Source organism: Larimichthys crocea, chromosome I (genome assembly GCF_000972845.2).
Source record: "Larimichthys crocea isolate SSNF chromosome I, L_crocea_2.0, whole genome shotgun sequence".
NCBI lineage: Eukaryota > Metazoa > Chordata > Actinopteri > Sciaenidae > Larimichthys > Larimichthys crocea.
Genome location: NC_040011.1, coordinates 7,445,062 through 7,586,823, shown reverse-complemented (window position 1 = coordinate 7,586,823; position 141,762 = coordinate 7,445,062). Strand labels below are relative to the sequence as shown.

General features: G+C 39.7%; 11 protein-coding genes across 19 annotated transcripts in view; 5 read left to right on the top strand and 6 right to left on the bottom strand.

The window, feature by feature from the left end:
* The window catches only part of hibch (3-hydroxyisobutyryl-CoA hydrolase), a 34,190-nt gene extending 22,466 nt beyond the window's left edge, over positions 1-11,724 (top strand). The window contains exons 8-14 of the mRNA XM_010733149.3: positions 7,566-7,711; positions 8,468-8,554; positions 8,678-8,736; positions 8,930-9,011; positions 9,515-9,634; positions 10,341-10,374; positions 10,590-11,724. Coding sequence (XP_010731451.2) covers positions 7,566-7,711; positions 8,468-8,554; positions 8,678-8,736; positions 8,930-9,011; positions 9,515-9,634; positions 10,341-10,374; positions 10,590-10,705 — 644 coding nt within the window. The 3' untranslated portion in view covers positions 10,706-11,724. The remainder of the gene's footprint in view (positions 1-7,565; positions 7,712-8,467; positions 8,555-8,677; positions 8,737-8,929; positions 9,012-9,514; positions 9,635-10,340; positions 10,375-10,589) is intronic.
* Positions 11,725-22,132: 10,408 nt separating this feature from the next.
* On the top strand, positions 22,133-24,974 carry mstnb (myostatin b). The gene is made up of 3 exons (XM_010733150.3): positions 22,133-22,828; positions 23,172-23,542; positions 24,299-24,974. The coding sequence occupies exons 1-3, from the start codon at positions 22,450-22,452 to the stop codon at positions 24,677-24,679; spliced, it is 1,131 nt and encodes a 376-aa protein (XP_010731452.1). The 5' UTR covers positions 22,133-22,449; the 3' UTR covers positions 24,680-24,974.
* Positions 24,975-39,013: 14,039 nt separating this feature from the next.
* Positions 39,014-54,570, bottom strand: pms1 (PMS1 homolog 1, mismatch repair system component). The gene is made up of 13 exons (XM_019270899.2): positions 54,381-54,570; positions 53,727-53,870; positions 53,362-53,544; positions 53,134-53,236; positions 52,049-52,212; positions 47,747-47,863; positions 45,595-45,717; positions 45,327-45,473; positions 44,391-45,181; positions 41,468-41,935; positions 41,200-41,330; positions 39,469-39,629; positions 39,014-39,382 (listed from the first exon to the last, which is right to left on the bottom strand). Exons 2-13 carry the CDS (start codon positions 53,856-53,858, stop codon positions 39,182-39,184), a joined length of 2,721 nt encoding a protein of 906 aa, XP_019126444.2. The 5' UTR covers positions 53,859-53,870; positions 54,381-54,570; the 3' UTR covers positions 39,014-39,181.
* Positions 54,571-54,883: 313 nt separating this feature from the next.
* On the top strand, positions 54,884-58,468 carry ormdl1 (ORMDL sphingolipid biosynthesis regulator 1). The gene is made up of 4 exons (XM_019270981.2): positions 54,884-55,025; positions 56,037-56,216; positions 57,195-57,346; positions 57,494-58,468. Exons 2-4 carry the CDS (start codon positions 56,043-56,045, stop codon positions 57,627-57,629), a joined length of 462 nt encoding a protein of 153 aa, XP_019126526.1. The 5' UTR covers positions 54,884-55,025; positions 56,037-56,042; the 3' UTR covers positions 57,630-58,468.
* Positions 58,161-63,547, bottom strand: adat3 (adenosine deaminase tRNA specific 3). 2 transcript variants are annotated; one of them, XM_027278631.1, is made up of 2 exons: positions 63,446-63,547; positions 58,161-60,829 (listed from the first exon to the last, which is right to left on the bottom strand). In XM_027278631.1, the coding sequence occupies exon 2, from the start codon at positions 60,812-60,814 to the stop codon at positions 59,774-59,776; it is 1,041 nt and encodes a 346-aa protein (XP_027134432.1). In that variant the 5' UTR covers positions 60,815-60,829; positions 63,446-63,547; the 3' UTR covers positions 58,161-59,773. The 2 variants fall into 2 exon arrangements, with proteins under 2 accessions (XP_027134432.1, XP_027134431.1); XM_027278630.1 differs by lacking the exon at positions 63,446-63,547 and adding an exon at positions 63,298-63,404.
* alkbh6 (alkB homolog 6) lies at positions 60,838-63,404 on the bottom strand. 2 transcript variants are annotated; one of them, XM_019270980.2, is made up of 2 exons: positions 62,816-63,254; positions 60,838-62,553 (listed from the first exon to the last, which is right to left on the bottom strand). In XM_019270980.2, the coding sequence occupies exon 2, from the start codon at positions 62,546-62,548 to the stop codon at positions 61,844-61,846; it is 705 nt and encodes a 234-aa protein (XP_019126525.1). In that variant the 5' UTR covers positions 62,549-62,553; positions 62,816-63,254; the 3' UTR covers positions 60,838-61,843. The 2 variants fall into 2 exon arrangements, with proteins under 2 accessions (XP_019126525.1, XP_010731457.2); XM_010733155.3 differs by lacking the exon at positions 62,816-63,254 and adding an exon at positions 63,298-63,404 and having other exon boundaries at positions 61,508-62,553.
* Positions 63,519-66,265, top strand: osgepl1 (O-sialoglycoprotein endopeptidase-like 1). The gene is made up of 7 exons (XM_010733157.3): positions 63,519-63,742; positions 63,812-64,199; positions 64,284-64,488; positions 64,582-64,730; positions 65,763-65,893; positions 65,984-66,055; positions 66,174-66,265. Exons 1-7 carry the CDS (start codon positions 63,543-63,545, stop codon positions 66,256-66,258), a joined length of 1,230 nt encoding a protein of 409 aa, XP_010731459.3. The 5' UTR covers positions 63,519-63,542; the 3' UTR covers positions 66,259-66,265.
* Positions 66,266-67,579: 1,314 nt separating this feature from the next.
* Positions 67,580-72,976, bottom strand: fkbp7 (FKBP prolyl isomerase 7). Its single transcript, XM_010733159.3, has 4 exons — positions 72,636-72,976; positions 71,377-71,528; positions 70,027-70,154; positions 67,580-68,692 (listed from the first exon to the last, which is right to left on the bottom strand). Exons 1-4 carry the CDS (start codon positions 72,851-72,853, stop codon positions 68,528-68,530), a joined length of 663 nt encoding a protein of 220 aa, XP_010731461.3. The 5' UTR covers positions 72,854-72,976; the 3' UTR covers positions 67,580-68,527.
* A 679-nt stretch (positions 72,977-73,655) lies between these two features.
* glsb (glutaminase b) lies at positions 73,656-107,054 on the top strand. 4 transcript variants are annotated; one of them, XM_027278514.1, is made up of 18 exons: positions 73,656-74,333; positions 79,353-79,449; positions 79,562-79,683; positions 80,868-80,997; positions 82,440-82,519; positions 83,319-83,482; positions 85,443-85,501; positions 89,961-89,993; positions 90,971-91,029; positions 91,561-91,627; positions 92,372-92,422; positions 92,870-93,046; positions 94,003-94,134; positions 94,593-94,685; positions 103,836-103,897; positions 104,557-104,633; positions 105,401-105,464; positions 105,736-107,054. In XM_027278514.1, exons 1-18 carry the CDS (start codon positions 74,014-74,016, stop codon positions 105,881-105,883), a joined length of 1,935 nt encoding a protein of 644 aa, XP_027134315.1. In that variant the 5' UTR covers positions 73,656-74,013; the 3' UTR covers positions 105,884-107,054. The 4 variants fall into 4 exon arrangements, with proteins under 4 accessions (XP_027134315.1, XP_027134317.1, XP_027134321.1 ...); XM_027278516.1 differs by lacking the exons at positions 103,836-103,897; positions 104,557-104,633; positions 105,401-105,464; positions 105,736-107,054 and adding exons at positions 95,296-95,453; positions 95,489-99,982 and having other exon boundaries at positions 73,657-74,333; XM_027278520.1 differs by lacking the exons at positions 103,836-103,897; positions 104,557-104,633; positions 105,401-105,464; positions 105,736-107,054 and adding an exon at positions 96,161-99,982 and having other exon boundaries at positions 73,657-74,333.
* Positions 107,055-109,054: 2,000 nt separating this feature from the next.
* Positions 109,055-118,770, bottom strand: LOC104920795 (signal transducer and activator of transcription 1-alpha/beta). 3 transcript variants are annotated; one of them, XM_027280432.1, is made up of 24 exons: positions 118,639-118,769; positions 118,278-118,405; positions 117,192-117,336; positions 117,009-117,104; positions 116,788-116,865; positions 116,625-116,703; positions 116,459-116,541; positions 115,600-115,751; positions 115,360-115,521; positions 115,181-115,273; positions 114,606-114,665; positions 114,456-114,485; positions 114,244-114,334; positions 114,019-114,063; positions 113,306-113,395; positions 113,069-113,170; positions 112,746-112,881; positions 112,368-112,408; positions 112,191-112,267; positions 111,961-112,100; positions 111,039-111,218; positions 110,825-110,873; positions 110,634-110,727; positions 109,055-110,480 (listed from the first exon to the last, which is right to left on the bottom strand). In XM_027280432.1, the coding sequence occupies exons 2-24, from the start codon at positions 118,403-118,405 to the stop codon at positions 110,397-110,399; spliced, it is 2,235 nt and encodes a 744-aa protein (XP_027136233.1). In that variant the 5' UTR covers positions 118,639-118,769; the 3' UTR covers positions 109,055-110,396. The 3 variants fall into 3 exon arrangements, with proteins under 3 accessions (XP_027136233.1, XP_027136236.1, XP_027136247.1); XM_027280435.1 differs by having other exon boundaries at positions 116,459-116,538; XM_027280446.1 differs by lacking the exons at positions 109,055-110,480; positions 110,634-110,727; positions 110,825-110,873 and adding an exon at positions 111,806-111,848 and having other exon boundaries at positions 111,085-111,218; positions 118,639-118,770.
* Positions 118,771-120,237: 1,467 nt separating this feature from the next.
* stat4 (signal transducer and activator of transcription 4) lies at positions 120,238-139,257 on the bottom strand. 2 transcript variants are annotated; one of them, XM_027280449.1, is made up of 24 exons: positions 139,142-139,257; positions 138,924-139,052; positions 137,038-137,173; positions 132,234-132,332; positions 130,546-130,638; positions 130,370-130,448; positions 130,173-130,258; positions 129,870-130,021; positions 128,465-128,623; positions 128,049-128,141; positions 127,837-127,896; positions 127,709-127,729; positions 127,130-127,223; positions 126,218-126,262; positions 126,022-126,105; positions 125,835-125,933; positions 125,528-125,663; positions 124,863-124,915; positions 124,654-124,748; positions 123,363-123,499; positions 122,969-123,160; positions 122,811-122,856; positions 122,502-122,607; positions 120,238-120,773 (listed from the first exon to the last, which is right to left on the bottom strand). In XM_027280449.1, the coding sequence occupies exons 2-24, from the start codon at positions 139,049-139,051 to the stop codon at positions 120,750-120,752; spliced, it is 2,217 nt and encodes a 738-aa protein (XP_027136250.1). In that variant the 5' UTR covers position 139,052; positions 139,142-139,257; the 3' UTR covers positions 120,238-120,749. The 2 variants fall into 2 exon arrangements, with proteins under 2 accessions (XP_027136250.1, XP_027136254.1); XM_027280453.1 differs by having other exon boundaries at positions 127,130-127,220.
* Positions 139,258-141,762: the final 2,505 nt, after the last annotated feature.

Here is a 141,762-nt window from a genome sequence, read left to right as displayed (position 1 = left end):
GGGCAGTCATTTCAGATGCAGACCCAGCTGGATCCAGTTCATATGCATTCATAGAGATAAGGTCCTGCTGCATGGGAAGCTCTAAAGAAAATAAACCAACAGATAGGTGAGTTTTAGGGTGAAAATGGTTGGTTAAAGTAGAAATTAAGAGTGTACAGCCATGCTTGTGATGATCAGTATAAATAAAATTTGGTTTTAAGCGTATAAGGGGTAACTGTGTTTCCTAAATGGACAGTAGATCACATTATCTGTTCAAATAAAAACAAACAGATCTGTATTGTTCACAAGAGGAATTTCTTTAAGGCAGAATTAAAACACAAAATAAAAAAAAAGAAAATTCTGTATTATCAGCTCAGAGTAGAATAAAGCAACAAAAGCTGCGACACAAAGGATGAAGATTAGAAAGGTGCTAAACTTTGCTTGGACCCAAGAGACAGTTTATAATGTATTAAGAGCCCTTCCATTGGATGAATGAAACCTCGAACCTGTTGTTTCTGGAGACCTGTATGTCTGACCGGAGGCGAGGATGTCAAATGTGATTTGTCTGTTTTAAATGTCAGACAGAGAAGGCTGCTGCTCAACAGTGATTTAACCAGCCGCCTTGACAGTGTTTCCCCAGTGGATTCACACACCACTGTTCAGAAGTTTGGATTCACCTCTTACCTTAATATTTTTTCTTCCATCCTTCAATATTTTTAACGTAGATTAAAACATATCGCCATGTTTGTTACAGTAGCCCAGAACGGTCCACGGGCTGTATAGAGTGCGTAGAAGAAGTTCGAGAAGTTCATGTAAAATAAATTGAGGATCACACTTCTTATTTGTCACAAGAAAACCCGAGGGAGCAGCAATCTTTGCATCAAGAAAAACTGAATTGAATCAACTGAATGATTAGCTCCTTACCTTTATTTATTTAAAATTCAGTGTTTCATTGTTGATAGACTGATATAATCATATTGAGCCATTTCTGCTGCCCAAATGAATAATTCCTGACAAAATAACAGATATTGAAGGTTTGTTGCACCAAAACAAAGTTTCTTTACTGTTACTGTTCCATTCATCCGTAATCTGATATGCATTCATGGGATTATTCTCATGATTTTGATTTAAACCAGCCTTTCTGATCTACTGTACGTCCTGGGAGAAGCTGATCATGTGGAAATAAATTAAATCCACGTCTACAGAACACACAAACATGTCACGATGAGAGAACAGCGGGCCTGTGTATATTTGTAGCTCAACTGCAGCTTTCCCACAGGAACACTTATTCTGTTCGACCCTTATAGGGGGATGAGAAGTAAAAAAAAAAACAATCCACATCAGAGAGATGGGATCCAGAATGCTATTTTATTATTATTATGTATGTACTTCTTTTTATTTTCATATTAAGTCATGGATCAGGAAAAGTCTTTTCTTTTTCTTTTCGAGTTCTTTGTGTTTAAGTTTTAAATAAATTTAACATTATCTGCATTTGCATCATCTGAGCAGCAGATTATATTATATGTTTTTCAGAGCCAGTAACTCGTGTGGAAATGGCCTTTGCCAGAGTTTGCTCTTTAGCTAATTGACTCTTGTAGACAGATGGCCTTCTCCTGAGGCTCTGAGGAGATTAGTAACAAATCTCTAACAAACTAAGGAATTACAGCTGACTGGCTGGCACACACTAACTTGTTGTCACTTAAATGCAGATGGTTTATCACATTTCTATAATTGTATATTAATTATTTGCAAACGGCTATCATATCAAATCACGCCGGCAGTAAAAGCCTGTGAACTGCCCAGGTAGCTGATGTCTCTCCTCAGTCAGTGTATTCACTTCATAAACATTGTCAGTGGATATTGAGCAAAGAGCCACTGTCCCACTGTGGCTGGGCATTGGTGATACAAGTAGGGTCAAAGGGGGATAGAAGCAGGACAGCTTCTCTCTTGTAAGATGAAGACGGTGCAAGACTTTGATTTGGATAAGGCGATGTGATGTGAGACAGAGGTGGTATGTATGCGCTGTAAGGATCTCCACCTCTTTTCTGTGAGCTCAAATCTTATGTAATCTTAAACGTTTTAGAAACGTTGCTCCTGCTATGTGGATCTCAGTCTGCAGTTTTAATTTGCATCTGTTCATACTCTGATAAATTGTCTGTGTGCGCTCACCCCCCTCATCCTCTCCACCTTCCAAGGACGCTCACGTCGTGCTCGGTTTGATGCACAAACACATCAAAGTCAAATCTTCAGCTGATGCTTTACAATGCGGTGGAACCTGAGTCTGATGTCTGGAGCAGCTCAAGGATGAAGATTACGTTGTCAGCAGTGAGGAAATGAGTGTGACAGAAGGGAAAAAGCCGATGTCCTTGTTGATGCAGTCGGACTGTTGTGTGGGATTTTATCAAAGGCGAGGTCACAAGGAAGCGTGGGAGGAAATGGGACAGCAATTCAATTGCACAGGTTGAGGAATGGCTGTGTGACAGGACTGATGATTGTATCTGCATGTTTTTTTTCCTTTCCATTCTTATGTTGTCCAGAACGTTCTGTTTAGTCTCATTATTAACACTCAGAAATAAAAGAGGGATGTCCAGGTGTCTTTAAAACTCTCCCGTCACTTTGGCAAGAAGGCAGGAAATCTTTGCCAATCCTCCTCAGAGCTGCCGTAATCTCACTTTGTCAGTATTGTTTTTGTTAAAGGCACTCGGGCTTTCAGGTTTCTGCTCCAGTAGAAACGGCACATCCCCTCCGCAACCAGACACTTGGACTTCACACTGCACCATTCCCATTAGAGCATAGCTTTTAGAGATTGCTGCTGCTTGGAGATCACAGAATGCTTATTTTAGCCTTGATCCTGGGGGTTGAATGCTCTCAAGAGCCTCTCTTATGTGAGGGGTTTACTGTGACTACAATCACATTGAAGTATGCCGACATTATACAAGTTTCAAATGTGTTTGGCTGATTAGACCTCCTCCCAGGGCCGCAGTGATGCTTGATTGACGGGGATAAGTGCTGCAATCCATTATACTCTGCACACGACCTCTGACATGAAAAGTGCAACAGAGCAGTCTTTCAAATTCAAACTAGTTTGTTGACATAAATAGACCTAATGTCACAGTAAAATTGAGGCACACACAGCGAATGACCTTTTCATCAAATTTCGCCATTTCCTTTCAGTTGATTTGGGCACAACAGGTGTCTTTGCCAAGTGGCAACCTTCGTGGCTGTGAAGTGAAGCCTACATGGAAGTGCGAAAAACTCAAACGTCCACTTGAGGCTGGCTACAGACGAGAATCTCCATAAGCCCCCATGTTCAAATGTCCAACTTCACAGCAGAAATAAACATGTTTACAACCTGGTACAAAACTGTACTGAGTCTGAATTTTTACATAACTCACCTGTTCAAATTATGTTAAGGCTTACTTAAAGTTACGCATAATTAACAGTGTGGCCACATTGATTGACAGATGGATGCTGTTACAGATGACTTGTTTGAGCCAGCAGGCGTCATTCGGTCCGCCTCAGGTCAATCGATGATCCACGTCTTCGATTTTTAGATTAGCCGGGAGCCAGCAGATGCAAACGACTTGCATATGCTGTCCATTCTTTATACTGTCACTTTTCTAACATGTAGTACTACTACTACTACTACTAGTAGTCTAAGTGCTAATCTCTTAAATCAGCTGCTGTAGTGTTGAAACCCTACATGCACATGGCTGTCCATTGATCATGAGGGTATAAAATGTTTGCTACTGGCGTACGTATTTTCCCGAATAGATGAACTTGATCGAAAGTTGGGAATTGTAGTTACAGAATAACTTTGACATTATATACCGCAAATTAGCACTTGGTAGAGAATCCTGCCAACTGTAGTGAGGTTTATTTATAAGGCACCTCTAAAATGCTTCACAATAAAAAACAATAGATATATAGACAGTAAATAGCGTGCTGTAACAGGGTTGTCAGTAGGTTTCTCCCCACTCGTTGACATACGCCATAATTTACTTTTGCTGCTCAGTGTGGAAGTACTTAATTACTAACAAAGTGGATAAAACATGTCATCACGGGCCTGAAGTTTGGAGCATGCAGGGGTGACCTAATTACTCTGAGCAGCAAGCAACATCCTTTACATTTACATAATAGATGTTGTATTATGTAGGATGTAGTATTTTGGGGTGGGAAGCCAGACACTCCTACTGGCTAGAGGCGGGGTGCAAGTTGGGAGTAGACATTTGCTGTAGTGTGTATGTAACACTCCCAGCGAAGCTAATCGATGGCAAGTGGAGAGAAGCAGCTGTGTCACAGACCCTCCCCACGCCAGGGTAAAAAAAAAGACAGTGGTTCACAGGGAATGGGCCTTTTGTCAATGTTAAGAAACCACAATATAAAATACGAAAAACAATAATCCCTTTTCACATGGAGGATTTTTGACTGGTCAAGCACAGGTGTAACTAATAACACGAATCATGACTGCATCACTTTAACAGTCCTTGGAGCCGTTTAGGACGCAACAGGAATCATAGAGATAACTTTGATGTCATGTCTAAATATCACTAACTTTTACTGGTTAAACTTTTTTGAACCTGTACTTACAAACCCCTTTGCAGACGGAGCGTTTCCAGATGCATTTTTCATACAAACCAACTGGGTTTTTTTTAAAGGAGAGTTAAAAACAGCTGCTGAATTAACTTTAACCCTTAAAATGCAGAGATAAAAACAACAGACATGCTGTGATGTTAAAATTCAACCCAGTGTCTATGCAAATGAGGATGAAGGAGTGTAAAATTGTGAATACATGCAGTCAATCAAGAGGCCTAAAAACTAGAATGAAGGGCTGGTCCATTGTCCTGCTCTTCCCTCTGTTCATCACGTGATCAGGGCTTTACTTGTCCTTTAGGAGACCCTGGCTATAATTTATTAATGCGTCCCCTTCCACCACTCCCCTACCACTACCAACAACACTTTATAATTCACCAGATAGGGCCAAAGACGAGTGAATGAACCTATAAGGAAATGTGTGGCACAATAATTATTACTCATCACTTGAGCTTAAGATTATATAGATATAAAAAAATGTCCCAGGACAAACATTTACCGTTTATTCTTAAAGGATGAATTTCTTACTGTCATCAATGTAAAGACCCAAAACATTGATTTTGAGTTTCTCACTAAAGCTCCAAATGAATCCACAGCTAAAAATAGTCCCTAACTAATACACAGTTTGCTCATTAACCTCTTCCACTCCACACCTCCCATATTTTTGTCTTTTTTATGGGCGGGGCAGGGGATGTTTAGAGGGTGATAGTAGGTCAATAATAAACCACACAGAAGTGGAATACATCATCTGAAAGCACTGTGGATCACATTATTCTGTAATAAACATTGTGCTTTGTAAAATATTGACAGTTAAGAGTGTATAAAGGCTCAGCACATTATAACTGAAGTATACGATCACCATTTCCATGTTGTATTATGTCTCATAAGTTCATGCAGCAGTTTTATGTTTTATGCATGTATTTTACAATTTTTGGCATCTTCTCTTCTGGAAATTGTTCAGACACCCTCTTAATGTCAACATACTCTCTCACTAAATTGAAATGTCTACTGTGAGAACTGATCACACTTGAAAATAACTGGGCTCATTGAATCCACAAGAGTCTCTGCTTTCCAGCCATACCCAGCTTATGCAACTCAGACACGGTTTAGGGACCTCAGTGTGCAGAAATACTCTCCTTAAGTTGGAGAGTATTTCTTAAGTTGCAACTGGTAATCATAAAGGAGGCACGTCCGTAAAGGGGAGACTTGTGGGTAAGATGTCTTAAGGTGGGAGGTCATGGGAATCCTTCAGTTTTTGTATTGCCAAAATGTAGCAGCAAATGTAGTATTTAGTTATTTTTGGTGAGCCCAAAAATATTATTTTTGAATGTCTACATCTTCCATTTGAACCAGTGTGAATGGGATTAAATCCTTTGAGGAGTTGTGTTGGGCTCATTGCTCAAAGCATAAGCAGTATTCTGTCGTTACCAACTTTAAAAGTAATATAGTTATATATAGCTCATGACTACACACCCTTCTATCAAACACAAACACACTCATACACTGGCACATTCGTTAACCCCTTCTGTGGCGGGATTAACAGATTTAACCATGGCCCAGCTAGCATTCTGAACAACAGGCATAATCTGCCGCATTTATGATATTACATTTTCAACTGTGAATCAGGTCAACGTATCTAATCCGTCTCCCGTGCAAAGCCCGCCCCCTCATGCCACACTAAAAGCTGTCAGAAAACCAGCTGTGCCCGATGAAATCTCATTTCCTGTCAGAAACATTGAAATCAAATTGAAACATTATTGAAAATACAGAATTAATACAGATCAAAGTGTTTTGGTGGAATTCATCATCGTAAACGTTTGTAAGAGGCATGTATGGCTTTTTGTTAATACTTGTACTTAATCATACAAGTAACTGTTTTAATAAACAGTGCGTCGGTTAGCTGAGAAACATGTAGCACGAGGATGCACTATGGAAAGAGGGCAGCGTAACGCTTTAGGCAATGATCTGCTGGAAAACCTTGGGTACTGCCATTCACGTAGATGTTATTTGACATGTACCACCTACCTAAAGCATTGTTACAGACCCTTTCATGGAAACAGTATTTGTATTTTGATGGCTGTGGCCTCAATGAGACATAACAATGAGTTGACTTGTGTTGACTTGGCCTCCAAATTCCCAAGATCTCTCTCCATTGGAGCATCTGTGGGATGTGCTGGACAACAAGTCCGATCCACAGAGGACCCACCTCACAACTTACAGGACTCAAAGGATCTGCTGCTAACATCTTGGTGCCAGATACCACAGCACACCTTCAGAGGTCTAGTGAAGTCCATGCTTCGACAGGTCAGGGCTGTTTTGGCAGTAAAAAAGGGACCTACACAATATTAGGCAGGTGGTCATAATGTTATGGCTGATCAGTGTACATATACAGTGCTGTGAGCAATAATTTTTTGCATATTTGTAGTTAGTCGTCATAGTTGCTGAAGTCTTAAACCCTTAGAAATGGCTTTGTAACCCTTTTCAGAATGAGATGTTTTTCATCTGTTCTTGAATTTCTTTACATCGCAGCGTGATGTGCTACTTTTTGAGATGTTTTAGCCTACTTCACTTTGTCAGACAGGGTTATATTTAAGTGAGTTCTTGATTCAACAGGTCTGGCAATAATTCAGGCCAGGGTGTGGGTAGTGAAACTGAACTCAGCTTTCCAAAGAAATTCATGATTAAACAAGGGGGGGCAATTATATAATTTTAAAACTGCATTTTGAATTTACTCTGGTTATCTTTGCATAATATTAAAATTTGTTTGATGATCTGAAACATTTAAGTGTGACAAATATGCAAAAAAAAGAAATCAGGAAGGGGGCAAATACTGTACTTAATATGTCAACTTCACAGTTTTCTGGTCTACTCTAGTGTCGGTCACGTGGCTTTATTGGTGGTTACTTTGACAGGGTGAACAGTGACAGACGGTTCTGTTGCTTGTAGTGCATGAAGTGAAGTGCATGTGTATTGAAACTGTTTTGTTTTGACAGGGCTTTTCCCTGACGTGGGAGGTGGCTATTTTCTGCCGAGGCTCCGGGGGAAGTTGGGGCTGTTTCTGGCCTTGACGGGTTTCCGTCTCAAGGGACGTGATGTGCAGAGAGCTGGAGTTGCCACTCACTTTGTAGAGTCTAAAAAGGTACGGTCACTCGAGATGAACTCACAATGCCCTCATGAAAATTGTACTTGGCCATATGTAAATACAAGACAGGCAAACACTTTACAACCCAAACAACCTGATTTTTCCAGTATCAATTCATTATCTAACCATTTAAGAGGCCATTTTCTGTGTGAGTGTGAGTGCAGGAGAGGAGCATGGCGGTGTGGGGGTGAAGTTAAAGCTTCACTGAAAAGCCGGATGCTGAGTCACTTGGTGTCTACACCAACCTACACTGGCTGGTCCAGAGGCAGTTTGTGTTTGTCTTGCTGTTTGCATGAGGTCAGAGCAGTGGGTGGCAGAGTTTGTTTAGGACTGTAACCTTGGTTTTGAGGACAGATGACCAGCAGGGTGGATTTAGTTTATTTGTACAGTTTTTAGTGCAGAGTTTGACCAAAAACAAGGCCGGTTATCTGATTAGAAATGAAGGAAAAGTCTTATTAATAAGCTTTGGTTGAGAATAATAATATTCAGCTTCTTAAAGATCAAATTAAATCAGGAATGCAGACAGCAATGCATCCATTCATTGGAAGAAACCATGACCCAATTTCGTACTGTCTGGAGTGCTGGCTGATCAGTTAAAACCTGCACACAAAAAAACGAAATCAGCCAATCCTACTGTGCTGAGTTTTTTTTTTTTTTCATATAAAACATGTTTGTCTGCAGATAAACAAGCACATTTACAAGCATTTTTTTTTCCAGCGGCTAGTTTAATGTCATGCCTTTTTTCTCCAATAGATCCCAGACCTGGAGAAGGAGCTTGTAGACTTGAAGTCTCCCTCTGCCGAAGACGTATCCAAAGTGCTTGAATCGTACCAGAACCAGGTAAGACAAGTCAACACGTGTGAAGACTAAAATAAAATAATTGATATCCAAAAACAGCTTAAATACACAATGTTTGTGCTCTCTTGTGAGAGTCTCGGTGTTGATTGTGTTTGCTGCCCACAGAGTGGTCTGGATTCTGAGAAGCCTTTTGTCTTAGACAAGCACATGTCCGATATTGACAGGTAGGCTTTGAATTTCCATGTTTCCAAATATAAAAAATAATCTGACTCCATATCCATAGGATAAGGCTGTGTTAATCTATATTAATTACTGTAAAAAAAACAAAAAACATAACAATTAGAAAAATTACCAGCCTTATCCTTTTTAAAGCTGGAGGGTGATTTGGATCCATGTTGGTCGTTCTCTCCCCTTCAGGCTCTTCAGCTCTGGCAGTGTGGAGGGCATCGTGCAGAACCTGAAGGCAGACGGCTCAGAGTTTGCTAACAAACAAGCCGAGGTTTGCTCTTGACCTTTTTATAAACAATTTTTAAGGTACTACAAAAGATTGTTTGTACCTCTACGCTCCCTCCCTGCAGACTTGTTACTCCACCATCAGATAAATCCTGCTGACAGTGCTGGAATGGAGCCAGGGCTTTAGCAGTATATGCGAGTAATTAGTAGTTACCTCAGTTTAAGCACTTAATAGGGTTAGACTTAGTCTTGTGCCTCTTTGGCTGGACCAAAATCTGTGTGATTTTAGAGCTCGTAGTGGCTTTATTCCACTATTTTTTTATTTTAATGAATTATTTGAGTTATATCATTTAAACTCTCCCTCATATTACTGCATCCATTCAGCTGGTTCTTGAATTCGAGCCAATGGGATGGTGGTCAGCTCAGAATTTAAATATTTATTACAAACCCACTTCCATGTGTTACTACTACAGCACTGACTCACTGTCCTGCTTGAACATTAAATCTGAGTATCTTAAGCAGAAAAACTCCCTGTGTCCCGTTTTCCAGACTCTGTCCAAGATGTCTCCCACGTCCCTGAAAATCACCTTTAAACAGCTGCAGGAAGGTGCAACTCTGAGCTTACCGGAGGTGTTGGTGATGGAGTATCGACTGAGTCAGGCCTGCATGGTAAAGAAAACAACCTACTGGGAAAAAAAATCTTCATTTTCACTCTTGTAGTAAACATAGTTGGATTATCTTTAATTATCTGTGACGGGAGGTCAGTCAGGGGCCAGTTAATAAACAAACATTAATAATAATATTTGTCAAATAAAATGAATGACTGTTAGTCGTAATCTTCTTCAAGCTAAGCTCTTTTGACTCGTGGAACCTTACAGCATATTTGGCCAATTAAACACAGTGGTTTAGGATTGGTAAGAGGTGGCAAAATAAAGTCAAATTCATCCTCCATTTTTCATTGGCTGTTTTCATTGTCAACCTTTTGACTGTTGCTATCCTCTGTGATCTTTGCCAAGGGACAAATCCAGTTGCAGCAGCCCCGCTCAGGTCAGGTGTACTTGAACGTTTCACAGAAATCTCTGTGGCTGTGAAGTGAAGCCAAAATCTGCAGTTCCTCAACTGAACACTTGAGGCTGGCTGCAGAACGAGTCACTTTCCATAAGCCCCCATATTAAAATGTCCATGTTTTATACTGTTTGTGTGGTCTCACCGCTTCCTAAGTCTGAATCAGTTTATTTTCATTAATGATTAAAAGAATTATCGACAGGCCAAGCAGCACCCTGTCCAGATTTGGCCCACAGACCTTAAGTTGAGTATCATTATATTAGAGTAAAATCTAATAGTATCTCATGGGATTGTTTCTGTTGTTTTGCAGAGGGGCTGCGACTTTTATGAGGGTGTGAGAGCCGGTAAGTCACTGCAGTGCATGCACAACAAAAGTAGAATATGGTGGATGTTAATCTCAGTGATGTAGCCTCATTTTTATGGATTGCACAGATCCACGCGAAATGTAATATTGATTCTAAATGTTATTAAGATGATGACTACGTAATACTGATTGTCAGTGGGTGGAATAATACTGACTGATTCCTCTTCCATGTTGTGATTTTCTGCATGCTTCTAGTGCTGGTCGACAAAGACCAGAGTCCTCAGTGGAACCCGTCCACTCTGGAGGAGGTGTCAGACCAGACCATGGAGCAGTGCTTCTCCTCGCTGGGAGAGAAAGACCTCACTTTCTGATGTCTGTCTTCCCACCTTCAAACAATACACAGCTAAGCCTTTGCCCAAGCCTCCTGTCCCTTACATCCCTTTATGTTCTAGTCATGTGAGAGGACTGTGGTGCTGAGGATGAGATTTTATGACAAGAACCTACATAGGTCCTAGAGTTTTACTGCTGCTCCGAATCTGATTCATGTTCAAAGCAAGAAATCCAAAACAGTAACCGAAGAAGAAGTTGACAGACGGTGTGTCACACATGAAAAATGTTTGGTGTAAACTCTGCAGTGGAGTCTGTTTATTACACGAGCTGTACTTGAATTTGCAGCACAGCAGCATTAACGTGAAGATGACGGAGGAGAATATGATCTCACCACTGAGTGCTTTATTACATTTCCTGTGGGTGTTTGTTGATACGACACGGATCAGCACCATCTGTATTTCTGCTGTGTGGTTCTAAATCAGAAAATGCATCGCCTCCATGTCTGTAGTTTTTGTCTTTTTACGACCGCTTTCTTCTGTATTTTCACGCGTTACAGCTGCCGCCGACACTCCTCTGTGTGTGTAGCATTTCTTGCGGTGTTTATTGTGTATGCTAAATTAGGTGTGGTCACCTGCTCCCGATGAGGCATGGTCACCTTCGTCATCACTTCCTTCACGTCAGATCACTTCTTGTATTTCCCTCGGGATCAGAGAAGTATCTATCTATCTAAAGAACTGGAGAAATCCTGACTGAAGCAGCACCCAGTCCAGCCCTCCAGTCCACAGGATGCAATTTGTGGAACTAGGTTCAATAAAGTCTATCTTATCTTATCTTAAGTTTGGACAGTCTGACAGTTATAGTAGCATTACTGATCCCACACACACACACACAAATAGTTAGGGGTGCTGTTATCCGGTGTTTTTTGATCATTTAGTCAAGGTTAGTTAGTGAGGTTTTTCTTCCCTTCTTGGTTTCATTCAGATAGTTAAGACTGCTAATACTTGTTTGTATTATTGATCCTAATTCCTGACAATAAATAACTTTGTTTTCCCAAGTACAACTGGATTTATGTTACTTCTCTTTCCCTTCACTAGCTGGGTCACATCGACATGGTATTTTGTGTCAAATCCAAGCAGCTCTTCGAAGACAAATGGCTTGTTGTTCTGAATACACGACTCTTGCAAACATTTTAGAAGACAAATACGATTCCAACGATCTGAAACGTGTGCGGTATTGTGTCACTGGGTTTCAGTGGGAATGAAATCACCTCCCCAAATCAATAGCTGCATTATTTATGAGACAAACTGTCAGATTAGGCGTCCGTGCTGGAACAGAAAGCAACAAAGAGAGCTGGTAATGTAACATAAAAAGTTGCGTGCTCTCTGCAAGTGAATAAAACGACTACAGTTATTGAGTGCAGGAAGTTTTTATGACCTGCGTATAAAGTGTCCTTGTAAAACAGTAACAGGTCTTTATAAAAGCCCCTTTTTTATCAGCATGAAAGCACTAAGGTGCTGCACAGATATGAAGTCTAGAAAGTAAACATTTAAATTGCATGCCAGGTTGTAACGGTTGTTCTCAAACTGGGGGCAGACAGGCTGCAATGAGGGCGTGACCAGGGGAAAAATAGGGAGTATGAATGAGTTTAACTTATGTAAGGAAAATAAACTAAATAAAGAGTTTGCTGAGGCTATTATTGCTAACTTAAATCCTTTTGTATTAGTTGCCCCCCATTGTTAAAGGAACTATTTTTGCGATTCCATACCACTGTCGTAAATATGGACAGTTCTGATTATATTACTTATACATTCTTACACATAGCAGCCAGCTAATGTTACTTACTAGTCCAACAGCAAGAAGTCCAGATCAGTGTCTGTCTTTCAGTCTTTTATTTCACAAAGCTCTCACCAACCAAAAGGTCCCAGATTTACTCTTATCCGACTCTTATCCTTACACAGTCACTTTTTCATTTTCTCTTTTTAGCTTCTTCCGTCAACATCCTCTCTGGTCTTTTCACTTCTGTCATTATCTCCATAGAGGCTGCTGAGCCCGCTTACATTGCCCACTTGACAACTCCGGTTCTGGCATGACACTGACTCCCCTCCACCTCTTCCTGGTGGTCCAAAACACTTCCCCGTTGCTCTGAGGCTCATAGTCCAGGCAACCCGTCTAACAAACTGAGCTAACATTAGCTAACAGCAGCTATAGTTCGCAGCTGTCCATTAGGAAACTCTGTAAATCACACAATTGAGGCAGAGCAATCGGAGGACATCTGATGGAAAATCAGAAAGAATTTTCTCCACAACAATGATCCAGTTTCACCAAAATCAGTTAAATATGGTGATGTGCGACTTAGTGCCGTAAGTGTTAAGTATTTCTCGCAGGTGATCGTACCCTGATTACACGTTGGTGTTGCATCAAAATGATTTTAAATCTGTTATTTTATGGTAGAAAAGTTACAAAAAACAAAAAGCTTCTGGAGAGGGGCATTACAGAAACGCTTAAGAACCACTGGGTTATAATCTATCTACAGTATTGAGAGGAAGTCTTTTATTATTATTATTATTTTATTTCTCACGTCTGTTTTTATGTCTGTCTCAATAACAATCTCTGTTCAATAGTAGCATCTTTTTAATCAAACACCTCCAGTCTGTCTGAGGCTCTTTCAGCCTTCACAGAGGCTGACAGGTTGACCTCCCACATACTGTAGGCAATAAACTCCCATAAACACAGTCTGAGTCTTTCTCTTGACGTCACAGACGAACCTTCGCGCTTTATAGCTGCCACTTGCTCTTCAAACAAACGCTGGCCAGCACTCACTTCTAAATCCTTTTGTTTGTCCTTTATGTCACTGATTTTTAACCTGCTGTGTCCACATCTCATACAGGATGTAGCATATCCTCCTGGCTTGTTTGACAGGTACTTTAAATAAATACTGTCCAGTCTTTATGTGCCACTAAAGTGTTGAAAAGCACCCGAGTAAAGAGGTTGTTCTGGAGTTAAGAGAAAGAAAATAATGAAATGTTTCAGTAATAATAGAAGGCATGAATCTGATTTATTGGCATCACCAGTTTTTACACATACTGTATGTACAGTTTGCAAGTTGAATGGATATTGTATGGTAGGAATATGCAAAAGGTCACACATTTTAAGTTATTTTATGATGAAATATTCACAGGCCGACATGTATCGTCTCACAAAGCTGCTTTTCAGAGTGATTTTTCGGTCATTTGGCAGCAGGTAAATCCTAAAATCACTGTTCATCTGACAACTCTGGCTGCTGTTTAGTCTGTGGATCGTCAGGGGGATTGTGGGTACAAGAGTCCAAACCCTGTGGTCATGTGTACCGATAGAGGTAAACGTGAACATGGACTAATGCCTAATTTTAAACAAGCTTAAACAAAATAATAAATAATTATTATCACTTGCTTGACTTGCTGAGAACATTTGTAGTGAAGGGAACTTAAAGGAGCTTGCAGGTTCAAACTACCACTCTTGCTCCAGCTGGCAAGAAACTCTTAAGACAGTTTATTTAAACATAAGCTGATTGATAAATTGGCAAATATCTGTGGAGTTCTTACTTGAAAATAATTAATATAATAAATTGATCAAACATTTACTGGATGCTTTTCTTTGGTTTGGACTGTTGATTGTATAAAACAATCTAAATATATCAGCAGTCTGTAGGGTTATGTTATAGACAAATCAAGTAATAAAAATACAGTAATAATCAACAGTTTAATTAATAATGAAAATTATTATTAGTTACAGCCCAATCTCACAGCCCATTGGTTATCATCTGATGGCGTTTTAGCCTCTGGGGCCCTAACAATCAATGTTTCTGGGCTTCCAGTGTAGCCAGCATATATTTTGAGCCAAGATTTCCTCTGCACTCCAATCAGCAACTTGATATGCAAGATTTAGGACACATTTCTGATAATCTCTATAAACAGATGTCTGCATATGAATGCAGATAACTTTTAATAAGCTAATAAAAATGTTATTTTACAGCTGATGGTTTATGAGACTGCACTTTGGCCAATGCATTCCCCTTCTTTTGCTCTTTACGCAGACTTCTACAACCAAGATCCACTCATAGTGATCGGTCAATACTACTTGAAATACAAACAGAAACCAGAATACTTTCGGTGGCAAAATCTTGGTCCCTTGTATTAATATGCAGATATCTGTTCATAGAGATGAGTTGCAGCCCTAATTTAAACCGTCCCAAAGGGCAGTACAACCTTCCAGAATTTGCCCCTCAGGGAATCTAACCTTTTTTTGATGAATCCTAGATAAAGTGTTGGATGAGTTTGACAAATGTACCACCATCTCCCGTCTCTGTCAAAACTCCTGCTGGTATGAAATAATTTAAAATGGGTGACCTTTAAAAACTTCATTTTCCAAAAGGAAGCATTGGCAGCCTTTTAGCCGGTGTTAAACACATCAACTGGAAGACACAGATGTTTGAAATAAAGACAGGCGTCCACAGTGACTCATACTTTTGACTCTTTCAGTCAGTCTCTTCATGGCCGTCCGAAGAATGAAAATCAAAGTCACTGCTTTTCTTTTAGACGACCAAAAGACTGATGTTTGCCAGAGTTATAAAGGCTGACACTCCTGTGAATTTGTAAACACAGATGATACGACAATTGTAAAAATATGACAATATTTTGCACAGCAAAGCCAGACATCAGCATTATGGCAACATCTTTGATGTATGGTCTAAGAAATCTCGATTGCCATCACCCGGTTTGGTGTCAGTATTCTTAACATCATTTAAATCAACAAAGTTAAATCATCCTCCAGAACAGTAAAGAAAATGTGCACCTTTTAATTGCATGAACTGATCAAACTCAATGCTCTTTTTAAACGCCCATCAGTTCTTTTTTGTGCTATTGAAAACAGGCCTTTTGGGATTGGAAATCCCAACATTCACAGAAAACAGTACAACAGTGGGATTTGTTGTTTTATCTGAAGCAAAACTAATGGCATCAGATTAAAAATTAGGAATATGGCGTGTGGAGAGCAGTGTTATCTCTAATCTTTAGGGTGTTCGCAACATGTTTAGAGCTGCAACAATTTGTAACCAACTACTTTGACAACTGATTAATTGTTAAAGTAATTTCTCACACAAGAATGTCAGAAAAAGCTGCTTTCAGTCTCTCAAATATGGAAATTTCCTGCTTTTCTCTTATATATAATATTGAACTGAATAATTTAGATTTTGGACTGACAGAACAAGACATTTTAAGACATCACCTTGAACGACATTTTTCACTATTTTCTAAACTATTAAATTATTAATCGATTAATCTAGAAAATAACTGTTAGTTGCAGCCCTAACCCCAAGATATTTGTCTGTCCACACAAATTAGTGCATGTGCTAACTTGTAGAGCGACGCATTCGGCGAGATGTTTTATAGCACACACATTGTGTTTTTCTTTTGAGAAACCGCTAAGATGATCAATCGTCACCTAACGAACACTGCTTGTAAACGAGGGCTTCGATACGCCATTAACAAGGATATGTTCTTCACCAAAATGGGTAAAGTTTCAGACATCACTGAGACTTTATTGGTTCAACTTCCCAATACAGTGTTTGGTACTGGAGAGTTTTCTGTCAGTACTAAAACACTGTTACTGTTATAAGACCTGGGGAGAAGGCAAATGGAGAGAATACCCTGCCACTGTTTTATATGGCTTATCAGCTTATGTTATTCTTACAGTTACTGGTTCCTGTTTTTTTATTTAATAATACACTATTCAAAGCTTTTAACACTGCAAATAGTTGTGTAGCTGTTAAAGTGTCCTCATCAATGCACTTTAGTTGAGCTTAGTGAGCAATGTGACTTGAATTTTTTGGGTAAATCCCAATGACATCAGTTAGTTTCTGTGCACGAATCTCCACGATCTAACTTCTGAAGCTCCGGCCTGCAGCTACACCACAGCTCTGTCCAATGAACAAAGACCAGACCTGTATAATGTCCCCTCTGATATAAATCATACAATATAAAATAACTCACCTAAACTACGTTGAGACCCTAGTAACATTCATTAAGGACTTTGGCGGTTGTGAACCTCTATTCCAAATATATCTACTCTCTGTCGCCTGGTATGTATCACTGCCCTCTGTTATGGAGCAGCACCACACTATTTTAAGAAGTCGTATATATATATATATATATATATATATATACTCGATTGAAATGTTGTGGGCTTCCAGGTTTGCATATTTGTGCAGTTGTCCTCTTCAGGGCAGTTGGCAGTATTTCTCGGTTAGGTGTTGTACAATGACACAATGTTGACAAAAAAAAAAACTAGTCCTACAACATTTTAGCCAAAACCAACTGTTTTGTTTTGTTTTTTAACAACAGTTCTGTTGACAAGATAAATCCTTTTAGGGGGGCAATCCTTTCTTGGTAGCTGAGAGACCAGTGGATCCCCTGTGTGCTAGGTCCTAATGTCAAGAGTTTCCAAGCTGTGACTTGTGTGCACACAATATCCTGGAGTGCCGGAAATACATAATTTGTACGCATAATTTCCTAGAACCATTATGAGGAACATGCCTGCTGGATGGAGGGCTGCCGTCAAGGCTGCCTAATGGCAGTGAGATAAGCAGAGCTGAGGAAGACGCTCCACGTTGCGGCTCAGCCACAAGATCTCCAGGGAGGCCATTAAAGAGAACTTCAGCCCGTGGAGCCTTTTGTCATACTGGAAGGAGCCGAACAGCTGGGTGTGTTTCTAACCTGATGGTACTAGTGTGAGCCTTCACCAAATGAAGGGATCTAATAATAACTTCCTCCGTAAGAGGAGAGAATCTTGGCCCCGGGACAGCATCAATGGACGGGTAGACTTTCACTGGCAGGACGGTTACAATTCCAGGCAATATCTGATAGGATTTCTTGCTTTGCGTTATAAATCCAGCCACAGAGAGCCAACACCTACTGGCAGAGGGGACAAATAAGGTCTGAGAAAGATGATATCCAACTAAAGACATTCTGCTTCAGCAATGCTCCAGCTTTGATACAGATAATTACAGGAAAAGTGCTTTGGTCGCTTTAGAGGAAGGTTTTTACGCTCAATCGTAGTATAATCCAATCCAAAACTAGGTCAAAACTGAATTACTGACAGCTCATTTGTATTTCTGCTCACAGCAGGTAGATGTTTTAAAGGATTCTGAATGAAGATGTTCTGAGACTATTAGCCTTGTTTAAATCCCATCTAGACCCTCCAGTGATAAGGTCAAGGCAGTCTCAGCTTGCCCCCGGCTTTCCCATCGTGACACCCCCTTCCCCTATGTCATGGAACGTCACATTCAATGTAGGGGATGTCACTGTAGCGGCGGTCTACCTCCACCCACTGCTGTACGGCCCGGACCACAATCTCCTCGGAAAGCCTTTGGGCATACTCCAACAGCACTGGGTTGACCTGAGGGGAGTTCTCCGGCGAGCCCATCTCTGAGTGAACCAAGTAGGCTTTCTCACCCCTCGATCCCTTGACCTTACCTTCCACCTTCTCTGTGGAGTTTGCATTTTGGGTTGCAGAGTCCCTCTTCTTGGATTTAACACACCCCATACTCTAGAGGATGTAGCATTGATTTGGGGAGATGTGTTGTGGCAGTAAGGTGCAAGAGTCTTTAGTTAGATTTCTAACTCACGCATCAATGTTTTCATTTTGTTTTTGGAGGTGAGCAGTCAGTACATCCCAGAAGCAACTTCCCTTCAATGCTCTCTGCAACAGTCACCTTTGTACTCCTGTCATCCACTCCCACACTTATCCATGTCTGAGTACCAACATGTGTGGTGGGCAGTGTTACACAGCAGAGAGTGGTGACTTAGAGGGCGCTGGGGGGTGACCAGCTAGGAAGCCCATCCCTGTGTGGATCTGGTGGCGCTGAAACGGTCAGTCCTGCTCAAGTGTTGACGAGAACTCATCATTTCCTTAACTGCAGAGAGAAAGAGAGTGGGAAGAGATAGAGGGAGGATTTCAGTGATTTATTTTTCATCAGAGGCAGCCTACAAATACCAGATGGCAGGAACGAGGAAAGGATTGTCAACAAATTTCACAGTGTCTGTGGCAATTACGTGACCCGGCTGCAGAAGCTGGCCTTGAGGTCAAGGCCTCACCTCTGCAGGGTCGTTTTAAAACAGCTCCTCTGCACATCAAGTGTGTTACTCATTCACTCCCCACCCTCCTCTACCCCAGAGTGTTTTATGACTCAATCCCTCGGCCTATTTTGTATTGCATGACACGGGGACGTCTGTCTCTAGCTTGAGTGCGCTTGATGCTGTTTTGTTGTAAGCCTGTGTCTCCCATCTGTTCCAACTAACCGAGCCTCGCAGCCTGATTCACAGTGACAGCTCCTTTTTCTAGGACCAAGAGGCCTCTGCACACAGCAAACATGTGTTTCATTCAGAAAGCTGCATGCTGTAGTCTTCACAACAAACAGGCCATACATGATTTATGCAGAGCAGGGAGTCTCCCTGTGAGTAAAAACAACACTTGGACGTCAACACAAGGAGTCACAAAATCCTCCTGCAAGATCTAATATTATGATTGCAAACGTGTCTTAATGTTAATGTGCAGCAAACTGTGAGTGCATCCATTAGCTGTCCACATGGGGTTTGGAATAAACCCGATAACTCACTCATCTGAACACAGAAATCTGACTCTGAGCCTCAATGGAAACATCTCTGTGCCAACATGAGATTAACATGAACATGTCAACAGTATGCGCTGTGATCCTGTAGAGAGCTGTACATACTTTTAACAGAGTGTGGTCAGGTTTCTCCCCATTACACCAAATACAAAAAAGATTCCTGCGACTGAAGAAATAACCCAAGGTCGTTCAAGTAAATAATAATCCGGACATCATCTGCTGTCGTGCCGGTTCTTCCCCCCTCTCCTCTCCAAACACCATCCGAGCGATTTGAACTTGACACTTGAACGTTACCGATACGTGTAAAGGACGCAAAAATTATCTCCCAAGTTGCCGCTTGCTGCTTTGGTTACTGCAGGATGAAGCTCCTCTCCGCACCAGATTTTCTAAATAATCTCTGAGGAGGAACCAAAAATAATAACAAATCCCACGGCTGCAGGCTGCAGACGGTTTCCCTGTTGCCTTCACGTCGGTCAACGCCGAGTGAAGCTCCTCAGCAGAGAGGAAATCAGAGCACTTTCAGCGCAACGACGCTCCACGGCAATTACCGAGCTGCAGCGGCGCTCATGAGGAGAGCGAGTCCGGGCGCTGCGCACTGACAGCGGCTCTGCACCGCCGCGGCATGGCTGGTGCGACACCGCCATCTGGTGGCTAAACTATAATACTGCACCGCAAAAAAAAATGTGTGCCAAAAATGATCACACTGATCTGTGGTGGAAAAAATGATTCAGATTCATTTAGAAGTAAAAGTAACACGTTAAAGCTTGCACTACAAGTAAAGGTCGTTTTATTTTTGTGTGTAATTAATATAAAAACTGTTTCTGGACACAGAGATGGTGGTAAAAAATGGTGTGTTCCTCCTAGGCCTTCCCTCTGGGGACTCTCTAACATCACAGTATAAGCTCGTTCTAGTCACTCAAAAGTACAAAACTGGATCAAAACTTCTCCATTAAGTGTTATCCTCTAATAGCCTCCCTCGTGAAAGGTTACCAGCTGTCTTGATCATCAGTTTAGTGGCTGGAGTTGCTGGTTAGATTAATGTATGTTGCTCAGACTAAAGCTGATGCTATCCATAAGGGACTTGGTGGTTTTCTGAGTGGGGTAAGACCTCCTCTTGCAATCACAATGACAGGTTTTCCCCACCTTTTTTCCCTGTTAAAAGGATTTTTTGTGGGCAAGTTTTTCCTCACTCGAGCTGAGGGTCTAAGGACAGAGGGTGTCACTCCCTGTACAGATTGTAAAGCCCTCCTAGGCAAATGTACTTTGTGACTTTGGGCTATACAAATAAAATTTGATTTGATTTGATTTGATTTGATTTACGCACCAGATTGTCTAAATAATCTCATGATTGTATGCTGCAGACTGGAAACAAACGTATTTATTCTTTAAAAATTTTAAAAAACGTGCACGATGCATATCTATCTAACATGTAAGCAGCATTTAATGTTGCTGTATAACTGTTAGACTGTGTATTTGCAATAATATGTATTTAACTTACAGGCTACAACTCAGTCCAATTATTATTATTATTTATCACAACTACTGAGCTATCTTGTGATTGGTGGAACAAATTAACAATCAATTAAGTAACCAATTAGAAGTATACAACAAAAAATAGCTTCCTTCACAGTGGGAATCAGAAAGTCAGAGTTAGTTTGGCTTTGATTTAGTATCTAAAACCAAGTTTTTATTTGTGAATTGTCTTCAGTGTAAATAATAATTTTAACAATCATCGTGATCACGCTCAGTGGTCTGCTCACTTAAATCTGTGCAAAAACAAACAAACAAACAAAAAACAGCCTCCTATTCAATTATTATTATTATGTTATACAATATGTTTGCACAGATGTATATGTGATTATCTAATGTGAAAGTCTAATACAGGATGAGTTTTATCCTCTAATAATAATCATGTTGAAACTATACTGATACTTTTCTACCTCTGTAATTTTAATGTTTAGTGTAGTATCAATTATACCAACCTCAGAACCAGTAGTTTAAATATTTTGACCTTTATTCATTTGTGCGTGACTTTCCTGTTCTTTACTGTGATTAAATTAATATTTGTAGTTTATCAGTTCTTGTATTTGGAGTATTTGGTGTTCACACTTTAGAGAACTGAGTTGATCCTGAATGAACCAAGAATGGGAAAACACGCAATCTTCGACTATTCCGAGCAGACTTGAAAGCATCTTTGATGTTTTATTTATGCATTTTTGTATTTTACTTTTCAAATCCCCACACTCACTCAGGTTGCAGCTGTGACGTCTCTAATGTGAATGACGTGAACTCGCCACACGATGGCGCCATCTCCTCGTGTGCTACAATCTGGTTTCACCAACAAACGTTTGAACAATTTGGACTAAATGTTTTATTTAGCTTTGCTGTTTTTTTGTTTTTTGTTTATTCCTGTACAAGAAACGATGCATTTACACATTTGATTGGAGGTGAGCGGAATCAAATCAAAAATGAATATGATCTATCCTGATGAGACGGACTTGATTTGCATTGGATTCAACTGTAACTCTGTTTTTTTTCCCCTCATAAATGAAATCTATTTCCTTTAAACACACAGTTGCATCCATGTACCTGCCACCAAAGACAATTCATGTCTGATGGACATGTCTGTGGCCGCAGTGAAAAACAAATCTGAGGAAAAACATTTTATTTTTAAAGTGCGTTATTTAAAAAAAAATGTAGACGAGTGTTTCTTTATTAATGTGCAGTAAATATTCTTTAATCGCGATCACATAACTCATCAGAACATATAGCACAGACAGTCCGGTCTGCGTCTCTGCGCTCATTGCGCAACCACTGTAAGAAAAGTGAATTTATCCATGTGAGGACTCGTTCAGCACATGCTCACAGTCTCCATCCCTTTATGGCTTGACAACGAAAAAAAGTTTTCATGTCAGTCGGTTAAAATTCATTGTTGCCTGTCCAGCCAATCATAGTTTTTGACGACACAAAAGAGGCTAAAGTTGGAGTATAAAAAGGTGTGCGCTAATAAAGTATGATGCCTATCAGTGTGGGACATTAATCCAAACCCAGTCCAGTCGCGCGTCAGGTCCAGCACAAACCAAGGGATCTTTTTTTCAAACCAAACTTCACACCTGAGAGACAATGCATCTGTCTCAGATTGTGCTGTATCTTAGCTTGCTGATTGTTTTGGGTCCAGTAGTTTTGAGTGACCAAGAGACGCACCAGCAACCCTCCGCCACCAGCCCAGAAGACACGGACCAGTGCGCTACCTGCGAGGTTCGGCAGCAAATTAAAACCATGCGATTAAACGCCATAAAATCCCAGATTTTGAGCAAGCTGCGAATGAAAGAAGCTCCTAATATCAGCCGAGACATAGTGAAGCAGCTCCTGCCCAAAGCGCCACCGCTGCAGCAGCTTCTCGACCAGTACGACGTGCTGGGAGATGACAACAGGGATGTGGTTATGGAGGAGGACGATGAGCATGCCATCACGGAGACAATAATGATGATGGCTACTGAACGTAAGTTTTTATTTCGCTTTGTTGTTTGCGCGAAAAGGACGCGCTCACACGTCTCCAAAATTGTTTTTTACGCACGGGGCAGAGCGCATTGGAGACGCTATCAATAGGCAACATGACCGAGATTTAAACCAGTGTATTGGTCGGTGCATTCTGGCACACAGCATGTGGTCATTACGCACACGGATTGTAAGGGTTCCTAAACTTTATTAGCACTCATCCAGAATTAAAAATGTCGTGTCAGGGATGTTTATTTACGCCAGTTTATTTCTGTCTTTCAATTTCAACCGCACATGCTCAGTAAATAGAGAACCTTCTCTCTCCCTCTCTCCCCTTCTCTCTCCAGCCGAGTCCGTCGTCCAAGTGGATGAGGAACCAAAGTGCTGCTTTTTCTCTTTTACTCAAAAGTTTCAAGCCAATCGAATAGTCCGGGCGCAGCTCTGGGTGTATCTGCGCTCGTCGAACGAAGCGACCACTGTGTTCCTGCAAATCTCCCGCCTGATGCCGGTCACAGACGGGAGCAGGCACATACGCATCCGCTCCCTGAAGATCGACGTGAATGCCGGGGTCAGCTCTTGGCAAAGTATAGACGTCAAACAAGTGTTGAGTGTGTGGCTGCGGCAGCCGGAGACCAACTGGGGCATCGAGATTAACGCCTTCGATTCGAGGGGAAATGACTTGGCCGTGACCTCTGCGGAGCCTGGAGAGGAAGGACTGGTGAGCTGAACCTTTATTTCACATTAAAGTGAAACCTTATGGTCAAGCTGTTACTATACGTGATAACAAGCAGTTTATTTCATCAGTAAACGCACAGTGAGTGAATAGTGTTGGTGGCATGTGTGCATGTATCTTGGACTCCTGACCTATGCTGCATGAAACATATTTATTTCTCAAAGTCTACTTTCTTATTATGTTCAGAAAAGGGCATTTTGGATTCTCTTTTGTACCGTCCTGGGTTTTAGTGTGCAGAGAGGCTTTGCAGTCAGCAGGTGGTTAAACATTCCTGCATTTCACTGCTGGAGGAGGGAATCAAGATTTAAGACTTTTGAAAGCAGTTAATCAACACAGACTCCATGTAGGCACACACCTGCATTTGGACAAATGCCCAGTCCACAATAACCTCAAATTGTATTGCTTGATTACATAAAAGTTCACCTGCCCCACATTCCTCAAAGTGTTCTGTGTGACTGTGCAAATCAGAGTAATTGTCTGAACATACGCACACACACTGCTACTATCAATGACAAACACTTATCATACGGCTCAGATACTGGCACCAGGCTCCGAGGCAATTAGAATACCGAGACGGCTGTGGTTAACCAACCGTCAGTTGATTTAATTTCTTTAAAACTCAGAGTTTCATAATATTATCCTGCCATTGTTTGAAAACCAGCTGCCAAAGGTCGAGGGTTGAAAAGATGTAGGCTGAACGCTATCATCCACAAAGTATTGAAACACGTTCTGTCATTGCAGCAACCGTTCATGGAGGTGAAGGTCTCAGAAGGACCCAGGCGTGCCAGGAGAGACTCGGGCCTGGACTGTGACGAGAACTCTCCAGAGTCCGGTTGCTGCCGCTATCCGCTCACAGTGGACTTTGAAGACTTTGGCTGGGACTGGATTATTGCCCCAAAGCGCTACAAGGCCAACTATTGCTCCGGGGAGTGTGAGTACATGCACTTGCAGAAGTACCCGCACACCCACCTGGTAAACAAGGCCAACCCCAGAGGGACCGCAGGCCCCTGCTGTACCCCCACCAAGATGTCGCCCATCAACATGCTCTACTTTAACCGAAAAGAGCAGATCATCTATGGCAAGATCCCCTCCATGGTGGTGGACCGTTGTGGATGCTCTTGAGTTGGGACGGAGACCCAGGCGAGAGAGGGAGGGGAGGACGGAGGGGCTGTGTCTCAGTCCGGCCTCCGATTTCAGACTTTTTGACACAACCAATCCACCAGTTCCAGTGCTTTTCCTGCAGCAACACAGTGCAATAGAACCAGAGTAGAGGCCACAAACAGCCCGACCTTCCCGCAGGGCAGCGCCTTCACAACCGGCATAACTCTTACTTTTCTTACTTTCCTCCTAGCCATAGAGGCTTGAAGTCAGATGGATCACACACACACACACACACACATACACACACACACACACATACACACACACACACACACACACACACACACACACACACACACACACACACACACACACACACACACACACATACACATACACACACACACACACACATACACATACACACACACACACACACATACACATACACACACACACACACACACACATGCTGGACCTCGGAGTGAATGTAGACAGAAATAATCAAAAGTTATCCAAAAACTTTTCTTTCCTTTGTTCTGTGCTCTGTCCATTTATACAAACATGCTGACAGATTATACTCGTATGCCATCTACTCCACTCCACTCGTAGCCAACATACAAGCTATTACACTTTTTGCTAAGCTATATGTTTGTGATAATCATTTTTCAAGTTATGTTTTAAGAGTGAAACCAGGAATCCTCAAGGACATTTTGAAAGGGCTTGGAAAAACACAGCTGTAGACTTTTTAGTGTGATATTTCACACTGGTAGAACATGTTTTTAGTCCACATAGGTTCATAGGAGTCGATGAAAAGATGGATACTGGCAGCACGGCAAACCCTTAGTCACCCCCCACTTTTGCCATTTATAAAACCAGAAATTGTAACATGAACTGATTTGGAAATTAGACACAGGTCATTATCCTTCCTGTACTAGATCAAACTTCTTTTGGATTAACAGAGAACTTGGGTGCAGGTTTTGACGTGCTGGTCCGACAAAAAAAAAAAAAAAAAAAAAAAAAAAGTTCCACCAGGGTGAAGTACCACTTTAGGTCCTGACAGGTCTTCATGTACTCTGCCATACATACACACAACAACATACCCGACTGAGGAGAATTCTTGCTCAGTCATAATCTTCACTATCCAACAAAACAGCCCGACCTGCCCGAAACACTTGAATTATTCTGATTGTAAATTCACATTACTGGACAGAAGGACTTGAACTGAAGGCACAATGAATGCAGCCTACAAATGAAAAAATGTGTTTAAGACAGAGAAAATGGATTGTCGAGATGTATGAATGTTGAGATCATGCTTAAACTCTGTCTTACAAACAACACAGTTTGCACTATGGCACACCAATAGAAAGAATTGGTTGCTACAAAAGTTGTAAAAACTGATTTTGATATGTTTGCTAATTTGTATTGTATACATATGCCATTGTTTCCATTAGGAGTTGCCTTTCTAAACCACTGTTGGTAAATGTATATAACCACAATCTAGCAAGATACAAGATGTAATACAGCAACTCTATATACTTGTTTTAACAAATAAAGTTTCTAGCTTGTTTGTTGAGTTATGTTTCTTTGAGTAGTTTGTCTCTTTGTGTTACATTCAGACAGCAAAGTATGCCTTTTACTGTAGCACTGAAGGTGCTTTTAATTGCAGACTCATGTAAATTCCTGCAATATGTGCATCAAATTTGTAAATCATACACACGTTTCAAAGAGATCGAATCAAATCAAATCCAATTTTATTTGTACAGCCCAAATTCACAAAACACATTTTGCCTCTGAGGGCTTTACAATCTGTACAGGGAGTGACACCCTCTGTCCCTCAGTAGATCCTCGGTTCGAGTGAGGAAAAACTCATCATTGATCAGAGATCATTGCAACCATAAATGAGTGAGGAAAAACTGATGTTTCAGTATCACAACAACCTGAACCTGAACATTGCAGCCCCATTTCACACTTCAGCAGCTGAGAATCTTTGTCTTCAACACATGGCGTAAACTGATAAGTTACACAGGCATGTGTGTGGAGACACACACACACACACATACACACTCCGCCTACCTGACTACACCTGCACAATCACATAACCATAAGCCCGTTTTATCGTAATTCAGTCCCAACTTCCCTGATTTAGCTCCTTTTTTTTTCCAGTGAAGGGATGTTGAAAGTATTGCAGTCTAATGAGAGGATGTGAACTCTGGTGCGCTCTGACAGCATGACCTATTCGACTGACGGCCTCATTGAGGCTTGACTTCCGCCCAGTAGAGGGCGAATTGAGCACTGCCCCTGAGAGCCACTTCCTTTCCTGCTGAGAGCTGGAAACCTGCCATGATGATCGGCCACAGCAGAGAGCAGACTCCGGGTAGAGTGGATCCACAGAACTTCTTTTCCCTCGGGGAAAGGTTTTTTTCTACCATTCTCTGATTACTGGTGACAGAGGGGTGAAAAGTGTCTAAAAAAAATCAGTAAACTCTTTCCAGGAAAAATTCAATATGAGCTGGATTAATTATTGCAGATTTAACAGCAGAGGACAGTAATCTCCATTCTCATACATGCTCCTACAAATGTGCTGTTTCCATCTGCAATTTGACATAGGCATGAACTTTTTAGACTCCAATAGTTTGACCCATGTCTTAAAAACTACAATTAAACAGTATGAAAATATCATTGCTCCCAGATCCCATATATAAATGTCAGTTAACCTTGTTTTCATAGATTTCCACCACTAAAGTTTCCATTTTACACAGTTTCTGTGACATTACAAATTTTAGGTATGTATATAAAACCCCAGTACAGGTTTGAGTCATTTCTGCCTCTTCAGATAGTATTCGTAGCTGGAAAAAAATACCTATAATAAAACAAGTTGAATATGATAGATGAACCTATCAGCATTGTTCTTTTCATTCCAGCTAAAAGTACAGCTGTAAACAGCCTGCAGCAGTATGAGCTGTTCTGATTCTGCGATATTTATCATGCCCAGGTGCATCATTTCATTCGGGTCTGTCCTGCAGTAATTGCTGCTGTCTGCTTGTTTCAGGCTGCTTTGTGAACAGGAGCTGGGAAACGTTTTGACTGAGCATCACTGCATCTGTCAAGAGTCAGACCCTGGAGGACTGTATTTGCCAGCGACATTCCACCTCTGACAGGTGAGGAAGTGAGAGTGAGAGAACGGGAAGAAGGATGTTAGGGGGTAAAGGAGTAGTCCAAGGCAGCTGGAGACGACGTTATTGGACAGGATTCCTGTTGTGTAAAGTTAACAATATTTGAATGGGTAGAACCTCTTCAAGTCCTCATTAATGAATGGTCATTAAATGATCCGTGATATAGCTGCTTAATCATTTTTGGTGATAAAAATATGAAAAAGGATTCTGGCTATTTGATACTAAGTGGTGAAATCTCTCGGTCAATGTAACTAAATCCCAAAACCTCATCACACCACTTTATCTTTAGTGCATACTGGCCATAGATTTTGCAAAATTTTATGTTTTGTGGTGCTCAAATCCTAAAAAAATTCTCATTTCATTTACTCAGCAGCGACATCTCTTTCCAGAAAGTGTAATACATGCACCTTAATATTGACATTTTTCACTAGGATCTATTGTCTCTGTGGTTGTTCAGAGTAACAAAGGTATAATTTCTGCAAAGACAAACTGTCGTCGAGGTTTTTAAATGTGGACTTTTGACGGGTTTTGTGGCCAAACTGTGAGTTAGGCTCTGGCTGCTTACCTCTACTTATGCATACGCGTACCTTGTGGTTTCCACAGAGATTTGTCCAAAAAAGTTTAGAAAGAAAAATATGTGCGCTCAATTCTAAAGAAAAAACATTGTCCATGTCTGTGATATATTGTACAGATACAGTCATTAATAGTATAGTGAAAAGTGAAATGTTGCTGGTATGATGTCACTAACAACTTTTTTTGTCAGAGAACAATGCGTATTACACAGAAAAAATAGGCGACACTGAATCTCTAGGTAACGCACAACTGCAGCTGCTCGAACTTGTTAAAACGGGCGCTAAAATGAACAACAAGAGGTTCTGCGATGCACATTTGCTGCTCAGGTAGGCGTTGTGGCTCGAGAATAAGAGCATTATCCATTGATTTCACACTGTGCGAGTGCAACACTGTTTTGGTCTGTTCTCCACTGGTCCGTTCATATCCAACCAGGAGCATTTTGTCCATCAGGGTTTCTTACCTTGCTCAGATTTGGTCATTTTTCCTTGGTTTACGTGCTTCTACCATGAGTAAGTAGGCTAAGTTTCCCTTCTGTCTGTTTTTACAATCGAAAGGCTGCACAGGTATTTTCATGACTTAATTTCCGGCCAGCTTGACCTGCTCTGTACTGCTTGATGCGACGTCTTTAAAAAATAGAATAGCTTTGTATTATTACCTGTATTTGTATTCAAACTTGGTAGGGCAATGCATCCAATATTCAACTAGACATTTGACCTCAAACTAAAAATGTTAGTCATGGTGATGCTAGATATAAAATCAGGGGATCATCAAACCCAGTATTCATTCTTTGCGGAACAGGAATGAAATATTTAATTTAGTCTAGACCGCAGTTGTGGTCAACCTTCCTATGTAACGCATGGTAAGTAAGCAGAATACTAGAGACACGGGACCCAGGTTTATTTTAGGAAGGTCTAATAGGTCTCTGGGGAAGGTCAGTGTCCGCAGGTCAGGACACATGACAGACGATAGCAGCTATTCAACAGAGCTATCACTTTTAGGGGCCTTTCCAGGAACGTTGGATGTATAGACTTGAACTTGAACCTAAAAGATGTAGTCACAGAACAACGACCGGAACAGAAAAGATGAGAAAACTAAAGGCCAAAGTTGGTGAAGTTTGTCTTTAGGAGTTATTTATGAGCTGTTGAGTCAATTGTGACATGGTTGTCCATTACAGTAGATCTAAAAGTCCATTCAAGTATTTGTTATGAGTTATGAAGTATTGAATTCTTGTGTTAGTAAAACTGTGATTTTAATCCATGTAGGAACCAAACAATGATTATATCCTGTGTTCATTTATTTCGAGGCTTGTATTTCTACCCAATGAATGTTTGAAGATTTCAGCATTGTGATTAGCTAACAGTTGCATCAATTAAGGCTAGAGTAGAGCTGAAAATTATTGTTTTCCATTCATATTTCCACTATTCTATAGCAACCATCGTAGCTATGTGATTTGGCTTCAAAGATTTCCCCCACATCTGGACGAAGCAGGGGAATGCCCTGTCCTGGACATGGTGCAGAGCAATGGATAACGGGTGGGGAGAGAAAAGGGGGTTGCCATGTGCATCCAAAAAACATCTGGAGCCTTTAACAGATGTGCGAACCATACCATCTGGAGAAGTCTTTCTGCTGACAGATTGCTCTGTGGCAAAGGTCTTCCTCGACAACAACATGCTTCAAGAGTGATGACAGATCAAGTTGTCAAACCACGAAGAGAAAGTGTCCGCGAGGTCAGATGTTAGTGTAAAATAAAATGAAATTCTTATAACAATATCGTATTAAAATTATTTTACTGCATGCCAACACAGTTTGGAGACAAAAGAACTGAGACCTGTTTTCAGCTTTTGTGTGGGCAAGAGATCAGATCAGCAATGCAAAAGTGAAACATTTGTGGATGATTTCTGCACACAACCTACATGTTCCAGACCTTTGAATCATCTCTGTTATGGGAATTTTTTGAAGAAAAACCCTTGAATAAGGAAGACTGGATTCAAAGTATCAAAGTTTAAGTTGAATTTATTATTCTTATACATTTTTTAATGGGCTGTCTCGGACACCTCCACACTAATACAGTTAATATCATAACATCCCTTTTCGGTTTTCTGCTCAGTAATGAACATTATGTTCCTTATCCAAATTAGACTTCCCTAATCTGTCTCTCTTGTCCTTGTACTATTGATTTATAATGATCTCTCCCTGCCAGCCTCAGTAAAACACAGGCCAAATAAGGGAAGTGCACGAGACATGCAAAAGACAGGATACACACACACACACACACACACACACACACACACTAAATTGATAAAAATTGGTTGAAATTTAAATAGATTTTTTTTTTTTACCCAATCACTGCTGTTTCCCTGATTTTTTGGCAGGATTAAGAATGAGGATGTCACCTTCCTACATAAATGAAATGAAATGAGAATGTGACAAAACTTAAAGATTTAAGAACTCTTAAATCTGCATATTTCTTCGATCATCGTGAAAAATGTTAGCTGCTTGAAACTGCTACCACAGCTTCTTCACGCTACTGACTGGTTGCGGCAAAACAACCAGAACTTGATATGAAAAGATACTAAACTCAATTAAGTAAATGACACATAGTGCAAGTGAGATTAAAAGGAAATTCAGTTGGGTTATCAGGCTAACTAAAGGGGGAATTTAACCATAAAATCAATTTGGTAGTGGTGGTTGCCATGAAAGTTTTGAAGATGTGGCACTTTTTAGACCAGTACCAGATTTGAAGTCAAGTTTATTGATTAATTTAGTTCACCACTAAAGTCCACCTGACCACTGACTTAAGCAATGTGCTCCTGGGAATCCATTTTATCTTATGAGGGCACGATGTTCAAGATGCACATTGTAATCACTTAAACAACCAGCAGAGGATGATCACCTCAGGCCAGATTGACAGGTTGTTTGTGAAAATCCCTCTTGGGTCTACGGAAAGCAATGAAAAGCAATAAAATCAGCCAGTCTGGGACACGATAAGGGCCAGATGGCCAGCTGCTGAATGCTACCTGTCTTCACTTCTCCAGTGATTTATCCTTTCCGTCTGCACTCTGCTTGCTTTTTCACTTAGGGATGAGGAATCACTATTCCTACCCCAAAACTGACAGTCACCTCTGGGAAGCTATCATATGATTAATGGCTTTGTAAAGCTACTGGAAGTTTGGAGACGGGACAAATTTGGTGTTCACTCCAGATATGTTTACAAAATTCCTCAATGTCAGTGTTTGTTTGCGAGGAGGGGTTAGGTGACGAGCAAAAAACGTGGCCCTAAGCCATCCAAGGTCCAAGGCAGCGAAGCATTGTCTCTCTGGGGACAGAGGGTTGACAGTGATGAAGAATAGATGTTCCTCCAAGGAGACTAAGGGAGGGCAGATTATGGAAACCTCCTGTCTCCCGATGATATGCCTATGCTCTTAACACAGACGGATGTAGAGTAGTATCAGGTATGTGTCAAGAGGCCTGGATAGATTTTGACATCTACGAAATAACATTTATGGTACATTTTTACAGATTACTGTGCACAATTAATTTTACAAGAAGCTCAGTTGAGTGACATTCATGCAGCAAGTAGGACTTTCCAGAATTAGACCTAGGTGGATAAATCCAGGAGACTGTCTGACCAGAGGCTTGAAATTTATTGATAAGGAAGGAAATCCAACATTTAAAAAAGGTTTCAGTATGTTTATAGCATATTTATTTGAAAAATCAATGTCTAAGTTTTGATTTTCTTGAATCTGAATCACAACCTTACGGTTTGTAGCTAATGATATTCCTTGAAAGCAGCTTTTTATTGAGCTTTTTGCCCTTTGCATTTCACTTTAACTGTAAATGTATTTTACCTCCCTTCCTACTTTTCTTTACCTAAGATGTATCCCTCCATGATGTAACTTTCTACAATAACCAATTTTAAATGTGAATGGTGTCTCTGTCATTCCCACTCACCACTCTGTACACCAGTTTCTGCACAATGTAACGTTGTGCTCCGGGTACAATCACCGGCACTAAGTCACACGCCACCAAATATTTCACTGATTTTGGTGAAACTGGATCATTTTATGGAGGAAATGTTTTCTGGTTTTCCCTCTGATGTCCTCCAGCTACTCCGTCTTGATCGTCTGTCCATGATTTATAGAGTTTTGTGATGGACAGTAAACTGCCTCATGTTAGATAATGTTAGTTTTTTAGCTCGGCTGCCTGGACTGTGAGCTCAGAGTACCGGTGGAGTGTTGGTATTTCTACCAAAAGTATTTCAGACTGGCTGCTGATGGGGAGCCGAGCCGGTGTCGTGCCACAATCAGAAGTGGGCAAGTGGGCAATGTAACCAGGCTCAGGCAAAAAGACTGAAGGGGACATTGATGGAGGAAGCTAAGAGAGAAAATGAAAAAGTGCCTGAGCAAGAGACTGCCAGATAAGAGTAAGACTTTTAGTCGTTGGCATTTCCAGTTTCTACGCAATGTTGCTCTAAGTGTCAACCAACTGTGTTCCAAGTTGCGTCATTTTTCTACCCTTTGTCTTGACCTCACTTGGTTTTTGTTTCATGGATATTGGTTCTGTGGTCATTTCAGTCACTGTATGAATTGATATCCATAAACAAACTTTTTCTGTGAGCTGGTAGTTTATTTTTATTTTGCTCTACTCTGTCATGCCTTTATTTGGTTTTGGGTTTTTGTGTTGTAAAAGAGGACTAATTATATCAATAATAAATATATATATATTTTTAAAAAAAGAGTAGACTTGATGTCACCACTGTGGATGCCCTTGACCCATGAAATTGAATGTACTGTGGCTGTAAATTCTCCAACAGTTGAGAACCTGTGGCTTTTTAAACCCATCACATTAGTGTGAGCCTGAAGCCCATAAAAAGAACTAAGTGGCTCTTCTATGGTTGGCAGAAAAGTGCACAGTCACAGCAAGGCACCACCACCAATTACCAGCTAAAAAACAAAAACTTAGATGGAGCAAAGATTTTATAGTTGGTCCCATATGGAGCACGGTATGGTTAACAGGTTTAAGACACTTGATTAAGTCCTTCTGTGAAGTTTGGTGTTGGTCAATGTGGCGTTTGGTGACAGATTTGTTTGCATCTGATACTTTAATGGCTGATTTATTTTAGAGAAAATGAGTCAGTGTTTTCTATATTAAAATGACATATCTAACATACGCAGTGGTTTCTGTAAGTCTGGCTTTTTATCCGGTTGTGTTTTTATTTGAAGGATCCTATTACTGTGTGGTTCTCTCTTGTTTCGGTGTTCAATGCTGGCATTTGTTTAGCAAAAAGCTGATAAATATACTGTAGTATGAACTTATTACATCACTGCAATGCACCACCACTGATTTCTTATCATTATTAATTTTAAACACAAAATCCCCAACATTTTAATTGTAACATGTTTTTTTTGTTTTGTTTTTTTTTTATAAAAATGTTCTTACACAAGTCTTTACTGTAGTATAATATTTTTAGTAGAATTATTCTTCCTAAAAGTAGTCTATCTTGAAAATCAGTTTCAGTCTAAGAAAATAAAACAATTTCATGGTATATGGTATATAATATAATTAATATTAAAGGAATAAACACAAGGCATTATTTTGGCTGAACAAACGCTTTATTATAATTTCAAACAATATTAAAAAACAACAACAGTATGGTAGTATTCATATATTTAAAAATGCAAATATACACATGGTATGATAACTGTCAATGCTGCAACACTTTTGAAGAAAGTACCTCTGTTGTCTTAAATTCAAACAAAATACAAATATACTTGATCTTTAAAAATCTGGCAAAACGTGGACAAACTTCTAAACTAGCCTCAAGAGCCACAAGAAAAATGATGATTCAAGTAAAAGCCAACCCAAACGTGACATCTACGGATTTGCAGGCTTCTCTTGCTGTATCTGGGACACGTGCATGCTTCCACAATAACCAGAAAACTCAGTCAACATGGCCCTGACTGGAAGATATCAAGGAAGAAACCTCTGCTCTCAGTAAAGAACAAAAATGCCAATCTCCCCCTCTGCCAGAGAGCACCTGGAGACCCCTGAATTGCATGTTACCACCGTCACTTCTGGCGAACTTAGTGGGAACATTAATATCGCGGCCTTCTTTCCATCCTCAAGACCTGGGCTACTTCTCATAGTCCAAAGAATCATGAATTCTGAGGAATATTATCTAATTTTGGTACTTTGGCTGAAAATGGATCATGCATCAACATGATAATGATGCGAAGAATTCCAGAAAAACAACCAAGGAGTGGCTGAGGAAAAAGAAGATTTGTGCTCCTATCATAATGCTGTGGCAGGACTTGAAGCCGCAGTTCATGCCAGGCGCCCATCCAGCCTCATTTGACTGGCTGTGTTCTGAACAAAGGAATCCCCCAAAGCAGATGTGAGAGACTGATTAGTCACTACAGAAACTGTTGCTTGAGGTTAATGTCTCAGACAGCGGTAGCTTTAGCACAGTGTTACACTGGTGCGGTCAAGACAATGGTATGCTTGTTAGGAACTACTCTGTACGAAGAGTTGTCCAACCATAACCTTGCAATGGTTATTTTCTTATCTTTTTTAGGGACAGTGCACATTAATAAAACATTTCTGTGAATGCGCCAGTTAGAACAAGTGATTCAGACCGAACCACTGAAGTGGCTATGTTAAACAACAATACCAGCTGCTAAAAAGTTATGTCAGAGATTTTTTCTTCATTACAAGAAGAACATTTTACATTTTTTTCTTGATGGAAAATATGTTTTCGCTCCTCTTCTGACTGACTTCGGCAAAACTTCGGCTTGTTTGCCCACAGATGGTTCATCCAGTCACCGGCCAAGTATTTTTTGAAAGTGCCTTCCATAGTTTCCAAGGATGACTTTCCAGATCTTCCTAGTTCTGTCAAACAACTCCTTTGGCACATCAGGTTAGACTAAACCAAACGGCATCCTCCCTGACTGTGAAGTCAGTGTGCAAGTGTCGAAAACTGCAGTTCCTTGAACGCCCACTTGAGGCTGGCTACAGAACAAGTAAATCTCCATAAGCCCCCATATTAAAATGTCTAACTTCACAGCAGTAATAAACATGTTGACAGCCTGGTACAAAAAACCGTTTTGGTCTCTATAGCTAATTTCCCCATTCATGACAACTGTATTGTGTCTGCATTTTCTTTTTGTTATATTAAAGCATAAAGTCATGCATAATTAAGAGCGTTGCCACTTTGATGTTAGAGAGGTGGGTGTTGTTACAGGTGGCTTGTTTAAGCACCCAGGCTTCATTCAGCCTGCTTCATTTTTTGCCAATTTTTAGATTAGCCAGGAGGTGGCAGAGACACGACTTCCAAGATGGCGGTGGCCAGAGCCACCAAAGTTTGAGCTTCACAACAGCTCCTCAGAAACTTGTGGGTGACATCACAGGTACTATGTCTATGGCTGAACACAAGTGTTTATAGCTACTATATATAGTATGGGGTGAGAAGCCTGCTGACATAAGACATGTTGGAGACAACAATGCACATTTGTGGACAGGTGGAATACAGTGGTCGTATTTGTACACGTGAAAGATACTAAACTATTTGTGTAAAAATGGAAAGTTCAAACCCTTTCTTACATCTTGTCAATTGCTGTGTGAACTGAATGTACTTGTACTTGGTGTTTCAGAGAGTTACAAAAATTGTTGGATGTAACTCCTCCAAATTCTGACGTTGAAAATGTAGGGGGATAGGATTTCACTGTTCACAAGTTGAAACATACCTTTAGTCTCTTCGTGGACATTTGTAGCTATGGGAAAAAGACAAAATTTTAAGGGATGGCTCGGTTAGTCATTAGTAAATTTAAATCATGACCTGAAGATGTAGTGTTTTATAACTGGCGATATTATATACTGAATTGATGTAATCATGCATTCCCAAAGGGATATAAAAATCTTCATCTATTTTCACATCTCTAAACAGAAACAGGTGTTGCTTGTACCAAGTACTGGGCAAGATACTCAATGTATTTCTCATAACAGTTCCAAAATTAGAGCGGGAAGGCGGTTAAATATAGTTCATGTCATTTTATTTTGGATTTGATGACTCTGTTAAAGAGCACTTTTACTTCTGGGTTGTTAGATTGGTGTACAGTTGCTCTGGCTGCTGAATACAACTTGAGAAGCAGTAGCTCTGCACATTAGGGCAGTAATTGGAGAACAGATAACTATCTAGATGACGCTATATGTGAAATGAGTATTCTTGTATCGAGGTTTGGATATTCAACGTTTTGCATCCATTCCAACATCCATTCCATCTTTTTTTCCACTTGTCGCCTCGGGTTAATAATTTGTACCTCAGTTTGGTTGCAGAAAATGTCAAAAAGGAGTGAAACAGGTGGTTTTAAAAGACAGCTGGCAAAATGAACCGTTGCTGACCTTTTAAACAGTGTGGTCACATGGTCAAAAGATGATCATCAGTTAATCCTTCCCAATTACTCTGATATGCCCCTTGGGTGCCGAAGGCAGCATGTACAGAGTAGTTTCTGCTGCCGTACACATTTCTGGACACAAGCAACTGAGGCGCACGTATCCAATAGTGAGAAGTTTCAAACAAGAGTGTGTGCAGGAGCAAGGGGCAAAAATCTGAGAGGATAAGGGTGAAAGGAGGGACGGGTCCTTCACTGGCATTTATCCCCTTCCCAGAGGCACTTTGCAGTGCTGGCCCTGCAGCAATGCTGAAGCCATCTGTGGGTTCTCTCAGCAGAGGCCACGTAAAACAAGACATGTGCTGTGGTTTGACCTTTCACAGTCCTAACTATAATATTATCATAAGATGAACGATCAGATTGCACTTTTCCCTGTGGTGGGATTCAATGTCCATATGAAAAGGTGATGAGTGAAAATCTTGTGAGACTATATGTATTCCTGTTCCAATGTGGTGAAATCTTTTTTTTCTGTAATGACAAAACTGAATTTCTGAAATTCCCCAGTAAAATCCCTCGTTGATATGAGATACCACCACCTATGATTTCATCAAACATATTGAATGATTAAGAAATTATATGAATGAAAAAAATCATGTACTTTTAGACGTCTGCCTGTCTTCTCTCTCTCTCTTTTTCTTTTAGTTACAAGCAAAGTCTAATTCAGTTCCCCCCTCAGGAAAAGTCAAGCAACACTAAACACCAGGAAGATGGCGTAATAGATACTATAATACTAAACGTCTTTAGGAAGTGGCATCACTACAAGTTAGCGCAGTGTCAAGGATTTGCTAAACTTTGTGGTTGAAATTACAGTGCAAATCTCTGAAGCATTTAATGCAGCCAGGGATAATATACAACTATCTGTCAATACTAAAGGCAGAGCAGCTGGCACTAATTGAGGGAAAAGAATTATGGGTAGTAGCTGGCACAGTGTGGATCTCTGGCGTGGAGCAATACCCATTCCAATAGTGCCACAATGAGGCTTACGGGTAGTAAGATACTCTGGCTTTTTTGGACAGAAATCAAGTCAGGGAGTCGGCTGTCACTCTGCAGGTCAAAGAGCGCTGTTGTTAATCCAAGAAAATGCAAAGTATGCAAGAATTTAATTTACAAAACCAAAGCATTACATATAAAACTCTTTGCAAAGAGCAAAATCTGCATATGATGACCAAGACAGGAGAAGTTTTGCTTTAATTGATTAATGTCTCAATGTTGTTGCATCCTGACTCATTTATACTTGTCAGAATCTTACTATCATGTACGATGTTTTTGTATTCACATTTCTGCTGCATTAATGTGCATGTTGTAAGGTTGAGCTCATTTAAATACTTAATACATCTACAACAATCTAATATGGTCCAATACAACAACTCTGCCTTGAATTCTACTTTAATGAAGTTTGTAATGTTTTATTTTTTGTTGACACTGTCTACATTATGTTTGTGGTAGTAGCAGTTTGCAGTAGTGTTGAACTGGACTGCACTATACTGAGATGTGTTTTTAATTTTTTGTCCATTGACATACATGAGAGGGCCATAATATTAGAAACACGTTGCAAGATAATGCAGTCCTGTGCAACAACACCACCCACTAAGACCTCAATTAAACATAAAGTGGAATTAATACCCTCTGACAGTGTCAGCAGCTTTGTCAAAGTAGAACTCATGGCAGAGCTGTTGTATTGGATCACATTGGATTGTACAAGTGTACCCGATGAAGTGGCTGGTCGGTGTGTACTGTTGGGTTGCATTTTCTGCTATATTGGGTAGCGATAGCTAGAGAAATGGGAGGCTGGAATCTAATGCAGGTGGCTGCGGTAACAATGTTTAGCCTTGATACACAGGGCACACGCTCTACGAGGTGAGCTATCAGGGCCTCATTGTTGGTTGGTTTAATCTACAGCAATGCCTCATGGTCTACAAGATCATATATTTGTGGTGTCACTGTCCTGTGAGAACCACACGCCTCTAAACAAAAAAATGGATGAGGTACAAGAATTAAGAGAATTTTCAGTATTTAGTGTATAAAGTGGAACTATTCAAGTAAAGTACAAGTACATCGAACTCGAAAATATTATATTTCAGCACTGTGTATGTACCGCAGTAAAGATTTTACATATTTGTTAGGTACATATGTACTAAATGAGTTTGATCAAAGCACAATATGTGAAAAAAAATATTTATTTTTGTGTTTTCTTTGTACCAAAGTCAGATGAGAATACAAATAAGTCATTTACATTGAGAATAATCATCTGTATTAAGATGAGACAGCTGATGAGACAGATATTGAACTGCTGCTGTGGTATTTCATTAAAGGTGTCTACTACTTTCTTACAGCTCTGAAGGCTTCAGCAGAGCTTTAGCTTCCTGGTCTGTAGAAGGGATGTCAGATAGGTGTTGGAAAAATGGTTGTCCATGGATACAGGTCCGGCTGTTCTCACCAAGCTGCTGTTCCATCCTCAGCAGAGTTTCCTCCACATCTTCCCTGGATAAATTTGTAGGCAACTGACGGGCAAGTCGCACTGCTTCACCCTGTGAGGTCAGAAATCAGATATTTAGTTAAATAAAGATAAAAATCTACTTTAATGTTTAATCTCAGTTTGTAGCATCTCTCTCACTTGTAGGTAGTTTGTGACTTTAAGTGGCCGGCACTCATGCACGGCCCTGGCCTTCCTGTGAAGAACTGCAGTCAGGATCTCCCTGAGGTCCTCCAAACCAAGGAAAGGCACGTAGTCTGCCATTGCTGTCACTTCCAGATGTCTCTCGGCTGACGTGAGGCCTGGCCAAGACAAGCAGAAAACAAGGATTAATATACTCCAGACGCTACTACTATCTCCAGGAAAGAATAATAAATAAATATTGTGGTTTACGGCTGGACTCATGACCAAGTCAAACAAGCAAAGGGCCAAATGGAGTGTTAAATGACTAATAGAAGCCCCAGCAGACTGGAAGGAAGTTGTCTTGTAGAGTGGAAGAATGATAGCTTCTCATTTCATGAGGAAATACTGCAAATCATGCACAATTTATATTTCTGATACACAACTTTGGATGCAAAATGAAAAAAAAAAAAAGAAAAGAGAAGAGAAGCAGAAACGGTTTCTTACAGATTTCTGTGCTGGTTATGTTGCCTGTGTAAGACTGCACTGTCCATTTGTTATATAAAGAATCCACGTAGAAAGCAAGAACTGACAAATGTCCTTATTGTAATAAAAGCATATTCAATTCTGTAACTTTAAAATGATAAAACCGGCAGAATCACTACAAGGGAACATTAAAACAATCCTATTAAAAGCAGAAGATATTTAGCACAGAAACAATCTCATATACGCCGCTACCTTCAGTCCCATGCACACCCACCGAGGCTGGCAGTGCCAAATGAAAATTCCTCGAATTTCTTAAAGGGCAACCATTCTCATCACCTGCACGCCGGGGTGCAAACCTACTGTGAGACCACTCGGTCAGGCAGAGAGCCAATGTCAACCGAGGTGAACCATTCCGGCAACAAAAGCAACCAACGCTCGCAGGACACTTTATACCCTTTGCAAGCGAACAGAGAAATAATTTCACGATAGTGATGAAGGAGCTTATTCTGGTTTATTTTTAAATCATTTAAGTTCATTTAATTTATTACAGCATAAACACGGTTAAACTCCACTGACAATAATCAGAACAATCGATCAATCTAAGGCCTAAAAATATTTGAGCTCAAAGTGTGGACTCTTTGTAAATATACTATGCTCGAAACACTTTTACAAATTAAATGTTTGTTGATCAATTATTAGCCAGCTTATCGGTTAATATGACTAATTTCTTGGTGTGATATTTGTTGAAATATATGCTTAATTCAAAGTTAACTTGTCACCATACTTTACTCTTTCTTGTGCAAGTAAAGCTGCTGTCGTCTAATTATTAAACTGATTAAATTACAAACAGGTTGTTTGATCTCAGTCCCCTCATGATTTACATCTTTACAATATATATCATACCTATTTTCATCATTTATTGTTGTTGTTGTTGTTGTTGTTGTGATGGACACATTTGTTCAAGGAATGGGAATATCCAACACTAATCCGAAACTCTGTCAGAAATAATTGCCTGTAATCCAGTTACTCGGGGGGCTGTACGTTTGACATTTCTAAGTGAACTATGACATTAATGATGGCAAATGGCTCCAACATTTGTGAAATGAAACTAGACAATCCATGAGACCTTTAAACAGCGTGACTCTTTCTGATTGTTTTTCTATGTTTAGGGACTATTTTGTCATCATGTGTAGAAGGATGTGTTCGCTCATATCAAGCTGCCTCATACAACAGCGTTACAATCTGAAATTTAGATTTACAGTGTACCTGGAGTAAGTTGGATTTTAAAGCCATTAGCCACGAGCCTGGGATCAGAGAAGAAGGTCCTTCCGTTTAGCTCAGGGCTTTGTTTCTCCATGTTGCACAAAGCTTCAGTATATTCAGCTCCCCCTAGACTTCTATAAAAGACAGACACAGAGATGTTTGAGTGTTTTCAGGCAGATAAGTCTGAATAGAAACCAGAGTTTGTCAATATAATATACGTATGTAAAGAAATTGGATGGGTTTCAACAACTGTCAGTGACTGATACGTTACCCATCTGTTAACTGTATGGGGTTCTGCAGACTCGCTGCTGGAAGTATATTATTCTCTAGAAGTCTCTTAAACAGCAAGGCTTCCTCCACTCGAAATGGGTTTAACAACATGAGCCTCTGACCACATAAAATGACCCAGGCGCTCTGAGAGGCCAGCCGGTTTACAAGACGGAGGCCCCGTGGCACTGCGCTGCTCTGGGATGAAAGGCGCTGAAGCTGCAGCCGAAGGGAAGGTAGGCTGCAGGGGAGGGGCAGCGAGGGCTTAGGTGCAGGGCTCCTATTCTTCTTCTGGGGCTGTGCAGAGAAGAGCTGGTCCAGCAGCTTCTGGTTGGACAGTGGGGCCTTGCGTTTCTGGCCCTGTGCTTGGCCCCTTTGGGCGCTCATGCTCGTCTCTCTGGGGCCTTCAGCAGAGGCTAACTTGATCCTTTGGTCGTGGCATTCCCGGTGTTTCTTTGCCTTCTCCTCATACCTGCAGAGTTCAACCAAGTCTTTTAGAGTTACAACAGCAGTGACGACCCCTCTTTGTTATTTAATCCAAGCTGTCATCCCAGCATGCACTGATTTTGTGATTTGTGGAACAACAATAGGCTAAATTAAAGGGGCACTCCACCGATTTTACACATTAAGTTCAGTTTACTCGTTATGGAAACTATTCAACCTATAAAACGATGACGATGTCATTAGGGTTATTCTGGATTGGGCCTAACACTGGTCCTTTAATATTTGTAACAAAACCCTGCTTTTTATACAGCAGTTGGCATAATAGAGGCAGGGGGATCTTATGAAAGATGTTATTGTGTTGCATTATGGGAATTGTAGGATCCAGTGGTTTTGGAACTAAAAATCAGCTCTTTGCTGTTTTGATTCTGACCATTTTTAAGACTTATTTCTTGTCAGTCCTCCAGCTTTATGGAAGTTTAACATGAAATCTTGATGATTCATTTACAAGATGGACCAGGGGCTCCCTCATTTAACCCTCATCTAACCACTTAGGCTCCATGCCTAACCCTTTTCCACACGTCTGCCTTTGGACCTTGAATATTCCTCATTCTAACGCCTTCCCAGAAGGGTACCTTAACCCTAACCCCAGACCATGCCTAACCCTCACTGCCTAGTCTTTGGCTGACCACAAATCCTAACATCTCGTCTATAGACTTTTTGTACGTTGGATATCCTCAAACATAACATCTTCCCAGACGGTTATTCTAACCTTATCTCTTCTATGTGGTGCTGTTCGTGCACCGTCTTTAACTACCCCAAACTGTGTGACAGCAGACGGAGGGTCAATGCGATGATTAATAAAAACCCTATTTCTAGGAATAATATAACCTTTTACACTTACTTACTATTTACTATAGTCTTAATTATGTGAAAGAACTATCCAGAAACTATTTTAAATTTAGATATTATTCAATGAATTATGAAGCCTTTTGTAAAGATCTTAACCGCTTATCCTCATCAGGGTCACGGTGGGATTAGAGCTTATCCCAGCCGACTTTGAGCGAGGGCTCATCACAGAGCATAAAACAAACATAAAAACATAAAATAAATATCATGATAACTTCAATGAATGAATCTGAAAACCCTCTGACAGAGTCAGTGATCTGTTGATATCGTAGTTGTATGGTTCATTTCTTCTGTGTATTGTCTATTGAGAACACACGGTACCTCGGTACAGGCAGAGTACATGTTGTAGACACACAGTACAGAGGCTGCTTTCCTCAGCAAACACATTTGCCAACTTATGTCTCCATAGATCTTCATATGTTACGAATTAGGGCTTACACTTCATGACCCCATTATTCAAATAACCTGCTTCGTGAACTTCGTGTAAGCACAATTCCTAGAAGTGGTGTGCCACTTAACGGTGACGGTGAAAGGAGCCAAGTCCTCGCCACATCTTATTTCATGTAGCAGTACAGCACGGCAGGATTCTAAACAGATGTCTTTTTCCATACACTCGTCCATACCTTATATAAGGCCTCAACAGCTGCTGATACACATTTTCCAACTTTGCAATTACTTTAAATTGGTATGCAGTAATCTTCAGTAATTAAGATGAAGTGCTCATTATTCCATGATGCTACTAGATGACGTGTACGTGAGCATGTGGACCATTTTAGAAGTTTTTTTTTTATTAATGACAAGCTCTTCCTATTTGTTAGTTTTGATACAAATAGATGAAGTGTTGCTGACAGCCTGTGCAATGTGCTTTATTTTATTTTTTTTCTATTTATTAATGTTTTCTATGCTCAGATTTTAGTCTTCATTTTGGAGAATGAAGCATTATTCTACCAAAAATGCACATTTATCTGATCATCACCTTTTTATTTTTTGTTTGTTTGTTTTGTTTTTTCAATCTCTGTCCCACCTTCATTAATATAAATCCTTTGGCTCTGGTCATATGTTCTGCACCAAACCTGTTCTTGCCACTCGCGCCACTTGTGAATTAAGTGTAGGTGAGATTTTAAATGGACAAAGAGATACAGAACATTTTGATATTAAATTTATGTCAGGATTTCTAATTAGAAATCAGGACGAAGAAATCAATATGTCAGTCAGTGTCTCCTAAATCTCATTGTCATTGTGTCACTATGAATGGACTGCTATGGGAAATGAAGACAATAAAATCTGCCACAAACGGGAGACGTGAATTCTCTGGACAGATGGCGTACTTTGGAAACAGAGGACATTTTATTATTAGTGATACCTGTTGTACTGCGGGAAAAGTCATCTACCCAAACCCCTATTTGACACAGTTGTCTGGAAATTAGAAACACAGCTCATATCAACAAAACTTCCAAAACTTTCCAGGCTTTTCACATGCGAATGACAGGTCAGACTTTCCCCCTCCTCTCTCTCTGCCCTGCAAATAACAAGAAATGGAAACAACTGCTTGGAAAGGTGAAGGTCTGGAAACTCACTTCTTACGGTCTTCCTCCCTCAGATTTTTCCACCTCTCGTGAACGGCAACGCTGATATCCTGCAGGCTGGCTGTGGGTTTCTCCCTGAGGACCTCTGCTCTGGCCTCCTTCTCGAACAGGGCGGCGGGAGACAGCGGTGCCCTGATGGCTCGGTTGTTGATCAGGTCATAGGCCGTCAGAGCGACCTGCTTCTCTGTTATGGCGTTGGACGTCTTTTTGTCTGAGCTGCTCCGACTCTTGATCTCATCTGATTCAGACTGATTGTTCTTTGAAGGTTGATGGATTTTGACGGGCTGCACGGGTTCTCCTGATACAGGGTCGGTGAAAGCCGTCCCCCGGCTCCACTCCTCGGCTGATAACTGGTCTTTGCTTGTGTCTGCACCTGTCACGGCATTGTCCTCAAGTCTCTCAGGGGAACCCGTTTCTGCTGTCTGAGTGCAGCTAGGCTCATCATAGAGAGAAAAGCTAGATTCAAACGTGGCTGGGTTCCGGTTGACATGCCAGTCCTCAGCTACAGAGGAAGAGGAAGAGCTGCCATTTGAGGTCTGACGCTTCAGTGAAGCATCAGTACTGACTGCTGTGTCACCATGCTGAGGTGCCTCATTGAGGAGGTTAGCATCATCCCCGTCGGGACTCTGTTTATTGTCCGGTCCTGAAGCATCAGTCCGTAAAGGACCAGGCGGGGAGGGAGATGTCTCATGGCCGAGCTGCTTCTCAGCTGTGGGGTCACCACTAGGCCGATAGCCATAGAGAGAAACCAGAAATGCCTCTACTGCGGTCAGCACAGCCTCCTAAATGTCAGACAGAAAAACATCTTGACGTTACACAGGATTTGATTTATAATATTATCTACGAGCGAGGCTGGATCATGACTGCGTCTGAGCAAACATGCTTTGATTCTACAGATTTTGGATTACGGTTGAATTTCGAGGCTACCTTGTCATGAAGAAGAACCTGGGTCTTGTCCGGTGTCAGATTGACATCGACAGAGGAAGGTGAAACTGTAACTTTAAGCATGAGGATGGGATAGCGGTTTCGGGCCTGGTCGTCGGGATACTGAGCAGTGTAGTGTTGACGCAACAACTGATGAATCACACAATCCAACCAGCATGTAGACAAACAGGAAATAAAAGAATGTTATTAGATACAAATAAAGTAATTGTTGTTTGAACTCTGCTGTATAGTCTTCTAAAATGAACCCTACCTTCATTACATCTTTTTGGTGGACAGGCCGGTTGTTGACAAATATAAAGGTTTTGTCGGGGTTAGATGAGCTTGTCGAAGAGTAATCTGCTCCAGGCTTCGGAAAAAAGCCCTCTAAAACGATCTGAATAAAACAAAAAATGATGACAAAGTTAATAAGTAATTGTCAGACATTAAACTTGCCAGAAAGACATCATAAAAAACAGGCGTAAGAAATGAGTGAACTTGGCAGGAAGGTTGTTAGTGAAATGAGATCTTCATCCTGGTGCTAACATTTTCAAACTGACACGCTCAGCAGTGTAACAGTAGTACTACCTAAGTACTACCTGGACATTACATAAACTTTAGCATCATTACATTTTCAATGATCGGGTGATCCATTCCACTGACAGCTGCGCAGCTGGGAATGAAGCCATTAATTCTGGTTGTGTACGAGCAAACAGGCACCAGCCACAGCATTCAGTACATAGACTGCACGGCATAATGAGGACGAGGAGGAGGAGGAGGAGGAGTGAAGCTGAATCAAGAAAGATGTAGAGACGTCTGAGTGTAGTGTGCACCGACATGCAGGCTCCACTATGAACTATGTCGGGCATTTTTCTATGAAAATTTGCATCATACATGATGACCTTTCGTCTGGAGTCACGCCAGAGGCAGTTCTCATGAGCTAAAACTGATGACTCAACACAAAACTGAACACTTAAAACTCCATTATGAATGTAAGCTTGTAAGAAATTATGGAAAGCTATTAATGTTCTACAGATTGCAAGCAGGATAGCTATGCTCTTTCTTTTTTTTTTTCTCCACATGGCCTCAGGCTCATTATTAGCAGCAACGCGCGCCAATGAAGTTAATAAATGAACTGCTGTTTCAGGTCGGGGCACATATGCTTCTCTCTATTTCTGCTCATTAGGGTCACTTTATGAGAGCACGAATGGCACCTCTGGCCCCAAAGGGCCGCAGCTATTTGTAGTCATGCTGCCAAAAACGAGTGTCACATTTTGTTCTGCAGAGGAACAGCTCTTACGACTCTCCCCGAGCGAGGCGCCGCTGAAATTGTCAACCTGGCTCCCTTGATCACTAAGCTTTGGTCTTGGGGACAAAGAGGAGAAACGTTCTCTTTCATTGCTACAGGGAGTCAAAGGAAAAGGTGAAAGGTTGTTCTCATAACTGGGCACCAAAGTGCAGCAGCAAAATAACAACAACAAAGAGGAAAATGAGAGAGAAACGGGGTGAAAAGGGCTGCTCCATATCTGTCAGACTAGATTAGTAGGGAGCCTGGCAGCAGGTACGAGCCACATGACACCTACCGTGACCAAGCAGAAAGTTACCGCTCGACAGTAATTCAATTACGATCAGCACCGCAAAGCTTAGCTAACAAAAAGCACTCACTCTTCATCAGGAAAGAACTCAAGAGAAAAGGGCAAGGGAATAGTTGGCCCACCACCAACTGACCACATTTGCTGGCTTCAGACCAGGCGTTCATGATGAGGTTATTAGCTCACGGTCAAGTATAACGTGCATGCTCTCATTTGCTCTGTGAAAAGTATCCATCTTAACCAGGCATTTAATGTAACACTGACAGCTCAAATTAGACCGATCTAAAACAAGTTAAACTAAATCATTATCGTTTATTTCCAATGCAAATCAAATGATTTCAAGCTTGTTTCTGAGTCCACGTCACCAAATCTGATTTGATTCTGTACTGAAAATGAGGATGAACTTGTTGACAATTAGTGAGTGATTTATGTAGATGAACTGCCATGATGGCTCCATCATAAAGGGCAAAGGGGCATGGGAGCCCCAGTATGAGAGCAAAGAATGGAAGGTGTGTGCACAAGGTGGGAGGGGTAAACACATAATACACGGCTGTGCCAGGTATGCGGCCGTGTGGCTCATCCATCAGAGTGCAATGCGCTCCGTGCAGTCTCTTCACATTCGCGGCATCGTTTCTGAACAATGATTAAAGGTGACTTTGTCCAGCTGGGCAACGGTCCATGCGAAACAATAAAAAGTAACAGCTAACCGTGAAACCAGAGGTCTGTGAACGTCACGAGAAAACTGTAACAAACGGCCGCATCGTCTCTGAAAGTCCTGATTATACAGAATTGCCCCATTTCTCTCTCATCTCGGCAGTTTTCCCCTTAACTAACCTCTGGTTGCTCTTGGTGATGGTGGCAAGGGAGCAGGTTGGCAACGGTGCTGGGCCCCAGTGTAGCAATGAGGGCGCTTCTGTGATCGGCCACCTTGGCCTTCTGCCAAACCACCACCTGCAACAATATGACACCAGTCAACTTCCACGAGTCCACATCAGGCGAATCACACTGCATAAACACCTGTCAAGATAGTAACTGGGCCACGACGCTGCAAACATATCTGGAGTTCAGACATTTTGTTTTCGTCAAGAGACTCAGCAAGAGATGGACAGAAACTTCAGCTTTAATGTTCAAAACCTAGAGAAAAGACATGGATTAAGAAATAATCTATGACATTATTGTAATTCAACATTCAAAAGGCTTTATTTCAACTATAAGCTGAAGGTGTTACATGCAACTACTACTTATGGATATGATGTGAAAATAAACAAAACATGCCCCGAAACATGTAGTTTATACTGTGATTTGTATGTTTTCATGAGGATTTCATGGGACATTCAAAGGACATTTAGTCACTCTTCATAATACTCAGTCTATATCATTTTAGGATTATGTCAGATCAGAAAATCTTACAAAAATATGTTGACACCCGTGTGTGGGCTTGTAGTTGTAGTGTCCACCAGTGAATATATCTCCTGGGTGTTGATTTCTAAAAGCATGCGCTCTGTTGCAGGGCATGTCTCAGCTATTAAATACGCAATTTGGCACATGTAAACGGATCACTCCTGTAAACAGTTCTTGAAGAAGCTGTGAAACACGACACAGGCCTGAATAGCAGAGTTGGAGATAAAGGATAGGGGCAACTGAGTGCTGATTGTACAAAATGGGTCCGCTACCCTCCCCTGACAACCTCGATTTCTATGAAAGTTAGATGGTGGTCGTGTGGCCCCTCCGTCACCTACACCACCTTTACACTTCTGTGTACAAACTGGCTGCAGCCTGAAACTGAATCTGGGGTTAGGTACACAGCTGTGTTCAGCAATATAATCAGCCAAATCAGAGTTCACAGTCAGGCATATTTGTGTTTGGAACACCTGACAGTTACGCTTAGCTGTGGTGGGAAAAGGTCGTTAAGGGATGGAAATGTCTAATTGCTAAATAATTCCACTCCTGAATAATCTTAATGTGTCATATGTAATGGAACAATCCAAAATAACTGTTTGTTTCTTTATTGTGCACACCAAAACTATGCAACCCTGTACAACCCAAGGGACAGGTGATAAAAAAGTGGCCTGAATACACGTTAAGAGACTAAATTATTGAGTTATTTATTTTTAGTTTCCATTTGCTAATTGACATTCATGTCACTGCAGACACTATAAACTCAAAGTGTCATATTTTTTAACGATGGAAGGGAAAATCTTGACTATAATTACAAATAATTACTACTAACGACATCTTATTTATGGAGTCAAGGTTGTAGTGATGCAAAGGCATGTCTGCAGACATATTAAAGACTCTGACTTGGCCACGTGTCAAGCATTTTATTTGTTTAAAATATATTGCAGATTTAAGATCATCCTTGTCTACTGTAAAGTTTCAGAGTACATTTAGATTTTTCTCTTTGTTCATTGAATTTGTGTCTTTCCTCCAAATACAGCTCTGTGTTGTTCAAAGCTCACACTATTATTTTAAATTAAATTACATTAATATTTTAGGATACAAACAGCAAATCTCACTTCACAGAATAGCTTTAGGCCAAACCTGAAGGTCAATGCCACAATTATCATACATGATAATGAGGTTCTACAGGCTAACATACTTTATCCCCATGTGTCTTTAACAAATGCTGATACAGAAATAAAATAATAAGCTGATTGATTGATTAGTGGATTTGATATGATTAATTATCATGTCAAAGTGTCATTCTCTTGTTTCAGCCTCTCCACTGGATTTGCTGATTTCTTCAGCTCTATATCATCGTTAACTGTTCGTTAAATATTTCGATTTTTGAGTCGTACATCGTGGGAAAACGAGATTGTTTGCAACTTTCTGACGCTGTATACACTGAACAATTCATAGAAGAAATGATCAACATAAATAAAAGTAATCTGCGGCCGTGATAAATGTAAAATGATGATCGGGTGAGGTTGGATGTTTTGAAGGTTTCATCGCTCAGCTTCAGTCCCAGTTTAAAGGTTACATCAGATGTTTTTGTAAATAGTTAAAAGGTCTGCTGTAACAGTTATCATGTACGTAATTATGCGCATTCAAATGCAACTAAATAGAATAATGTGGTAATCTTGGGATATTTCTTTCTTCAGCACATGCACACTAATTAAAAGAGTCCTCTGACTTCATGGCTACAGGTACATGCTGCTGTATGTGATTTCCATTAACCTGCACAAACAGTCTGTCCTCACTTGGCTCAATAAAAACATTTAGTCTGTGCGTTTCTAAAGTGCTTCTACAAGCCAAATGAATATTTTCCGTCACACGTGACGATTTCATAACTCGCTGACTCGCATTAGCACTGACAAAACAACGGGAGGCTGGAGACAATTACTGTCTTCAAGAAGGTGTTTGATTAAGTATTTACCTGACGAGCTGCTGCTGGATATCCTCTTGTAACTTTCTGTTTCAGGGCTTTCAGACGTTTGAGGGAGAGGCACAATGTACAGCTGTAAACTGAGGCTTTATAACACACACACACTCGTATTTCACCTAATGAAGTGAGTGACATTTGGTATGACAGGGTGGGATTTTTCTAGGCTTTTTGCGTTTTCCCTCCCTCCATTTGTCTTGTTGTTATTACTGTTTGCGTGTTTTACTTATTGAATAATTGAATATCATCATTTTGCTCAATATAATTTAGTTAAACGGAGTCACAGGTTAAGTAAACTGCACAACAGAAATACATATGAAAACAAATAATCAGTTTACTCAACCTTCTCCTGTACAGGACTAATCTCTGTGCAGACCATTTGTATTTGATCTACAGTTAATTTTGTTTCTTGCTCTTTGTTATTGTCACGTTTACACATTATTCCGTTGGAGGTAATTATTTTTGAGAAAGTGCTTTGTAAATATCGTGTATTATCATTAGCAGTATAAGTATTTATAGATGTAGTAGCAGTAGTAGTGTCAAAATGTTGAGGATTAATGAACTTTGCGAAATCAATCGTCCCTTTTTGTCTCTAAATCTAAATAAAGCTCCAGTTGTATGTAAATCTACAATGTGCTGATTTGGAGACGCTGATGTTGGGACAGTCATTTGAAGACTAATGAGGACACCTAGTGGTTACCACATACTGTACGAGTGAGGACTGAAGTCACTTTGTCACCATTAAAACAGCAATGTTTGACGTGTGTGACCTTTACCCACAGGCTCAGTTGTGTCGCAGAGAAAACTGAAACTATAATCCACCAAAATCTTTTCATTTGATTATCATACACATCAATGTAGACTAATACATCTCTCTCACACCTCTCATGAAGCTTAATCCACTTCTCTGATGTCCATCTCTCAGGAAATAACTTTTTATTTCTGTGATTAGTGACAGCTTTATCAAGGCCGACACTCGCTCCCTGTTTTTGTTGTCTGTCTCTCTCGCTCTCTAATCATCGGACACAAATCAAATTAAACTTCTTCGTGTCATTATATTTTGCGGCGTAAATTGCGAGTCAGACTCAGATTTAGAAGCTGTGTACATGAAATAAACAAAGGGAGAACACAAACACAGGTAGATTATCAGAGTTTAGTCTGTGAATCCACCTGGATAGTCTCTGCTTCAGAATCATTTCAGGCTGTCTGTGGAGGTTTGACTGATCTGAGTGTCTGATTGGCGCCCGGAGCGTGAGGAAGAGCTCCTCGCTGCCGAGCGTATCTGCTCCGCCTTCCACCATGTTGGTCAATATGCGTGTTGGACTGCGAGTGTGTCGCACATATGCATACGTTATCGATGGGAATTTATCGTTTTTATCGTGGGATGACATATTCTTACCGTGGGGAATATTTTTGATGATATATCGTAAACGACAATATATCGCACATCCCTACTGAACACACTGATTGTGCAGATTGACAGCTAAAATGTGCAGGGTGCTGCAGGAATAGTTTGAGGCAATTATAAGGGCATTTTGATGTTTTTTTACACAGTAAATGACATTTTAGAGCTGCTTTTCAAGCTCACACAACCTCAATTAAATACTAGTTCTTTGAATGCTTGGTGACTGGCTAGTAGAAACATGGTAGTGTTAACTTTGCCTAAATTGTGATCAGCCATCATTGTTGATTGTAAATAACTTCAGATTTGTCTTTACTAGGTTAAATCTGAAAAGGGTGTAGGAGTTACTGACCTTATTGTGAATAAGCGTGAGCCTCAAGTCAGGTTTTATAATGGCGTAGGCCATCAGCAGCTCATTCACTTTCTTCAGTTCCTCCTTGCACTTCTTGGTAGAGGAATAGTACTGCCGTCTCACTGGAAGATTCTTGAAAAGTTTCAGTACACTCACTGTTGTACCTGTAAAACACATAGAGCAGAGGTGTGCTACAGCTTTTGACATACAAGGCAGAAGGACTTGGGTAGAGTAGACCTGGACATCGTGGAAGGTGATTATTATTGTTCAATGTGTGTGTTCGAAAAGTCTTCACAATCTGAATAAAAATAGTCAGTTATTGGCTTTAAAATCCAACATACAGTAAATGTTAACTTCTTGCTATGCATGCCAGATTATGTTGCCAAATAATTGCCAGAAGCCTGAAACTACGTACTGTAGCTCACACAAATCAATCAACACCAAACACACTCTCTGCAGCCTGGAAAGGATGATGAACGCATCCATAAAGGAGAGCCTGCTGACCTTTCTGATAATTACATCGCTGCATAACTCAGAAATGTTCAGACAAAGCTTTTTATTTTGTTATTTTAAGATAATGGTTTTAGTCATAGTCTGGATGCCCGGATTTAGTAGAGTTGTGCGGTGGAGCTATTCAGGACATTCAGTGCCTGACCCTTTGAAACGTCTGGAAACATAATTTTCCATACTCTTTTCTTTTTTCCATCCTCACCCAGACCTGAAAATGAAAAACCAAGCTCCATACTTTTCCATACTGCGTAAGAACTCTGAGACTTTTGTCTCTTTCAGGCCCAGTGACCAAATATTTTACTGATAAGCCTTTTGAAATTAAAACCCTTCAACACTCGACGACATTACATCTCTTTCCCTCTCGTGACATTTTTACATACAGCATCACAGGTGCGTCTACTGTTTTTAAAGATATAAATGAATCGTGAAACCCAATCATGGACAAATTAGTAAGCGCTGGTGGGGCCAAACATTATGCAAATTGGTGTCTAAATCTGTCAGTGAGGTGGCAATGTATTTCCAGGTTACAACAACAGTCCTTGATTTTGTTGCTAACTCAATTATTGGTGCTTTACCTTGACCTAAGTGAGACGGCTTCTGAGAAACAATCTCCCCCGTGGAGTTCAGCGTGTACTGTGTGCTGATCTCATCCTCCTCTGTCTTTGTGGTGACAACAACCTGAAGAGAAACCAACCATCCCAGTTTATGAACTAGAATAAATACATACTGGTCTGTATTGTGCTGTACTGTACTCATGAGTGTGAGATGAACATGCAGATGACTATAATAGCTACACTTCTCACCTCGGCCACGGCACAGACGGAGCCCAGTGCCTCTCCTCTGAAGCCGTACGTCTCCAGACGCTCCAGGTCCTCGTGGCTACAGATCTTTGAAGTGAAATGTCTCACGGCCATCACAGGAGTATCGGCAGCTTTGATTCCATGGCCGTTATCACGCACTTCGACCCTGTCCAAACCGTAGTTCTCCTGCAAGGTGAGATTCAATATATAGAGAAAAAATGATGGCATTACAAACTTCATTGCAAAGTGTACTAATGTTGTTTTTAGCTCCATTGAGACAAATCCTCCTACACTTATTGTCCGTCACTAACTAATGAATGACATTTTAAAAATAAATACATCCACACTCTGTCATTCAGACACTGTACCAGTTTGATGTCAACGCTTGAAGCCCCGGCATCGAGGGAGTTTTCCATCAGCTCTTTCACGACGTTCAGCACAGAGGTGATGACCTGCGAGCTGGACAGCAGCCGCACCGTGTCTGGAGGCAGCTGCTTCATGATTCAAAGCACCTGATGAGCAAATGTTTGGTTTTAGTTTGTCTACTCTGGGAATAAGACCTGCCACGAAGCACAGTTTCAATGTACAAACCTTAAAATCAAAACATTGAATAAACACATTGATGTCTCCTGCATACATTAAGAAGCTACTAAACACAGCACATCAATTACTGTTATTTTTTTTAATTGAGATGGATCCAAACGACCAAAAAAAAGTCCCAGCTGCTACTTAACCAAACTTACACAAACACCAAGAGCAAGAGATATTGATGTAAACGGAGCTTCAAGTCTTAATTTCTGCTTTTTTATAATGATGTTTATTGATTTACCGCCATTAACCCTGCGAAAAATATTTGAATTTTACAATGAAGTTCCGGGTGGCATGACCTCTCAAATGCTCACTGACGCGTGAAAAATGACATATAACATATAATATACATAATAAATGTTCATGATAGATATTACTGGTAATACTGGGTTGATCAGCACGAGTAAGACCATAATCTGATGAGAAGACCTCACCTGAAGTCACAGTGAACTCCTCAATAAACCAGTTAACGACATTTAAAGACGTTTCACAGTAATGTTGACCCAACGTTAGATAAACGTTAAGTTAAACCCAGCCTCGTGGCGACGTTACACGCGACATTAACGGTAATTAACGGTAAATTTAAACTGGCTCGAGCTTCTTTGGACACGGGTTCATAAACAACACACGCACGCACACGCCGGAAGCGTCCTGATTCCCGCCCCCTTCGCTGCACGCTGATTGGTTAGAAGTGACAGGAGGGCGGGGTCATATATAATACGTGTATCTTTAAACCCTGAGCTGAAACTAACAGGTACAATCTTTTATTTATTTTTTATTTTTTAGAAACATAGCTTTGAGTAGGGCTGCCGTACTAAATACAATTAGGCTACAACTAACTATAACTTTTAATACATCTTAACGTAAACAACGTGTTTCGTAGGAGTTGCTGGAGGCGGGACGCAGCCTGAGAAGTCAACGCAAGGGGCGTAAAACACCATGAGGCTGCCTTGAGACCACGTCTGTTTCCGCTCGGCTCAGTCTACGACGTGCTGTCTGCACACATCAACAAGGAGATAAAACATTTCTCTCCATAGCAGTTTGTTTTCTAGAAATACCGCCACTGCTCGCTGCTACCTGTAAGTTTGCACCGCTGGGTGTTTTAAAAAATCACCTTTAACCACAAAGCGTTACTTAACCGTTTCTTATTTTACGTAACGACGCTGACTAACTTAAAATAGTGGTGGTTTGGTCTAGGTTATGTGCTGGAGACGAAAACATATCCAAGGGATGTCTCGTGTTTACACACCTACCTAACAGAGCGAGATAGGCTTTAAGGAGTATGTGACATCGGGTTGTGTTAAATCACTTAAGTATAGTCAGTTTGATTTAATGTAAGTGTTTATGTAAAAGGGGTTTTAACAGGCGTGCGTATCAGCAAATAGACAGTGGCAGTAGTTTGAGCACCAATGCACGCATTATGTGTGTGTGTAACTTTAACTTCAAGTCTTTTATAATTGGTGTTTTTATAAGTTCTGTTATTATATCTGTCACTTTCTGAATCAACTTTGTGATGTAGCTTCATCTTACATTAGAGTCACTGTGGGCAGTTAGTGTAAAGGCTTATATAATGTTTATTTGGTAGAAAGTCATGCTGTGTGTGTGTGTGTGTGTATACATACATATTTGTTAAATGTAATCTGGATGCTGGCATGCTCCAGGCCTTGTTGGTAGGAAGTCATCATTGCCCTCCGATGACTGCAACTTAAGCCGTGTTTTCTTTAACCCAGTCTGGCAGCTGAAAGTGTGTCAGGGGGTAAAGTTCAGCAAGATTGCACAAGATGCTTTTTTGTTATCATATTTAGACTTGCACGCAGGGCAAAGTGCTACAGTTGCACTTATGTAGTATCAGGTGCGTCTTCAAATACATATATTTGTAAATAATGCACTTTTTGCAGTCCTCTGCAGGGAGCGTATATTTGACTTTTTACCGTGTTGCAGAGCTTGTATAATAGTTTCAGTTTGTGTTATGTCAAAGGGGTTTTTGATCTGTCATTTTAAATACTTGAAATGTGACAAAGACATCCAATGCATTGTGCTTCTCATAAGTGTGTATTGTTTAGTGATGTGTATATATTTTCTGTTCACAGACCAGAATGAATGTGGGTGTGGCACACAGTGAGGTGAACCCAAATACTCGGGTCATGAACAGTCGAGGGATCTGGCTGACCTATGCACTTGGTGTTGGAATACTTCACATTGTGCTCTTGAGCATACCCTTCTTTAGCGTGCCAGTGGTGTGGACTCTAACTAACATAATACACAACTTTGTAAGTCACATTCTCACACTGCCACTCACCGGGCTAAACCAACAAACCACACTGTTCAGATTATTGTCAGATCACTCGCCAAAAACAATTAGCCTAATCGTTTTTGATTCAAGGATTACATTTTGAATACAACAAAAAAATGAGTCGTAGTCTCACAAGCCAAATGATTCTTGCATGCAGCTCGGTGTCTGTTACCTTGCGTCTTGCTTGTGCTTGTTAAGATATGCTCTATTTTGGGCAGGCTGTCCTTCTGGCATCCTGACGTGTGACCTATTATGATAATTTCCCCACTTCACATAAGGTCTGCAGACAGAACTGACCTTTCATTGTTGCACGACTGGCCTCAAATGAAGAAACAAGTCTGTGTGCGTGTGTGTGTGTGTGTGTGCGTGACATCATTAAGTAGTGCAAGCTCGAAGCAGTTAACAAGGATTGTGTATCACAGCCAATACGGGAGGCTATTAACAGTAACGGCCAAGGTCAACTATAGCCTATTGTTTTCCACACAATATAACAGCAGTGTGCTGATTATGGCTCGGCCGTTATGTCAGCATTTTAGTTTTATTACTTTTCCCGCTGTAATGCAGGTTTTCCATTTAAAGCTGAATTCCTGTGTTTTTACATAGGCGCGTGTAATTGAAAGGGACTGTCATTCCCAAGACAGTTATCCTAGCAGTAAATCTGCATCTTAACATTCCTTTTTTTTCCTTCTTCTTGACTGTATCTTTATCAAGCACAACAAGCCACAACTTGCGCTACAGCCAGAGGCTTTACAAACTATTTGCAAAGAAGTCAAAAGGGAGCTTTTTAATTTCCAAATATTAAGCACATTATTCAAAACCTATAGTTTTTTTTAAGGTTTACTCCAAATTCACATGAACTGATAACATGTGGCACATGTATTTGGACACACTGCTCTGGCCTTGTTCTTTACTGACTTCAATTACTGCACTGCTGGCTATGTTTTTGTCCCCACAGGGAATGTATGTGTTCATGCATGCAGTCAAAGGCACACCTTTTGAGACCCCTGACCAAGGAAAAGCCAGACTTCTTACACATTGGGAACAGCTCGACTATGGCGTGCAGTTCACTTCATCTCGAAAGTTTTTCACCATATCTCCGATCATTCTGTACGTATTAGATATTGTACGATTCTGTCTTTACACGTGTAATTTTAAAGTTTCAAGTCCTGGTCATTCACACTGACAAATATTTCTTGTATTAGAGGAATTTTATGTTTTGTTTTTTTCTAACAATCTGTCTGTTTTGCTCCACAGATACTTCCTGGCAAGTTTCTACACAAAGTATGACACGACACACTTTGTCATAAACACTGCCTCACTTTTGAGCGTCCTGATCCCCAAGCTGCCACAACTACACGGAGTGAGACTTTTCGGCATCAACAAGTATTAAGTTATCGTACATGCTGTGTCTCATAGCAACAGAAGTTAATTCCTGTGTAGCCTGTACCGCCGATGTGTGTACTAAGTCGTACAGTTTGTGTAAACGTCACTGTCGTTGTTTCGATATATCAGGTTTAAGAAGAAATGTTAAAACAAACAGAGGTTAGTTTGTAGATGACAGGATGCCATATGCATTACTAACTTATGTGAATATTTAATAATGTATTTTTGGCCTGCGTAGACCTGGGCTGGCCCAGGCATTAGCAAGGCTTTTGGTTGAGTTTTATTTTTGTCCGTCTTTGCCCATCAATTTACATGGCAACACAAATTGTGAGTCTGTTTCTAACCACAGAGATGTCCCTAATGTATTTTTCAAAGATGTTTACTTCCTATGGGTAGGAGCCTGTGGCTCGTTGTTTATTGGTACACTCTCGTTTTGTACTGGGTGTCAAACATTCATGCTGAGTGAAGAATGGAATCGTACTTCTCATTTGCATGATTTCCTTAGTATGTGAATCATTTCTCATTTGTAACTCAATCAAAACAGGGCAGGCTTTTTTTTTTTTTTTCCTTTTTTCTTCATCATCGTTCAGTTTTATTTTGTGACTGCTAAGTCCTGTATGTTAAAGAAAAAGTTCTGTATGTAGAAATGAGACAAATTATTGTTGTCAGGTTAAGTGTTTACTGAGGGAGGTCTACAGTGTCTCTGTGATAATCTTATGTTCATGTAGCTGCTCTCTTTAGACTTTTTGCTATCATCAAGGCAGCTAGTCCTGCTTTGTTTGGCCATAGCTCATAGTACTCTTGAGATTTCTTGTTCTTAATCTTATTAAAATGTTCGTGCCCTCACATCTCTCATGGTGTGCTGTATTGTGTGGTTCCCAGTAATGGGAGTGGATTTCAGGAATGTAAGTGAGACTTTTGGGTACTTTCCACAAAAGAAGAGTAATGTGAGCATTCTCTCAGATGATCAAGAACTTGTTTAGTCTACAGATGAACACAGAACAACTTTTACAACAATGTGAGCTGCTCCCATGAACTGTTTGGACAGCAGAAAGCTCAGCTGTCGCAGACACCAAACCTTTGACCTGAGAACGCTGACAAAGGCTTATCAGGAAAGGCTGTCTGCACTGGGTGTGGAGTATCACAACAAACTAAACAAGAATAATATGATGGCTGGAAACATCAAATTAAAATATGAGCCTCTCCAAACTTGATTTGTCAGATATTTCCATGTTAAAGCCACAAGCTGGATTGGATTTCTACAGGTGTGTTCAATATCCCCTGCTGAACAATGTGACAATGTTTTTTTTGTTTGTTTTTTTTTATTTGGCAGACGTGAAGTCCACAAAGAAAGAAAACACCTGCAGCCAGCTGTGACACTCATTTCCAGCAGGTGGCTCTTCTGTCCAAGCTGCCATTACTTTCTTTGTACGTGGCGATATTAGATTTCTACACCTGCAGTTATAAACCGCTTTACATTTTTACTTTTCTTCCCTGCAGGTGACACAGGCTGGTATGTATGAAAGTAGTCTAGAAGTAACCAAATCTGAGAGTAATAATTCAGGTTAGCATTTTTCCATATCTGGACCTACAAACTGAACCTTCCCTTCTGACCCTTAAACATGAATATAATTTTCTGTACTTTTTAAAAAGTTTACCTTCAGATCTATGGCGCCGTATGGCACAGTTGGGCTTAGGCATAGGAATACATAAATTCTAATGTTTGGACAATGTAGTGCTAAAGGAATGTCAATGAGACTTCTGGGTACTTTCAAGGTCAATGCAGAGAGCAAGGTGATGAGAAAATGCACACTATAGCGTATACTAAATAGATTTTTGGGCTTATTTATGTGGCTAAAAAATGTTTTTTTTGCTTCCATACCAAGACTTGTGTCTGCTTCTCCAAACTGACCGTTGTTTACTGCAAGTGCCTCATACAACTTTAATCTCACGGTCAAACACCTCCATATGAAGTAAAGTCTGCACTACAGTGAGAACCTTGTTAGTGGTTTTCATCTACGCACGTGCTCTCAATACAACAAACACCACATGATTAAAAACTTTAATTAAAAGTATGTAGAACTTTTTATTTCTGTAGTTGCGATAACTAAAATTCCCCAGCTCCAGTCCCTAATTAAATTAATACAGCAGTCATCTACTTTTCTGTAAATGTTCCATTTTAACATGGTCGTCCACAAGATCCTCACACTGCTTTCCCAGGACTCCTTTGTAAACCTCAAAGCGATGGTTCAAATCTTTCTGCGTGTGGATTTTATATTTGGTTCCTAAGGCCCCGTCAACAGAGGCAGTCCCATAGAAGACGCGACCTATCCGGGAGTGTACCAGCGCCATTGCGCACATAACACAGGGTTCTCGGGTCACATAAAGGTCATACCCGGTGCATATGTATGGCTGAGAGCTCGCCTCTGCATCAGGAACTTTCTGAAAGGTGTCTGAGGTAAATGTGCAAGCAGGGTATCTGTCAAAAGAATAACATCCACCGCCCTGGCTCCGAGCAACAAGGTCAATGCAGACCATGACTGCATGATGAAGTGGATGGTCACCTCTGCAGTCATGGCCCACTGCGATGATTCTCTCCATTACTGGGTGGACCATCACGGCTCCCACCGCCTCCATTCCTAACTCTTTCCCCGCTTTGGCGGCAGTCAGCGCAGACATCATGTACATGTGCATCCTGGCTTTCTGAGGTGGACTGAAGAGCTCTCCTCTCAAGGCGACGGTCACCTGCTTGTCCTCATGAAAGGAGGTGGGCCAGTGTTTGCTCGCCAGCTCAAACTGGGGTCGGGTTAAGGGGGGACGTGCAGGGACCCTAACTACAAAAGGCTCACCCAATCCGTCACTTCTAACTCCATCTGAGGGGAGCAGAGAGTCGATGCTGAGAACCTTCATGTCTGGTGCGTCACTGACGAGGCACACAAGGACTTCCAGAGGGTGAGCACTGCCCTTCTCCTTGACCGCCCGCACCCTCTTAACGTGCTGAAGGCCATTCAACGGGTAGAGGCTGTTGAGCTCCCGGACCAGTCGAGATGTCTCTTTCTTGTTGACAATGGGTGCAGCAAACGCCTCGATCAGCTCTACGTCTTGTGACTGCTCATCTGACAGTACAGGATAAGCAACCCAGGAGTCTGTGTCACATACTGACCCTTTCCAGCGTTTCGTCTGTGGCTCCATTGTGTTGGTGTCCTCCTGTGAAATATGATTTCACACCAAAGTGAAACAATGTCAGTGCATTTTCAGGACAGAGTACATGATGATAAAAGCCTTCTGTTGTGAGGCTAAGACTGGTCTATATAACAACAGTCAACAATCCCAACAGTTTCTAACTCAACACAAGAACAAGATAACAGCAAACTTGTCATGAATCCTACACTCTGGTTAATAAGTGACACATGGAATGAGTTTCTGATGGTAGATTAATCAGCCATTATGTTATTCTTAATTTGTACAATAAAATACGATGAAATTTTGTACTTGTGTGAACCAAAACATGTTAATTTAAACTGTATTTTCATACTTAGTGTGTAGGTAAAGTGGTTTTAGTGGATACGTAACCCTGAAATTTGTTTATTAAAGAGTTGTGACAGACATACAGTACTGTATGTACTCAGCAAGTTAACGTTAAAAGTGTCTCTGGTCTCTGGTGGACAAGTTATTTAATGGTATCAAAGTTTTTTGATTATCTCAAAACACATCTTTGGCATATCAGTACTGCAATTACTTATCTTCCCAAAACGATCACACTTAAATAAATCCATACACAAACACGATGAATAATAATTTTATATCCGTTTTATGTTTGTAGTGCTGAAACAAGACATTGATGAATCAGTCATTCATCAACTGAAAATACAAAAAGATGATTACAGAGCTGCACATATATGTTTGGCCTTCTGATAATAAAAAATAATAATGTAATAATTACACATTGAATACTTGAATTTAAAGACATCATTCTTCTTTTATGTGTTCTATAGATCCCTTAAAAGAGATTAATTAATAGTTAAGCATGTTTAGTTTATATCACCACTGATAATGTCCAGAAAGCTACAGCCACAGCTCCAGAGGTGACATTTAACCAAGCCCGAAGTGATCCATATGAAATAAAATTCATAAAGCAGCCTGAAGGAGATTCCCATTGATTGATTATGCTTGATGGTGTCAGTAACAAACAAACTATCAGGTCAACATGCAGTCCTTTCTTCATTTCCTCCCCAGTATGAGTTTCGCCTTCATAACTTTTGGCACATGTCGTATAGTCAGTGACACTCTGGTGTCTCGGGTCAGTGTCTCTCCTAGCAGGGCCCCAGCGGCAGACAGGTTCACCACCTTGTCCGTCATCGTGTCCTGGTCAAAGGGCTGGATGCCGTGAAGGAGCCGCTGGTACATTTCATCCTGCAGGATCAGAAGACTGCGCGGCTTCACCAGCAGAGAGAAGAGGAAGCGGCTCTCCTCGGTCTGCGGCGCATCGCCGTCCAATCTGCTGATGGGCGTGTAGAAGTCGAGGAGGGTGTGAGAGCCCAGGCTGATGGTGGTGACAGTAGGGTGGTAGAGAGGGCCGTCTTCATGAGGCATAATCCCTTCTCCTTGTTTGTACTCATTCACCAACACGTGATTGGCTGTTTTCCCACTGAAGGCACCCAGAGAAGAAATCTTCTCACAGTACACCTGGAGCCAGTCGGGGATCTTTTCTGCCAGCATGCCTTTGGGATGTGGTAACCCTCCCCAGTTCTGAAGCCGTCTGCCGGACAGCTGGGTCCATTTAGTTTTTGGAGACTTATACACCTGCTGAAGAAGGTGGGACTCCTCATCTGCAGATATGAACTCTGGGATGTAATACACTGTTGGTGGGGCATCATTTATGACAAACTGCTTCAACTCCTCCAAAATAAAAGCTGGCTGTTCCATGCCTCCTTTAGAAAAGTCAACATGAAACGCTTGTTAAAACCCAGGTACGTGGAAATCAATAAAATCTGACTGAAACGTCTCAAGTGTGCATTAAAACTTCCTATTACTGTTATCTAATCTACTGGAAGAGTCACACTGTGAGCTTTAGATCACATCCTGGTCCAGGATGTTGATAGCATTAGCAGCTTTTAGCTTCGTCAAGCCCTTTACATCGACTTTTATACCTACAACACAAGAAACACAGTAGAGCCAGAGCGTCAAACAAACCGTATGATCCGTAACAAGCTCACTGGCACCTGTGAAACAGGTACTGGTTTCTTAAAAAGCCGGACAGCGACAGAAAAGTCCCACACGCTAAAAACACGTACACACGAAGGAGGTGGTGGTGGTGCATTTAGTGTCATGGTAGGTGTGGTAAAAACGTGATCCAAAGTCGGAATCATTACCAGTTTATTTGTTTGTTTGTTTGTTTTTTGTTGTTGTTGGGACTCTTTCTGTTAATTCCCCAAAAGTCACCGTTTTTTGGTGGTGCCTTAAAATAAATAAACTTTCCACTCCCCCAAAAAATACTTTACTGCGTTATCATGTGGTATTTTAAAAAATACGATTTTTTTCTGTTACCCGTGAAAGCAGCACAGACCGCTGCATGTAAACGGCTATTTTTTGTTTCTCACGCGGCGCCGCTGCCTTTATTTAAATAACAACGAACATATTTTAACCACGAAGTGACACGAAACTTTAGACTTTACCTCTCTCGACATCAAAACTTAGATGGAAACAGCGGTTTGGTTGGTGAACGAGCACAGTTCAGCCGCTCCACAATGTTTCTGTACGGGTGCAACAGACTAAAATGTCCCCCCCCCGGACAGCATGCAACAGCGAGACGGAGTTACTTACATGTGACACAGCCACACGGAACCAGTGCAGACAGACTTTGGATTTATTTTGTGATGCTGTGCTCACATTTATCTCGTCTCTAGTTCACAGCTGATTCATGACCATGTTCCTTACTAAAGCAAACATCCTGCACAGGCTGCCACAGGTTTGTTTCCCTGCTTCATTTGGGAAAGCACACTCGTCCAGGCTGGTTTTGGGCATTGAGACCAGCTGCGATGAGACTGGAGCTGCTGTGCTGGACGAGACAGGTCAAATACTGGGAGAGTCTCTGCATTCACAGAAAGAAGTGCATCTGAGGTGGGTGTCAGAGCTGTGTTATATTGAGATCATTGTAGGGTATTTTTCTGACATATCTTTCCCCCACAGGACAGGTGGCATCATCCCCACAGTGGCACAACAGCTCCACAGAGAAAACATAGAGCGTGTCGTCCATGAGGCTTTGCAGAGGAGCAACGTGGATGCTGACCAGCTCTCGGCTGTGGCCACCACGGTGAAGCCGGGCTTGGCCCTGAGCTTGGGCATCGGCCTTGAGTTCAGTCAGAGGTTTGTGAGGAAGCACAACAAGCCCTTCATCCCCATCCACCACATGGAAGCTCACGCCCTGACCGTCAGGATGCTTCAACCTGTCGCCTTCCCCTTCCTGGTCCTGCTTGTCTCTGGTGGTCACTCGCTTCTCGCTGTGGCCCGAGGAGTCGACGACTTTCTGCTTTTGGGTCACACTCTCGATGAAGCTCCAGGGGATACACTGGATAAAGTAAGACTGTGAGCCCTTAAACTGGTCTTGATGTTCAATATGGGATTATAAAGAATTAAAATGTTGTTGTTTGTGGATTTATAGGTGGCCAGACGGTTGTCTCTCATAAAACACCCGCAGTGCTCGACGCTGAGTGGAGGGCAAGCGATAGAGCTTCTGGCAAAGGACGGTGACAGGACGAGGTTTCGCTTCAGGACGCCTATGGGACAAACACACAACTGCTGCTTTTCTTTCGCTGGGCTGCGAAATCAAGTTACCATGGCGATTATGAAAAAAGAGGCAGAGGAAGGTATGAGGACAGTCATCAGATTCATAGACATTTTGCTAAAAACGTCTCTGTCTTGATACATTAGATTTGTAACTGTCTTCTCTGCCTGTGTAGGTATACGACAGGGGTCACTGTTATCCTGTGTGAATGACATTGCAGCTGCTACGCAACACACAATAGCCTCTCATCTTGCAAAGCGCACACATCGTGCCATCTTGTTCTGTAAGGCAAACAGCCTGTTGCCGGAAAGAAACCCCACTTTGGTGAGTGTGTCACTTTACTTTGTGTTTCATTTAAAGGACCAGTGTGTAGGATTTACAGGCATCTAGCAGATCACCTCGCCTTACCTTTCCCTCTCAAGCGTAAAGAAGTGAAACGAAATGCAAAAGGCTGTATCTAGAGTCAGAGTTTAGTTTGTCTGTTCTGGCTTACTGTAGAAACATGGCGGATGGTGTGGAAGAGGACCTGCAGGATCTGTAGATGGGTAAGAGGTAGCAAAAACATAGCATGTTTTATTTTCAGGTGATTATACACTAATAAAAACATAGTTATGAATATTATATTCTATTTCTGTCATTCTGTTTTGTTTTGTTTTTAAATCAATGAAAATAAGTTGCTCATTGCTCAAAGGTGATTGTAAATTAAATTTAAACCCTTTAACCTTATTTCTACTTTCTTAATTAGAAGGTTGATTCTAGAAGTATGGGCACTACGGTTCTATGGTTACTACCCTTAGATTATTATGTATATTATTAGATTAAATTATATTATTATTATTATTATTAGATTATTGTACTTGTGCTCCCAGCATACTGTCTTATATGAACATCTTGTGCGTATAGAAATACTTAAACAACTGACTCAGATTATAATTACATTTCTTTGTGCTGGTTCATCCAGCCCCGAATCTAAAGTGGTGAAAGGTCCAGTGTGCGTGAGATTTAGTGGGTTTTATTTACAGAATATGACAGAAATTGAATGGAATATTCATAACCATGTTTTTATTGGTGTATAATTACCTGAAAATAAGAATTGTTCCGTTTTTGCTACCTTAGAATGAACCGGTAAGTAGAGGGGGTTGCAGTTCACAACTACACAGCTAGATGTCACTAAATCCTCCACGCTCGTCCTTTAAAGAAAAAGGCTGGTCACTTATTGTCAACAACAATGGCATAAATACTCACGAGTGCCCCAAATGTGTATTAATATGCAGCTGAAAATAGTCCCAAACAAATTAGTCCTGTCTGAGTATCGTTTGGTATTTGTGGACTTCATCATTAACTCTTCTTTGACAGGTGCTGTCTGGAGGGGTTGCAAGCAATCAGTACATCCGCAAGGCTTTGTCCATCGTCACTGAGATGACAGGACTACACCTGCTCTGTCCTCCAGCCAAATTCTGCACTGACAACGGAGTGATGATTGCATGGTGTGTGACAGTGAATCTGATTAGATGGTTCGTGCCACTGTGGAGTCTGATCCACCTGAGACAAATGTACGTTTTTCTGTTTTAAACCAGGAACGGCGTTGAGCGCCTGAGAGAAGGGAAAGGGATCCTGCCTCCAGATGTGGACGTCTTCTATGAGCCAAAGTAAGTCAACACTGAGCAAAAGATCTTATTTATAATTTTATTGGAGAGGGACTTGAGTTCTGGTCTGATTACTCTCTGCTGCTAATTAAAACAACATTGGCTCACATATGTATTCCAGGGCGCCGCTGGGAGCTGACATAACGGCGGAGGTGGAGGCAGCAGCCATCAGGTTGCCGTCAGTCAGGATGAAGATCCTCAACTGACAGACAGCAAAAACAGTGTTTTGTCACTCCTAGATTTCCCCAGTTCAAAGTATATACCATGTATGTACTATATATGTAAAAGCACATTAAACAGCTATTTATTAATAAATGTGTTTTTATATGTTTTGGTTGAATTTTTTAAAAATAGCCCTTAAAAAAATATCATTAAATACAAAATCAAAGTGGCAGAGGTAATGATAGTACGTTTCATAATACGAACTAATACGTACTAATACCTCATAATACGTTTCTTGTGTTGTGGCTTGTTTTTAGAACATACCACATTTATGTGGAATAATAACAAATAATAACATAATTCAATAACAAATTTGAACATTGTGAGGATTGAAGCAAGAACCTGAGGGCATGGAAGATTGATTTTATTGCATACACTCCTATTTGATTGTAAGGTGATTTCAACCCATTTTCAAGAATTAAAATGTCTTGTTATCACAAAAAAATGAATAGTTTACTGATGAAAACATAGTCACAAATAATATATTCTATTTCTGCCATAGTCTGTAAATAAAGCACCCTAAATCTCACACACTTTAAGAAGTAGGATCACTTTCTCAAAACATTAAGGAACCTTTACTCATTCTGTTTATCAGAAACATTCAAAATGTTTGGTGATTCATGGTTTTCACTGGGCAGGAAGGATACTTTGTAATCTGCAAAGTAACTAATGCTGTCAAAGCACTAAAGATGTAGTAGAGTAGAAGTATAACGTTACAATGGAAATACTCCAGTAAAGTACAAGTACTTTGACTTTGTCCTTGACAAAGAAATGTACTTAATTATGTTTCACTGTTGACTGTTGAGGTGCAGATACATAAACTCACCACTAGAGGGTAGTGCTTAGTCAATAACACACATTTGTCTCAATGAGAAATAAATTGCTGGACAGTTGAACATAATTTAATGTTCACTTGATATTGTTAACAGCTGTATAAACTAACAATTGCACATCTACACAAGGAGTATTTATACTCATAAACTTTGAATAATACCTTTACTTTTATTTATGGTTTTAAATGTATGACGTTTGCTTACATCTCCACAGTGGGGTATTAGTACTTTTACTTGACTTCTTCCACCACTGCACCAACTTGCTCAACATGCAGTAGACGTCAATAGCTACAGTAATTGACTTGTTGATGACAAAATAAAATGCATTTATTGAGGAACATAGAGAGAAAACATGATCAGAAAGACACATTTGTCTCATCAGGCCTGCCCTCACATGCCAGATACATCCAGGTGGAATTTATGAATCGTTTGTTTTTATCTTGGTAAAAAGCCAATGAAACCCTGAGACAATTACATGTGAATAACACGTGACATGCTCTGATTTTCCACACACACTATGGTTTATTTATTGTGATACTAAATACAGTTGTTCAACTGGATACAACACATGATTAGTACTACACAGAGATGGACACAAAACCTGTAAACATGTCTGATGAACCACAACACGCATCCATGTCCATTTTATCATCAGTTATATTCAAACTTCTCCATCACAGCAACATCATTTTTTTTAGGCTTTTTTAGGTTTTGACATCCTATCAGTCTTTGCAGTCAAATTTATATCCTCCTCTATCTGTCGATCTGTGATATTGCAGAATAGGGGGAAGAAGAATTCACAGGTCTGGTTATACCACTGTCTGAAATATCACATGACAGTCGTGTTACAGTTTAAAAGCCACTGACTCCACAACATTGTGTAATCATGTGGTTTCTTCTTTTGCGCCGCAAAGTCACAAAAATACAAAGATAAAAACATTTTTTAAAAGCTAGAATATAGTGGTAGTTGCACAGAAGTCAAAGTTTTCACAGGTGTTGGAGAGATCTTACTTGCATGGTTAAATAGAGAGGCTTGTTTTCTGGCTTGGAAAAAGGTTGGCGACTCCAAATACTTCAGCACAGTTATTTCCTGTCTGCCTTTAAATGGAAAAATTCACCAACCATGGAATAGAAGAGGCTCTTCTCTACTCCCACAGTATGTTCGACAGGCCAGAATGCATGCACAGGTTTCAAAGTGCATCCTGGGTAATGTAGGGAAACCACTAATTCAAGTAGAAGTGATGAGGCAAGTTGAAATAAAGTAAAAAAAGTAAAGGTTAATTACAAAATAACACACAGTGTACTGAAAATCATAATGTGGCATCTAACAGTGTACAAGAACATCTGACCTTGTCTTTTATGTCTTGTTTTCGCTCTAATTAATCAAAGCACATGAACTTAAAAAAGAAAAAGGACAACACTAGAGCTCATCGTGTTCATATATATTATACTCTTTCGAGCTGATCAGTCCGTCTTTGTTTTGGTCGTTCTTGTAGAATATATCATCCATAATCTTCTGATAGAAAGCGTCATCGCGAGGCTTCCCTTCCTTTCTTAAATACTCCAGTTTCAAGTATTCTTTCACCTGGAAATAAGGGAACATCAATAACAGACTCACATTGTACTTTTACGACGCTCCACTTAGATTACAAGACCCTGTTGTGCTGAACTGTGAACGTTATTGATATCAGGTCATTCACTTCTTTGTGCTATCAGCAACGTCATGACTACAAGTAATAACATTGTTTTCATTTGGCTGTTATCGCGTTATTTAAATTCGGGTCATTCTTGTATGTGGGGTCAACTTCCATCCCTAAAAATGGGCTTCCCCTGTGGTTTGTACAACTGATATTGTCCTTTTTCTACATGTTTTGTTTTGTTTTTTTGCTGTTAATAAATTAAAGGTAAAATTATTTATAGCCTGACAACTTCCTTGTACAATCAGTGGATGTTTATGATGTGAGATAATGAGAACAAAAACAAATGTGGCCTTGATTCTTTATGAGGCAACAAGGACAGGTTACTTTGGGAATCTAGCATCGAATTTAAATGAAGGTACACAGTCATGGAAAACACTTTCCAAGGGGAAATCAAGCCTTATTACCAAGGCTGGTTTATCAACTGCTCCAAACTAGATGTATTAGCTGGTTTGTGCTATCCATGACTGATATGCATTCATATTTTGGGAAATACACTTACTTACTTACCAAAAATATATATTATATATACTGATACAACTTTCATGTCCAGGCGTCAAGTATCAGGCTGGAGCTAGGAGGCGATTAGCTAACTTTAGCTTAGCCTAGCTTTAATATTGGAAGCAGGCTAAAACAGCTAAAGTGGCTTCCTGCAAAATTTAAAAATATGCCTGTCAGGACCACTAAAGCTCACTCTGCATGCATATTTTTGAGTTTGAATACCAAACGAGGAGAAATCCAAGACTAATTTTGGCAACCTTGTGGCTGTGAAGCCAATGCGGAAGTGCCAAAAACTGCAGTTCCTTGACCGGACCAGAATGAGTCAATCTCCATAAGCCCCCATGTTAAAATGTCCAACTTTCACAGCAGAAATAAACAAGTTTACAGCTTTAAAAATAACTTTTAAAACTAAAACTTTTCAAATTATAAAAAGCGTAAAGTTGTGCTTATTTAACCGCTTTGATTGACAGGTGGGTGGCATAACAGATGTTTGAGCAACCAGGTTTCAAAATTTAGTTTACCCACAAGCACAGTCAAACATAATGTAAGGCCTCTACAAAGAGAAAAAGGTGTTCAATGGGGCCTATCAACTACTTTTTCAAAGAGAAAAAGGTGTTCAATGGGGCCTATCAACTACTTTTTACTCACTTGCCCTCTAGCAAAATAAGTAATTTCAGAGATTTTTCTGTCTGAGATACTTTTGTGCTAAAGTTATATTTACCTCCTCCTTTGTGAGACTTCTGTCTTTATTAGCGTCCATATTCTTGAAAGCCTCCATGCTGCGTGGTCCCCTGGACACAGCGTAAACCTCCACTTCAAAGATCACTGTGGCATTCGGCGGCACTGGATCTATTTAATCAGCATGACAGCATATCAAGACAACAAGTACTTATCATGCTGTAGTCATGTCTCTACTTGACAGGATGCAGCTATGAATTAGATTTGACAACATTTCAGGAAGAATCAGAGTTTCATTTCAAGAAAAAATGACTGAGTTTATCTGGACAAAACAACTTCAACAACTACATAAATTAATCAACTGTAGGATAACACCGGACTGATTTAGCATCAAGGGCAAAAATGTACAAAATGTAAAGGCCCATATAAAGTATGACATTAATCCACCAAGATAAGAAAACAAAACAAAACTAGCGCAACATGCAATTAAAGTTTGTTTTTACTGAGCAGCAAGAACAAGGACATCGAGGCTCTATTGATATTTTCACTCACCAACTTCTCACGTCTGCAAACTGGTGCAGGCACAACAAAAGCATGCACACCTAGCAAAACCATTTCCTCTGCAGCTAAAGTGTAAAATCAAGTGACAAAACCTTAAATCCCAGAGTCCAGGCAACCATCAGTTCATAGCGCATTTACTGCATGAACACCAACATGAAGAGGTTTAAAGAGGAAAAGACTAACCAGCTGTTAGATTTCTATAAGTGCTCCAGTGCATGCAAGAAAGAGTGAAATGAAGTAGAGACCTTTAAACCGTTGCACATGCATTGCTCACAGTACATGCCATTGGGAGGATGAGTAGCAAACACTGCGAGCGGTGTGGCGCTCGTTCAACTAAAGTGCTGTAAAAGAAGACAAGACAGCGTGAAGGCAGCTCTTCCAACACACATAACAATACTACACAACACAGTTTGTGTCTGTATAAGTACAATTTGTTGTTTCTAACACGGTAATCACGACACATGCATGCTGCTGCTTCCTATTTTAATTAATTTCCTATGTTTGCTGCGTCCATTGATGTAAATTAATTTCACAGAGACCAGAAACTGAATCTCATCATTTTCAGCCTTTGAAAACAGTCATATAATGTGATAAAATAATTAATTTTCAAGTCTTAAAAAAACAACCCGATTCATGTCCCAGTGATATCAGAGTTTGGAGACTACAAATTTATCCCAGAAAGCTTGCTGTGGAGTTTGAAAGATGTGGATGTTTACCAGGCAGGGAGTGTCTAATGATAAGCCTGAACAATACTAGGGACTAGAACACCAGTGGGCAATATAAACCTTGTGCTGATAATTAGCAAAAATCACTGCCTGTTACATTTACGTACCTTTGCCTTTTGTTCCAAAGGCCAGGCTAGGTGGAACAGTGATTTTCCGTTTCTCTCCAGGACACATATCATCCATTCCTATGTCAAGGCCCTTGATGACTTGTCCAACACCCAGCACAAACCACTGAGGGTGCCCGTCTTTGTCTGATCGACTGAAACAGAAACAGCACATGAACAGATCATCCTTACTACTACACAAAGATAATCTTATTTTATTTTGTTCAGTATCGTCTCCAACATGCCTGGTTACGCAGTTCAAGCCTCAGGTAATAAGTTTATAACAATTAGATGTCTGCGCTCATACAAATGACAATAAAATCTGATGTAATTCCTAATTTTCTGTAATAATTTGAATGCAGACATGGGCCATCAGCTTAAAAGCTTAATAGATAATGATGATCTCTTTGGATAATCTTCTTTGGAAAAAAGCCCAGCTCAAAGACTTGTGAGGGAGACAACGCAAGGTGGCGGCAAAAACAAAAGAAAAAAAGTTAATTTGCAAAAACACAAATGTGTGGTAATCAGTAAGTCAGTAGTGTAAATCATGCATGTGTGTGTGTGGGGTGAACACAAAAGAAAACACATGCTGTCATCATGCCAAAACCAGAACCAGAACCAGAGAGCTAGGGAGCATCTGCAGGATGAGGATAGGGCAGAGCACATCGGCCCATGTGCAGCTCATGCAGCTCATTGACCCCTCCAGTCAGCATCTGCAAAACACCACACGCAGAGAGCAGCATGCAGAGAGGACACCTCGTGCTCAGGTGGAGGGGTCACCACACCCATGTTTTGTTGTTGTTGTTTTTTTTATTATGACAGGCAATCTCAACAGCATCATCTGATCTAATTCATATTTATTTTGTGCTTTTTTTTAATTTGCGGTTTGCAGATTCTGTGACTGTAATAACTGTTTAGGTATCAGATCCAGCCCCCCTCCCCAGTCCAATCATTTTCTTACAGTCCCTTAACACTGAGTCTATCCTTGGAGGATTGCTGAAGTAGGTCTGAAAGTAGGTTTAACTACAATTCCCAATGTTGTTAATGTTAATAATAAACTTTATTTATGTCACACTGCAACACTTTTTAAAAAGGAGTGCTAAAATGTAGCATTTAATGTGAACCCATGTGATCAATTCTAATCATAATAATAATACACTAATAAAGTCCTTCAGTGTGCATGCAGACTTTGAAAACATCAAACTGGACTTATACTTACTTATAAATAAAATATTTAGTTTTTTTCCCCTCAAACTACCAACCTGCAGTAGAACTGAGAACCATCTTTGGCGATGTACCCATCGTAGTGGGCGTTAATCAGATCTCCTCTTTTACTTTTTGGAGTGCATGTCTCGGGTTTGAACAAAACTTCAATCTTCACCTCGCCGTCCGGCTCATCTTCCGCCGCCCAGACAGTCCATAAACTGAGCTGTAAGGACACCAAGAGGCACAGCGTGCAGCTCACTAACCTCCACATCATGCCGCTGTGTATTCGTGGCAACTTGTGTGGAGTCAGCCCGTGGACGTGGAGAGCTGCTGGAGACTCTGTGGGACTTTGATTCCCTGAGTTTGGACTGTCAGGGACTTCTGCTTCCGTGTGCGTACAGCATCCGCCTCTTCCCTAAAAACAGACCTCAGGCCCGGATCCAGGTCTCTCCTAACCATCGCTCATTGGGCTGGAGAGCAAACTCTGCCTGACAGACTAAACTAAGGGCTGTAAACAACACTGTCATATCAATGGTAGAACTAAGTACATTTACTCGAGTACTGTACACATTTGAGGTATTTGTAGCTACTGTACAAACCAAGCATACCTGAAAACTTTCATCTCACCTGAAATGAGTAGTCGATTAATCAATTAACATACTGACGGATAATTAAGTGGCAACTGTTTTGATAATCATTTAAGTAATTTTAGATTCATTTTATGGCTCCAGCTCCACAATTATTCTGACAATCATTTAAATACTTGGCCTTGCAGATCAATATTTTTCTTCTATATCACTATTATTATACCATACTTCTATTATTTGTGATACATAGATACATCCAGGTGGAAGTTACATACAATTACATTGTTTTTATCCAATGAAACCATGAGAACACGTGACATGCCGTGATTTTCCACATACACTATGGTTTATTTATTGTGAAATACAGTTGTTCAACTGGATAAAACACATGATTAGTACTACATAGACATGGACACAAATATTTTTCTTCTATATTACTATTATTATTTGTGTTGTTGTTATATTTACAGTATTTCTTCTTTTTTCTGGTTTCTCATCACTTTATGTGGTCATATTATTCTACTGTATATTAATTTTGTGTTCTCTATAACTATCCATCCAGGTTTAGTGAAGTCAGTGTACAGTCTGTGTTGACAGACACAAAGTGTCTCCTATAGGCACCCTGAGAGCATCATAAATAATCTTTGGGTAGCTGACGTCACGTCTTTTCCTCCAATGGGAGCGGCGGGGGCGTGAACGTGGCTCTATTTATGTCTGGACGCCGGTGTCAGTGAGTCATCGCCTCTCAGACAGTCAGCGTGGTAAAGACAACCTGTAACAAGTCAGCAGCTTTCACCAGGTCTATTTGTAACTACGACGTTCTCTCTAACTGCCCGACAGGATTGAGATGTTACATTTTAGGTGTTCGACAGTGCTTAAGGAGTTGTTTGAAGCCACCCTCAAGCGTCCCTTGATCGGCTCAAGACAGAAGACCTGCTTACAGACCCGCCACTGCTGCTTCAGCACCGCCTCCGTTGATGCCTCTACTCAACTGAAGGTCCTTCATGCCGCTTCGCGCCGCCCGGGGCTCCGCGCCGCGCCCTTCGCCGCCGCCGCCGCCGCCGCCGCTTCGCATCGCTCGTACTGCGTGAAAACTGAAGATGCCGTGGAGCTGGAGGAACAACTGAAGAAAGATGGTGTCAGCAGCAGTGAGGCAGCCGGCGACAAGTAGGTTTAAAGCACTTAAACACGGAGTGTGTGATGTGGTTGGTGGTCCGGTGGGCGTTTATGGCGAGTCATGACGCATACGTTATAAGCGCGAGCGGATGTTCTCCAACCGTCACCAACGTGTATTAAACAGCTCCCAGTAACTAACGTTAGCTCGCTTAACATCTAAAATACAAATATATATAACTCATTATAGATAAAAAAAATAACCTCAGCACAACGCCTGTACTGAATATATGTGAGTACATCGCTGGCTGACTGTACCGGCCTGTTAGCGGCAGCGGTCTGACCATGTGTGAGTCTTTATACCGGGTGAAGCCGCCGGTGGCTTCGTGCCTTCAGATACCGACGCGGCGGTAAACCTGACTCAAAGTTAATGAGGATTTCCAGGTTTAGTGTTATGTTAAGGTGAGCTGTCTGCATCCTGTGGAGCTCACATGCAGCATGGTGAGGCAGTGCGTGAAAGTGAAACAGCAGGCATGAGGTGGAGGGTTTTAAAAAAAACATCCATGTTCAAGTTTTATGATTCATTTACACACTTTTGTGAGTACTTACAATATAACAAAGACCTGTATTTAAAACTGTGGTCTCAAAAATGGTACAGAGTGAACCCAAACCAAACTATAATTGATATTTATTTGCTTTTAATTAACATTAATAATAATGGTTACTGCATGAAGTCTGTTTTGACTGGTCTGTGTGGCTTCCAGTGGTTTCTACTGTGACCTCCCATTCGTACTCACACTACCTGCTAGTTTTCATGTAGTTTGCCTGTTAAATTGCATGCAAACCAATTATGCATATTTACTCTTATGATTATCTTAAGACGCACTGCCAGTACCAGTTATGTAGTGCCATAGGCATGAAAGTCACCTTGCTATTTAAGTGACTTTGAATTATTAGTATTACTGTTAAATATTGACTGTAAAGCAACCCGACTGCTTAAAGAAGAACTGCGTTTGTAAGTACGAGAAAATGTTCACATGTACACGGGTTGCAGAACAAATTAGCTCAGAGCAGTTTATAAGAAAGTACAATGCCAGCTGTTAGTTACTGTTAGTGACACCTTTTTAGACCTTTTACCGGATTAACAGATTTGAAATGAGCCAGTCTCAATGTTAAAGTGTTAAAATGTTAAATTAAATGACGGTATCTGCAGATCTTCACGGTTTAACAGAAGTGTGTTTGTAGCACAAAGCTCGGGTCTGATTTTTGAAGTCAGCTCTCCAGATAAATCATAATACTGTATGTCATCATGATTTCTTGTCATAATACTGTAGACCTTTGGTTTTCTTGCCCCATTGTTCAGTATTATGCCGTGCATGATTTCGGAGAATGTGAATCTCATTTTCCATTGTTAGCTTTAAACGATCCTTTTCACATTTCAAGTCGTATCCCTTGCAGCCAGCTGGCTGTCTCTACAGTGACTGTGGTCCACGTTTCTTTTTGATTATGCTCATATTTTATGAGCCTGCTCAGTGTAGCCAAAATGACTGGGATGTTTCCTGACCTAGAAATGAAGAGACATAAGGACTGGGGCGTTTCTGACACGGAGATATGAATGGACTTGGTTGTTGGAATTTTCTCTGCTGATGTAAATACTGTAGCTTTCCAGCCTTGAATAACTCTTGAAACGTGACTGACTGTGTTGTTTTTGTTGGGCAAACTAAGAAGTTTAGACGATTAGTATTAGTATTTTGGGAACCGAGGCCACTCAGTGAGATCAAAACCTCTTAAATACAGAGGAAACAAAAGGAGAGCTCCAGGTAATTTAAGTTCTTGTAGTAATGGCTACGAGTAGGAATGCTGCTCCGGTCTGATCCTGCTGTGCAGCTGATGGTATGTTACAGTTTGCCTGCATAATTACAGTACAAACATCATGACGTTCAGCTTGTGGTATTTTATTTGGTGAGCCAAAGACAGCTGAAGAGGGGTGTCTGAATAGACATGCATGTGTTCAGATGTTCAGGACAACGCAGGAAACTCACTGTTTGCAATAGTTGCAATCAGTCCTGTGAGTCACATTTTATGGCAGCAGAAAAAAAGAGTTGTATGCACGTGATGGGATGTTGTGTTAACCATATTACTGACAATGATTCACAAGCTCAGCCTCAGCAGGAAATATGTGGTATGCACATTGAGAAATAAACTTATCTTTGCGCTGATTTCTTTATTTTGAAATTGAGTGATATGTTTACTTTTTTTTGACACAGTGCAGTTTAGTTATCAAGCTTCAGGATGAGCTGTAAGTATTATAGAGGAAAGGCCAAACCAAGCCTGTTGCCTGGTGTAACTCACAGGAAAATACAGACTCCATTATGCTGGAGGCCTCACATACATGCTGTACAGTAAGTACATCCTTGGCTCACAGCATCATTAATCTATCAACGAACTGACAAATATCTGCTGTGATACACATGACAGAAACAGAAAGTGAGAGACAAACTTAAAGCTCCAGCATACTGCGTAGTGAAACTAAGCCTCTGACGTGACCCTGCTGAGGTTATTCTCACACTTAAGCCAGATCACTGAATATTTCAGCCAGCTTTTTGCAGCCTGCAGTCTTCATCTTGACTCCATGCGGTCTCCCCTCCACGTCTTTTAACTATTGTAATTGTAGCTTTTCTTTCAAAGCACCCTCAGTAGATAATACTATTTATGTGCCAAACATGAATGGAACATGAGAGATTGTGAAAGATTTAATAAAATCAAACATATTCAGATATGTTGTTGTGCTACGTGAATAACAAAATCCTGGACATTTCTCCAGAGCAAAAAAAAAGAGATGTGCTCAGTCTTAACCCAGTATCCAGGAAACTCTCAAAGTGTTCTGCTTACACCAGTGAGCAGTCATCCAATGGCAAATGGACTGAGCCATCTGCCTGTGAAGAGGACGAGGAGTTTTATAAATGCAGAGAAACAAGGTGTTTGGGCTGTATTCACGCCTGATCTGCAGTTTAAACAGACTCCGAGGCGCAACTTGCTCATTTAGTTCATTTCATGTCAGCTGGTGTCAACTGAGAATATTAAACAGACTAACAACAAGATTTTGTGATATGGTTATGTGGCACATTCAGCCATCTGCCCCATGTGGCAGCAAGACGTCTGTCGGTATTTACGACAGATAAAGTTCAGTTTCAGTTACATGAAAGGACTCAGTTTGTGACAAAGTTCTCAAAGGTGATGTTCAGTGTCGGCCAGGGATCAACAATGCAGGACACAGATTATACCGACAAATGTCAGAGTTAAATCCCCGATATATTGACTTTTATCCCAGAGTATCAATCTGCAAAAAGATTGGATCATATTATCCGTTGGACCTTTCCACATCTGAGGTTGTGTCTAAACTCATGAGATTGTTTCTGTTTCAAAATATTCTTGTTTTGTTGAGCTTGAAGCCCATCTGCAGCTTTAGTTAGTGTTAAAGAGCGAGTTTGACAAAATCTTCAGGTGAAGTCAGGTGAGGTACTATGCTATCAGGATATAGCTGAGATGGATGAATAGATCACTGGAGCTATTGAAGTGACAGATGCCAGGTCAATAACACTCCCTTTGAATTACACATGCCTGACAGACAGCATGTTAGTCAATGCTGCTTTGTTTGCACATGTTCAGGCGCAGTTACCTTGGCTGAATGTAAAGTGTTTACATTGTGGAGAGCAGAAGATGAGCCGAAAGAAGAAGAGGTGAACTCTGGTTCAGGAGAAGTAGATGTAGAGCTTTGGCTTTTCATGGAAATTTGCTTTAAAGTTGAATTAAATGGCATTGTTCCTCCATTAATGGGATGCATTTTAAAAAAAAAGGGTGTCACAAGGTCAACCTGAGGCGCTGCAAGTTAACAAGAGGAACAGACTCTGATCTGATTGGACAGTCGGAAAGGCGGGATACTTAAAAAAAAGTTTGCTGGCTGCATTTGTGGGACGTAGTGCAACATAAGACCACCGCTTCTGATGCACTGTTTTCCACAAAGCTGTAATTCCCCTGCAGCTTGTACCTTTCATTCTGTCTTTAACAAATTCAACCACAAGAAAGTGAAAATCCAAATTTTTGAGACTGATTATGTACTAGGCCTTTAAATCCACTGCAGTCCTCACCGCTGTGTCACGACCAGCGTGTGAAAAAGCCACAATGTTGGCTTTATTAATCCAAGGGCCACAGAGAGCTGGGCCGGGCTAAAGACAAGAGAATTTCTGGAATTCAGGCCTTGGTCTGACACTGCTCCAGACACTATTACCGTCAAACCTACGTGCAAGTTGTCGCGTAGTAGGGGCACATTATGTTTGCATAATTATATGGAAGATTCACTGATGGTGATTTTTGGCGACTAGATTGGAAGGATTTTAGAAATCCTCTATATAATGCTAATTCCTATTTCTGTACCTTTATTTCAGTTTTTTGTTAGAGCTCCATTACCAATGAAAAGAAGCCAACAGTTCCTGTTAGTTATACCTTCACTAATGCTAATGTGTGGCTTTGGAGGAGAGGTAGCTATGCCTCTATTTTGTAAGATTTCACAGGTAATCACACCAAGGTGTTAAGTTCAGGCTCCCTGTGGACGTCATGTAAACCACGATAGAACAGAGGAAATATTCTTGGAAAGCTGTGAAGCAGGCTTTCCTTTTTAGCCATCATGATCACTGTATCCCGTTAACAGTTTCAATGCGGGCCTGTCACAGAGGAAGATATAAATTAGCACTTGTTGTGGCTAATTTAGCCCATTTTGTGGATTACTCTGCTCTACAAACATACTCCTCTGTGCTTAACGCTTCCACTTGGACTGCATATTTCCAGCCACTCGAAACCCTTCACTAATGTCTTAAGACTATATCAACGGCTACAGAAGCTCTGTGTTTGCACTGGCAGGACAGGTGGGACTGGGCAGTCCTGTTGCATATCGACCATGCCATGACTGTACGCACGAGGAAAACATAATAACAGGAGGGAAATTTGACAAAGTTTACATTTTTGAGTTCTTTTATGTGTCTTATATGAGCATCTTTCTACCACTTTCCATTGTAGGAGAAGAAATGCAGGCATTCTCCCCAGTTTGGAGGACTTGCTCTTCTACACAGTCGCAGAAGGACAAGAGAAGATTCCTGCTCATAAATTTCTCACAGTAAGTCTTTCAAATATAGTTCAGTTTGATGGTAACATCAAGTTGTCTCTTCACTTGTGGTTGTTTCTATTCAGTGGTGTTTCAAAATACTCTGTTCTCAATGTGGTTCTAGGCGCTTAAAGCCACTGGGCTTCGCTCTGGAGATCCCCGACTAAAGGAATGCATGGACACCCTCAAAGAAACTCTGAAGAATACAGCCGATGGCGTCACTCTGGACAGGCACCTCTTTAAGAAGTAAGGCTTGATGTGTCTTTTTGTTGTCGGCGTTGTCTTATCTCATCGTATACACCTACCATGGTGGCCCTTTTTTATCATGTTTCCAAAAAATTTTTATTTATTCTCTTCAGCTTAAAAAAGCATTTTGATGACCATATTTTCAAACACATTTAATTGTTTAAGTTTATCACAGAGACACATGAATCCACTTTATTTATTTTTGTGGCCTTCATTAATTCGTTAATGTTGTAAGAATTATAGCAATAGATGTAATGTAACACTGGCGGTTGGTGCGTTATAATAAATATTTAATTAATACTTAATTAATTAAAAGATTCTATATTAATTTATGTCATGGCTTTGTCCCATTCTTCTCAATCATAAGACGGCATTGTGTGTGTGTGTAGCTGCACAAACACAACATGAAGTGCTTTCTGTCTTACTAGCAAATAACTGCGGTTACTAAAGTTCACTGACATGCTTTTGCTTTTACTTTGAATGGTACAAAGACTATTCAACTCCTTACATGGCAGTTTTCACACATTGAAAACACATTATATGCCATATCGGAGTCACAGTGGGGGAAAAAAAAACAACAACCACCATGTTTGAATGTCAATATAATTGCAAAATGCCCCAAAATGTAGTCCTACAAGATATTTTCTCAAAGAAAGCTTTGGAAAGTAGCAACTTCCTTCCTTTCTTCAAAATACAAAGAGAAGTGATTAGATTTTTATCTACAGGAAGTTAAACTCTCAAATTTTACTTTCTCTTCTGCTAGTGTGTGTTGTGGTACCAATCTGAAAAAATAGTGTTTAATTAGTAACACATAAAGTTTAAGGAGAGGTTTGGGGGATTTGGGGTTTGTTTGTGACTGACTTCATAGTGGTTGTTGCTCATTTGTCCAGAGAGGCTCCCTCTGCTCACATATAAGCATCGACACGTGAAACCCTGAAACTATGTCCATGTTTTTACTACAGTCTGTGTTTGAAAATGATCATTCATCACTATATGGATTCATGTTGGATCACACTGTAGCAGCTGATCAATATGTAATGATGAAGCTTCTTCATCAGCCACCCTTTCTTAACATTCATTAAAGTTTGTCAGACTTCAGGCTTGTAAACTTGGTTGACAAACCTTTCCTTCAACTGCATGCAGTCACAATATGTTTAGCATGCTATTTGTGGTTTATTCATCAGGTGTGTCCAGAGCAACATTGTCCTGCTCACTCAGGCCTTCCGCAAGAAGTTCGTCATCCCAGACTTCCAGTCCTTCACCTCCCATATTGATGAGCTGTATGAGAATGCCAAAAATCTCTCTGGAGGACAGGTGTGTCCTTTGGTACCATGACTTTTTTTTCCTCCAGTGCATCATCATAATTATTTAGCCCATACAGATTCATTACCATCAAGATTCGATGTGGAAAAATCCACCCCAGAACACATTAAAAGGACAATGGTGTTGTTTACAGGTTTCTCTTTGGCAACATGTTTCTGTGTGTTGTGTCACGTCAGTTTAGGTGTTTAGGCTACTTAGGGTTCAGACATTTAAAAGGAGAGAGCAGGAAAATCCTGAAAAGAGAAGGCGATGGTGATTTGCATATTTCATAAGCCACCGACAGTGATATTCTGGAAAAACATCTGGTGACTTTATGTGGCAGCACACTGGCAGTCTGCATCCTCCTGAGGCCAACCGAAGGGTTTGTAGTCACAAAAGAAGCAGAAAAACACATAAATATGTGTTCTGAGTAAAGAAGAATATGTTGTTGTTGTTAACCACCCAGTCAAGTTTAAATTATTAAAAATATCGACAAGTTTATGAGGACTGTGAGGGCGTGTCCGCTGAATGTGCTGAAGCCACACCCACTCGTGGGAGCAGTCAAGCAGCAATTTTGAAGCTGAACTGAAAAGTGTCAGATGAGTTCAGAAAATGACATGACTAACTTTGAAACACTCTGAGCAAGACTAATTAATCTCTGTCTCTCTGCTAGGGCTGCAGGGGTATGCTCAGGGTGGCCTCAGTGTGTCATCGAGCTACCCTTTAGGACCGCCCACAATATCCTAGACTGAAAACTGGAGAAAAACTATTTGAACCTCTAACTCCACATTTCAGTAATATATCAGTCAAAGTCTTTTCACATGTTTCCAGCAACTATTTTCAGCAACTATTTTCCAACATATTTAATGTATTTATGGCTGTATTATGTACACCTAGACGTAGTAACCAGCTAAACAGCAAATAAGAACGACATCTGTTGTGCTCATTGACTTCTGTTTTTGCTTCTGTTGTGAGCATAAACTCGTGATTTAAACATGATTGACCCATTAACCAGGCAAACAGTAATTTATGCCTCTCTGCGCTAAGATTACTGTTTCCTGAGCACGACATTGACACAAAATCGGACACAGAAAACTGTGTTTGATCAGCACAGTCTTTTCAAGTGTCAAAAACAGCAGCTTAGTGTTGAGGGATTTCCAAGAAACACATCCCTGGGGTTTGTCCGAAGGCATCCTGGAAAATGTGGGAAGTGACTTGTTGTAATAGCGATAGTGAAAGTAGATAAAGGCACATAGTAAACAAAACACTTTGTCCTAAAGCCCTGATATGTGTATCGAGGGGTGGATTTTCCTCTGTGATCCTCAGATGAGGATTTGACCTCCTCTCAGATGTGTTCTTGTGTATTGTAATTTGTGTTCCATTGAAGCCTGATCCTCAGCAGACGTCACTGGTGTAAGGTGAACCTTCTTTCAGCTGCCTTACCTCTCTTTCAGGTTGCAGACTATATTCCTCAGCTGGCCAAATTCAGCCCTGACCTGTGGGCCGTCTCTCTGTGCACAGTTGATGGACAGAGGTGAGACACAGTCGTGAGCAGGACTAAGTATAAAAAGCATACTGTGATGTTATTAAAGTTGAGCACATTACTGTTGATGTTTGTTTGAGTTCTGCTTCCTGCAGGTTAAACAATTACTGAACGGCCTCCAGTGGTTTCGGGGAGGAATGATAACAAGCCAGTTTTCGTTTATTTTAACTGCAGTGTCACAAACCATTTTTCATGCTTATTAGTTTTAGTAAAACATATATTTCATAAACTGTTAAACAAACCCCAATGTTGAGTTAAGATGTGTTTAATCTGAGGCTCCACATGGTGATTAATGATCTTCAGCTGTTTTATTTATTTTATGAATTAAGTGTAGTAATAAGTTCATAAACTCATTGTGAAGCTTACAATGTTACAAGTGTTGATTCAACTTTATGGTTTATTGCAGATTGTTGGATTGTAAAGTGCATTGAGTGTTGGGCTTCCTGTGCGCACCTTGTATTTCTCAGTAAACCAAGTGTGTTGTGTAATGATGTGAACAGATGTTTTGATCAGTTTGTTCTCTGAGAGGCTGTTGTAAAATTCCATAGGCGTGTATATTTATTTGTGTAAGAGAGGAAGTCATAAAGATAACGTGGCATTGGAGAGATTATGTGTTACTGTTATCACACTTTAGGATTGTGTCACTGAACTGAACATTATTCCAAGAAATAGAAATCTTGTTAATGTTGCTTTCATTTTGTTTGTTTTTCTCTAAATATGTTGTTTCTTATCTCTGATGTGGCAGCTGTTTCACCAGCTTAGATAACTTGTTATCTTTGGTCTTTTGTAGGCACACAGTTGGAGACACCAAGGTTCCCTTCTGTCTGCAGTCCTGTGTCAAACCTCTGAAATACGCCGTTGCTGTCCATGACTACAGCACAGAGTACGTGCACAGTTTCATTGGAAAGGAGCCCAGTGGCCTGCGCTTTAATAAGCTCTTCCTGAATGAAGATGGTGAGCCTTTAGACTTTCCCTTCTCTCTTTCCTTACTTTTCTGGAGTCAGCGAGCATCTGAAAAGTGATGGTACAAACACACCATCTTCCCTCCTCCAAATCTTGTAATGGAGACCTGATGACACTTTGGTAATGGAGAGAGTCCCGTGTGATGTCAACAGAGGGATTTGAGGAAGTTAGTGTTTTCTATTTTTGTAGAATAACATTGTTGTGAAAGAGCAGAAAGTGGGATTAAGTTAAAGTATGTTCACATCTTCTGTGTCCTAACTGCTAATGCCAACCCACTAATTAATTTACTATTTTAACAGCATTGTGAAAATTAAACTGAGCATGTGAGTGACTCCCAAACACCAGTGGTGGAGGAAGTATTCAGATCCTTGACTGAAGTAAAAGTACTAATGCTATGCGGTGAAGATACACTACAAGTAAAAGTTCTACATTCACGTTAAGTAAATGCATCTAGGCATAATCAGCCACATTTACTCAGAGTAACAAAGGTAAAAGTACTTATTATGCAGTAAAATGGTCCCTGTCAGTGCCATTTTGACATGAAATAGCAGGTAAACACAGGTGTTAGTGATACTAATTAAAGTTTCATTGAGGTCAAACAGAGTCAGGGTGCTGCTGTGGTGCATGTTAGTTCACTGGAAAGTCTCTGCTGCAATAAATGGAACAGGAGCTTAATTAGCACCATTAGAAACACCTCTGCTGACCCCTGTGCTTGCCTTTAGTTGGCATCAGTGGCAACCACTTTTTAATAAAAAACAGCCTGTCTTCATGTCTGTGGACTTACTAGCTAAGAAGAAAGTTTATTTAACCTTTATGGGTAGCTTTCTCAACCCACAAAGGAACACATCATCCCTCAGTTTATTACCAAATCTGGAGATATATTTCACTGGACAGTAAAGGTATAAAAAAGTGTGATTGTATTCAGAAAAGTAACTGCTACAATACTTGCCTATGAGATGATGTGGAGAAGAGGTATAAAGTTGCATAAATACAGAAATGTTAATAATAAGTACCTTGGACTTGTACGACTTAAAATTTGTTGTGGTCGTTTTGTCAGAGGAAATGATTCAATCCCCAGTCTGCTACTTAAACTGCAGCCATCTTGTCGTCATGTCTTGTTTTTGCGCCTCGTCTGTCAGGAGAGCCCTGTGTTTGTTGTGTTGTTGTGTAAGGGGATCACCGGTGAGGAAATGTAGGTGACATTAGTTTAAAAGTACTGGAGTACTTCCTCTCCTCTAGTTGCTCACTTCACGGAGGAAATTGTAGAAATGGAAGTCGAACGCTGTCCCTTAGTTTAACTCCCCAGTACGGTAACATGTCAGGAATCACATGACATGAGAATTTCCCACGTATATTAATAATAAGGGGGTTTCCAAGCAACTTCCAGAAGAGAAGTGCTCATCATCCATTCACCAAAAATGCAATACTTACAGAAAAATGCAAAGTTCCTCAAGGTCATGGTGTCTAAATGTGGTATTTTGGTCAGAAATTGTAAAATTTTGCACCAAATCTGTGTAACAAATGGGATCAACCCAAAAACTGCTGCATGAACTTATGAAACATAATAGAGCATTGGAATGATCATCATATACTTCCATCACAATAGATAAAAAAACTAAACGACTTTATGACATGAAAAAACATCGCACTGAGCATCATCTCAAATAATCTTCAGCTTTCAGGTGATGATGATGCATATACATTGATCTGCTCGCTGTTCCTAACGATCCCCCCAAAATATTTTTATTATGAGGAGGGAAGAGGTGAAAGACATTCTGCTGGTATTTAATGTATCCTTTCATAGCCGTAACTATATTTGTATATGTAGTATCTTAGGTCAACATGCACTCTACGTATATATATTTATTTATTTGATTCTTATTGTATGATCTGTCTATATACAGAGCAAACACGACTGAATGTTTCCACTTTGATCCTTGTGTTTTTGCAGATAAGCCTCACAACCCCATGGTGAATGCTGGCGCTATCGTTTGTACTTCCCTGATAAAGGTAAAGGCAGTTACACATTTTCTCCTGTGTGTGTTTTTGTCTGGTCTGTGTGTCATTTCCACTAAAACCATAGCTAGTGAATTTCTTGTGTGGTGGGTATCACTGTGCCGCTTTATCGAGCAGATAAAACAAAGGTTAACATACAAATATTGGTAGCAGATAACCTAGTTTTGTTTGAACACACTGAAACTCACTCATAGTAATGCAGTATTTTTGCTGACTTTTTCAGTTTTTTTTGTGGTATTGTTACTCACTCAGTAAACCTCCCAGTATGTTCAGATGTTTACGACTCTTGACTCAGCTGGAATTGTTACTAAGTCACTACCTTAGTCCACTGCCATGTGTCTTGTTGCAATGATCAAGACTTGTGCTAATCCTTTCTGAAAGCACTTAGCCGCCCCAGCACACACGCTGTTATTGTCCCAGCTGAAAATAACCTGCACAGAGCAAGTCAAATGCAGGTGCACGCAGATCAGCCACTGTCTGCCCCTCCAGCTTAGCACCAGAGCTTGGATATCACAATATTTGCATCATAACTCAGTGTGAAGACAGAATGACAGCTAGTTGGCAGCAATGAATGACCTGTCATCCTGCAAATCAAACAAAAGTTCACTCACCTAAGATCCTGGTTGTATCATTGGCTGTATCAGGTTTTTAAGCTCTTCACAGCTGCTAATGATCCCAGATTCTCAGGTTTAATGTTTAACTAACCCTACCAGGCTCTCTTATATAATCAGTGCTAGCAGTGAGTTATTAGCACTTGCAGGCACGCACACACAAACACACACACACACACACACCTTCATAAACACCTTTACAGCACTGCAGCTCTGTTGCAGATGTTTGTTTGCTTTATTGAATTATGGATTTTGACACATTTTCTGTAAATTCTGGTATTTGACTGTAGCTTTTTCTGGAGATGACCTCATGTTATGCCAAGTTTTTGTCCCAAGCACTTAGACTTTGAACTGAATTGTATGATTAATGATACACTTCATACTCGTTCCAAGAATGTGCCATCAATGCTTGGAGGTGTAATTATTAGTTGTTTTTTTTGTTTTTTTTGTTTTTTGTATTGTATGTGAGAGTCGGAAATCTAAATTAAAATCTTTCACAGAGTAATTAAACTATAGAAGGTGCCAATCATCCTCCATAAGTGACGGTGCATGCTGAAGCATGTGGCCTGTTTGATCTTGATTTGATTTTGGACCTCTTGTATTTAAAAGTAGTAGGAAACAGAGTCTCAGGGTCTGAGACCTGTGTGTTTTCAGTGTCCACATACAACCTCATCCCCTTTTTAAAAATTTAGTTGTTTCACACCTGTGCTTCTTGTGCATTTTCACCTTCAAATATAACCCTATTTAACTTACTTATACTTTGCCTCATATTCTTGACCAGATGGTTTGTGTTCACAGGGAAATCATTTACACATTTATCTTTACGTCATCACCTTTTGGGAGTGAATATTGTGCCATGACAGCAAACCAATATGCAGTCACCACAATGCACAAGTAGATTTAAAGAAGTGAAGCAAGTGGTTGTACTCTAAATCCCAACAACACCCCATATGTATAAATTGTACCGTTTATTGTGTATTCAAAACAAAGATGACGACACAGTTATCAGTCGCAGGAAGCTATTTTACAATGGCGTGGTTTTGAAGTTGGGCCCATAAAGTTAATTTTTAGCTAAGTACTCCTAATTACTTTTCCATAGTGTGTCTCAGTAACATGTTTGCTTGTGGAGCAAGAGATTAATGAATAATCCATTGAAAGCACATTGAATAAATCATTTATCATAATGATTTTTCATGGAAAACAACAGGTCCTATCGGATTCACACAACTGCTTGAAACTGCTTTTAATCACAAAAAACTTCTGGGATATATGTTGTTTAGCCTGTTAGCATTTTGTGACCTCAAAGTCATTGAACAGAGGTACAAAGTTAGACAACTGGAGTTAATTATGGTAAATTGTAAAAATGAGTGAGACACTTTTAAGAGAATAGTTTAAAAAATTGGAATTGCTTTCTCTGAGAAAGTAAGAGAAGAATTTAATATCAGCCTTATGTTAAAAGGTGCATTAATCAATATTTTTATCTATATATTTATAAATCGATTGTTGGATTTGTTTGTCTCTGCAGCTTTACAGAGCATTTTAGCTCATCGTTTTAGTTTTATGACTGAACCGCTTTTCACTAACACCAACAGGAGCATTTAGCAGCTAAAGAATCAGATTTTTCCACCAGGAGTTGGTGGAGATCAAAACAGCTGAAAGAAGAGTGAATACTAAACAAGCATTACTCAAGTTGATCAGATACAGGAAATTAATACAGCAAATTAATGCTAATGTTGCTTTGTAGGCCACTGTTTACAAATTCAACACATACTGTAGGTTTTAAAGTCATATGTCAATGTTGTGTTCACAGCTTTAAGTACGGAGCTGGAGTCTGGACAGGTTTAGCTAGAATAGCAAAAAAAAAAAAGTAGAAATGGGCTAACGAGGCATGTAAGAAGGTTTTTACATGTTGGAGTTGGACAGTAGACAGAGCTGGCCTTTTCTGTTGTTGCTTTTGGTGAAGGTCAGTGAGCACAAGTTACAAGCAGCTCATGGTCACTGCATCAAGCTGTTGTTTGCTAAAAAAAATAGTTTCAAGTCCCTCTCCCTAATTATTGTTTTAATATTTCGGATTATGTTGTGTTAAAATAGAGCCAGCTAGCTATTTACCCCTAAACTGGCTAAACACGTCCAGACTACAACTCTCTACAAAACACATATTGATCTTTTTATGATTCATTTTCAGGAAAACGAGTGAGCCTTTCTCCTAAAATATTGAGCTAATTCTTAAACAGATCTAAGATGAAGCATCATTTTAAATCATCTATTTCAGGAAATCTACTCGTTCTAGTCTGTTAAATACCACACAGACCTGTGATGTCCTCCTCATATACTCAGGAGCCTTATAATAGCTGCACTGCAGTATTCAAGTCAAACTTTTCTGTTAATTGATTTATTGTGCATACTTTACAAATTACAGTGTGTGAACTGCTGTGCGTGCAGGTTACTCTTCACTCGCACAGCAAACCTGTTAAACTGTACAAGTCACACCCTAGAAATGTTTGAAAGACATCCACTCATCACTATCACCAGTGTCTCAGTGTGTTGTTTTTTTGTTTCTTCTATACTGAAGCACAAATGTCAAGCCGTTGGTAGGTTGCCCAGTTTGCTTTAACCTCGGTGGGAAAACTATGGGATGGTTGCCGTGGCAGTATGCCCAAACTGTTGTTACATGGTGCTTGAAGGCTACATGTTGTTGCTGTTTTTGTATGTTGTTGCATATTTTCCAGACTTAGGAACTGTGGGAAATAATGACTGCTGCTGCAGGTCAAATGACGTTGGTAATTTTTTCTTCCTTTTCCATATCTATCTCCTCGCACTCTCCCAACCCCCCCGATCCCTCCCTCCCCTCCTCTTCTTCTTTCTCCTCCAATCAGCTCTGTAGAAACCCCATTTAGTGACTCTTTAACACCTCCATCAGTGTCACTTACTTTTGCTTCTGCACAGTAAAGTGTAGAATTTTTAAAAATGTCAGTCACACATGAAGCATAAGAATGAAGTAAGATTAAAAAAAAAAACATCTTTTCACACCATCCAAAGCATAAATAATGAATAATACAATGCTATAAGCACTTTAAATGTGCATGCGTGTCCATCTTTTCCCAATGCTATAAGCACTTTAAATGTGCATGCGTGTCCATCTTTTCCTGTGCTGCGTTTTCTTTGTGGGGATAAGCAGCATCAATGAGCTTATGACCTGATAAACGCACACTGAGCTACAAGCTGTGAATTTTATTCTCACAGGAAGACCATTCCTCCCTTATGTCCCCTCTGTCCCCTCTGTTTTGGCTGCCAGGCTCTTTGCACAGATGTTGACCAACAGTAGACACACATCCTCAAACACACACACCTGCATTATTTTAAACAATAATACATACTTACACCCACATCTCTGCAGTTTTACTCACACATAGAAACATACACACAGTCAGGGCTGCTTGAAAAATTGTGTTTTTTTACTTTTTAGACTTGAAACAATATTGAATCCCTTATTTGGAATCAGTGAGATGTAAAGGATGAGACATGTTTTTCTTTAACTGGCTAAGCTCTGGTAATGCACATGTCTACTAAATCTCCCCTTTTTCACTCAAAAAGACTTCCCTCTTTGTAACCTATTCGCAAGCCAATCTTATTAATATTTTGTATCTATTTGTATAATTCTTGGCAACATTGCCAACACATTGTATTTGTAATAAATTCACATCTGCTAATTCTGTAGCTTTAATTTCTCAGCAGTAGCGTTATCATTTTAGCACTATCTTTTATGATGCTGTGCTTAACCTCTGCAACATCCCTCGGTGAAGGAACTGTACTAACTGTTTATTCTTTTGTTCTCTCCTCAGCAAGGTGCAAGCAACGCTGAAAAATTTGACTATGTAAGTATGAGCTCAGACCTGAGTCAGAAGTTTTCAGACTGTACGTTTGAAACAGGCTCTTTACACATTAGCTCGTAGCAGAGACTATATCTTTACAGTTGTTTTCATTACCTTTTAGAGAGTGTAATAAAGTTAATTATCTTTGAACAGTTCCTTACTACGTAGTAATTCTAAGTAGGTTTTGAGTTCAAGTACAGTATACTAAAAAACACTTCAACACAAGTTGATGTGTTGATGTACATCATTGCCCCACAATGCACGTTTCAAAGAAAAGCTGCTCACAGCTGACGTTAAAGCGGCTATAATTGATCTTTTTATGATAACAAATATCGTTTGTAATGATGAACCTACAGAGAATTATCACCTGAATCTGCAACTCCTCTTGTCTACAGAGCTTTATAGTGAGTTTCAGCTCATTGTCTATGTCAACTTTACTGCTCTGATTCACTCTTAGTCATTTCCTAGTCATTCCCTGCCCAGCACCAAACAGCAGACAAACACTGTTAGAGACTAGCTAGTGATCATAGTCAAGGATTTAGCAGTTAAAGAGCCAAATATTTCTCTCAGGAGCTGGTGGAGACCAAAAACAGAGCTAGAAGAGCATCAGTATTGGACTTAAAGTGGACATTGACATGACTCCAAACGCTGCTCAGTGTGTACATAAGCAGCTGTTGGCTGACAGGTTCACAAATAAATCCCTGAAAACAACAAAACATGAAACATTTAGTTTTCTCTTTGTAAAGTTTATGGCAGCTGCACTTTAACGTTACACTTGTTTTTTTTTATTCTGTGATTTCTTGTATTCTAACAGTAAAGTCAGTACACTGCGATACTTTGTGTATAGAACATACCATTTATTAGTATGTAGTATGGGATTGGGATGCAGCTTTTGTACATTTAGAAAAGCTCTGAGTTATGAGGAATGTTATGAGGGATAGGTCGTAAAACTCACTCAACATCCCTTTTTTTCTCTCTAGGTCATGAACTTTCTGAAAAAGTTGGCAGGAAATGAGTATGTGGGTTTCAGCAACGCCACGTAAGTAATCTGTTATGTTTATGTTTTATGTTTCTAGATCTCTTCTTTCACCAAAAATAGCATAAAAGTTCCTACACTTGATATGCTGGGCCATATACACATACACACATTTACACATATTTGAATTTACAAGCTGAATGAAATGAATATGATACAAATGAAACAGACCAGCAGACTAAACATCAGGAAAAGTACGAGCAGGATGAGCAGTAGCAGGTCATTAGGGACAGGGGCTGGCATTTAAAGGTCACTTACATGTGCATGATGACACCACACGCTAACAATGTTTCTGGAAAAAGAACGGGGCTCATGTTGCATCATCATCACATGATAGTTTGAGAGCTTTGGTTGTACTGTACACACGAGGGGTTGGGGTGGAGGAATTCCAACACATAACTGCAAACACACAAACTTCAAACACACACACACACACACACACACACACACACACACACACACACACACACACACACAGAGTGCAAATATTTCCTTCCTCTATGTAATGGGAGTGCTCTGCTCTTTGTGTGACAGATTCCAGTCTGAGCGTGAGTCAGGCGACAGGAACTTTGCCATCGGCTACTACCTGAAAGAAAAAAAGGTTTGACCTTGGATGAGTCCACTGTCTCTCTGTTTATTTCACTGCCCTGTTAAGTTAAAAAAAAAAAACAGTAACCGTGAAGATAAAGTAAATCAGCATTTTAGTAATCCTAAATTCTTAAAAATTATCCTGTAGTTTACATGTGCCTATTTGGAAGTTGTATTCTAATAAACCTTTATTAAACTTACTTATCTTTCACCAAAACAAATGTTCCTACCAGTAAAAAGAAGCTCTTTTCTTAGATAATACTCTACCTCTGATTAGGGCTGAAAAAAAAATGCATTTAAAACAGGTGGATTTAACGTAGGCCTACTAGAAATTTAAAACATTTTTTAATGTAGTTTGGTATTTCAAAATAAATGTCTTTATGTTTTGGGTGCGGCCCATGAAGTTCAGCTTTACATTTGTGGTCCTTCATGTTCGTGCATGCAGCTGGATGTACCTGCTAATAACATGAACCAGCACAACTGACTCAAAACTGGCCTCAAAAATCTACACAAAGGTGCCTATTGGAAAACTCGGCTTACTTGCTTTTCAAGTTACTGACCCCGTTAGAAAAGTCAGTGGCACTTGATTAATGATTACCTGGAGGCCAGGTGTCGGGTACAGATCTAAGTCAACACTGCATGCCTGGATGCAAGAATCTGCCTCTGTGAAAATGTAATCTGATTTACAGAACGTAGAGAGTGATGAGCGTTAAACTTTGTTCTCCACATGCTTTAAACTCTTTGTGTTTCTCTGCAGTGTTTCCCAGAGGGGACAGACATGACGTCTATACTGGACTTCTACTTTCAAGTGAGTGTAGCTGTGATTATTGTTTTCTTACGGTCGCTGCTCTACCTACATTTCAGCCCTGAATCCCGACCAGATCCAGTTTCTGCTTCTACCTACAATTTTACATACACATTTTTCATCATCATACTTACGTCTCTGTGTGCTACAAATAGCCTCTACACTATGTACAGATGGGTCATAAATTAAAGGAAAACTCAACATGACGTGTCTTATTAAGGTGTTGTATCAGTGCTCTTTAACATAGATCCTCCAAGTGTCTGAAACACTACAGGATTCTTCTTCTTCTTCTTGTTTTTATTGAGAGAATGAAATAAATTTTCACCGTTTTACAAAGGCAGTCCTTTGGCAGTTTGCTATCACTTTCACCTTCCTTATGTCATATTAGACTCATGATATATAACCTTAATTGAGAAATAATGTAAATTGTCCTTTTGTGCGAACCTCCAGCTGTGCTCCATTGAGGTGACCTGCGAGAGCGCCAGCGTCATGGCAGCCACCCTGGCTAACGGCGGCATCTGCCCGATCACGGGTGAGCGCGTGCTGAGCCCAGAGGCAGTGAGGAACACACTGAGTCTGATGCACTCCTGTGGCATGTACGACTTCTCAGGACAGTTTGCTTTTCACGTAAGTAAAAAAAAGGCACAGATCACAAGACAGACCAGGCACAGACCAATCTAGACGAGTAGAACAGATTTAAACCAGTGAACATTAAAATGATTATGTAACTGCAGAATAACTCACTAGGCTGGACTACTAATTGGCTTTTTTAAGCATTAGTCTTCACCCTTACATTATCATCTAGTTCAATGACTGCAAATGATACAGTAATTCTGAGTGCTACTGTGTTAACACCCTTCAGGTGAAGCTCTTTGATGTCACACGACTTAGTAAATCAAATTAGTTTGAAATGAAAGTCCTACAGCTGTAGTACAGGACAACATTAGACGGATTTTACACATAAATTTTGTAAATATCTGTTACGGTTTGATCGTTCTTTATTATATCTGGTCTACTGAGTCCGTTTCTTTGAACAATATTGAAATCATTTGAAATCTGGAAGGTTTATCCACATTGTAAAACTACTAAAGTCTCAATACGAGTGTGTATATGTAAGTATATATATGTGTATACACACACACAGTATCACGAGACAAAACACCTAAGAGGCTTCGGCTCGGCACAGCTGTCACATGTCATTGCCTGCATGAGCTGAGGTGTTTGTGGTGATAGGACAGAATGTTTTAACAAGACACGTCCTGATACATGTCATGAGAACGAGCAGCGCGTGAAACTATCTTCAGTGTTTGATGAAATTTTGTTTTGTTTGTCGGCAAAATTGTAGGCTACTATTATAAGGTTCATGTTATAAACAAATAATACTGATGATGATGATGATGCAGAGCATAGAGCGCACAGGAACAAAACAAAAGAGAAGAACATATTTAATTCCTGAAACTGCTGATTTATTAAAGCAGTGTTCTTTGCTGACTTTTTATTTTCATCGTTGTGCCGCCACCATGCTGGTATACACGCAGCTGGTCGTCTTCTGTTGTGTAACAAGTCTGTTGTCCCTGTTGTAGGTCGGTCTGCCAGCCAAGTCTGGAGTAGCAGGAGGGATCCTGCTGGTTGTACCCAATGTGATGGGTATTATGTGCTGGTCACCTCCACTAGACAAGCTGGGCAACTCAGTGAGAGGAATCCAGTTTTGCACGGTACGTAACGGAAACAGAAGAGCTGATCGCTGCATGCCTTCTGTGTGTGTGTGTGTGTGTGTGTGTGTGTGTGTGTGTGTGTGTGTGTGTGTGTGTGTGTGTGTATATTTGCTGTCTCTAGACGCCTAATACTTAAAGGTTAATGCCAATGCGGCTTTAGTTGCTATATTTTATATTCATGTTGCTTCAAGGAAATAATTCTTTTGTACACAAACAACACAAACACAACACTGCCTCATTGCAACAAAGGTAAATAATCATAAACTGTTCAACCCTGCCGACCCTGTTAGATAAGTAAATTACTGTTTAATGATCAGGCGTCGGACACAGCTCTCAGTCAACACTGCACGAAGTGCAGCTTTTTAGCTTCAGAGTGAAATGTCAAATTAAATATCATAAATGTGTAGAATAACAGTGTTTTGATCCTTCCGATGTATCTGTCACTCTTCTCATTCCAGGACCTTGTGGAGCTTTTCAACTTCCACAACTACGACAACCTGAGGCACTTTGCCAAGAAGCACGACCCTCGCAGAGAAGGAGGTGATCAGCGGGTAAGGACACGCAACATCACGTTGTGAGAAACCATCAAAAACTGGCACCCATTTCCCTTCATCGAACACACCGACCACAAACACCTTCACCCCAAGGGTACCGTAGTTCAGATTTAGCAGCTGTTTTGAAGCTGTTTGTTAATGTGTGGATGTCTATACCTGTACATATATATGTATATATAAGTCTATATACACTGTATATAACATGTAATTTCAGATAGGAGATCCCTCTAACTTAGGTGTGCGCTGTCTCTGTTTCTTTCTAGTTTGGTCACTTGTTGAACATCTTTGGTGCGTCAGATAATGTGTGACAAACACATGGAGGCCCACTCTGATGAAAAACTAGAGCTAGAGTCAGTCTGCTTCGTTGTTTAATACATTTATCATTGCCGGCTTTAAAGCTTAAGAGCTGAAAACTGATCGGTTTTGCAGATTAATGGTTCGATGGTTTTGGCTCTGGTTTTTCTGGCCATTTTTTCTCGCTTTTTACCAGAGAAGAAAAAAAAACTTTTTTTTTTCTGGCAAAAAGCCAGAATTTTAAACAACATGTCACTTTCACACAAACAGAGACGTTGCAAGACTAATTTGTTATCCGTGTCAATTAAAACAGCTGCACTCCTTCGGACCCATGGATTACGAGAGTCTCCAACAAGAGCTAGCTCTGAAAGCCCCTCTTTGGAAAAAGGTGTCTCCCACTGAGTCGCACCAGGACAGCTCCACCACTGTAGTCTATAGGATGGACAATGTTGCCGAGTGAAATTAAAAAAAAAAAAAAAAAAAAAAAAAAACCCCCCCCCCCCCCCAAAAAAAAAGCCCCCCGCACCCCCACCTCAACTGATCTCTCTCCTCACCTCTTGCAGCAATGCACCCTCGAATATTTATATATAAATTATGTAGAGGATTATTTATTGCTTGTGGAGCTATTACTGTGCGGACAAAATTTTGTTTTTATTTGTGATGGAGGGTTACTGCTTATTGATTCTGAACTTGAAGCCTCCGCCTGCTTGTTGCCTTAGTGTGTGTGTTTGTGTGTATAGGATCTGTATGTACAGCTTGTTTCATCTCACCCCCTTTACTGCAATGGATTTCTTTGAATCCCCTTCAATTGTAGTCTAAAGGTTGGTAATCAACAAAACCAAAACATGTATGAATGTGTTTGCATGTGCAGAGCTTCAGCACACGCTTTAAATATACATTCAGACTACTCTCTAGGCATGATTGCTTCCCGTAGCTCACACTGAGGCGGTATTAGCACAGTACAGTAAGTACAGATGCTGGATGTAGCGTAGCAGATGATGAAAACGGCTGTACAAAGCAACGCGTTCTTGGACTATTTATGGAAAGTTTGGGGTTAAAGGAGAATATTGTTAGCTGTTAACGCAGAGGCTGGAGTGCAGCATTGCTACACATTGTTTAGCTCTGAATTTTGAAGGGATCTATATAATCAGGTGTTTTTGTTTTTCTAATCTTACCAGATGGACCTCGAAAGGGAAAAATCAACCCGAAAACTGAAACCTCATTTGAGTTTCTCAGCCTTCTGGTGTCAAAATCAAAGAAGCAAAGCAAGAAGCTGATTTACAAACAGCCACTGATCTTGTTGGGTAGTTTAATGTTAAAGTCGATTTCTCTACATAATAAACACACACCTATACCGTGTTTCTGCAGGTGGTTTGGTTGTGAAAGGCATACAATGTCTGCAGAATAATACATTTGTGGATTGAGATTACAGTAGAGTTACTTGATATGCAAAGAGACTTTTAGGACTGATACTGCACCTTTGATGTGCTCTATCATTAAACTGAATCACTTTAAAACAGAGCATCATTCGTGCCTCCCTCCATATCTTTAAAAGATAAAATACAAAATAGACTCATGAGAAGTTTGGGACCTAAAACCAGAGTCAAGGTTGAGAGACTGAAATAAACAAAAGGGCTTCAGCTTGACGATAACCTGTCAGTATTTGTGCCTGGATCGCAGTTGGGGCTGATTTTTCTGATGATGTCGATGTTGTAAAAATAAATAAATAAAGGTTTTGCTCAACCAAAAAGATCATGTGAGGGGCAACGACTAAAGCAGCAAACTGTTTTTGAGCCTCCTCGTGGAGACTTCTGCTGTCGGTGGACTGGCTGCATCATTCTGAGCTGCTGTTGAGTTTATAAGAGGTGAAAAAGTGTGTGTGTTGCTGGCCGCTCCATGTTTGTCAAGGTTAGTCTGTAAACTCAGTGTGACGTCAGCCGAGGGGTGGTGTGTTATGATTGCCCCAGTTAAAGCCCTTCATAGTCTGCACGGGTCTGACCAGTCCTCTGATAGACTTTAACTGGGCCCCTTTCTAGATCTATGCCTGTGTGTTTACACCGCACACACAAATATGCTCTTGTTCAAACAGAAAAAATAAATGTAGCTTCCTATAGAAACGGAGCATGATAAATTCAAACTATTCACCATAGTGATCGTCGCTGTATTTTAAAGGGAGAAAAGTGTCAGATACTTGAATTAGCACAGAGCAGCAGGTCGAAACTGAATAAATGCAAAGATTTGTCCGTAGTACAAAGTAACAAAGAAAAGTGCCAAAAGTTTTCAGAAAATGTAAAGTAAGTGACACTTCATTAAAGCTCCCAAAACACTGGACTGAAAAATAATGAAGGTCTAATGAGGTCAAAATGTTTCTTGTTTCATTCCATTAAAGTTTTGAAAGTTTTGTCCGAGCATGCACCCCAAAAAGACGTCAAACATTAGATATTCATGACTATAAATGAGCAACTGTTTGACATAGACAAAATATCTTTAGTTGTTTGCTGTTTTGGGGCTTTATGCCTTTTATTGAGATAATGATAGTCAGAGATAGTTCGGAAACAGAGGAGGGATCATACGCAGCAAAGGCAGGGTTGGTTGTGGGTTAGATCCAGACAACGTAATGTGGACTGGAGACTTGAGAAAAGAGGTATTCAGGGCCTTTTAAATGTTACCTGTTAAGACATGTAACATGTTTTATGCTTTTCAAAGTATAGAAATGTAAGTGGCAGCAGTGTGTAACGCACCCAGCAGAGGAATGTGAATTTATTCATTCCCATCTTGCCGTGAACTACAACATCCAAAAGATGTTATCAAGCTGAGATAGACGCCTCCAGTTCACTGATCCAGAAATGTGTATCTGTAAACTCCAAATGTGTCAAGAGCTTCAGTATGCAAACACAACACACATTTAGTATTGTTTAAGTGTTACTCGTGTAGTAAAGTTGTATATTATCAATATAAACATAATTGACTGTACTTCTGAATGTACATAATAATGGCAGGTGTGTGTATAGCTTTTAAGTGTGTGTGTGCGTGTGTCTGTACATGGGTGCTAATCCTCAACAGCAGACCAGAATGTGTTTTTTTGAAAATACACTTCAGACGTTCCAAATTTATAATATATATATCGTCTCCTCCAGGAAATAGAAATACTTGCACATGACTGTCATGTCAGCAGATGCCTTAGATGTCGCTCTAACTGTGACTGCAGCGTAAGAGGTGGTGGAGTTTAATCTGTGTGTTCAATCGTTGTTGAAACTGTACATGTGGTGTGTTTGGGCGTTTGGCACTGGGTTTGACTTGAGCTCAAAGTGATGGCTGCTGGAGCCAGTGTTACCCTGTTATTACTCTGATTACTCAGTTATTACTGACATGTGTGAATTTTCTTCTCCTTTTGTGTTATTATTTTTTATGTCCATGTGTTTTATTTCTGTTTTAAAGTTTCTGCTCATTGTTATGTGGAGGGGTAAAGTATTCAAAAGTCTTGCTCCTTGGAAACATCTGTCTGTAGATGAACCCGTTTCCTTGGCGCTCATATACAGTGTTTCCTGCAGTCTGCAAGAGTCGGGTCTGTTGGCGGCTTTAAATGGTTTCATCCATGGATCATGTTGTTTTTTTTCATAAAGGTTTTTCAGTCTGAAAAATGATCAGTCTTAGCTGGACCGTTTTGTTTTTAAAGTCATAATCCTCAAGATTTTCAGCATTTTCATACATTTTATGGCTCATCATCATTCAGTTACTTGACAATTTATACAGAACGCATGCATGTACTGCATGTGTTATATCTGTGCACACGTGCATTAGGGCTGTCACTGTCACAGTTCGTTCCAATGCCCCTCCCTCCTGACACCACAAAGGGAAACATAAAGACGATAAAACACTGGCACTTAGGAATCGATGCCAGCATTTTTACAAGCTTCTGGCAGGGACCTGCTAGAGCTCAGTGTGCCGGACAGCAGGCAGTAAGATGAGGCTGTACACGATGCCCCACTCGTCATTTAGGGGGCAAGCTAGCAGGTACATCTGCATATTTGTTGTCATTGTAAAGTAAAACAGCTTCGTCTTTGTTAGTCATTCACCATCTATGAATTAGAACCCAAAATACTTTAAATACGACGGCTTTGCTCCCTTGTGGCTTCATTTTCATAGATCCTCAGCAGGATATCAAAGCAAACTATTTCAAACATGATTACAGTTCAAATGTTTCCCAGGTTTTAACGAAGTGGCAGCCCTTAAGTACATGTGTCACGTGTTCAGTAGAATAAACCATAAACGTCACTATGGATGAAATGCTGAAGACGCTCTTAGCGTTTCAGGATTATAACTTTAAATACAGTTGACCAATGCAGTGATAGTAACAGTTATCTTCTTCGCAATGATGTAGCCGGCTTTATTTTTGCTTCAGTTATTTTTTTCCGTTGAATTTGTCGTGGAGGAAACTGTGTACAGAGGAAAAACCTCTGATGCCATCGGTTTCTAGAGAAAAGCTCTCGTGTCAGGATGTCATCTCAGGCTTCAACCTCAGTTTTCTCTTTTTGTCCTGACCTGCTTTTGAATTTTGGCCAAAGAGTCTCTGATTTCTAACGATGTTCAAGCGTTAAGTATGTATTTCTTTGCTGCTGAAGTCTCATTTTCTTTCCTCATTGGCTCAAAATCTGAAATGCAGTGCCTGCATGAAAACTGGACCAGAGCAGCACTGACAAGAGATTTAACCAAATCACGGGTTGATTATCTGATTCTTTTCCACTTTAAACAAGCTTAATGTTGCTTTGTCTTGCTTGGAAGTTTGCAATCAGCGACCCTCCTCTCCTCCACTCCTCAAAGTGTGATCATAAACTCTGTAAAAATCAAACTTGTGTCAGAGGGGCTTTTGAACCAGTACTCCCGTGGTTCATATCATGTATGTAAAGTTTCCTCATTTTGTTTTTTTTCTCTGTGAATTCTCATTCTCCCTCTTGCATGCATATTTTTGTATGATTTAATAAATGTGTTTTTAAACCTCATTCAATCAGTATGTGTTCATTTCATTTGATTGCCTTCCACGTGTCTTTATATATGTTGATTTCTACTGTACGTGTGACATGGAAATTACATTAAAGTTCACTACCATTTGCGTACCATTTGGTGACCTTGGAACTGTAAGGTTCTCTAATGTTTCGGACAGATATTAGATATTTATTCATACAGATCTTTTAAAGAATAAATGTTTAAACATGGTGTTTAAATCTTAAAAGCTAAAAACTAAATAAAATCCTCCAAAGATTGCAGAGATGAAGCCGTACAGTTCCAAGTTCATGACTGTCAAACTTTTATCTGTTCTGGTTTCTTTCCTCTGTCCACACGGTTGTAAATCTGTATGTAAAGTCTCCATAAACTTCATGAAGACGTGATCAAATACTTTGATTTCTTTGACTGACTCACGGACACGACAGTGAAAGTGGCGTCCCTTGTAAAATCAAATAAAACACTGTTACCCTCTATCATCTAAATTCTCTGAGCCCCTTAACTGTTTTTATTAGAGGCTTTCACACTTTGCTGTAAAAACATTCCAAAAAATAGGAACATTACACTATTTTATTCATTATGCTGCATTTATTAAGCATCAGCGGTGGTTTATTTTTGTGAGTTTGCTACCAGAGAAACAAACTGAAGTCATAAATCACAGAGAAAATGGGGTTTTATCCTCAATTTATATGAAAATAAGCGATACAAAGTCTGTAGGTTTATGCACCGACTCCTGTCATGTCTGTTCACCGCGTCCTCCTCAGAACTTTACTTAATTAACACACTAAAATTAAATGACTTTTATTTGAAGTTTTGTTGAGAAAATGAAGCAATTAATGAGTTTTATAAATATCATGTACGACAAATACCGACTGTACAAAGAAATGTGAGGCCACAGAGTTACAGGTGATACTGATCAGTTTAAACTTGTAGATCAGGCTCTGTAGCATTTACAGTGTGTTTACTGCACACACTAAACCACGTGACTCATAAAAATGCTGATTGTTTATTTTTGGCTGTACACGAGTTCAAACATGATGCCTGATACGTTGAGAGTCGGTCTGGGTCTGGGTAGATTTGAAGTAAAATTTATGGACGGTGTCTCTTTCCAAAACTGAATAAAAAGTTCCACGTTCACACACTTTGTGTTGAGGATGAGATACATTTCTCTAATTTTGGAGCAAAATCATGAAATTATTAGTAAGGAAAGAAACAAAACTCGCTAAATTTGTTTGTAAAGCTGTGAACTCACTTCGTTTTTTGTTCTTCATCCACATCCATCTTAAGTCAAATCATCGGTTGCAACTTTATTTTCTGTAGTGCACTAGTGCAGAAGTCACAGCTGATGATAAAAGAATAATCAAATACTTCACTAATATATTTTGAAATATACAAATTGATGCATTAAAATTAAATTTCACCTAATATCTCTGATCTGACATTTAAATCTTCTGAATTTGTGTGACTCAATGAATTATAAATCACATTTGAGATAGTTCCCTGATATATTTGTACTATATGTATCACATATTATCACATTTATTAACAGCACCTATCATATATTTGATTTATTTTATTTTCTGTAAGTTTTCAAGCTTTAACTTGTGATTTTTTATTTTTGTTGCATGGGCTGAAGGATCCACCACTGCAAGTGTCATGCTCCTTGCAGTGGTGGCTTTATAAGTACACACACTTGTGTACATGTTTTTGTTGTTCTCAAGATGTACACATATAGGACTAAAATACAATCACATAAATATACATAATTTAATATAAAGATATGTGGAGAGACGGTGGAATGATGGGCTGCCACGTAGCAGTGCCCTGAGAGCAGTTCAGCATGGGTTCAGTGCCAGCCAGACTGTGGTCTGTGCTCGACTTTAACCAGTCCAAGCCAAATCTGACTCCAAACTGAGCTACTGCTGCCCCATGCTGCCATCACAGCACTAAACTATTCTATGGTTTATAGATTTAGAAGTCAGACTCTTACATGTGGTCATTTAACTGAATAATAAATCTTTTTAAGTTTTAAGTTAATATTTAAAATCCATCCATCCATTTTTCATCACCGCTTATCCTCATCAGGGTTGCAGGGTTCGGAGACAATCCCAGCTGACACCGAGTGAGAGGCGGGCTACGATTTACGCTCACATTTACATCTCTGAATTTAAAATCACCATTTAACCTGTTGATCTGCATGTGCTTGGACTGTGAGAGGAAGCCAGAGTACACGGAGACAACAATCAAACTCCTCACAGTGCTAACCACTGCACCATCGTGCCGCCCTTTTCAGAAGAGTTTACTTTAATTTCCTGTAACAACAAAACTAAGATCGACAATCGTGACGGCAAAGCAAAACAACAAAACACAGGTTTACCTGACACGTTAAACAAACAAGCCTCAGCATCATCATATATCTGATCAAATGTAAATAAACATACGTCATATATAACTCCTTCACAGGTTGAAACTCTTCAGTAGTGCAGAGGTCACAGCTGATGATAAAAGAATAATCAAATACTTCACTAATATATTTTGAAATATACAAATTGATAAATTAAAATTAAATTTCACCTAATATCTCTGATCTTTAAATCTTCTGAATTTGTGTGACTCATTGAATTATAAATCACATTTGAGATAGTTCCCTGATACATTTGTACTATATGTATCACATATTATCACATTTATTAACAGAACCTATCGTATATTTGATTTAAATTTTACTTGTTTCCAAAGTGTAAATATTCACATTTCCGCGCATATTAATCAATAGTATAATATTACACTGTAATAGTGTGATATATTCTTTCAGGTACTGGGCTGTTTTGGTGTTTTGATATAGTCCAGTATCTTTCCTTGTTTCTTCCTGAAGTTTTGCTCGTAGGAAATGATTCATTCCAGTTTGATGGTAAGTCTGTATTGATGCAGGGATCTCTGTGTTCATAATATTCATGTCATGTGTATCATGTCATAACTGATGTAGCTTTAACTGCAGTGGTTTCAGCTGAGGTGAATTCAATATCATGATTGAATAAGAGCATTTTCTTCAAAGATATCTTGGCACTAACGTCCAACTTCATCTTCAAGTCTGGTGATATTCAATTTTTTTCTGATCTCAGAAAAAGAACAAAGTTCTACCAAGTACACTTCCGCATGTGTGTGTTTGTGTGTGTGTATGTGTGTGTGTGTGTGTGTGTGTGTGTGTGTGTGTGTGCGTTACAGGCTGACCATATTCAGCTACACAGTTCTTATAGGAGAAAGGTTTATTACCAATAAAAACAATAATTATTGTTAAATCCTGAGGTTTATTACCAATAAAAACAATAATTATTGTTAAATCCTGAAAAGAACCAAATTAAGAACCACAGGTAAACTCTGGGTTTGGTGTTTGACCATTTGACCTCTGCTTACTATCTTAGTAGCTTACTAGCTGTACGGGAAAGAACATCCAGCGTGCTGATATTGAATCAAGATTTAACACGAAATGCAAAACTTATTTTCAACCGGACACAGCAGATGTCTTCCCATCAAAGAGCCGGGTTCTGCTTGAGGTTTCTGCCTCTTTAAAGAAAGTTCTTCCCTGCCAATACTAATGATAGCTTGTACACCAGCCTGGAGCTGAGAGCCACAGACATTGTTGGTCGACCTAAGAAAACTATTGAATAACACCAGCTTCATCCTTTAAGATTAAAGACAATGAATGACACTAAATTCTCCTCAGAGCTGCACAATTATTAAATGTGTAACATTCTCTGTTTAATCCCAACTCGTCTCTCATGAAGATTGAAAAGGTGTTAGTACTTGTCATAGTGGTGAAAACAGGATAACTCTGTCTGTCTCTGTTGGCAGGTCAAGTCCGTCATCAACCTTCTGTTTGCTGCCTACACCGGAGACACCTCTGCCCTGAGGAGGTGCTCACTCACTAACTAACTAACTTATATATTGGAGGCTTATGTCACTTATATTTCCCCATAACTAACATGTAAACTGTGTAATTATTCTTTTACTGAAGCTCACAAACATAGAAAGCTCCTCTCTTTTTGCACTTTACTGACTTCAAGTGGCAGCAACAGGAAGCTTTCTCGTAAACAAACAGAAGTCATGTTTACTTTCACTCACCAAAACTGATTTTGCCTTTGTTGGCACATTGTTTCCTTGGTACATTACTGACACCTATAGGGCAGTGTAGTTGTGTGAAACCATTAGCAGAGATGTGGATCATGTGCATTCTTCTGAACATGCACAATAAAAACAAAGCAGGCTTGTAAATATTAATAATAATAACTCCATTGTGCTGCTAGAGGTCAAGACCTCCAGAGAGAGAGACTTTAAAGGTTCAGTGTGTCAGTGTTTAGGAGACTGTATGTTTTTACTAGTGTTTAATCACCTGTAAGTCAGATTTTTTATATTTTTGTTACCTTAGAATGACACTTTTATATCTACAGACACCACACGTCAGCATATTTAGTTGAACTAATTTCCTTTAGCTGTTGTATTGGCAGGTAAGATGTGTATTTATTGTAAAAAAAAAAAATGCAACAATTAAACATACCTGTGTACTTGTGTGTAGGTTTGCGCTGTCATCCATGGACATGGAGCAGAGGGACTACGACTCCAGGACGGCTCTCCACGTGGCAGCAGCTGAAGGTAACATTCATCTTTGTCGACACTCCAGTCATCGCACAATGCTTGTCGTTCAGTGTGCATCAAGATCTTCTACTTAAGTAAAAGTACCAATATTATGATGTATAAGTACTTCGTTGTAAGTGAAAGTCATTAATTCAAGGCTTACTTCAGTAAAAGTACAAAAGTATTCAAATGAAAATGTGCTGTAAGTATCAAAGGTAGAAGTACTTGTTCCACAAATCATTTAACTACCGTATGCAGTGAAGTTTAGTAATCCAGTGATTCACCAAGTATGAAATGCAAAAAAAAAAACAATCTGAGGGGTCGTAACTTTCTAATATATTGTAATATTTTGGACTTTGATCTTTTGGGAACTATTGTATGATGTGATCTACGTATATGGGAATGGGACAGTCATTGAAAATTAAATCATCTGAACAGTTTAGAGGGGAAATGTCCCACCAACAACTCACAGACAACAAAGCCAAACTACTGCAGATCAGCCACTGGTTTCATCTTTTCTTCAACATTGTCTTTTTGGTTTTATAATATAACGAGTGTACAAAAATATAAGCCATAGATGTGCAATCAGCCCACCCTTCATTAGCCTCATGGGGTACTTCTTTGCCGTCTACATACTGATTTAGATTAAGGGGAAATACATGCTGCAGAGGAAGCATTATTATTAAAAAAAAAAGTTTTATGAATTATGTATTGAAATTACCAGTCCAGCCAGTTGAGCCAGACTCATGTTTGCTTTGTATTTGTAACATCTGTTCTACTTTCAGGACACACAGAGGTGGCTCGCTTCCTCCTAGAGGCTTGTAAGGTGAACCCAGTACCCAGAGACAGGTGAGTCCAGATCCTGGACCGTGTTTCAAGCTTCTACTTTATGTACTTACCTGTTTTGCCGAGGGACTAAGACAGCCCCATCCTCTCTGACTGTTGTAATACAGTAATGATGTCAGGCTCTCCATCTCATGGCTTTCTCTTTAACTTAAGGTGTACTGACACCTTCCTCCCGTAGAGTCCAATTCATGTCCTATTAATGTTTATATCATGAAAATTATGACACAAACATTTCTGTGGTAGTAACCGCATATTTTTGGTTTTATTTGTACAGATGGGGGAACACGCCAATGGAAGAAGCGGTGCACTTTGGCCACCACGATGTAGTCACTATCCTGCAGCAGTACACCGACAAATACAGCCCACCTGCTGACGCTGACGACAAGGAGAGCGCAGAGAAGAGCCTGGACAGCCTGCTGTAGACCAGCTGCACACATCTGTATCTCTGGAATAACTTTGTACATTAGTGACTTTATTTTTGTGAAGTGTGAATTAGTCATTTGCTTTACTTTTGTTGCTGTGTCCCGTCCGCTGTGCTTTGCTTTCAGGAGGTACATTGCTGCTTCTACTTCACATCTGGCCTCTCTCATAACGTAATGTGTGTTTGTGTGTGTGAGCGAGCGCTTATCAATACTGTTTAAACAAATGATAACAATATCTAAATATCTGTAATGCAACGTTTACAGCATATTTATCGTGTAATCTGGCGGTACATTTGTGGTATCACAGGGTTGTATCTCAAAGTGTATTAGTTTAGTTACAGTTTTCTCTACCTGGTAATATTTGGATTGTATTCGTTTTGTGAGATAGTGAGGTGTGTGGAAATTACAGTATAAACTCTATAATGCATATCTGATTGTATAAATGTGTACAGGCACACTGCAGTTATGTGCCTGTTTGATCTCCATATACCTGCATCTATCCTCAAGATTGTTCTCCTGACTGTTGTGAGCTCATCGGCAGGTTTTATGAAGCTTCACATATCGTTGAAAGATTGTACTCCGAATGTATTTTTCAGTGGCAACACTTGCAATAGAAGCAGTTATCTATTTATTTCACAAAGAGACTTTTTAAAGGTGTTAGATTGTGTGATTTTGGGGATGAAAGCAAGGTCTTTATTTTTTTTTTTTATGTCATCTTAGTTACATTTTTCTGTGTGTGAGTTTTTAAAGTTGACAGAGGTTGTTGATGTTCATAAGAAGGTGGATCCATTTTCATCCACAATTTCAGCAACCAAATTCCTTCTAAAATGACTCCATAGGAAGAATATATATTTTTGCAAATTGGTTTCAAATCTACTCTTGGGTTTCCTGCACAAATTTTTTGACAAATATCAATCTGAATTTCTTGTTTCCTGCTCTTTCTAATCCCATCAAAGTCTATGAATGTACTGTAAGAATGTACCAAACTGTCCTGACATGTACTATGAAAAGTATATAAATATATACAATGCATACTGTGCAATAACTGTAACTTGAAATGAAACAAAACGTGTTAACAGGCTTCAAGTCATGCTGCGACAGTCCAAAAGGTCCAAAGTTTTTCATGGTCTCACTGTAGCGCTGTATTTTCTGTAGACAGATATATATGAATATATATGAATATATATAGCATATAGAATATTATATAGATAGTATATATAGATATATATATAATATATATATGGAAAATAATTAGTTTACTTTTACAAATGACTGAGATAACTTTTTTTTTTCTCTGTTTAGTCAGTTATACTTTAGACGAACATCTCTTGTATTGTATTAATCGGTCAAGGACAAATTGAACCTCATAGTAGGCCAAATATACACACTCTATATGGGATGTCATTCAAAACTAGCTTCACAGCATACATTTATCAAAAATGGTTCTTGGTGTTTTGATCTTGAAAGAATGGAGCAGAGGCAAAATATTATATGCACAATATGGAGCCCCAGAAGTCACAAATGTCAATAACAGACTACCTGTTGAGTCAAAAATAGAAGTTAAGAAGTTAAACTCGTCCATTTTTTTCTTTGCCATGTTATTGGAATCAAGTGGTTGATATGTAAGTACTAATACAACAATGTAATAATACTCGATTATAAGTAAAAGTCCTCCATTCTCAGGCATTTTATTGTTTGGGCCCAACTAGACACTGCAGTGGTTCACAGTCCAAAGAGGTTGGGAGCCACTGGTTTAAACTTGTAACAGCAGACTGCTGTTTTTGGGGTGCCGGTTAGGTATGAAGCATATGTGATTATGTATGAAAATCAGTTAAAAACTAAATATAGCTCCTGTAAAACTAGTTGAATCAATTATATTAATGTTCATGTTGGACTTTATTTTGATTTAACTGCAGTGAATTTGTAGTGTGTTCTGCCAACTGTTTGCTGAGAACAGTTTTTCTCCACTTGGCAGCTCGTAATAACAGTTTAAACGAAAGCTAAATGCTAACATCAGCATGCTAACACTGATGTTAACCAGGTATACAATGCTTACCATTTTAGGTTAGCATGCTAACATTTGCAACTTAGCATTTAAGTATAGCTGAGGTTGATGGGAATGTTATTTTTACAGGTTTAGTCATAAATACAACCTCATGGCAATCTATCAAATACTAAATAAATAAATAAAGTTGACTTTGTCAGGCTAAATGGTTCAGTCAGGGGGCTCAATAATGTTAGTGATGCAACGTCTGGGGACCATGAATGTTCAAAATCTAATGGAAATTAATGGGAATAATTGTTGAGATGCTTTAGTCTGAATCCAAATGGTGCGCTAATCGACCAGCAATACCATTGAGGGGTGTTGCCATATTCCAGTGTTAAATATTTAATATATAAAATATTGATATCATATCAATAATGTACATATGATATCGTGTCCAGCAACTCTTAAATCATTTGTCCCTCTCCATTCCCACTTTGGGGTTCATGCTCTGCATAACATATTTTTGTACATTTATGGTTACAGATTCTCTCTTCACCCAAAAAACAGACAAAACACACAAACTGAAGATGAATTTGAGTTATTGCCGCATTATTATTTAAAATGTTGTATTGACATGTATTACAAAATTGTTAGTGAATTCTTTTAGCCATAAAATTTAATTATATATATGGCCAAAGTATATTAATATGCATACTTAACAGTCTTAGTTTCGACTGCAGTTTTATTAAATAAAAATATAGAATTGTGTCAGTCCTGTGTATACAGTTATCCAACAACAATGTAAACAAACATGTAATAGTGTCAGGCTCCATCCCAGTGTTGTGAAATCTGATGATGGGACTATGTTAGTTAGTTAGTTATTTTATCCACTGTTTAAAGCTGGAGGAAAATAATTAGTTTACTTTTACAAATGATTGAGATAACTCTTTTTTCTCTATTTAGTCAGTTATACTGTAAACGAACACCTCTTGTATTGTTTTAATCAGACAGGGACAAATCGAACCTCATAGTAGGCCAACTTTGGTCCACAGCCCTCACTTTGACCAACTTTAGACTCATCAAGTAATCAATTAGTGACACATGTTGCTTATGGGACTCCACTTATTTAAGTACTAAAAATACGGGAACTACAAAAATACAAAACAATAAATCAAGACATTATATGTTCAGTACTGTATAATGCAGATGTAATTGAGATATGTTTATTTTAATAAACAAAAGTAAACAATATGTACAGTACAGTGTTGCATTTTTTACCCACAGGAGCTGGATTTTCATTTTCCTCTGAATATTCAAGAATGTCAATTATGTTCTTTTAAAGTCAAGCAAAACAGATTCATTTTAAACAGTACAGTAGAAAAACATTATTGCACAATATATACATTAAGCATTTCCTGGAAATGTAGCCGTCCATTTGTTTTTCTTGAAGCTTTAAAAGTACAAGACCTCAGATATTTACTGTATTAAATCATAAAATTAATATGCGGTCATCAGAGATTACGGTTATACTTCTAAGCTTCTTGATAAATTACTATAGTCGGTACGATTCTTATTTTGAAATTTGCCTTGATGGACCAGCTTGATAACTACACGGCTCATGCCGAAGCTCCAGGTTGCCAGACATGAAAAGTACTACAGCCATGGAAGCAAATAAAGTGGATTAACATTAGATTCTGCTCAACCTAAAAAGCTCCATGAGCAGGCACGTGGTAAAACAGGGTAAATATTGAGATAATTTAAAAGATAAAGAGGTTTAGAGAGGTAAAAGGACCCAGAGTGCCCTGAAGAGATTTCCTCTGTGAATCAAGAAAACATTGTGACAGAGATCCTGACCCACAGTGCACCGTGGAAAAACATTGTAAAAGTTGCTGACCTACCCAGCTCTCACTGCAGGAGAGGAGGCTGTATTCTGGTAGGTAATAGTGACTTTTCGACATATAAATTCATCATTTATTTCCCTTATAAAGTTTTCAAAGACACTACCTATGACGCTGTGGGAAGTTTTAAAGTCACTGAGTTCAAGTATTGAAATCACGTCAGGTAATCATCATCAGTAAACCTGCTCGGCTCTTTCTGCCTTAGGGGGAGGCTGCTTTTCTGGGGGGGATGAGCCATAGAGTCCATTGGGAGGACTGACCGATTTTTATCTAAAAAGTTACCAAAAGAGTTGTGTAGGACGATTCTTTTACCAAGGTTTAGAGGAATTTATCTACGCTGAACTTAATCTCTGTAAAACAATCAGAAAGTAATCTCTTGCTCTCAAACAAATGGACACAAACCAAATTAAACTTTGTGTTGTCATTATTTTGCAGCACAGACTGAAGTGAACCTGATGGAGGTTCATTGTCTTCAGTGTCTCTCCAGTGCTGCGGTGCCCATTTTTGATCACTAGGTGTCAGTATTCTGCACAACCTTACCTATTGTACCTTTAAAGAAAATATTATATCACAGAAATGTTCTGATTCTGACAATGTGGCGGCACATTTTCAGGGGGAGGTACTGGGATTAATCCATTTGTTCTGAGATGGTGGCATTTTGTAGATAAGTCAACTCAGTGAAGAGATCCTGAATCAGTTGATCAGGGTTAATCTGTGAGGAAATAAGAAGTTTAAATCAACTGCAGAGAAAGAAAAATATCAACCCTAACAGGCTGTCACTACCAAACAGGTGACACACAAAGTTAGTGACCATAATGGAGCTAAAGAAAGGGTAAATACTAGACTTTAAATTTGCCATACTCACATCCATGTCTGTTTCCATGTTCATGTCCATGTCCATGGGGGGAATCTCCCTCGGTGGAGATGGAGGTGGTGAGGGGAGGAAGGAAACACTCATACTAACAATTGAAACAGTTTATTGTCAAAAAATGTGTTGCAAGATTCATGATGTTTTCTTTTTTGGTGTATATATATATATAAAATTGTCTTACTTACAGTGTGACAGGCATGAGTCTTCTGACGACGTAGCCATCTTTGACCTTTCCTGCTTGAACAAAGGTGATTAGAGGTCATTACAGGGACAGTATTATACTGAGAACATGACCCTGACATTAACTGGGTAACCTCAGCATCGTTTGCAATGGCAACATTGAATCAAATTCATTGAACTGTAAATAAATGTGGAGGAAAGTCAAACACAAAACAATACCAGAGCTCTTGTAGTAGGGTCCAAACGCCACGTCTTTGTCAATGTCTGGGTAAAGATAGAGGAGTGGATTCATAGTCATGTTCTTCTTGGCTCTCAGACTGTAGTGGTTAATGATGTCTGGCAGAGACATGACTGACAGCTCCTGCTTGGTGCAGGGGTCCACTGCATGTACATGGGTCTCTACAGGGGGGACCACATACAGAAACAGGAGTAAGCAAACAAAAGTGCTCTGTGGTGGAGGGCATGAGCGAATGTCGACCAAATCATGAAAAAAAATCAAAGCACTCGCTGTTAGAAACATTTTAAAATATTAGTATTAATCTGGCAAATTTTAAAGGGAGAACATGGTTAATAAAATACGTCTTCTTCAGGAAATTACGGACAAGTCCAACGGGTGAGTAAATCAACAGGTGCAAACCAGTGACAGTATGAAGAATGGACGGCGTATGTGTGACGTCACCCACAGGTTTCTGAAGAGCTGTTTTAAAGTGTGGCCACTAAACTAAAAATCGGATGTGGATGGTGAGTGGATCTGAGGCGGGCTGAATGAAGTCTGGGTACTCAAACAAGCCATGTGTAATGGCACCCTCCTGTCAGTCAAACTGATCATTTTTTGTTAATTGCGCATAATTTTGAGCCAAATTTGTTCTGGCTTCACTTCACAGCCAAGGAGGTTACCACTTGGTGCAAAAATCCAGCAATCAGAGTCAACCAGTGTGACGTACACCTCAGACATAAAAAAAAAAAAGCATTTCTTGAGAACTGACCAGGATCAGTAGACTGTGACAGACAGATGGCTCATCCAATCACCTGCCAAGTATTTTTCCAACAGCGGTCAGGTTAATAATAAAAATTTTGAAAACCCATTTGACGTCTCATTTGTTTCATTTAACAACTTTTGAATACATGTACAGAAACATACCACCGTTGGAGTGCTCAACCCAGCTGAATGTGATCGCTCCATCGTTGTTGCTCTCACTAAAGCGGAGCAGAAAGGTCCCGGTCTTTTTTTCCTGCAGCAGGGCCCGTGTTCTCTTCCTGTTTACGAACCCCATGATGAAACTGAAACCCACATGAGAGAGGACTACTGTCTCAGGATTAATGAAAAAAAATGATTCAAAAATCACAGAGATGACTCGGGTCGTGTCTTACCCTTCCCGCCAAAGGTCCACCAGGTGTTTTTTGATCAAGTCCAGGATTCCATCAATCCAAATCCAAGCACTTTCATTCTGTTCACACAGGAAAGAAAACGTCAGCGGGGGGTAGCCACACTACAACTACAACAACGCCATAGCATAAACTACAACAAGAATCGTGCTCAAGACTGACCTTGGAGAACTTGTTCCAGTGAATGGGATCATCAGGATTGTCTGTGAACCAGCAGTTGCATAAAAATGTCATGAAAGTAACAAACTCTGAGGTAGGGACGTATCTTCGAGATTATTCAAGAGTGTAAAGTTTAATTAAAGAATTATATTTAGTACATTAAAAACACAATCACTGACTGTCTACAGTCTACCAAAAAAAAGAAGTCACAGTGCTCAGCCAAGAAATACTTCAGCACATAACACCAAACATGTTCATCTAAACATCTAAGTATATTTCCTGTCAAACTACTCAGCAATACTGATCCTTGGCGAACTTTATCTAGCTACCACTGGAAAGTGTCACCATTTAGTTAGATGGAAGAAGGGCTCAAACTCTCACCCACAAACTTTTCTCTCAGCATTGAGAGCTGGTGTTCGTCCAGCTCCCGCTGGCCAACAGACAAAAACTGCCAGCTCAGTACTTGCGACAGCTGCTTCCAGGTGAGCGGAGGAGGGTTGGCGAACAGCGACAGGTTCTGCAGAACAAATACAGTTTGACTCTAACTCACTGACCTGCACAAGAGTGAAGTGACCATGGCGGTCCAAATGTGATTTAATACTAAATAATTGACTTTGACAAGAAGAAGAAAAGGCACTGTGTATTGTATCTGTACAAGAGACATTAAAAGCATGAACTCAAACAGCAGCTAAACAGATCGTTACCCTTGGCTCACTGGTGCACAGCATGTTGTACCACATGACAGAGGCCCAGGCGCTGGGGATCTGATTGGTACTGGAGACGACGACCAGAGGCAGCGAGCTGGCCTGGACCAACACAGGAGGAAGAAGTTAGTCAGTAACATTTTTCTGTGACTGAACAGCTAAATATTATTTGTAGTTCAGCAGCAAAGAGCAGACAGAAACTGAAATGCCTTTGACTGTAATTTTATGTTTACTCACCTCGATGTTACATCTCAGTCCGGCATGTTGAAAGTCTGCCACAAACTTAATGATGTGGAGTTCTTCAGTGACTCCCAGACGACTAAAAGGCTGATGAATGAACAAAGAATTTTAAGATTTAGGAGAAAAAAAAACCCTGAACAATGACTTGAAAGCACGTTGAAAGAAACTTAATGAAGCCCAGTGCCACAAAAAGTGGAATAATAACAATATTATCCCAATATCTATAAAACAAATGTTTAAAAAACATAAATACAAGTCAAAGTCGTCTGTTTTTTGTCTTTTGTTTTTGGGAAATTAATTACACTGAACTGTAATGCTATAAAAAGCCACCTCGCGGCACCAATAACAACCTTCTTCTTTAGCTTCACCGTGTTTCCGGTTGTACACTGAAGAGCATTCAGCTGCTCTTACTGAAACACATTGTGTAATTCATTGTGGACAGACTCCACAAGATAAACAATTGATTATCACACTCAACGCCTATTGTCCCCGTCCCCATCGTTCCCAAACTGACCTGACGATCTACAGTCTGTCTACCTGACTGGACTGTAATCAGGCTGATATCGTGTAGTCTGAACCCAACGTTAGCCTTGAGCTCAGAGCTATGCAGAGCCGAAGTACAGCTTCAGACTGACTCTCCTTTCATGAGTGACATATGGCATTTAAATTTTATACAAACAAATGGCAGAATTTGAATTGTCTCCACTTACCTCAGATGTTCCTTTGCTTTTTGGATGTCTTTTGTCCTTGATTGACTGAAAAAACAAACAAACAAAAAAAACACTCAAGCGCTTCTTAGAAAATGCAGTAATTATATAAGTCTATACTGTCGACTGATGTACAATACAAAGCTTTATGTTCATTTAATGACCAATGGATGCAACAATATGTGTGTGATTGTTTTATTTAACATGTCAACTTGCGGAGTTTCATACCATGTGACCAAATTCTGCCACCAAGCCTCCACCTGGCGTGTCCACGTCCAACACCTTACAGTCAGCCCGGCTGAAGTCAAAGCCACGAAACCTAAACGACATCAGACCAAAGTTTGTCTAAGACCAAAAATGTACCAATTGTCTTCAAGAATCTACGATGATATATATATAAAAAAAGATCAGTTTAGGCTTTCAAATTACACTTTACTTACCCTTTAACTGTCTTGGCTTCTTCAACATCCCTTATTTTAGAGAGATTTAAAGATTTTGTTATTAAAAGACAAGCAAACAGAAAAAGTTGAATGTTGTAAAATGATAACGTCGTGTGTCACCGGATCAGACAAAAGTTTTCTCTGACTTACTTGTCAAATACAGGTTTGGCTTTGATTGGGCACTTGAACTCTGGGAGGTTTGCTAAGAACCTGGAACAACAACAAATATCAACCTGTGTGAGCTACAACGTACGTGATTCCAGTCCAGTCCTTTGTTGGACTTTTGCACTCCTCATCATTCCAAGACTCATATTAATCAGTAAAGTAATAAATGATTGAAACATAATGAGCGAACATATAAAATGCTAAAATAAATCTCGAAAAGTCTTTTAGAAAAGTCTTTTAGAGGTTTCTGCTCTGGCATTTTTGGTACGTTTCAACATGTTTTTGCTTTAAATCTGTGTGGCCAATGGAAGTTATGTTTATTACCGTGAATCCAGGCAGACTGCAGCTGCTGTCCTCCACAAAGGAGTAAACACAAAGGAGTCTATGACTACTTGATTCTTAAAGGATTACTTTGTCTTGACATATGGAACATTTTACTTAAAGTACACATAGTTAATTTAGAAACAATAACATTACAGTCACCACAGAAAATAGTTCCTCTTACAGTAAACTGTTATATTCAAAACAACAATGCAGTTCTGTGTTCAGTGCATCCTCACCTCACTGTCACTGTGAATTGTACCTTGGTCTTGAGTATCAGAGGTCGCTGTGGTAAACTCGACATGATAGGTTGTTTCTCAACCACTAGAGCACTGCAACGCAAGACCGCAACAAGGTGTGTCAATAACATTAAAGTATGTGCTCATGTACACAGAAAAGTCCTGATGCCACGACTCACTTTGCAAGAAGTTTTGTGAGCAACGACACTGCCGATTTCTCATTTTCTGCCATGGGACCGGAGAGGTTGGAGACATCAATGCTGTTGTATTGCTTGCTCTGCTCTTGCAGTTTATGCAGCTGTTCGCGTACTCGTAGGAGAACTTCTGCCACAGCCGTGAACCTGCACATACAACATAAGTTTGTGGTTTTTCTTAAACATGACACATGAAAAGCCGAGGTAGTAAAAATAAATTCTCACCACTTCTGTAGATTGTCCAGACACGTGTCAGCTGGAGCTCCAATGCAGGCCATCTGCTGCCTGCACTTCCACTCAGGCAGCTCCACATCTGTAAGAGTTACCACAATCTCCTCTGCCAGTTTCAAGATGTTTTCTATCTGCTGCAGCACTATCTGTATCACAAAAAGACAAACAATTAAGTATATGGACCATTGTTGTGTCAAAGAATCATTACAAGAGTTACTGCATAGAGAAATAACTGACTTTCTTTCTTTTAACAGACTTCAGTATTACTATGACTGCTACTACGACTACAGCAGTCACTGATAATGAAACATAACATCTCGGGTCTGACTGAGTCATTCTGCATCTCTCTCTCCCTCATTTCTTGCCCGAAAGATATCGCCAAGTACAGAAACTTCTTCTCAGTGCTGATAAAATAATGCCACAGAGTATAGGTTTTATTTTCTTTTAACATTTTATTTGTTTTATTGTTGTAGTTTTTATGTTTGTTGATTTGTTTTTTATTTTTTATGCAGTTGTTCTTAACTGTATGGCCTAATTTTATCTATTTTATTTTTGTTTTATCTTTCTCTATTCATTGTTGTCTATTGCTGTTTTTTTTTTTGTTCTGTGACGCACTTTGGGCTGCATGTCGCAACAGCAGACTGGAACACAAAGTTATGAAACTTCAATGTTTCTAAATCAATTTTGAAAGACAGAAATGTTGTGGTGTCGAATAAACTGAAATTGTTGGATTCATGACTTGACATGTGTGTGTCTGTTGGACCATATGGTTAAATAAAAGTCAAACAACAACAAACAAAGTTGTTTATCAGTTTTGTGTTGTGCTCTACATGTAGATATGGATCTACAGTACCTGGTTTGTTTCTGTGATAAAGCTGGCCTGCTTACAACATTCCTTCTCCACAGCAGCACGGGACTGTCCATTATGCTGCTCTACTGGTAATAACAAATATGAGACATAAGTAAAACATGAACTCACGCTAAACCTGTCACACCCATCTTTATGTCTCGTATCATACCTTGGAATTGCCAGCTGTCCTGTATGAAGTCAAGCTTTTCATTGAGAACCTCCAGTGACTTAATTTCCTTCTTCGTCTCCTGCATTAGAGTTCACAAATGAAAAAATGATAAAGTACGCATTTCCCAGGACGACAAAAAGAAAGTTACAGCCGCAGAGTTTACCAAAGTCCTGTGTTTCAGTTCATTGACTTTGTTGTCCAGTTGTCTCCATTTTTGATCCACGGCTGGACTGACACACCCCTGACAAAAACAAAGATGTTACCTTCAAGGAATAAAATAGTAAAACCAAATAGAAGACAGAAACATTGTGTGTTCAGTCATTTTTCAGCCTAATCTTTACAGGCCGGACTCCACTGTGCTGTCCAAATGATCAGTCATCTTACCTGTGCTTCAAAAACTGACGCCAGGATTTTCTTTTCCTCCTTCAGGCATTCAGATAGGATTATAGCCAGGCTGATTGGCTCAGCTTCAAAGTGTTTCTAAGATTAAAAACAAAGATGTTATAATTAATCTGCTCTCAGACAATAAAAAAAACAAATATATAAATTTAAAAGTTAAATGTCTACCAGCAAGTAGTCTCTCATCCCTGGAAGATCAGGTCCCTGCAAAATGTTTTTCTCCTGAACAGAACGATTCCACTGTTCTTCCAAATACACCAGAAGTTCACGGAAACAAGCCATCGCTTTATTTCTATCCACAGCTGCCGAATCCCTGAGACAGAGCAACAGAAAGGGTGCGTTTGTTTATGGATTGTGACTGTGTGTATGTTCTGATAGCAGCATTTATATAAAATAATTCAGCATCAACAACTTAATAACGAATTAAGATATAAAACCATATAATATATGATGCTTCGTTATAAATTACTAAACTATCCAGTTCATACAAGTACAGTTGAAATAATTATTGATTAATCAAGTTGACCGACAGAAAAATAATTGCCAACTGTTAAATGAACAATAAATAAACAGATAAATAATTGCTGATTGAAACCTTAAATGAACAATAAATAAACAGATAAATAATTGCTGATTGAAACCCTCTCACCTCACTGTCTCCTTCCTAGCATGAAGAAGACACCAATGGAAATACATGAACTTTTTTTCCATATAATAATAATAATAATACTAATTACTAATACTTCTTGAAATGTATTTTATGGAAATAATTTTAGTTTTATGAACATCTTATTTATACTGTTTATATCTTTTTAGATTTACCATATTTTTCTTAGATATCTTTAAACTTATATGTATTTTTTATATTTTGATGTCTATTGCTGTTTGCACCCAGGGATATGAGGGAAAGGTTATTTCAGTTCTCTGTATGTCCTGTACATATGGCAGCATTGACAATAAAGTTGATGAGACTAGATTAGGTTAGCCCCACCCGCTGACTTTGACAGTCTGATAATTCATAAAGCACTGCAACACAGGACCATGAAATGTAAATGTAAATTAATTAAACAGTGAAATTATTATATATGTTTGGGTTTTTTTACATAAAACGAATCGGTATTTTAATTAATTAATTACACATTTAAGTGATTATTTAATGGTGTATTTATTGATTTAATTTTGGCACTTTTAGTCCTCCATACTCCACCGCTGCAGGCCACTCTTGCTCAATGAGTCAAACTGTGTCTCTCTCACCAGTCCTGGCTCTCTATCGCGGTGCACAGCCAGTGGCGGACCTCTCTGGGGAACCGGCACTCATAGAGCTGGCTCACCCGGCTCTGCAGCGCTGAATCCAGCCTCAACAGTTCCTGCCACTGGGCCATCTGTAAGAGCAAGACACCGAGGAAAAGTCACTAACACTAGCTGAAGGTTATGGCGAGGTTATGTACGCTATGTGTGAATAAAAACAATAATAAGCTACTTAAAAAACACACAGGTTGGCCTGCATGTCTTAAAGTTATTAATGCCCATGCACCTGAAAGCGAAAGTTCATAACAAAACACAGTATATTATTTCTACGTGTTCCTACAGACAACAAAAGGATAAATTGTCTTACCTTGTGGCTGTTGTTGTTTGTTATTTATCGGTCAGATGAGCAGGATGTGTAATAATCAATCTCAAAGTCTCTCTGCGCGTCTGACTGCGGGAGGGGCGGCTTCTTATACTCACCGGGTGCGCCCACAAACCACGTGATTCTCGAGAAAAGGATCCCTGCAAGCGGTGTCAAGTCAGCAGCTGGTTGACGGGTTTGGGTTTCCGCCTTGTTAGGAAATACTAAAAAAAAAAAAAAAACTGGCTTTCTGGCTGCATCCGTTTCTAACTTATTGTTATCAAATGGCGACTTTTTCCGGGTGGTGTGGGAGGGGATTTTTAACGCACGACGCACTAATCCAAGACTTCAAAAAAACTGTTTACAGTGATTTAACCCTTTAAAACATCATACACCTTTTAACACGTCAAACCAGGAAAATAAGATAATAACATTAAAGTCCTTTATATATTTATTTGTATATTTACTCAAGTACTTTTACTTGTAATTTTCTCATACCGTCCTGCACATTTCAATGGGAAATATCACCTTTTCCTCCACTACATTTATCCGACTGCTGCAGATTAGCAGATTAACATACGAGACACATGAGATTATAACACATAATACATTATCAAAGATTAAACCAGTGGTTTGCAACCGTTTTTTGTGTGCTATTAACCCATTTGAAAAAAGCAGTATGTGGTTGTATCTCATGGAAAAACGTGTGTATGTGTGTGTGTGTGGTTGATTCTTCTTTTTTTCCAGATGTCTTGTTACCAGTTCCACCAAACGAGATATTTTCCCTCTTTTTGAACCAAAGGGGTACAATTATTCAATGTAGAGTCAACAATCAATCATCACACGACTCCTCAGATTTATCTGTTAAACTAACATCAGTATTAACACTCACACTAATGATGTCAAATATAATCAGTCATAGGAGATAAATACTTTTCCTTTTAATATTTTAAGTACATTTTATTACTTGTGTACTTTTACTAAAGTATGATTTTAAATACAAAACTTGTAACAGAGTATTTTTTACATTGTTGTACTCAGTCTATCCCCCTTCTGTTGGTACTGTTCAGTGGGTGGTGAAATGCATTTTATTGTCAGGCTCTGCTGGACTGCTATGACTCATTCATCCACCCATTCTTGAGAATCATGTGGTTCTCGGTAAACGTTGCAAGATTATCAACAGTCAAGTATCATAAAGGAGTTTTATTTCCTGCTGCCTCCAAAATAAAAGCTATGTAAACGTCTGCACTGTCTGTTGAGTGTTTGGTTGTAACTGACTATACTCGTCCCAGATTACATTTGAAAAAAGTGTAATTACATTGTCATGGATTACTTGATTACATTTCTAAATTTAACCATAAAAGATGACAAAAATTTAAACCTTTTTCATGATACCCCTGCATGGTCTACAGATCTTGATAGAGGTATGGGGTAAATCTCATTTTATTTCATTGTGTGTTTACGATCAGAGCTTCTACACACGCATGTCCACTGAAGGGTCAACAGACTCAACCCAAAGCATCATGGGATTTGCCAGTGGACGACTAACAACCATGCTAACAACAACAACAAACAATTTCAACACAGAAAAATGAATAAATAATCACAGAATATACAAAATGAATTTTATTTGCATTGAAAATGTCACCCAATACTGTCTATAGATCTTGATATACCTCAGGGGCTATGAGTGGCAGATGAATGGCAGATGTTTGAATGGATGGTGTGTGTTTGTGTGTGTGTGTGTGTGTGTATATATAAATGTATATACCATGTATAAATGTTTCCGGTAACTATTAGGCCAAAGAGACAGATGCAGAAATGAAGTAGCAAGCTAATGTCTGCAAACCTTGCAGTCTAAATAAACATGTTTAAACTGATTATGTACAATACAGGCCTCACAGTCAGTAGTTATAACTGACTCAAATCCAACAATAAAAACAGACAAATTACTTTTTAAAACAATTATGAAAAAACAATAAACATAATGACGCCACAAAAACCCTTTTAAACACAACAGACTCAGTTTCATTATAATCAAGATATAGCTCAGAGACTAGTGATGAAATCTCTGTTGGGAACGATCCATGGGGCCTCTGAGCAACGAGCATGTTGCTTTAATCTGAATATGGAGAACTCATCTGTAAAACAAAAAGGACAACATCAGCAGGAGAAGACTATATCTATAAAAGAAGAAGAAAAAAGCAGCAGACACTACAGTATTAGCACAAAAAGTCAAGCTGTGCTGTGTAAACTATGCTGTTGTTCTCTGGTAATTTTTTCATTAACATGATGACTTAGTTCATGCGTCTTATCCAAAGTTTTTCTGAAGCCGTTTTAAGACAACAGCAAACACAACAGACGGATGAGGCAAGTGTTCTTCTATATTTTTTTCTTATGGCCAACAAATTCCATAAAAAAGACCAAAACCAACAACCAACAATGTGTTAGTCCGTCTCTTTACATTTGTTTACATTGCCAATCTTGCCTGTGGTTCCTGTTGAAGAAGTTCAACTTTAAAGCAACATCATGTAACTTTTCTACCTTACAGTACCTTTCTATCATTATGATGTTACATTGACGTGTAATCAGGTAAACGGTGTCTCTGTCATTCCCTATCCCTGTATGTCTGTTTCTGCACTTTGTGCTTCGAGTATGATCATCTGCAAGAAGTACGTAATGTTTTTTACGGCAGTATGTCACACACCAATATCTAATTTCACTTATTTTTGGTGAAACTGGATTATATTTATGGAGAAAATGTTTTCTGGTGTAATGTAAAATTTATATTACATGATTGTGTGTTCTTTTATAACCATATATAGCCATGTTTGATCTCAGTAATATTCGAAAAAGTTTTTTACGTATAACACTGTGTGACTTATAGTCTTGTTTGGTTTCACTCAGTACCTTGCACTTAGAAATCTTTCTCTCATTTATGAAAGTTCTTTGTAGAAGTAGTTTTTTGATGCATAAACTTGACCTTGGCTCTCACGGTCCAGCGGAGCTTGTTAGTGAGGTTTGATAGTGATGAACACATTCCATTGTAGCCACCTGCTACAGTTAGATCAGTAAATCATAATAATGACGAATACTCCTTAGAAGTGTATAAGAATCACTGCCCCACCCTGAACATTTTCTGCAGACTGTCTTGTGCATTTGTAGAACTGTTCCTCTTGCAAGAATAAAATGACAAAACCTTTAAGGACCAATTGATTGACTCAAGATCCTTATTTTGTGTCGGTGAATTGCTTCCCATGTCCTGCCCTGATGTCCTCCAGCTTAACTCTCTGTGAGTTTCCTGGATAGTAAAGTAAACTGCTGCAAGCTGTGCCTGCTGTTAGCTAATGTTATCCCCGCTCAGTTACCCCTTGTCATGTTACTGCATGGGAGTGGTTCCTCAAAGAGCAATGGGAGTGTTGGTGTTTATTCTGGTAGCACAGGAGCTTTGGACCGCCAGGAAGATTTCAAGCCCAGTGTCATGCCAGAACCAGAACCGGGCAAGTAGTCAATGTAACTGGACAAGAGCTTCTATAGACATAGCTAGTGGGCAGGGGTAAAGAGCCCCAAGAGGATGACGGAGAAAGCTGAATGTGAAGCTATAGGAGCAGGGCGGTGTATGTAGAATTGAGTCAAAATGTAGATTCAGTGACTGTGTTTTTATTAATAAAGGAACATTCACCCAGTGCCGTGTGGGTCATTGATGTATTTTTAATAGTTTTTGGAGTTCTATGGCACTAAAGGAATGAGGCAAATCATTTAGTCCATTGTTAGTAGGATCAATTCATTGTTGGTTTGGGTCTTTTTATGGCTTTTTTTTAACAATAAGAAGAGTACAGTCCACCAAATACCAATGCATGCAAACTTACGGTGTCGATGTCAAAGCATAGGTGCTCACTGAGCATATCAAACTCTCCGGGAGTCATTGGTGGCTCAGGAGACTGACAAGACGGTGGCGTGCTGGTTGAATTAGAGCTGAGATAACAGAGAAAGAGAGATATGTGAAGGGACTCTCATCAGTGGAAAACCAGACATAAGTCATTCAAATGTTATATAGTACTTTCTAGATCATTTTCGGTCTGTCTCAATATGCCGACATAATCTTTAGTCCAATAATTAAATGTCAGGGTAAAATGAAAAAGACAATAAGTTGAGTAGCAGTCTTCAAATAAACTCACCGTAGTTCTGAGATGGGGATCAGAGTGGACGGTATGTATGGATGGACTGTAAATTTAAGATACAAGAAAGATTAGTGTTGTAGCTACAATCTAGTCAGCCAACAAAGATCCAAAACAAGCACAGAAAACTCTAAATGATGAAATTGTATTGTACTTACCTTTGCTTGGCTGGCTGTTGTAAAGCCGTCCGAAGGCCTCGTCTTTAGGGATGTCGGGGTAGAGGAACTTGAGCGGGTTCTCTGGGACGACCCCATCGGAGATCACTTTGTAGTCTCGTATGATGTCGGCAAACGGGAGAGCGCTAAGCCGGTTTTTAGTGTAAGGCTCCACAGAGTTGAACTTCACATCTCCTGTTGGAGCAAAGTACAGTTTAAGATCAACCCCCAGTCCTGTGTGAAATATAAAACTTGACTTGATCCTGGACGAATCATATGTCGAAGAATATATCCTATGATGGTGTCCATAAAACTTTCTCATTAACTGTCTGGAAGTGTAAAACATCAGCAGTTTAGTATACGTCTGTACTGTAATGGAAATGTAAAGAGAACTCACCATTGTCCTTGTGCTCCACCCAGGTGAAGGTGATTCCTCCGAGGTGGCTCTCACTGAAGCGTAACAGGAAGGTACCCGGCTCTCTGTCCTTCAGCAGAGTGCGCTCCATCTCTTTACTCACAAAGCCCATGATGTAGCTGCATGGGTGGGTGGTAGTGATAAAAGAGGAGAACTTAATGTCTGATTTGCTTCTTTAATCACATTTTAACCTTCTCCTTCATCAGCATTGCTTGGCTGTGTTTTGTTGCTTTGTGTTGCTTGCATGTTGAACCGGTTGTTGCTGTATTGTACTGATGTTTTGATGCTCTGCATAGCTTGTGTTCTCTTTTTAAGAATTCTTGTTTTGTTGCGTTCTCTACAGCGTCTTATTGTCCTTGTTTTGTAAATTTGATCTCTTCATAGGTATCAAAAGATCTTGCCAAAGGAGAGCCACCACACACTGAACTTCACAACGGCTCTTCAGAAACCTGTGGGTGATGTCACGGAGAGTACGTCCATTTTTTATACTGTCTATGGTTGAGATGTACGAGAGTGAATCCAGCCTCAATGCCCAATTTTTGTAATCAGTAATGTAATCTACTGGATTACAAAAAAAATGTAATCTAATATGAAAACTGTCGGATTTCATTGTATTCATTCATCGTATTTTAGGATTGCATTTTAAACAAACAAACAAAAAAACATCTAAACATCTTTTTTTTTTAAAAGTCAATATACATAAAATACATTTTGCATATTGAGCATTTACAGTTGGTCAAATAAAGTTACTGTTACAAAAACAAACCTTGGTTGTACTGTGTGCCTTCTACAACATGCGGGATGCTGTTTCTTTTGTGTACTTTTTAGATGTTCTTGGGTTTTTAACATTTCAAAAGTAAAAGCGATAGGTCAGAAATTGCCATGAATGGAAGGCTGTTTTGATGGGACTGCTGCTTGAACCTTCCATTTTGACTCAACACCATTATTTTTTCACCTTTTAGGTCTACCACAAAGTAAAGTACTTGTCAAGAAACTCTGTATGTCCCACCAGATGCACTTTTCATGAGTTAATACAGCACTGGTTCTCATGAGATAAAGGATGATAAGTTTAAAACTGCCAAAAATCCATGATAATATAACTTAAATCTAATTTTTCAAATGTAATCTGGGCTGATTATAGTTCCTTTTTTTTAATAATCTGATTACGTAACCCTGATTACATGCAATCCATTACTACCTAACCCTGTAACATTCAATAATAGCAGAGATCTATCAGGACAGCTTGAGTGGGCGGACTGTCAGGTGGGCTTACTTCTCATTCCAGACTGGCTGCAAGTGCTTCTTGATGAGCTCCAGGATGGAGTCCAACCACATCCAGAAACTGAATGGCTTTCCTGCAATATTCTCCTTGAAGAATGTGTGATACATGGAAAAGTTTCAGTGAGTACTTTTAAACATGTAATGGACAGAACATGCTTTGGCCACTAGATGGCACAATCATACTGGAGATGAGATACTTACTTTAGAGAACTTTGACCAGGACACCTGATAGTCACTGCAGGAGGCATGCTGACCTACAAAGATATGTAGTAAATAACATCAGTCATTTATGTTGAAAGAGTATGCTCTAGACCTAATCTGTATGGAAAGTGTTATATGTGTTTTGTTATGATTTGGCGCTATATAAATAAAACTGAACTGAATTGAATTGTTATTTTATTGGTTGAGAAAATTCTCCGACATCAAGAAGCTACATAAGCTATTTTTATTAATAAAAACCCTTGTTGGATTAGCTGAAAACTGCACTGTCACAAAGTTGACTTTTTAGGAATATGCAGTTCTCACAACAAACAAATGAAGATTTTACAGAATATGATGTATGGCTGTAAAGTAAACAACCAAACAGTATATAAAGTATTTAAAATGGGCTCAACTTTAAACATTTACAGCAGTAAAATGAAACATACACATTATTGCAGCAGTAACATTGATCCAGTAACACCATATTCAGTAATAAAACACTGACTGTTTTTCTGCAGGACTTTTACATCTGATAAATGTAGCTGATAATATTTACATACAGAATTTGAATCCAGAACCTTTACTTAAGTAAAAGATTCGAATACTCAGCCATGTGTTTTCTTGTGTTTCAATCACCCCATGTATTTTGAAATGGGCAAACATACCAAGAAGCTTTTCTCCCAGCATGGTGAGCTGCTCTTTGTTGAGGCCTTGACCAGCAAAGGTGGAGAACTGCCAGCTGAGGACCTCAGAGAGCTGACTCCATGTAGCCCGAGGTGGGTTACCAAAGAACGCCAAGTTCTGTGGATTATAAGAAAATGGTGAGAAGAAGGAAGAGGATGTTTTTGAACACCTCTTACATAATGTGCTACAGTTCAACTGTACTCCAAAAAACATCCTCTAAGACAATCTTTAAGTATTGTATTGCACGGTGCAGTATTGTTTTGTAATGTCGTGTGAGTGTTAGCTCACCCTCGGCTCATCTGTCAGAAGGTTATACCACATGACAGACGCCCAGCCTCCGGGCAGTTGGCTCACGTTGGAAATGACCACCAGTGGCAGAGAACATGTCTGGAAGAGTTCACATACACAATAAGCAAAAGGAGCAGACAACACACAGCGTGACATCGAGGAAAATCTACTGTATCCTGGCTCTGACCTCCAGATCGATGGTGAGACCCTGCACCGTGAAGCAAGCCTCAAAACTGAGAGAGTGAAGTTCCTCTGTCACAGAGAGTAGACCCTGCAAAACACACAGATCCATTTCAGATAATAAAATAATGCACGTTAATACATTACTTATTTTCATTCAGAAAATAAAATGACAGTACCCTAGGTGCATCTGCATTTCTTACCTCGTTCCCCTTTGTGCCGTTGATATATTTCTTTTCTTTGAGTTGCTGTAAGACACAAATTTAATGTCAGCTGGCCAGTAGTGGAAGAAGTACTCGGATCTTTTACTTAAGTAAAAGTAGCAATACCACAGTGTACATTTACTCCTGCATCCTGTGAAGGAATTTTCTATTCTAGCATGCCACATATGGGGTTATAGGTCAGTGTAGGGTAAAGGATAATGTTCAATCTTCCATTGTTATGCAGACACTGACTTCTCCTTGAGATACAGAGCAGATGAATGCTTGTGTTTAGGAAAGGCACGACTCTGATCATTACTATGCTGACCGAGGTCAGATGGCAGGGATGTCACTCATCAAGACCAAACGGCAAATACCTAATGCTGTGGATGGTAAATGGTAAATGAACTGTACTTATATAATGCATTCTGACCACTCAGGATGCTTTTACACTACATTTCACATTCACCCATTAATTCAGACATTCATGCTGATGTTATTGGCTACCAAGAAGCCAACTGGAGAGAGGAGCTTATTCATTCACACACCAACGGCATAGCCTTCAGCCTTCAGGATTTTGAGTTCAGTCATTCACTTCTGATTAGTGAATGACTGCTCCGTCTCCTGAGTCAATATTATTGATGTAAGCATCACTAATGTTGCTGCTGGTAACGGTGGAGCTGATTGTAATTACTTTGTACTGCTGGGACTTGAACTATAATAATATATCATATTTTATTTGTTGATGATATTTTATATAAATAACACAAAGTAATGAAAGTTATCAAATAAATAATGGTGGAGTAAAAATATGAAAAAATAGAAATACAGTTAGTTACATTCCAGTGCTGCAGTTGACTCGAAATCAACAAATTCAAACCAAAAACCGATGAAGAAATTCAACAGCTGTCTTACCAGGTGTCTGAACTCCACCGACAGGCAGCCGTTTGAATAGTCCTCAATGTCCATAACTTTAGTGTTGTTGGTCAGGATGAAAAACTGACGACTTCTGAGGTGAAAAAAGACGGTAAAAAAAAGAGGCCTCATGGATTTGTCAAATTCATATCTATGCTGACTGTTTGTTTTAGATTAAATGTGAATGAATTCTTCTGAATACTTTAACTATGAAGGAAAACAACTTGTTTTCAGATTACTGTAACAACTTGATTGAACCTCAGCGGGAGAATCTGAGCAACTTGTGGTCCGGGATATTATATATATATTATATAAAAATATTTTAAAGGAAATTTAAACAAAGATAATCCCAGAAAAACAAAGTTTCACTGCAATGCTTTAATCACAGGTAAAAAAGGGTATACTTTCTTCTAAATTGGTCGTGTTTTGAAATTAAACCATGTCTTCAAACATAAACGTGTGCATGTTCACAGTACTGACTGCAGTATGTCTAAAACTGTTCTTCTAATGTGCTAACTTTTATTAGTGCTAAAATTAAACATCAGCAGAACTTCCTGTACTGAGGTTGTTTGTACTCACACTCTGCCAGGGGGGAGGTCCCTAGAGACACACAAAAACACACACATGTAGGAAGTTTAGCAGTCAGACAAATGTATCTGAAGAATATGACTTTTACATATATTGTAACTTAAACATAGAAATCCCACTTGTCAAATGTTGTTTTCACTTTGAGCTGATAATCCACCTCTGGAAGTTTAACCAGGAGTCTGGAAGAGTAAAAAAGGTTTAATTAAATTCTCGCCTCAACATTACTACAATTCTTTCGTCATCCAATAATAAATAAAACCAAATAAAATGATTTAACTGAGATTTAAACAGGAATGAAATCGTGAAAACACATTATATCACGTGATAATACCTGACTTTTGTGGTGAATTGCACTCCTGTCTTGATGATGAGGGGTTTCTGTGGATGTGTGGGCATGCATGGCTGCTTCTCCACCACAAACGAGCTGAGAACAAACCACACCTTGTATGATTTTACACCATTTCCACCATGTTCACATCACTATATAGCTCTTTCTTGTAGAAGTTGGTTGTATTCAGGGCCATACTATATTGTGTTGTTGGCGCTGTGAGCACACGAGGAAGTCATTTATAAGTGTCAGCACTCTCAGTCTTCCATCTGTACTGTACGTGTCAAAAAACTCGTGCAACACAACTTAACCGATACAAACATGTAAAACTAGAAGTCCTTAATAAAAGTGTTGCACCTCGGAGTGCAGTAGGCATGATTAAAACCTGCGTCATGTTGTACTTTCTTCTCATTGAGTACCTCTTGATGAGGTGGTAGATGAGGTATTTGACCCGCTCCTCCAGCTGAGGTTTCTGCAGGGGGATTGGGTCACATTCGTAGGTGACCTTCACGACCAGCTCTCCCAGTTTGTCCAACTGACGCTTGATCTGGAAGAGACTCTGGGCTATCAGAGTAAACCTGAGAGGAGACAAGTGAGAGAAAAGGGGAGACTCCATGGTTATTTTATATACATGACTTTAAAATAATTTGTCATGCTTGAGTTTCCTCAAGCATAACAAATTATAGAACCAGTGTCATGCTGGCACAGGAGCTGGGCAAGTGAGCAATGTAACCAGGCTCAGCAGTCTCTATGGACATGATGACAGGGGGGAAAAATCAAAGGGGACGATGACGGAGGAGCTACTAGAGAAAATGAGAAAGTAACCGAGAGGCCAAGAGGCCACCAGACAGGACTGGGACTTTTAGTCGTTGATGAGTGCTTCATGAAAAGCTGGGCTTCTTGCTTTTGGACTAGTAAGTAATATTAGCTGTTTGTGTCTTGTGTTGTTGCATTTACTTTATGTTTGGCTGTTAGCAAAGTTTTTGACTCACTAGTTTTTGATCATAAGTGTTGTAAGTTTTTATAAGGTATTTGATCATAAATTAAAGTAGTGGACGAATTAAAGTTAAGGGATCACCAAAGTCATTACGATTCATTCCGAAGGGGAAAAAAGTTATGATACTTAAAAATAAAAAAATACGATACTTTCAGTGGAGACATTTCATCAGTACCACAAAACTCAACCTGATGGTGGTGCTACATAAAAAATAAAGATCCCTATCTAGCTAAAAACATACCTACAGTAAGCTCTTTGTGACTTACTTAACAATAAAAACTAAATTAAAGCAACTGTTTTTTCAGAGCTGCTGGAAAAGAACGCAATCTTATGTTGATTGAACTATTGAATGTCACCAAGTCGAGGACGAGAACAACAGAAAAGTGTCCTTATAAATTACAACAAATGAGAATGTGATGAGAAACAGAAAGTGATGCATCCTCCCAGCTGAGCATCTTTGGCTGACTTAAAAAGGGAAGAGGGACATTTGCAAGAAAAAGTCTGAATACTCCAGTAAGTAATTGGACTGTAGGCTTCCTGACAAATTAAAGAGTAATTTCTTTCAAAAGAAATTACATTTCTAATCAGAAGAGCCAGTTTATTCTGATAAAGGTGATATTTTTACTCAGATTGAACCCTAGATGCAGCACACTTTCAGGTCCAGCTTTGTGTTAACTGATTTTACTTACAAAGGTCAGTGTGATCATCGTGACAGGCCGACTTAACCTGTGGTAAAATATCTTCCACCACTGCAGATTGGTAATGTAATGGGATTTATCTCGGCTTCAGCATGAAAGAAATGATTTCGGTAAACAGCAGCTCTTTACCAACTCTGCAGCTGGTCCAAGCCGGTGAGCAGCGGACCTCCGATAGCTGCGATCTGCTGCCTTCGCTTCCAGTCCTGTAGCTCAGGGTTGAGCTGAGAGGTCACCAGGTCGTCAATCTCCTTCACCACAACGTCCATCTTTGACAGGATCTCCTGAGAAAGATGAGAAAAACAGCTGAGGTTGTTAATGAATTATAAATTATATGACAGTTTTTATTTATTTGTGAACTCATGAGGTGAGACATTGTGGTAAGACACTCTCGTCCCTCACGTCAGATCTTTGCATCATGATACAAATGCATACCTTCCTTTTAAAGTCGAGCCCGTTGAGCATATCCTGCAGTCTGGTTACTTCCTGTTTCATCATCTCAGAGTTTCTATCTGTCGAATCTGACACACATGCACACACAAAATCACCACTATATAGTTTTGAATATGTTCTTGGGTGTTGCAGTGTTTTGCACAGGAAATAGAAATAATGTGTGTTATAACAGGGCTCACCTCGAGACTGTAGGGTCTTGTAGCGGAAATCAAAGTCATCCTGCATGTCTTCGATGTATTTCACAGCCTGGTCCATCAGCTAGACAAAGGTTTTTAAAGTTAATTTCATAGCATGACATGTAGTCATAATGTTTTTGTTTCGATATTCCTCTGAGACGTCTGTGTGTTTCAGTTACCTGCACGCTGTTCCTGATGATCCCAACTCTGTTGTCCATGTTTTTCTGCCTCTCAAAGGCCACAGAATTCTGCAGTGACTTCTCCAGTGGACCCTGTTGGACAAAATGTTATTTTTAGTTCATTTTTACTTTAGTTAAAATTTCTCTTCTCCTTGTACATCCGTTCTCACACTATGTAACTTTGTGCTTTGTTCATTTATGGCACTAAGTCAAACACCACCAAAGATTTTGCTGATTTTGGTGAAACTGGATCATATTTCATGGAGAAAATGTTTTCAGTTTTCCCTCTGTTATCCTCCTGGATGGACTTTAAAGTAATGCTGCAAACTATAGCTGCTGTTATACAACGTTAGCTCAGTTTATAAGTCGGGCTGTCTGGACTGTGAGCTCAGAGCTCCAGGGGAGTGTTAGTGTTTGTACCACAGGTGTTTTGGACCACTGGGAAGAGAAGATTATTAGTTGATTATAATATAGTCATAACAAATGCATGTGTACAACAGCTGCATACTGTAGCCAAAAATGTGACCATAAGAGCAGCGAGAGTAAAACCAAAATGAACAGTCAGGTGATAATTCACGTTAGTTTCATGTGACTTTCACATACAAGTAGTCACATGGTCCACTCTTAATAAAGAAATGTTGAATGTAATAATAACAACGTTATTTATATAGCACCTTTAAAAACAAGGTTTACCAAGTGCTTTACAGAGCGGACAGAGGGCAAACAAGTTAAGGAAACAGGCAGAGCAATAAAAACAATAAAACTGAGGCCAAAATCTTAGAAATGAAAGAAGAACATTAATAAGAGGTATTAACATATGTTGGGGTGTTTTTTGTGTGAAGCACTTTGTGTTACATATTTTGTATGACAAGTGTTACACAAACAAACGTCTGATTGATTGATTAAAAAAAGATGACATCACAAAAGTCTGTAAAAATGAGTTTAAAGAAGTGAATTAACAGAGTTCACTCATTCAGCGAGCCTTATCTCCTCAGGCAGGTTGATCCAAAGTCGAGAAGGTCCTGATGCAGCTCACCACTAGATTTGAGCCTCGCAGCAGAAGTAACCCGCCAGAGGATGTAAGGCACAAACTGGCTCATATGGAGTTAACATGCTGGCAATGTAGTGAGGGGCCGAACTCCAAAAAAGCTTTAAAAGTGATCAGTAAAATCTTAAAATCAATTCTAAAAGCACACAGGAAGCCAACAGAGATTGGAGTGACGCAATGTCGTCTAAAAAACGGTTAGAAGCCGAGCTGCTGCGTTCTGAGCTAGTGTGATTTACAATTTATGATTTAAGGTAAATTTGTGGATTATTTTGTGTAGGAATATACGCTCTTTACTTTTTTTATGTAAAAGTATAAACCGACTAACTCACAGTGTCTTTAACGACTAATTGTGCTCTTTCTCAGGTGTGATTTCTGACTATTTATCTTACAGCATCCCTTCTACAGCAGCCTACTACATCTTAGTAATAGTTATTGGAACGCTTAAAAAACAATTACTGTAAGAAACTGTGCCATACTGTTTCCTGGCAATAAGGCCCTATTCAGACAGGTGAAGCAGTTGGAAAAGTGGGAGTGTGCATTACACAACAATATCTTCCTGGTAGCAGCCCTTATTTACCAGCAGCAGCTGTTAATAAGGAAGCAGAGGTACTTCCCCTCTGATGGAGACAATGTGACAAACCTGTTCCTGCATGCAGGCACTGGAGAGGATACGCCGCTCCTCCTTGAGGCAGGTGGAGATAACCTTGGCCATGATTGCGGGGTTGGATGTGTATTTCATCTGTTTGACACACACACACACACACACACACACACACAGAATAAACCAGGTTACAAAAACACCCATGCCACACATTGATTTAATGTTTGAACAGAAATGTACAAAAGCCACAACAAACAGCAGAGATATGTTTAAGGTTTCCGGTGAGTTTGCTATCTGTTTATCTTGAAAAAACACGCCTAGTTCTCACAGAGACTTGTCATGTTGACTACGACAAAAGAAATGAGGTTCAACTGGACTGATCTCGTGTGAGACATAATGAAAGTGCAAGTAGGCAGGTAGCCAAAGGTGTGCACAGATACCAGGGATGTTATAGCCTGTAACCATAACGTTTCTCTGCACCTTGGAGAACATTTGGAGGGTGTGAGCCTCATTTATTAATAACACAAACAAAATAATGATTGACAGCTATCTGAATATAAAGAAGATTTATGAGTAATACATTATTCCCGGAATGAATGGACATTTTTGTCCATTTGGGCAGATTTCTCCTCTTTATCTGGCCTTTTTGGCTGTGTTAGTGCATATAGCACAGCTTCTCTTTTGAGGATTTTACCCTTTAATTGTCAGTTTGATTCCTCGATGGGAAATAACTCCTAATTGTTTGTTATTGGGGTTTTTTCATAAATAACAACAGTGACATCAAAACCTCAAAATGATTGAATGATTGAGCAGGGCCGAAGTGTTCATGCTGAAAAAAGCAGAAATAGTAATTTGCAAATCCAAAGTTTTTTGGAAGTGGACATTTTTGTCGTTAATGATTTAAACGGGTAGTAAATTAAACTGATGCGTGAGGGTTAAATAAAAGAGGTGAATGTTATGACTTTTATTCAAACTCGCTGAAAAGAAAACACTGGATCCTACATTTCCCATAGTGCACCCATAACATCTCAGCTCAAGCACAGAGATCAGATATATCTGCATTTTTTTGTGTTGTGTGTTGAAGCTAAAACTGATACATTTTCTCCTGATTTGTGTGAACAATTTTTAGTGTCAAAATGTTCAGAGGATATGTGTTTGTGCAAGTCCAATATTTACTCCAGTTATTCTGGGGCTATTAGAGTCATCAGACTCGGGACCTGTTGTAGGGCTCCTACTCTGTCAGCAGTGCCTTAACCCATGTGACACAGTGCGGCGTCTCTTTTCTTAACTATCTCTGGTCACATGTACCATGATGTGTTCACTGTCATTAAGGCTATAAGATAGACAGACCTCACGCCTGTTTCACTTGTTGCTATAAAAACTTCATATTTCTCTATCGTGACGTGTATGATAGATGCAACACATCCATAACAGTCACCAACTGGAAAAAATATAACATCATGCCTGTATCGCAATGAATCGTGGAGGATTAGATCAGTGAAGTCGGCACCCCAAGTGGACTCTTTGGAAATCTTCAGAAAGTCCACTCGAGGCCTCTTGTGGAGGTCAGATGGCCCTCAGGAGTCTGCTAGAGCACTGAAGTCTGGAAATCTGAATCGAGCCAAAACTCTGCCTTTTGTTACATCATGATATCATGATGACATTTTACAATTATTTTCACTTTGTTCAGAGTCACAGAAGACATTTCGTAGGGTGAGTGGTTTCTTCCTGTGACTAAACTGACCTTTGTATGTAAAAACGGTGGAGTGCCCGGAGGATTTTTTCTGTTTCACACATCAAGAAAAGCCAAACATAAAAAGTTCCTGTGCTTAAAGTATTTCATTTCCAAATAAAAACTGGACTGCTTCATGTTCATTGATTACATCTAAAACATGATGCAAACTTTCCCCCAGCCAAACTCCTCCTGTCTCTACATCAGCACACGATGCTGCTCGTGTTCTGCATGAGATTTACATGAAGCGCAGCGTGACGCTTTGCTCATCAGCCCATTCAAAAGCCCACTGAAAAAAAGTACAAAACTTTCTTCCGTGGGAAGAGGAAACTTTTTCTCTCGCCTCCAAGTTTTCATGCATTAGCATCATTGCCAGGATGCATCAACAAACACCTACACGCTCACTTTCATTACAGTAACAGCGATAACGTTCAGTGCTGGAGACTGGCGTGGTTTAGTCTTTCTAACATCTGAAAGCTACTGTTTGATTGATGTGGGTTATTCTGGAATAATGTTTCATTTTATTGATGTTTCTTGTCAGAGGCACCTCCAAGAGCGCTCAGGAGGTACATAATATGATTCTGATTAATGAGTAATTAATTTAATTTATTAATGTATAATTCAATCAATAATGTATATTGTGAACTGTTGACTTGTCCAATTGTTAACTTGTCCAGCGCGTACTCTTCAAAATATTCCTGTTTCGCTGAGTTTAAAGAGCATTTGCAGTCGTACAAGGAGAAAACCAAAACTACAAACTCAAGTTGTTTTTAAAGATCAACACCTTCAGGAAGTCGCAAAGTCATCACAGGGCACATAGAGACAACCAACCATTCACACTCACATTCACATCTACGGACAATATAGACAATTAACCTGTTGAGCGCATGTCTTTGGAAAGCACTATTGTCACCTATTGAAAATGTTTGGTGCATTATGAAACATAAAATACGGCAATGGAGATCTCAAACTGTTGAGCAGCTGAAATCCAACATCGGATACGAATTCCACTTTAAATATTATAGCAACGTCTCCTCAGTGCCTGGACGTTCATGTTGTGTTGTTAAAAGTATGTTGTGTTGTAAAAATGTGATGAACAGAGTGGAAAACATGACCCTGACCCAACTTATTTGAAACATGGTGGTGGCATCAAATTCATTTTTGCTGTATGCCATCCCCTCTCCCGCTCACCTTACCTTTCTGTCACTATCAAAATAAAGGTTCAAAAAATAATCTTAGAAAATAACAAGCCAGCTGAGTGAGTTTTGATTTCACACAGGACAAAGACAGCAGCTTTCTGGCGGGAAACCCTGAAGGCAAACATCTCCCATGCGCAGAAAAAAATGAGTTTTCAAATCTTGGGTTACCATCTAGACACGACCAGAGAGAAGGGACGGCATGCAGCAAAGGTACTCAGGACTCAGCTTTAATACTTGGGGCACATGCTCCACCAGATGAGCTACAGGGGCACCCCATGATTTTTGATTTTCTTCTTTATTTTATCTGATAATGAGCTAATTATGCTCATTACACAAACTCTTAGCGGCCAAGTTGAATTTTCCACTAGATCTACGGATTTAAATTCTAAAGGTTGACAGGAAACTGGGGTCCAAGAAATTTCCATTAGCTCACTCGTCAGTCAAAACAGCAGTGTGTTTCTAAAGAAAACCAGCAACAAAAATGTCAAATGCGTCACTCTGTGTGTACCACAGGGGTTTTCCTGAGGGAAAAGAGATTCAGTCTTTCTTGTGTGTGCATGAATCAAAGACATACAATTTTACTTACAATACATAACAACAACAACAAGCCACAAACATGCATGACTACCGCATAGGGGTAACTGCTTCCTCTGAAAATGTTGACTCTGACACATGCACTCGCACCTTCAGACACACAGGAAATAGTGGTATGAGCTGAAACGCGTTTGTTCTGCGAAGGTATATCTTTTCCAGAATGTACTGTATGTGTATGCTGTGGCTCATGTGTGTGCTCTGACTTCAACCAAACATCATGCACAGCTCCTGGACTAAACTCTGCTCTCATTATGGCCTTTCACTCGGTTTACTCTCATTTGACATTTGAGGCACTGAACAATGAAAACAGTGGCCTTCCTCTCTCAGGCAACAGAAAAACAACACAAAAATAGAAAGCTGTTACGCTTTCAAAGTGACTCTTAAATTGAAAGTACAGCCAATATATTTTACTTCCCTTTCAGCTCCAGCACACCATGCACCAGAGATCTCAAAATTACTTCTCTTTTTTTACAGATGTTTTAACTAGATGACAGTCTATGGTTGAATTTAATTCACACTATAAAGCAACTTTACTTTTTACTTTTAACAGCATACATACATGACAAGTGTACGATGATGTCTGAAACTATTTACCAGTTTTTCTGTCCGATAAGTGGACTTGTCCCCTAAAATGAACATTTGATGAATGTATTATCTTGCTTTTATGGACTTTACTGTCTTGTATTTCTTATATTGTCATCATCATTTCCCCCTGGGATTATTATTAAGTATTTCTGATTCTGATTTTGATTCTGATCATATTCTTAACACTTAATTTTGTTTTGTTTTCTTTCGTTTTGGCTCTCTGCTGTCATTTTGCATGAGTATCCTGTTTGTGCTTGCCTGTTAACTCTGTTTTTAAAGATGCTATATAAATAAAGTTATTATTATTATTAATCCTTGTCCTGTTCTGTCATATTTTTATACTCTGTATCCTCTGTTTCCCTGCTTGTTGACACCAACTCCCACCTCTCAAGTCTCAACATGTTCTTCCTCCCTACTTCATTTGTAATGATCAACAAAAACATGTGAGCAAACTGATTTCTAATACTGTTTTGACGCCATTGCTAGCACACTCTGTGTACTCTTTTCTTCTGTTTTCGTCTGTCGAGATACACTGCTGTCTCATGGAGCACACACTATAATTGTTTATGTCGTGCTTTATGACCATGTCACATATTAATCAATGTGCTTTTCATATTGTCATTGTCATACAGTGTGCAGACAAACTGTAAAAAGAAAGGTCTGTGTTGAAAGTGGACCAAGTTGTGAATATGACACAACCAGGACCTGGAAGGATGATGGGAAGGAGACAAACCTGTAGCTGTTGCTGTATCATTTTCATGTTGTGTCTCTGTAGGAAGTTCTGCTCGTGTGAGCGCACCCTGTCCAACTGGGACAGCAGGTTGGTGAACAGCACAGTCGCCATCGACTCGTCGTTAGCTGCCGTGTCCCTGAAAAACAGACAAGGTTAAAGCATATTAAGAGGAAAATGGCTGATATAATGTCCATAAAACAAAAAAAACAGACCCATAATAAAGTAATTCTGTGTGTGTAATATCACATACTAGTGGAAGATAGTGGTTGCTAAAACATAACTTCATTACCCAGCGATCATAAAAGCTGACAGAGGTCATGCTTTTCAATCCAGATGGTTGATCTGTAATGATTTGACATTTTTCTGCATCTACACACCTGCAAATGTGTGTTTATGGTGCTAACACATGTTAGCACACCAGAGAAATTTACCAAGAAAAGCACAGAAATATTTAAAGCCACTTGAGGCAGCAAAACAAGCTAAAAACACATGATGTGACATAAAGTGTGTATAAAGTTGGTATTGGTGTTGAAACACATCCAGCAGACACACCTGTTTCTGTCCACCTATATTCACTCTCCTTTAACTCTGTTTTGTTCTCCACCAACTCATGACAAACATATCTGGCTCAAAGGACGACATGGATGGATGACAGACAGTGTGGGCTATAAAATCAAAACAATGAGCTGAGGGGAACTACTGAGCTGGGTGGTAATTCTTTGTGGTTACGAGCAACCTATTTACACACTACAAGCAATCATTTGATCAGTTGTTAATATAAACAATATAAACTAGTGTATCTTTAAAGTGAAAGATAAAGTCTGTGTGCTTTTGTTTCTTGACTGTTGTTGTTCACAGGTTTGACACAAAGGTATTTTGTGGCTTCATAAAAACATCAGTGGTCGTGGAAGCATTCAGATTGTTGACTTAAATACAAGTACTAATACCACACTGTGGAGATACTCCGCCACAAGTCCCACATGTCTGAAGTAAAAGTGTTATCAGCAACATTTACTTACAGTATTTAAAGTCCTAGTACACATTACTGCTGTAGATGTTTAAGGTTAAGTCATTTTAACTACTTCATATTCTGTTGGGTAGTTTCATCTACAGTAATGCATCATGGTCTGTAAGATCATCATATGTTCTTAGCGTTGCTGTCCTGTGAGAACCACAGAAGAAGAAAGAAAAACAGTTTTCAGCTTTGTGAAAATAACCCATGCCAGCTAATGTTAAATAGCTTGTTTAGCTGAAGGAGAAGGAGAATTTTACCAACACATCAAGGAACTTCATCCTCTTAAAGTAACCAGAGAAGACCCTGACCCCAATTTATTATGACCCCAAAATTATTCAAACAGACCTTGTATTTGCAGAGATATACTATAAAGAGCTAAAAATGAGGCTTAAGAGGTTATCAGGGGCTTAAGAGGGGAGGCAGTAGTTCAGTTCACAGGGACTTTTTACATTACATTGCATTTAGCAGACACTTTGATTGGGAACCGGAGGGTGGCCGGTTTAAGTCCCACATGGACCAAAATATGGAAGGTGGACTGGTAGCTGGAGAGGTGTGTACTAAAGAGTACAATGCACCTCTGGAGTGTTGTAGATATACAATGGAAATACTCTAGCACAGCATTGCCTACGTACAGCACTAAAAACCACTGACAGCTTCACAACAGGATGCAACTGCAGACCTCTGCAAGACAGCTGTAAGTTAAAGGCTCAGTTCACCCAAATTGCAAGTTGTTAGATATATGTCTGTGCTTCCACCAAAATTAATTAGTTTGTGGCTAATTAGGAAGTAATTTGTGTGGAGAACAACCTCCATACACACACACACACACACACACACACACACACACACACACGTACGGAGCAGGACTCACCAATCCTGGGACTCGATCCAGCTGGCCAAACCCTGTCTGATGTCCATGGGGAAGTTATCATCATACAGATAGTCCACATGTTCCAGGAGTCTGATCTCCAGCTGCTGAATCTGTTTCCACTGGCTCATGCTGCCGCGTTAAAAGTTAAAGTTAAAGTTCATTTATGAGATTATTTTTCTGTGACAGTTTGAGTTTGTTAGTTTTCTCCTGTTTGATACCTGAGTCGTTTCTGCGCTGCTTGTTCAGTCTCATCCACCACGTGCACTTTCTTTCTCTCCTTGACTTTCGTTTTTCAATCTGCTGTCAGTTTCAGGAAGCGACCTCATGATATACCTGCAGAAACAAACCCGCCCATCCGATGACACACACACACACACACACACACACACACCATTTTACCGGTAATAAGAAACCGGAATCACGAGTAAGTTTCTCGGTAACAAAACAAGGGTAGAACAAGTCATAGAATTAATGCATAGTTAATGACTCATACCGATGAAATAAATCATTTGTTATTGTTGCTTCATCATATTATATTAATTCTCCCCTGATGTCCTTCGCATCATTGTGTATGGGACTGTCCAAAATTAGTGGAAATCAGTTGTTCAAACTACAACCTCAATTCCAAAAAAGTTGGGACACTGTGTAAAATCTAAATAAAAACAGAATGCAATGATTTGCAGATCACAGAAACCCATATTTGATTCCCAATAGAACATAAACAACATATTGAAACGGAGACATTTTCTTTGCAGACATGTACAGACAGTTGTTAAAAAGATGAGGGGATGCTACACAATGGTGAACAGAGATGTGTTGCTGCCATCAATTTCAAAATGAGCTAATATTTTCCATGAAATGGTAAAATGTCTCAGTTTCAACACATGATATGTCGTTTATGTTCTATTGGGAATAAAATATAGTTTTCTTAGATTTGCAAATCATTGCATTCTGTTTTTATTTACATTTTATACAGCGTCCAAACATTTTTGGAATTGGGGTTGTATATCAGAGACTGTTGGAGTGAGGGTGTGTCACCAAGCAGAAATATTGTAACTACGTGTCCAAAACAACAACTTTAATCAACTTTGGACTCCTGCAGGTCAGACGGATGATGCTTTATCTATCAGAAAAATAGATGCACCCTCAATACATGGATGGATAAAGGAGATGGCATCTTGTATTGTGTTTGAGAGAGTGACTTACACAGGCAGAGGAAAGACAGAAGATGTGTAAAAATGTGTGGAAACCTTTAATAGAGTTTCTTAGGCATCAGAGATATTGCTATGTGTTGATGTATGTGTGAAGTATGTAAAATGTTTTGTGGAAACCGTGACTACATATTTTATGGTTAATTAATATTATTGTTGTAAATATGTGTGAAATATATGAAATAAATATAGTTTATAAATATAATTCAACAAAGACAAAACAAAAACAATCATAAGTCATACTTGATTCATACATGAATTGATGTCATGTGCTTTTAATCAAACCTGTAACACAAATCAACTCTCCCGTAAACAGCTACATTAAATCAATAAATGTATGAAGGGTTACCAATTTGTAATTTCTGTTTTTTCTTCTTTCTACAACATGTGACACCTCAAAATGAAACAAGCACAGACCACGGTGTTTAATAAAATGTCTGGAAAACAGTTTGTGTAAACCTTCTTTTACAATAACCAGAGAGTGATTGAGAATAAAACAATATTATGATGGAAATATTGTTTTATGAGTCACTTTCTTTGTCTGGCGGTTTGTCACTCTCTCTGGGTGCACGGATGGAAAAGTGTGCGTCACAATAAACCTGCAGAAAACGAGAGTTCACACGAGGTTCTTGGTGAAAGGAAATTCAAGGCAGTTCAATATTAAGACAAACAGGACGTTTACCGAGAATAAATCATTTTGGTGATAATAAATATGGCACAACAGTTGGTATGTAAGTTTCCACCATTTTATTTAAGTAAAGGGAGTTTTCCCTCAGTGTAACTCTGAATTCAAAATAATAAAAGTAGTATGCGAAGAAATTAGTTTATTAGATATATACTTGTTTGTTTTTTGTTGTATTGGGGTGGTGCAATCATTCTTTGTGCATATAGTTTGGTGAAGTCACATAGCTCCACCTAATTTACACATGCCAGGAGGCTTATAGTCCAGAGGGGTTAAAAACTCTTGACAAACTGTGTGGGTGTGCAGAGTTTATAATTTGTAAAGTGACAAGTAATTACAGCTGTCAAAAAACTTTCTATCCTTTCTGTCCTAACGGAGCTCCAGGTCATCCACAACTCTTCTCCATCCAGTCTTGAGCCACCTTCTCCATCTCTGTCCAAGTGGGTTTAGTATGTCTGGTTACACGGGATTTGGGCTTCCTCAGGATTTGCCCAATCAAACCCCACTCCCTGCTCCACGTCTGTCTTTCTCTTGGTTTGTTTACTCCCACAGATCTTCATTTCTGATGGCGTTTGATCAGTGTAACTTCAAGATGCTACTTAGGTGCAAAGATTTGGACTTTGTTTGTGGAGGATTTTTTTTTCCCCTCCATGTTTCTTCCAAACTTCAGAGTTTGGTGGCGTATTTTCCTTTGCATTCCAGACGGGCCTTAGAGTAACAAAAGCTGTTCTTTTCTTCCTAGTTTGGTCCTAATTTAGTCACCAAAACTAGCTTTGTTCAATCTCTAACTCTGGTTTGTACAAAATTTACTGTCTCTGTAAATAATATTATGAAGAGTACGACCTGCTCTTTATGGTAAAGTCTCAAGAGATACATATCTTGCGCTGACTCTTTAATGCCTTTTGTATATAAAGTGTGCCTGTTATGTGTTTGTAATATTAACTTC

What these genes read in the sequence shown, in the direction of transcription:
- mstnb (XM_010733150.3), top strand. Translation starts at nt 22,450, where the DNA reads ATGCATCTGTCTCAGATTGTGCTGTATCTTAGCTTGCTGATTGTTTTG. An exon ending in AATGATGATGGCTACTGAAC is followed by an intron (nt 22,829 to 23,171) that starts GTAAGTTTTTAT and finishes TTCTCTCTCCAG; the next exon opens with CCGAGTCCGTCGTCCAAGTG. An exon ending in AGCCTGGAGAGGAAGGACTG is followed by an intron (nt 23,543 to 24,298) that starts GTGAGCTGAACC and finishes CTGTCATTGCAG; the next exon opens with CAACCGTTCATGGAGGTGAA.
- pms1 (XM_019270899.2), bottom strand. Translation starts at nt 53,858, where the DNA reads ATGAAGCAGCTGCCTCCAGACACGGTGCGGCTGCTGTCCAGCTCGCAG. An exon ending in CAAGCGTTGACATCAAACTG is followed by an intron (nt 53,545 to 53,726) that starts GTACAGTGTCTG and finishes CTCACCTTGCAG; the next exon opens with GAGAACTACGGTTTGGACAG. An exon ending in ATCACCAAGAGCAACCAGAG is followed by an intron (nt 45,718 to 47,746) that starts GTTAGTTAAGGG and finishes TGTTTTATTCAG; the next exon opens with ATCGTTTTAGAGGGCTTTTT.
- ormdl1 (XM_019270981.2), top strand. Translation starts at nt 56,043, where the DNA reads ATGAATGTGGGTGTGGCACACAGTGAGGTGAACCCAAATACTCGGGTC. An exon ending in CTAACATAATACACAACTTT is followed by an intron (nt 56,217 to 57,194) that starts GTAAGTCACATT and finishes TTGTCCCCACAG; the next exon opens with GGAATGTATGTGTTCATGCA. An exon ending in ACCATATCTCCGATCATTCT is followed by an intron (nt 57,347 to 57,493) that starts GTACGTATTAGA and finishes TTTGCTCCACAG; the next exon opens with ATACTTCCTGGCAAGTTTCT.
- alkbh6 (XM_010733155.3), bottom strand. Translation starts at nt 62,548, where the DNA reads ATGGAACAGCCAGCTTTTATTTTGGAGGAGTTGAAGCAGTTTGTCATA.
- osgepl1 (XM_010733157.3), top strand. Translation starts at nt 63,543, where the DNA reads ATGACCATGTTCCTTACTAAAGCAAACATCCTGCACAGGCTGCCACAG. An exon ending in CAGAAAGAAGTGCATCTGAG is followed by an intron (nt 63,743 to 63,811) that starts GTGGGTGTCAGA and finishes TTTCCCCCACAG; the next exon opens with GACAGGTGGCATCATCCCCA. An exon ending in GACGTCTTCTATGAGCCAAA is followed by an intron (nt 66,056 to 66,173) that starts GTAAGTCAACAC and finishes TATGTATTCCAG; the next exon opens with GGCGCCGCTGGGAGCTGACA.
- fkbp7 (XM_010733159.3), bottom strand. Translation starts at nt 72,853, where the DNA reads ATGATGTGGAGGTTAGTGAGCTGCACGCTGTGCCTCTTGGTGTCCTTA. An exon ending in GGTTCTCAGTTCTACTGCAG is followed by an intron (nt 71,529 to 72,635) that starts GTTGGTAGTTTG and finishes TTTCTGTTTCAG; the next exon opens with TCGATCAGACAAAGACGGGC. An exon ending in CTTTGGAACAAAAGGCAAAG is followed by an intron (nt 70,155 to 71,376) that starts GTACGTAAATGT and finishes CTGATTAAATAG; the next exon opens with ATCCAGTGCCGCCGAATGCC.
- glsb (XM_027278514.1), top strand. Translation starts at nt 74,014, where the DNA reads ATGTTACATTTTAGGTGTTCGACAGTGCTTAAGGAGTTGTTTGAAGCC. An exon ending in CAGGACAGTTTGCTTTTCAC is followed by an intron (nt 93,047 to 94,002) that starts GTAAGTAAAAAA and finishes TCCCTGTTGTAG; the next exon opens with GTCGGTCTGCCAGCCAAGTC. An exon ending in GACACCTCTGCCCTGAGGAG is followed by an intron (nt 103,898 to 104,556) that starts GTGCTCACTCAC and finishes ACTTGTGTGTAG; the next exon opens with GTTTGCGCTGTCATCCATGG.
- LOC104920795 (XM_027280432.1), bottom strand. Translation starts at nt 118,405, where the DNA reads ATGGCCCAGTGGCAGGAACTGTTGAGGCTGGATTCAGCGCTGCAGAGC. An exon ending in CAATTCACAGTGACAGTGAG is followed by an intron (nt 114,666 to 115,180) that starts GTGAGGATGCAC and finishes TTGTTGTTCCAG; the next exon opens with GTTCTTAGCAAACCTCCCAG. An exon ending in ACATGGAAACAGACATGGAT is followed by an intron (nt 110,481 to 110,633) that starts GTGAGTATGGCA and finishes ATTTCCTCACAG; the next exon opens with ATTAACCCTGATCAACTGAT.
- stat4 (XM_027280449.1), bottom strand. Translation starts at nt 139,051, where the DNA reads ATGAGCCAGTGGAAACAGATTCAGCAGCTGGAGATCAGACTCCTGGAA. An exon ending in TGGATCGAGTCCCAGGATTG is followed by an intron (nt 137,174 to 138,923) that starts GTGAGTCCTGCT and finishes TCTGTTTTTCAG; the next exon opens with GGACACGGCAGCTAACGACG. An exon ending in ATCTACCACCTCATCAAGAG is followed by an intron (nt 128,142 to 128,464) that starts GTACTCAATGAG and finishes GTTTGTTCTCAG; the next exon opens with CTCGTTTGTGGTGGAGAAGC.